The sequence below is a fragment of the Acinonyx jubatus genome, chromosome B2, assembly GCF_027475565.1.
Source record: "Acinonyx jubatus isolate Ajub_Pintada_27869175 chromosome B2, VMU_Ajub_asm_v1.0, whole genome shotgun sequence".
Lineage (NCBI taxonomy): Eukaryota > Metazoa > Chordata > Mammalia > Carnivora > Felidae > Acinonyx > Acinonyx jubatus.
Window position 1 is genome coordinate 104,183,462 of NC_069385.1, and position 144,179 is coordinate 104,327,640.

Below are 144,179 nucleotides of genomic sequence, written 5' to 3' on the forward strand. Positions count from 1 at the left end.
GCTGACACCTCAAAGCCTGGAGCTTGCCTCTGATTCTGTGTCTCCCTCTCTCTGTCCTCACCCACTCATGCTCTGTCTCTCTCTCTCTCAAAAATAAACATTAATTTTTTTAAAAAAATATAATTAATTAATGTTCCAATAAAAATACATAGCTAACTGAAGAGATTAAAAAAAAAAAAAAAAGACCCATTTATATGGCGCCCGCAAGTCTCAGGTTAGACACAAAGACGCATACAGACTGAAAGTAAAAGGATGAAAAAAGTTATTCTATGGAAATGGAAGTTAAAAGAAGCTGGGTCAGCAATACTTAGACAGAATAATTTTTTTCAAGTTTTTATTTAAATACAGTTAGTTAATATATAGTGTATTATTGGTTTCAGGAGTAGAATTTAGTGATTCATCGCTTATATATAACACCCAGTGCTCCTCACAAGTGTCCTTCTTAATATCCATTACCCATTTCGCCTCTTTCCCACCTCTTCTCCATCAACCCTCAGTTTGTTCTCTATAGTTAAGACTCTTATGGTTTGCCTCCCTCTCGTTTTTGAAAAAGTAGGCTTTAAAACAAAAACTGTAACAAGAGACAAAGAAGGGCATTATATAACGATAAAGGGATCAATCCAAAAAAATGATACAATTGTAAGTATCTATGTACCCCACATTAGAGCACCTTAATACATAAAGCAAATATTAACAGCAAGAAAAGAACACTGGACACTAATACAATACGGGACTTTAATATCCCACTTACATCAATGAATACATCACCCACGCAAAAAAGAAAAAAAATCTTTAAGAAAACAATATTTTGAATGACACATGGACTTAAATAGAATAAAACAGAATATTTTTAATAGACCAGATGGACTTAACAGATATATACAGAACATTTTATCCAAAAATAACAGAATACTCATTCTTTTTAAGTGCACTTGGAAAAATCTCCAGCACAGATCATGTTAGGCTACAAAACACATTTCAATAAATTTAAGAAGGCTAATATCATAGCAAGCATCATTTCTGACCACAATATGAAACTAGAACTATATGAGGAAAAATAACTGAACAGATGAACATAGAGGGAAAGAGAAAGAGGCAGACCAAGGTGTTTCTTTAATATGTGGGATTTAGGAAACAAATGAACATGGGGGGAACAAAAGAGGCAAATCAAGACCTTTAACTCATGTGAGGTTTAAGACACAAAACAAATGAACATAGGGCAAACAAAAACACAGGCAAAAAAAATAACTGGAGAAAATAAAACAGGTGGAGACTAAACAACATGCTATTGAACAATCAATGAATTGTTCAATGAATTGTATAAAGAAATCAAAGAGGAAATTAAAAAAACACATAGAGACAAAAATGAAAATACAATAATATCTGGGACACAGTGAGTATTTCTAAGAGGGAAGTTTACAGGTCTACCTCAAGGGGTACCTGGGTAGCTCTGTCAGCTAAGTGTCCGACTTCAGCTCAGGTTATGATCTCATGGTTCATGAGTTCAAGCCCTGCATCGGGCTCTGTGCTGACAGCTCAGAACCTAGAGCCTGCTTCGGATCCTGTGTCTCCCTTTCTCTCTGTGCCCCTCCCCTGCTCATGCTGTCTCTCAAAAATGAATGTGAAAAAAATAAAAAAAGAATAAATTTCAGATAGACAATCTGACCTTATGACTAAAGGAACTAGAAACCACCAAAGCCCAAAGTTAGAAGAAAGGAAATAATAAAGATCAAAACAGAAATAGAGACTTAAAAAACAAAAGATCAAAGAAAATCTGGTTCTTTGGAAAGACAAAATTGATAAACCTTTTGCCAGACTCATAAGGAAAAAAAAAAAGAGAACAAAAATAAAATTAGAAATAAAAGACAAAATATAACCACTGACACCACAGACATAAAAGGATTATAAGAGAATACTACAAAAAATTATACACCAAATTGGAAAACCTAGAAGAAATGGTTAAATTCATAGAAACATACAAGCTTCTTAAACTGAATCAGGAAATATTGGCTATCTGAACAGACTGATTATTAGTAAAGAAATTAAATCGGTAATAAAAGAACTCTTAAGTTCGGGATCAAATGGATTCACAGATGAATTCTACCAAACATTTATTTTTTTTGAATTTTCCAATTAAATAATATACTGTCTCTCCATGTATTTAGATTTTAGAATATTTCTTTTTTTAATATGAAATTTATTGTCAAATTGGTTTCCAGACAACACCTTGTGCTTATCCCAACAGGTGCCCTCTTCAATGTCCATCACCCACTTTCCCCTCCTTCCCACCCCTATCAACCCTCAGTTTATTCTCAATTTTTAAGTGTCTCTTATGGGTTGCTGCCTTCCCTAATTTTTCCCCTTCCTCTCCCCCCATGATCTTCTGTTAAATTTCTCAGGATCCACATAAGAGTGAAAACATATGGCATCTTTCTCTGTATGACTTATTTCACTTAGCATAACACTCTCCAGTTCCATCTACATTGCTACAAAAGGCCATATTTCATTCTTTCTCACTGCCAAGTAGTATTCCATTGTATATATAAACCACAATTTCTTTATCCATTCGTCAGTTGATAGACATTTAGGCTCTTTCCATAATTTGGCTATTGTTGAAAGTGCTGTTATAAACATTGGGGTACAAGTGCCCCTATATGCATCAGCATTCCTGTATCCCCTGGGTAAATTCCTAGCAGTGCTATTTCTAGGTCATAGGGTAGATCTATTTTTAATTGTTTGAGGAACCTCCACACTGTTTTCCAGAGTGGCTGCACCAGCTTACATTCCCACCAACAGTGCAAGAGGGTTCCTGTTTCTCCACATCCTCACCAGCATCTGTAGTCTCATGAGGAGCAACGTTGAGCATCTTTTCATGTGCCTGTTGGCCATCCGGATGTCTTCTTTAGAGAACTGTTTACTCACAAGTACTCGAGACAGCACAGGGGAAGTGCCCTGCAGTTTAGAGCTACCACAGGGATTACCCAAAATGACAAAATGGAAGAATTCTCCTGAAAAGAAAGTCCAGGAAGTAGTGACAGCTAACAAATTGATCAAAAACGATTTATGCAATATAATGGAACAAGAATTTAGAATAATAGTCATAAAATTAATCTCTGGGCTTGAAAAAAAACATAGAGGACAGCAGACAATCTATTGCTATAGAGATCAAGGGACTAAGAAATAGTCACAAGGAGCTAAAAAAAATGCTATAAATGAGGTATAAAATAAAATGGAGGTGGCCATAGCACGGATTGAAGAGGCAGAGGAGAGAATAGGTGCATTAGAAGATAAAATTATGGAAAAAGTGGAAGCTGAGAAAAAGAGAGATAAAAAAAAAAATCCAGGAGTATGAGGGGAGAATTAGAGAACTAAGTGATGCAATCAAACGGAACAATATCCATATCATAGGAATTCCAGAAGAGGAAGAGAGAGAGAAAGGGGCTGACGGTGTTCTTGAACAAATCATAGTTGAGAACTTGCCTGATCTGGGGAAGGAAAAAGGCATTGAAATCCAAGAGGCACAGAGAACTCCCTTCAGATGTAACTTGAATCGATCTTCTGCACGACATATCATAGTGAAACTGGCAAAATAACAAGGATAAAGAGAAAATTCTGAAAGCAGCGAGGGATAAACAGGCTCTAACTTACAAAGGTAGACACATAAGAATAGTAGCAGACCTATCTGCTGAAACTTGGCAGGCCAGAAAGGCACGGCAGGAAATCTCAATGTGATGAATAGAAAAAAATATGCAGCCAAGAATCCTTTATCCAGCAAGTCGTCATTCAGAATAGAAGGAGAGATAAAGGTTTTCCCAAACAAAAACTGAAGGAATTCATCACCACTAAACCAGCCCTATACGAGATTCTCAGGGGGATTCTATGTGTGAAATGTTGCAAGGACCACAAAGTACCAGAGACATCACTAGAAGCATGAAATCTACCAAACATTTAAAGAAGTGTTAATACCTATTCTTCTCAAACTATTTCAAAAAATAAAAGAGGATACTTTTACAAGGCCAACATCACTCCGATACCAAAAACAAAGATTCTATTTAAAAAAAAAAAAGGTCAATATTACTGACAAACATAGACATGAATATAGATGCTAAAATCTTCAACAAAATATTTTAAAAACTGAATTAAACAATACATTGAAAGGATCATTCACCACAATGAAGTGACATTTATTTCCCATAATGCAAGGATGTTTCAATATCCTCAAATCAATCAACATGATACACCACACTAACACAATTAAGGATAAAAATCATCTGATTATCACAATAGATGTAGAAAAAGGATTTGAAAAAATACAATATCTACTCATGATATAAATTCTCCATGTGGGTTTAGAGGGAATATACCTCAACCTAATAAAAACCATATATAAAAAATCCACAGCTATAAAAAATCCACAGGCAGTATCATACTCAACAGTGAAAAGCTGAATTTCCTCCAAGATCAGCAACTATGTGGTCCATTGGCACCTCTTTTACTCAGCATAGTACTAGAAGTCCTAGCCACAGAAATCAGACAAGAAAAATAAAAGGCATCCAGATGGGTAAGAAGACAATTAAATTATTTGTAAATAATATAATGATATACATTGAAAACCCTAAAGATGTCAACGAAAAACTATTTGAATAGTTGAATAACGTGTTGCATGATAAAAATTAACACACAGAAATCTATTGCATTTATATATAGTAATAACGAAATGGCAGAAAGAGAAATTAATGAAACATTGTTTACAAAAGATACAAAAAGATACATTGTACAAAAAGATACCTAGGAATAAACTTAATTAAAAAGCTAAAAGACCTGTACTCTGAAAATCAGAAAACATTGATGAAAGAAATTAATGAAGATGTAAACAAATGGGAAAATATATGATGCTTATGGATTGGAAAAATATTGTTAAAATGTTCAAACTACCCAAAGAAATCTACAGATTCATTGTAATCCCTATCAAAACACCAATAGCCTTTTTCACAGTACTAGAACAAATAATCCCCAAATTTGTAGGGAAACACAGAAAACCGCCATCAAAGCACTCTTGAGAAAGAACAAAGCTGAAGGTATCACAGTTCCAGACTTCAAGATAAATTACAAAGCTAGAGTAAAGAATACAGCATGTTACTGGCACAAAAGCACATAGATGAATGGGACAGGATGGAGAGAATAAAAAGGAGGCAAGAATATACAATGCAGAAAGGATAGTCTTTTCAACAAATGGTGTTGGGAAAATTGGACAGCTACATACAAAGAATGAAACTGGACCACTTTCTTATACCATACACAAAAATAAACTCAAAATGGATTAAAGAGCTATATGTGAGGCCTGAAACCATAAAACTCCTAGAAAAAAGCATAGCTATTAATCTCTTTGACCTTGGCCTTAGCAGCAATTTTTTTCCAGATAGATCTCCTCAAACAAGGGAAACGAAAGCAAAACTGAACTATTTGGACTACACTAAAATGAAAAGCTTTTCAGAGCAAGGAAAACATCAACAAAATATAAATGCAATATACTGAATGGGAGAAGATATCTTCAAATATCTGATAAGGGGTTAACATACAAAATATTTAAAGAAACTGTACAACTCAAAACCAAAATAGTTAATCCAATTAAAAAATGGACAGAGGACCTGAAGAGACATTTTTCCAAATAAGACACAGATGGCCGACAGATACATGAAGAGATTTTCAACATCACTAATCATCAGAAAAATGCAAATCAAAACCACAATGAGTTATCACCTCATACTGGCCAGAATGGCTAGAATTAAAAAGACAAGAAATAACAAGTGTCAACAAGAATGGAGAGAAAAGGGAATGCTGGTGCACACTGGTGGGAAAGTAAATTGATGCAGCCACTATGGAAAAGGGCACGGAGGTTCCTCAAAAAATTTTAAAAAATAAATAACACCGTATGATTCAGTAATTCTACCACTGGGTATTTATCCAAAGAAAACAAAAGCAGTAATTTGAACAGCTATACATCCCTACGATTATTGCAGCATTGTAGATAATATCCAACATATAAAAATAACTTGTCTTGGGGGAGCCTGGGTGGCTCAGTCGGTTGGGTGACCGACTTCGGCTCAGGTCATGATCTCGCGGTCTGTGAGTTCGAGCCCCGCATCGGGCTCTGTGCTGACAGCTCAGAGGCTGGAGCCTGTTTCAGATTCTGTGTCTCCCTCTCTTTCTGACCTTCCCCCATTCATGCTCTGTCTCTAAAATGAATAAACGTTAAAAAAAATTTAAAAAGAAATAACTTGTCTAGATGAATGGATAAAGAAGATGTGATATGACATATATATTATGTATTTAAATAGTATTTGTGTATATTTATAATAAAATGTTTATAGAATGGAATATTACCAGCTATAATGACGAATGAGATCCTACCATTTGCAACAGTCTAGATGGACTTACAGGGTATTGAATTAAGGCAGAGAAAGACAGATCATATGATTTCACTTATTTGTGGAATCTAAAGATCCAACCAAGCAAGAGACAAAGACCAGAAACAGAGACATAAATACAGGGAACAAACTGATGGTTGCCAGAAGGACGGGGGTGGACAAAATGGGTGGAAGGGAGTGGGAGGTACAAGCTTCCAGTTACAGAATGATTAAGTCACAGTGATGATAAGTACAGAATCAGGAATATAGTCAATGGTATGGTACTATAATATGTGTTTATACTGACAGATCGCAGCTACATTTGTGATAAGCAAACCATAATATATAGGGTTGTGGAATCACTATGTTGTACATGTGGAGCTAATGTAACACTGTAGCCAACTATGCTTCCATTAAAAAGAAACTGGTAATTTTAAACATGAAACATAAGAGTGGGAATTTAAAAGCACAGAGAGAGAAAAACAAATGGCTCAAATGGCCAGTTATCTAAATCAACCAGGATCTCTAACACAAACTCTCCTCAAAGGATAAAGCTGTAAGGGCTGGCTCTCGATCCAGCTGTGTGGCTGGCTATGTGCTTATTCTAGATAGCCATCTTTGAAGAGAAATACCTCTGCAACAAAAGCTTAAGTCAGCCATTTGCAATACAAAAACATAGCGTTTACTCTACAATGACATTCTGATGACAGAAGTTGTACATATTCAATTTAGCACATAAATGCATTATATAGAAGCTAGAAGGAAAAGGCTAAAATGTTAAATATTCATTTTTGAATATGGGATTAAAGGTGATGTTATTTTACATCCTACTTCATTTTCCAAATTGTATTTATAGGGAGTTTTCTTTCTGTTTGGAACAATTACACAATTGTGTAACTTAAAATATGCAAAATTTCTTTAAGTTTTTAAATTCCAGCTGACATACAGTGTAATGTTATTTGCAGGTATACAGTACAGTGATTCAACACTTGCATACAACACGTGGTGCAAATACACTCCTTAATTCCCATCACCCATTTTACAAATCCCCCCTACCTACTTCCCATCTGGTACCATCAGTCTGTTCTCTATAGTTAACAACAACCTGTTCCATGGTTTGCCTCTTTTTTTTTTCCCCTTTGCTCATTTGTTTTGTTTCTTAAATTCCACAGATGAGTGAAATCATACGGTCTTTCTCTGACGGACTTATTTCACTTAGAATAGTACTCTCTAGGGGCGCCTGGGTGGCTCAGTCGGTTAAGCGTCCGACTTCGGCTCAGGTCATGATCTCCCAGTCCGTGGGTTCGAGTCCTGCGTTGGGCTCTGTGCTGACAGCTCAGAGCCTCGAGCCTGTTTTGGATTCTGTGTCTCCCTCTCTCTCTGACCCTCCCCTGTTCATGCTGTCTCAAAAATAAATAAATGTTAAAGACAAAAAAAGAATAGTACTCTCTAGCTCTGCTCCATCCATGCTGCTGCAAATGGTGAGATTTCATTCTTTTTTATGGGTAATATTCCATTCATCTGTCCGTGGGTACTTGGGTTGTTTCCATAATTTGGCTATTTTAGATCATATTGTCGTATGGGGAGGAGTTAAGAATGTAGAGTGGTAGGGGGACCCTATGCTTGCCTCATCCATCAAACACAGCTACATAAATACCAAATCAATCTGAACACTCAAGATATCAACCTGAGGACTGAGAGAATAAACTGCATACCTGGAGGGAGATAAGAGGGCACATTGTGGAGGGTAGGAGGTGTGCAGAGGAATCACGGGTGCAGTGAAGGGGAGGAAGCCCTGATCACAGATTTAGTTGGGGGGGTGGGGAGAGGGAGGGGGGAGAGAGGGGGGGAGAGAGAGGGAGGGGGGAGAGAGGGAGGGGGAGAGAGGGGGGGAGAGAGAGGGAGGGGGGAGAGAGGGGGGAGAGAGAGGGAGGGGGGGAGAGAGAGGGAGGGGGGGGAGAGAGGGAGGGGGGGGAGAGAGGGAGGGGGGGGGAGAGAGAGGGAGGGGGGAGAGAGAGAGGGAGGGGGGGGAGAGAGGGAGGGGGGAGAGAGAGAGGGAGGGGGGAGAGAGAGAGGGAGGGGGGAGAGAGAGAGGGAGGGGGGAGAGAGAGAGGGAGGGGGGGAGAGAGAGGGAGGGGGGAGAGAGAGAGGGAGGGGGAGAGAGAGAGGGAGGGGGGAGAGAGAGAGGGAGGGGGAGAGAGAGAGGGAGGGGGGAGAGAGAGAGGGAGGGGGAGAGAGAGAGGGAGGGGGGAGAGAGAGGGAGGGGGAGAGAGAGAGGGAGGGGGGAGAGAGAGGGAGAGGGGGAGAGAGAGGGAGGGGGGAGAGAGAGGGAGGGGGAGAGAGGGAGGGAGGGGGAGAGAGGGAGGGAGGGGGAGAGAGAGAGGGAGGGGGGAGAGAGAGGGAGGGGGGAGAGAGAGAGGGAGGGGGGAGAGAGAGGGGGGAGAGAGGGGGAGAGAGAGGGGGGGGAGAGAGGGAGGGGGAGAGAGAGGGAGGGGGGAGAGAGAGGGAGGGGGGAGAGAGGGGGGAGAGAGAGGGAGGGGGAGAGAGAGGGAGGGGGGAGAGAGAGGGAGGGGGGAGAGAGAGGGAGGGGGGAGAGAGAGGGAGGGGGGAGAGAGAGGGAGGGGGAGAGAGAGGGGAGAGAGGGAGGGGAGAGAGAGGGAGGGGGAGGGGGGGAGAGAGAGGGGGAGGGGGAGAGAGAGGGGGGAGGGGGGAGAGAGAGGGAGGGGGAGAGAGAGGGAGGGGGAGAGAGGGAGGGGAGAGGAGGGGGAGAGAGGGAGGGGAGAGAGGGAGGGGAGAGAGAGGGAGGGGAGAGAGAGGGAGGGGAGAGAGAGGAGGGGGGAGAGAGAGGGAGGGGGAGGGAGAGAGAGGGAGGGGGAGGGGGAGAGAGAGGAGAGAGAGAGGGGGAGAGAGGGGGGAGAGAGAGAGGGGGGGAGAGAGAGAGGGAGGGGGGAGAGAGAGAGGGAGGGGGGAGAGAGAGAGGGAGGGGGGAGAGAGAGAGGGAGGGGGGAGAGAGAGAGGGAGGGGAGAGAGAGAGGAGGGGGGAGAGAGAGAGGGAGGGGGAGAGAGAGAGGGAGGGGGGAGAGAGAGAGGGAGGGGGAGAGAGAGAGGGAGGGGGGAGAGAGAGAGGGAGGGGGAGAGAGGAGAGGGGAGAGAGAGAGGAGGGGGAGAGAGAGAGGAGGGGAGAGAGAGAGGAGGGGGAGAGAGAGGAGGGGGAGAGAGAGAGGAGGGGGAGAGAGAGAGGGAGGGGGGAGAGAGAGAGGGAGGGGGGAGAGAGAGAGGGAGGGGGGAGAGAGAGAGGGAGGGGGGAGAGAGAGGGAGGGGGGAGAGAGAGGGAGGGGGGAGAGAGACGGAGGGGGAGAGAGAGACGGAGGGGGGAGAGAGAGACGGAGGGGGAGAGAGAGACGGAGGGGGGAGAGAGAGACGGAGGGGGAGAGAGAGGGAGGGGGGAGAGAGGGAGGGAGGGGGGAGAGAGGGAGGGAGGGGGGAGAGAGGGAGGGAGGGGGAGAGAGAGAGGGAGGGGGGAGAGAGAGGGAGGGGGGAGAGAGAGGGAGGGGGAGAGAGAGGGAGGGGGGAGAGAGAGGGAGGGCGGAGAGAGAGGGAGGGGGGAGAGAGAGGGAGGGGGGAGAGAGAGGGAGGGGGGAGAGAGAGGGAGGGGGAGAGAGGGAGGGGGGAGAGAGGGAGGGGGGAGAGAGAGGGAGGGGGGAGAGAGAGGGAGGGGAGAGGACATGTAGGGGATTGCATAAGAAAAATACGTCCCCAAAATTATTGATAGGGAAAATGAGAGGATCTGATTATTGCCAATTAGTACAAGCAGCAGAGCTCAAAGACTAAAGTTTGAGAGGTCTGTGCCATTGCCACGGTGGAGCCTGACAGGCATAGCAGTGTTGCTGTGGAGAAAGACTGTGGAGGCCCATAAGCAGACAGTGTGGTCAGAGGATCCCCTGGGTCACACTGGGAGAGACAGTCCCCCTTCTTGGAGTGCTTTGGAAGAGGTGGCACTGCCTCTCAGGGGACAAAAGAGTTAATAGTCACCATTGTGCTGTCCTGTATCATAGGAGTCGTGAAACCTGCTGAGGACAGCTAACCTAGATCCAGCTTTTCACTGCATTTGACCGCAAACACCAAGCCCCTATGTGTTTGTGTACCTGCCTTTCTGGGACAAACCAGCACTAGCAACACCATGGCCAGACCTTCCTTCAAAAGTTCAGCATGAGTCTCTGATTCTCAAGGTCCCTAAAATCTGGAGTTTTGAAACCCAACCAGTGTGCCAGAGGTAAAACACAGGAGCATTGCACTGCTTGGTGGGCACACAGGTTGGACACAGACAGGCTGAAGGCAGGGATTGGAGGGATGTCTAGAACACACACCAGGAGACTGTTCACTCTTCTCTGACAGCCTCCTTAACAGTAGAGGGCATGAACTCTCTTCTCTGGGGACAACAAAGCCGGCTGACACCATTTTCCCCCTCTGCCCATCAGCACAGACTTTAGTGAGCATCAGAGTTCACACAGCAGAGGCTTTGAGCCACTTACATCAAGCCCTGCCTACCCTGTGCTCTGCAAGTGCTTTTTTACTAAGTCAAGTGTGTCTGAGAGGCAGAGCAGATCAGTTCCCCCAGAAGAACAGCACAAATCCCCTCATGGACCAAGTCTACTGACCATAGAGTGTTATAGCTCCAGCTATAAGGGAAATAGGATCTAGCGTCTTCTAACAAGTAAACCAAAACACATCTAGTTGAAACTTGACACACATTGGACAAGGTCCAAACACTCCCTAGTACAGGCAAGGAGAAACTCTGCCAACTACTAACCTGAGGGAAAGAACAGCCAAAACACAACAACAGAGTGCACAAGGCATACACTAGAAACACTTCCTGAAGTGCCAGACCCTAGGCAGTATGTGTCCTCTCCTAATATAGCCATTAGTCTCAGGATCATGATATATACCAGGCTTTCCTAACACAGAGAAGAAAACAGATGTAGACAAAATGCCAAGATGAAGGAATTCATCCCCAAAGAAAGAACAAAAAAGGTCACACAGCATGGGATCTAATCAAAATAGATATAGGTAATATGCCTGAACCAGAACTTAAAATAGTCAGGAGGATACTAGCTGGGCTTGAGAAAAGCATAGAAGGAGGGTCCCTTACCATAGAGATAAAACACCTAGAACTAGTCACACTGAAATAAAAAATACCATAACTAGATGCAAAACTGACTAGTGTTATGACTACAAGGATGTAAGAAGTGGAAGAATGAATGAGTGACACAGAAGATAAAATTATGGAAAATAATGAAGCTGAAAAGGAGAAAGAAAAATATTGGATTAATGTAGACTTAGAGAACTGACTCCATAAAGTGTAATAACATTTGTATTCATAGGAGTCCCAGAAGAGAGGGGAAAAGGGGAAGGTTTATCTGAGCAAAGCATAGCTGAAATCTTCCTTAATGTGGGGAAGGAAATAGACATCCAAATCCAGAAAGCACAAAGAACTCTCACCAAAATCAACAAAAGCTGGCTAACACCAAGACATATCATAGCAAAATTTGCAAAATAGAGATAAGGAAAGAAAATCCTGAAGGCAGTAAAGGAAAATAAATTCCTAACCTACAAGTGAAACCAGAACTCTCCACAGAAAATTGGCAGGACAGAAAGTAGTGGCATGATATAGTCAACATGCTAAATGGGAAAAATATGCTGCCAAGAATACTGTATCCAACAAGACTGTCATTCAGAATATAATGAGAGAAGAGTTTCCCAAATAAAAACTAAGGGAGTTCATGACCACTAAAAAAGCCCTGCAAGAAATATTAAAGGGGACACTTTGGGAAAGAAAGACCAAAAGTTAACAAAGACTAAAAAAGTTAATAGAGAAAATCTCCAGAAACAACAGCTTTAGAGATAATACAATGGCACTTAATTCATATCTATCAGTAAACATTCTGAACATAAGTGGAGTAAATTCTCCAATCAAAAGGCATAGGTATCAGAATGGATTAAAAAAAATACCCAACCATATGCTGCCTACAAGAGATTCATTTTAGACTAAAGACACCTACAGACTTAAAGTGAGGGGATGGAGAACCATTTATCATGCTAATGGACATGAAAAGAAAACCAGGGTAGCCATATTTATATCAGAAAAACTAGATTTTAAACCAAAGACTGTAATAAGAGATGAAGAAAGGCACTGTATAATAAAGGGGTCTCTCCAACAAGATCTAATAATTTTAAATATCTGTGTCCCCAACTCTAACCACCCAAACATATAAATCAGTTAATAACAAAGGAACTCATTGATAAGAAAAAACAGTAGGGTACTTTGACACCCCACTTACAACAATGGACAGATCATTAAGCAGAAAATCAACAAGGAAACAAAGACTCTGAAAGGCACACTAGACCAGATGGACTTCACAGATATATTCAGAACATTTCATCCTAAAGCAGTAGAATACACATTCTTTTTGAATGCATATGGAACATTCTCCAGAATAGATCGCATGCTGGGTCACAAGTCAGGTCTCAATGAATGCAAAAATTGAGATCATACCAAGCATCTTTTCAGACAACAATGCTATAAAACTTGAAGTTAACCACAAAATTGGAAATTGGAAAATCCACAAATACACGGAGGCTCTATAACATCCTACTAAAGATAAATGGGTTAACCAGGAAATTAAAAATTAAAAAAAATACATGGAAGCAAATGAAAATGAAAACATGATAGTCCAAAACCATTAGGATGCAGCAAAAAATGTCATAGGAGAGAAGTAGATAGATAGCATTATGGGCCTAACTCAAGAAGCAAGAAGTCTCAAAAACACAACCTAACCTTACACATAAATGAGCTAGAAAAAGGAACAAATAATACCGAAAGCCAGCAGCAGCAGATGGGAAATAATAAATATTAGGGCAGAAAGAAATGATACAGAAACAAACAAACAGTAGGACATATCAATGAAACCATGAGCTGGTTCTTTGAAAGAATTAATAAAATTGATAAACCCCTAGCCATACTTACAAAAAGAAAAAATACCCAAATAAAATCAGGAATAGAAAAGATCACAGCCAACACTGCAGAAATACAAAAAAAAAAAAAATGTAAGAGAATGATATGAAAAATTATATGCCAATAAATCGGGCAATCTGTAAGAAATGGTTAATTCTGGGAAACATAAACTACCAAATCTGAAATAGGAGAAAATAGAAAGTTTGAACAGACCGATAACCCATGAAGAAATTGAATCAGTTATCAAAACCTCCCAGCAAACAAAAGTTCAGGACCAGATGGCTACCCAGATGAATTCTACCAAACATTTAAAGAAGAATTAATACCTATGCTTCTCAAACTGTTCCAAAAAAAAGAAAAAAAAACAAAAGAAAGAAATGGAAAGAAAACTTCATTCCTCATTATATAAGGCCAGCATTACTTGATTCCAAAATCAAACACTCCTCTAAAAAGGATAATTACAGACTAATATCCCTGATGATCACAGATGCAAAAATTCTCAAGATACTAGGAAATCAAATCAAATAGTATATTAAAAGAACTAATCACCACGATCAAATGGGATTTATTCATGGTCTACAGGGGTGGTTCCATATCTGCAAATCAATCAAGATGATACGCCATGTTAATAAAAGGTAAGAACTATATGATCCTGTCAATAGATGAATAAAAAGCATTTAACAAAGTACAGCATCCATTCTTAATAAAGACTTTTAACAAAGTAGGGACAGAGGGAACAGACTTCAACATCATAGAAGCCATATATGCAAGACACAGATAAAATAACTCTCAAATGGGGAAAACAGAGCTTTTCCTCTATGGTCAGGAACAAGACAGGGATGTCCACTCTCACCACTATTATTTAACATAGTACTGGAAGTCCTAACGACAGCAATCAGACAAAAAAAAAGAAATAAAAGCTATCCAAATTGTCAAGGAAGAAGTCAAACTTTCTCTATCTGCAGATCATAGGATACTTTATGTAGAAATCCCTAAAGATTCCACCAAAAAATTGCTACAACTGATACACAACTTCAGCGAAATTGAAGGATACAAAAATCAACAAAACAGACATCTGTTACATTTCTATACTAATGAAGAACAGCAAAAAGAGAAATGAAGGAATCAATCCCATTTATAATTGCACCAAAAACAAAATACCTAGGATTAAGCTGATCCAAAGAGGTAAAAGATCTCTACTCCGAAAACTATAGAACACTTATGACAGAAATTGAAGAGGACACAAAAAAATGGCAAAACTACATGCTCACAGATTGGAAGAACATGTCTATAATACCCAAAGCATTCTACACACTTAATGCAATCCCCATCACCACCAGCATTTTTCACAGAGCCAGAACAAACTATCCTAAAATTTGTATATAACCACAAAAGACCCCAGATAGTTAAAGCAATCTTGAAAAAGAAAAGCAAAGCTGGGGGCATCACAATTCTGGGATTTAAGTTATATTACAAAGGTGTAGTCATGAAAACAGTATGGCTCTGGCACAAGCACAGACACATAGATCAATGGAACAGAATAGAAAACCCAGAAATTGTCCCACAACTGTATGGTCGACTAATCTGCAACAAAGCAGGAAAGAACAACAAATGGGAAAAAAATATTTTCCACAAATGGTGTTGGGACAACTGGACAGCAACATGCAGGAGCATGAAATTGGATCAATTTATTACACCCTACAGAATAATAAATTCAAAATGGATGAAAGACCTAAACGTGAGACAGAAAACCATCAAAATCCTAGAGGAAAACACAGACAGCAACATCTTTGACATTGGTGGTAGCAACTTTTTTAAAAAAATTTTTTAATGTTTATTTATTTTTGAGAGAAACAGAGACATAATGCGAGTAGGTTGGGGCAGAGAGAGAGAGGGAGACACAGAATCCGAAGCAGGCTCCAGGCTCCACGCTGTCAGCACAGAGCCCGACACGGGGTTCGAACCCATGAGCTGCGAGATCATGACCTGAGCCGAAGTTGGATGCTCAACCAACTGAGCCACCCAGGCACCCCTGCAACTTCTAACTAGGCACATCTCTGGAGGCAAGGGAAACAAAAGCAAAAAGTAAGTATGGTACTTCATCAAGATAAAAACTTCTGCACAGTGAAAGAAACAAATCAATAAAACTAAAAGGCAGCCTACAGAATGGGAGAAGACATTTACAAAGGACTTATCTGATAAAGGGTTAGTATCCAAAATCTATACAGAATTTATCAAACTCATCACTCAAAAAAACAAATAATCAAGAAATAGGCAGAAGACATGAATAGACATTTTTCCAAAGAAGACCTACAGTTGGCCAACAGTCATGTGAAAAGATGTTCAACATCACTCATCATCACAGAAATACAAATCAAAACCACATTGAGATACCACCTCACAGCTGTCAGAATGGCTAAATTAACACAGGAAACAACAGATGTTGGTGAAATTGTAAAGGGAAGGGAACCCTCTCACACCGTTGGTGGGAATGCAAACTGGTGTACCCACTTGAGAAAACAGTATGGAGTTTTCTCAGAAAGTTAAAAACAGAACTACACTATGACCCAGCATTTGCACTACTAGGTATTTACTCAAAGGATAAAAAAAAAAAAAATAGTGATTTTAAGGAGCACGCGCACCCTGGTGTTTATAGCAACATCTTCAACAATAAATTATTAAAAGAGCACAAATGTCCATTGACTGATGAATGTATAAAGAAGAAGTGTTATATATACACACACAATGGATTACTCAGCCATCAAAAAGAATGACATATTGCCATTTGCAATGATGTGTACAAGGCTAGTGTATTATACTAAGTGAAAGAAGTCAGTCAGAGAAAGACAAATACCGTATGTTTTCACTCAAACGGAATTTAAGAAATAAAACAGATGAACATAGGTGAAGGAAATTAAAAAACAGGGAAGCAAACCATATGAGACTCTTAACTGTGGAGAACAAACTGAGGGGCGCTGGAAGGGAGGTAGGCTAAATAGGTATTGGGTATTAAGGAGGGCAGTTGTTTTGATGAGAACTGGGTGTTATATAACATCGGTTCTTGAAAAACATTGTATATGTTAACTAAAACTGAAGTAAAAACTTGAGACACAGAAATAATGTTATTATAATTTATTTTTGTGTGTGGTGTAAGAGAGTTGTACAATTTTTCCAACTCCATTTGTTAAAGAGACTGTCTTTTCCCCATGAGATAATATTGTTTTCTGCTTTGTCCAAGATTAACCAAGCATACAGTTGTGGATTCATTTCTGGGTTTTCAATTCTGTTCCATTAATCTCTGTGTCAGTTTTTGTGCCTGTAGCATACTGTTTTTATCACTTCAGCTTTATAATATAACTTGAAGTCCAGAATTGTCAGGCCTCCAGCTTTGCTTTGCTTTTTCAAGATTGCTTTGGCTCTTTGGGTTCTTTTGTGGTTCCATACACATTTTAGGATTTTTGTTCTAGCTCTGTGAAAAATGCTGGTGGTGTTCTGATAGGGATTGCATTAAATGTGTAGATTGCTCTGGTAGAGTATCTTTTCATTTCCTTGTGTCATCTTCAATTTCTTTCATCAATGTTTTATAGTTTTCAGACTAGAGATCTTTTACCTCTTTGGTTCAGTTTAATCCTAGGTATCTTATTATTTTGGGTGCATCTGTAAATTGGAGTGATTCCTTAATTTCTCTTTCTTCAGCTTCATTATTGACATATAGAACTGCAGCATATTTTAAATTGATACTGTATCCTGTGACTTTACTGAAGTCATATATCAATTGTAGCTGTTTTTTGGTGGGAGTCTTTCAGGTTTTCTATATATAGTATCATGTCACCCATATATAGACGTTTGACTTCTTCCTTGCAGGTTGGATGTCCTTAATTTCTTTTTGTTGTCTGATTTCTGTAGCTAGGACTTACAGTACTATGTTAAATAACAGTGGCGAGAATGGACATCCCTGTCTTATTCCTGACTGTAGAGGAAAATCTCTCCATTTTACCCTCTCTAGGATATTAGCTGTGGGTTGTTCATATATGGCCTTTATTATGTTGAAGTATATTCCCTCTGTCTCAACTTTGAGAGTCTTTATCATAAATGAATGTTGTATTTTGTCAAATTATTTTTCTGTATCCATTGATATTATCATGATTCTTATCCTTTCCTTTATTAATGTGGTGTATAACAGTGATTGATTTGCAAATATTGAACCATCCTTGCAATCCAGGAATAAATCCCACTTGATCATGGGTAATGATTTAATGTATTTTTGGATTCAGTTTGCTAGATTTTTATTGAGAATTTTTGTATCTATGTTCATCAGAGAAATTGGCCTATAGTTCTCTTTTTCAATAGTGTATTTTCTGGTTTTGATATCAGGGTAACATTGGCCTCAGAATAAATTTGAAAGTTATTTCCTTTCTATTTATTGTAATAGTTTGAGAAGAATAGGTATTAACTCCTCAAGTGTTTAAGTGTTTGGTAGAATTCACCTGTAAAGCCATTTGTTCACGGACTTTTGTTGGGGGTTTTTTGATTACTGAATCAAATTTTTTTGCTGGTTGTGGCTATGTTCAATTTTCTTATTCTTTTCTGTTTCAGTTTTGGTAGTTTATGTGTGTCTAGGAATTTTTGAGGCTGTCCAGTTTGTTTGCATCTAGTTTCTCATTACATTATAATTGTTTGAATTTCTGTGGCACTGATTATTTCTAATTCGTGATTTTATTATTTGAGCCACTTCTCTTCTTTTTGAAAAATCTGGCCAAAGATTTATCAATTTCATGAATTCTTTCAAAGAACCAGCTCCTCATTTCATTGACCTGTTCTATTGCATTTTTATTTTCTATATCATTTATTTCTGCTCTAATCTTTGTTATGTCTTCCTTCTTCTGGCTCTAGGCTTACTTTGTTTTTCTTTTACTAGCTGCTTTAGTTGTAATGTTAGGTTGTTTGAAACTTTTCTTGCTTTTTGATGTAAGCCTATATTGCTATATACTTCCCTCTTCTGACAACTTTTACTGCATCCCAAAGGTTTCAGACCATTGTGTTTTCATTTTCATTTGTTTCTATGTATTTATTTATATTTCTTCTTTGGATTTCTGGTTGCCCCTTCATAGTTGAGTAGCATGCTGTTTAACTTACATGTATTTGTGGTCTTCCCAAGTTGTTTCTTGTAGTTGACTTCTAGTTTTATTTTTCTTTGGTTAGAAAATGTGCATGGTATTTAGTTTAGTCTTTTTGTATTTATGACCTAACATGTGATCTGCTTTGGAGAATGTTCCATGTGCTCTTGAAAAGAATGTACATTCTGCTGTTTTAGCATGGAATGTTCTGACTTCATCAAATATAATAACATTTGTGTTATTATGAGTCCCAGAAGAAGAGAGAGAAAAGGTGGCTGAAAATTTACTTCAAGAAATAGCAGAAAACTTCCCTAATCTGGGAAAGAAACAGGCTTTCAAATCCAGGAGGCACAGAGAACTCTCATCAAAATCAAGGAAAGCATGCAAACATCAAGGCATACTGTAATTAAATTTTCAAAATACAGTGATAAAGAAAAATCCTAAAAGCAACAAGATAAAGTCCTTACCTTAAAAGGAAAAATCCTCAAGTCTAGCTGTAGATTTCTCAACAGAAACTTGGCAAGCCAGAAGGGAGTGGCATGATATATTCAAAATACTGAATGGGAAAAATCTGCAATCAAATATATCTACTTAGCAAAATTGACCTTCAGAATGGAAAGAGAGATAATTGTTCCCTAGACAAACAAGAAGTAAAGGAGTTTGTGACTACTAAACCAGCCCTGCAAGAAATATTAGAGGGGATTCTTTGAGTGGAAAGGAGAGACCAAATGTGACAAAGACAAAAATGAATCAGAGGAAAGCTCCAGAAACAATGACATAGCAAGTAAGAAGATGGCACTAAATACACATTTATCAATTACTCTGAACGTAAATGGACTAAACACTCTAATCAAAAGACATAGTGTCAGAATGGTTTAAAAAAAAATAAGATCCATCTATATGTTGCCTATAATAGATTCATTTTAGATCTAAAACCACCTGCAGATTTAAAGTTAGGGAGTAAAGAGACATTTATCACACAAATGGATGTCAAAAGGAAGCCTTGGTAGCTCTCCTTATATCGGACAAACTAGACTTTAAAACAAAGACTGCAAAAAGAGACAAAGAAGATCATTTACATAATAATAAAGGGGACAATCCAACAAGAATATATAATAATGGTAGATATTTATGCACAGATATGGAAGCACCCAAATATATAAAACGAATTGATAATTAACACAATATAGGGGACTTTAAACAAGGAAAATTTTAAAAACCTACTTTATTTTCTATACAACATGATTTGGTAGATCATCACATAATAATTTTGCAACAGGTAGAAATTGGTAATGAGGACTAATAGAAATTTCTGACACTACTCCCTGTCTTCTGCACACTTTTTCTATTATCTCTACTCTTTTCTTCAAAAATCTAATTATCACAAGACTTTTTAAATTCTGATTATTTCTCCGTTGTTATTCCTGTCACTTCACAAGAAATAAAGCTGTGCTAGTTGAACTGTGAACCCTGGTGAATGTCAATGACATGTATAGAAATATAAGTTCTTTGGAGTGCCTGGGTGGCTTAGTTGTTTAAGCCTCTAACTCTTGATTTCAGCTCAGGTCATGATCTCATGGTTTAGGGGGATCAAGCACAGAGCCTCCTTGGGATTCTCTTTCTTTCACAATACATAAACATAAAAACAAAGAAATATCAGCCCTTTATTCTCTTACAAATTCTCTTACACCCCCAAAGAAACAAAAATAATAATCCCTTATCACTTAACAGAATCATTGTATCTTGAAACCATGAGATATGAAGGCTTCCCTTCAGATCCCATTTTATTTCTCTTTGGTCACATAAATTGTAATTTTATTAATGTCATAAGACATTTGTCCTTTTTTATGTTTAAGTAATTGTTTTCTGAGGCTGAGTAATATTTTTCACAAGAGACAACCCGTGTTCTGTGGCACTAAATGAATGAATAAACAAAGGACTTTTTTGGATTGTATATCAACCTCTGTGTGCAGGCCACTGTGTTAAATAAAGTGAGAGCTAGAAACTCTCACCATGAAAATGAACACTTTGATGCTATGTTTATAGAGAAAAATGTTAAACATAGAAAAATGTTAAAAATAGAAGAAAACATTGTTTAGGAGAACTTGATGGGATGCCCAAGTGTTGAGAAAGCAAATTCTACAGTTGGTCAGAATAAGGTGAGCACTGGAGTCTGGAATTGATAATGATTTTAAGCTGGACTTTAAACTGAAACAGGTCACTTTTGGTTTGGAAAAAGAAAAATATGAAAGTTTGATAGAGATAATATGGCCCAAAGTGGCCCTACCTAAGTAAGCAATAATGACTGTAGCAAAGATTTTGGTAAGCTGAGAAGTTGGCTACTATACTGAAAACATAGGGTTGAGTAAGAATTTGAAATTCCCCAAATGTTATCTCAAAGTGTCTGGAATTTTTCTCGTAAGAAATGGGAAATCATTTGGAAAGAGAAATTACCCAAAGGCATATGAAGAAAGCAAATTTTAAGGAAGATTGTTTTGGGCTGTCTAGAGACTAGAGCACACAATGGCAGTTATTACAACTCTAAGCATGGAATATGCCATTGCATCACACCTGCAAACATTGCTATGTTCCCTGAAGAATGGAAGAATGTTGTGACCATTCCTACAGAAGACAGGTATGTATCCTATATTTTTAAAATAGAATTATGAAGGGAGAGTTGCACATGGTATCATTACAGCGTATAAGTGAAACAGTGATTTTTCAACCTTTTTTTTTTGTTTATGCCACATTTTGTATTAAAATAACTGCAGATGCATTTTGAAAATTTACTTGCCCTAAGATACTACTGGAGTATCTATAATTCTATAAAGCCATCCAGAGTCATCATGCTCTGCAATGGACTATTCCTGAGATCTGTGAAATCTGTCACTGTTTTCTACTATATAATCAAGAGACAAAGTTCTCCAACATATTTCTTTGCGGTTAACTTGATGGCATGTGTCTTAATTCTCAGGTTCACAAGTGGTTCCTGAACTGCAGCATGTCCTATGCTTCATTCAGCAATGTGACTTTTATGACAGGCATTGCCATAAAATACGTATATATATGCACACACATACATATATGTACACATATGTATGGTATATATATATACGTATTTTTTTGTATATATATATATAGCTATAGCCTGAATGGCAACAAAAACACATTTTATTTGTTGATCAAAATTTGGCTAAAGCTATAAAAAGTTTGTGCTACACCATCTTATCTACATCATACTGGCTACGTCCCTTTAATATAAATATATATGCATATATATACATATATATACATATATAAAGAAACATTACATGCTTGTATATATTTTTCTGCCACGCACACATTCTATCTCTAGAAATAGAGGACATTTATCCTTAATACATTCAGTACAACTAAAGAAAGGAATGATGCTCAGAGATAAAGTAACAATGGTTCACATCATAACAATAAAACTTTGGGAGGATTTTCTTAAATGAATATGGGATATTATGATTTACAAAAAATTTTAAAAAACACATGTGATTTTTTTTCTTTTTATTTTTCTTTGAGGGAAAGAAAGCATGCCAGTGGGGGAGAGGAGCAGAGGGAGAGAGAAATTCTAAGCAGGCTCTATGCTCAGCACGGAGTCTGATGCGGGGCTCAATCCCACAACCCTGGGACCATGACCTGAGCTGAAATCAAGAGTTGAACGCTCAACCGACTGAGCCACCCAGGCACCCCATGATTTATTTTATTAAAAGAAGCACAAGGACTTGAAAGTCAGATGTATTTCAGTTTAAACCTTAAACCATTTCAGTTACAAGAGAACCAAGTAACAAATATTCTGGGGCCAGTTAATAGCCAGTTGGAGTCTCATTTGCATTGGTTACAAAATGAGGGAAATCGTAACCACCTGTCAAGAGTTATGGTGAAGCTTATAAATAAATAAAACTCTTAGGTTACAGTTCTGACAATGTCACTCAGCCATGACGGAGTGAGAGCTAAGCTTTAAGCATTGTACTCATTGTGAAGATTCCAGCTAATACCTTAGTGCTTGGACCTTAGAGACCACCTCAGGCACTGCATAGACATCAAAAAAATAGCCAAGTTTTATGGTCAGGAGAAACTTTATTATAGACATGGTTGGTGGGAGACAGATGCTCAGAGATAAGGGAAGTTTACTAAATAAATTGAACCATTATATCTCCTGAATTCACTTTTTTCTTACTTTTTAAGAAGGAAATTCAAATATCACTGAACAGAATCTTAAGAGGATGCAAGTTCAGAATTTCAATGGAAGTATAATCAGGGATCTCCTTATAAAAGCAAAGTATTTTTACATTTAATGCATCCTCTACATAACCTTTTAAAATTACTGGAACATTAGGCAGGGCAGGAAAGGTTAACTACTTCAGCTTAAACCTAATATTCATCCATTTCTACTTTTCTAGGACCAGTTTAGTAGCTATTGTCTCATATCACAAATTAAGATGATTTTATAGGTGGAGGGTTTTGTGAGTTACTATTGGTGTGGAATCAGTCAAAACTATTGATGCAGGACAATCTCGCTTCATCAAATCCTTTAACTTATTATTTAATAAATAACACTTAAAATTTTAAGTTTGGAGCTACAACTTTACGCTTGAAGAGACAATGTTAAGTCTGCAGTTGGCTTATATATTTGTATAAGTGTGCTTAGTAATCACAAGAGAATATGTGTAGGTTAACTTAATTTGGGAGATTGTTTTGCCATCTTCTATTGAGGTATTATGTAAATTCTCTTCTCAGTGTCACAGCAAATGCCGTGGCCCAATGTCAAGTCACAAGATGTTGACTGAAAAGTGCCCAGATGTTTATCTGAAGATACAAACTCAAGTGCCAGCCTGAGTTCTAAATTGGATTTCACTGCTTAATGACTATATGACTTTGAATAAGATAACCCTATTCTAAATCTTTGTAACAAATTTTTTTTTGCAGTTTTATTGAGAAATAGCTGACGTACTTCACTGTGTATGTTTGAGGCATACATCATGATGGTTTGATTTACATATATCACAAGATGATTACCACAATAGGTTCAGCTAACAATCCTATAAATACAACAAAAAAGAAAATCTTTTCCTTGTGATGAGACCTCCTAGAATCAACTCTAGCTTTCCTATACGTCATATTGCAGTGTTAGCTACAGTCATGTTGTACAATAAAGCCCTAGAACTCACTTCTCTTTTAACCGGAAGTTTGTACCTTTTGACCACCTTCTTCCAATCCACCCTACCTTACCCTCTACCTCTAATAACCACAAGTCTGATCTCTTTTTATGAGTTTTTTAATACTACATCTGTGAGATCATACAGTATTTATCTTCCTGTATTATTTTACTTAGCATAATGCTTTCAAGTCCATCCATGTTGTCATAAATGACAAGATTTCCTTAAAAGGTGAAACAATACCCTATTGTATATACATGTACCACAATTTCTTTATCCATTTATCCGCAGATAGACACTTAGATTGTTTCCATGTTTTGGCTATTATATATAATGATGCTATGAATACAGGAACATTAATGCCTTTTTTTTTTTGGGCGGGGGTCAGACAGTTTAAGGAGCTTTACTTATTGGGTAAAAGTATTGACATTTGATGGAAAAACAAATGCAGCCCCGGTCCTCCTTGCAACCCTGTCACAGCTCAAAGGGCTCCATCCCCCAGGGGAAACCATGGTGAGGAGTCCTGCAGTTGGGAGCCCGAATGTGAACAGGCACAGGGCTGTCTTGCTCCTAACTTCCACTCGTGGCAGCACATGGGCAATGCTTCTGCACCTGTTGTGCATTGAACAACTTGAGAACACAGTGCATGCGCTAGCAGTGGGAGCCCTGACCCCACACCGAAGGGCGATCATTGCATGGCACCTCGCATTCCTGGCAGCAGCCATTAAAGGTCTTCCCAGAGATGTGGCAGTTCTCCTCCTTGGCCAAGGAGAGCCAAATGGCCACAGCCATTAGGCAGTCTTTGCCTTCAAGACGGTGGAGTCTCCTCCAGCCTAACCACACACCATCCTACCACCCTCCACTTTCATATTTTAAAAATATATTCCCAGAAGTACAATCATAGATCATGTGTTAGTTCTATTTTTAATTTTTTTTGGAGGATACTCCTTGCTGTTTCCTGTGATGGCTATACCAATTTACATTCCCACCAATAGTGCACCAAAGTTTCCTTAGCCTTTGTTGTGGGTTTTTTGGTTTTCTTTTGTTTTTTACCTTTTTAAAATAGGCTTCATCCCCAGTGAGAACCCCAACTCAAACTCAGGACCATGAGATCAAGACCTAAGCCAAGATCAAAAGTCGAGTGCTCAAGGGACTGAGCACCCCGTTTGTGTCTTTCTTATGGTCATTCTAACAGGTATAAGGTGACATTTCATTGCGGTTTTAATTTACATTTCCCTAGTGACATTGAACATTTTTTCACGTACCTGTTGGTCTTTCCTACATCTTTGGAGAAATATCAATTTAGGTCCTTTGCCCATTTGTTTGTGTTTTGTTTTGCTATTGAGTTCTATGCATTGTATGTTTTGCACATTAATCCTTTATCAGATATCATTTGCAAACATGTTTTCCCATTTCATAGGTTGTCTTTTCACTTTGTTGATGGTTTCTCTTGCCATGTACGAATTTCTTAGTTGATGTAGTCTCACTGGTTTTTTTGCTGCTTATATTTAGAGGTCATATCTAAGAAATTATTATGGAGCTTTATGTCATGGAGCTTTATTTCTAGGTTTTCTTCTAGGACTTTCATGCTTTCAGACCTCACATTTAAGAGTTAAGTCTAGGTCACATTTTGACTTAATTTTTGTGAATGGTATGACAGATGGGTTTAGTTTCTTTCTTTTATAAGTGAATATCAAGTTATCCCAACACCTTTTATTGAAAAGACAGCACTTTCTCCTTTGAATATTCTTGGTTCCTTCATCAACTATTATTTGACGGCTATATGTGTTTATTTTCTGGAATCTTGATTCTGTTTCATTTATCTTTTGATCTCTCTTTCCACCGGTACCATATGGTTTTAATCACTATAGCTTTATAGTATAGCTTTAAATCAGTAAGTGTATGATAATGATGCCTCCTGTTTTGTTCTCAGGATTTTTTTTTTTAACTATTTGTGATCTTTTGTGGTTCCATAGAAGTTTTAAAAGTGCTTTTTTTCCTTAAAAAAAATCACATCTTGATAGGGATTACATTGAATTCATAGAGGACTTCTGGTAGTATTGACATTTTAACTATATTAATTCATTCAACATAGGATGCCTTTGCATTTGTCCTTTTTCCCATTTGTTTCATCATTGTCTTATACTTTGACAGAAGTTACTGTAAAATTTATTTCTAAGTATTTCATTATGTTTGATGCCATTGTAAATGAGACTTTTTTCAGGAAATTCATTTGTGTATAGAAATGCAATTGATTTTTATGTTAATTTTCTATCCTACAACTTTACTTAATTTTAAATAGAAAATTCTAAAGACTCAACAAAAACAAACTGTTGGATCTAATCAAAGAATTATGTAATCTGAAAAGAGAGATACTTTTACTTCTTCCTTTCCAATTCTAATACCATTTCTTTTTCTTGCCTGGTAGCACTAGAAGTCCTAGCTAATGCAATGGGGAGTAGGAGTGCTAAGAGTAAGCACTCTTGTCTTGTTCCTAATCTTACAGGAAAAGTTTTCAATCTTTCACCGTCAAGTATGAGGTTAGTTGTGGGCTTGTCCTATATGGCCTTCATTATGTTGAGATATTTCTTTCCATGCCTAACTTGTTAACAGTTTTTATCAGAAATGGCTATTGAATATTGTCATGTACTTTTCTGTAACTGTTAATTCTATAATTTCCTTCCATTCTATTAATGTGACATATCACATTGATTGATTTGCATATGGTGAACCATGCTGGCAGTCCAGGGATAAATCCCATTTGATCATGGTGAGTGATCTTTTAATATGCTGTTGAATCTGGTTTGTATTTTATTGAGAATTTTTGCATCTATATTCGTCAGGGATGTTGGCCTGTATGTTTCTGGTTTTGATATCAGGATAATGCTGGCCTCATAAAATGACTTTGGGAGTGTCCCCTTCTCTTTGACTTATTTTGGAAGAGTTTGAGTAGGATTGGTGTTAATTTTCATTGAAACATTTGATAAAATTCACCCAGGAAGTCATCTGGTCTGGGTTTTTCTTCATTGTGAGGTTTTTAATTACTGATTCAATCTCCTTATTAGTAAATAGTCTGTTCAGGTTTTCTATTTCTTCCTGTCTAATCACTTTTCTCACCTGAATGTGAATAATGTATATCAAGATTAAAAATTTGATAATGCATTTTCTTTGTAATTCAGAAAGCACATACATTTTACTTTATAGATTCTACACAACATTCTTCACATAGGATTTGTTTACATTTCTAGCAGCAATAAGTTTATCCTATGTATCTTATTCTATGACATTTACATGAAGAATACAATTCCTTTAAGCAAATTTCCTATCAAAGTATTACTAAGAGTTGTATACATTTAGTAAGCAATATACTTCGAGATTATTTTTGATGTTTTATATTTAGTAAACACGATGTTTGGTATAAAGGCATATTTACTATTTAGTTTTTTATGACTACCTTACCCACATATATTAAGGGCCAAAATACATTCAAGAAAAAAAATGCTTACTTTTATTGCTTTCAATACACATCTCTTTCTTGACCTGTATAATCTACCCTATGAAAAGATGATAAATTCAGTACACTTCAAACTGCTTTCCCCCGTCATCAAATTTTTAGTTATATAACTTCTAATGGTTTTCCTACTGAGTGTACTAACACTCTTTATTAATAAAATTTACAGAATACCAATTCATTCAAAATATAAATATGAGGATATCAGTGCCTACACTTCACTTCTGGATATTCCCCCCAACTTTCCTATTTATAATCCAGTACAGCATGACTTGTACAAGTAAAACAAAATCACCTTTTAATTTTGTTACATAACTAAAATCTGACTTCATTTTACAATGCTTCCAAAAATATAATCTAATAAGATTGTAATTGTGTCATCATTTTCATAGAATGAATAAATATGTTGTGAGGTAGAGATCGGAGCTATAGATAAACATATGCTTTTCCCTGCCTCCAAATAATCCTTTTCATTCAGAATATTCCTTGCCTCCAAAAACAAACATTGAAATTTCTTTCATTTTATCAAGTGATTAAAATCATGCTGCACGTTTTCTCCTTCGTATTGGTACCCCAGATATTTTATTCAATTCTTGTTTTCTCTTTAGCTTTTCCTTTACAAAGTTTTTTTAGTAAGAGAATATGCCTTCTGCAGTTTCTTAACAATGTTAGAATCCTGTGATTTTCTAGTGTTAATCCAATTGGTGGTCTCATATATCCATTTGTCATCCCTCGGTTTATTTTCCAAAGCGAGATCCACGATTTCTGGAGGGCCATGGCATCATCCTTTTCAGAGTATTTGCATTGCTAGTATATATATTCTCGTTTTTCCAGATAACGTTCGAGAGAGAGTATTTGAATACCTTTCCTGCTAGTATCTATTTCTCTTATTAACATTTAGTAGTTTTCCTGGACAGAGCATTGGAGGGTTAAAGTCATTGCTATGTTGTTTTCCAACACCCATTGCTACTTCAGGGAAGTTTGGTACCAATTAAATATTGTTCATTACATGGTCTCCTAACCCCTTTAATGATATCCTGTGCCCTGGTCCTCTCCCTCAGAAACCATGGAATCTTCATTTTCATGCTAGACTATAGAAATTTTATGACAATATTTCCAAATGTGAAATCTTTTATGTTTTCTTTTCTCTAAAATGCCTATTATATGACTCTTCATTTTTTTTCTGTTCTTTTCCATTTCTTTTAGTTTTCTCATTAACATGTTTTTTTATTTTATATGCTCCTACTTTCCCAGTCTTTCCTTTTTCCCCAAAGAATTTCCATCTAGCTTATAGAGTCATTGTTCACTCAAATGTCTCTAAGCCTACTAATTAGGTATTTTTATGTTTCTCTTCTTTTACGTTAATTATCATTTTCCTTGGGTGTTAGTGATTATTTGTTCTTCCTGTTGTTTCTCTTCGCACTACTTGCCTTTCCCAAAAGTCTAGTGATCTTAAGTGGTCAATACATATTAATAAAAGACGATGCAGGTTAATACAGGATGTTGGAGGTTTCCTCTGAAAATGCACTAACCTATCCCTTCAGCCCCAAGAGTCTTGTTCCTAAGTTGGGTGGCTGACAGTAAGCGCTGTGTGCATGGTCTGACAGACTTCACCTTAGAATAAGCAGGGTGTGTGGTGGTTAGGACCTGGAAACTTATGTTCCCTCATGCAATTACTCCATTATCTTGAACTGAAAGTGTTGGCTTCTATTTTTAGCCTTCAAATAAAAAAATGCTTATCATATCCTCTTCCAGAGGAAAATTTTTGTACTAAGAAAATATAATAGCTGGGCCCACAATCTAGTCATATTTTAGAAAAGTAATTTTCTAAATTTGAGTACAAACCAAGGGCATCCAAGAGTCTTATGAGAACAGCAAGTGTTGGAAATCTGTCTCAGTTGGTGACAGTCTACAAATATTAAAGACCATGGGCGCATTGGATTTTGAATTCCCTCTACTCTATATGGATGGATGGGTTATAAGGGATCTTAGGTTCCTTAGCATTCCAGATACAATTTCTTTGTAACAAAGTACCTCAAAGCTTAGTGTCAGAAAAAAAAATTTTTTTTCTTACTTAGGGATTCTGTAGGACAGGAATTTGGACAGGGCACAGCAGAGACATCTTGTCTCTGTCCCACTATGTCTGGGGCTTCAGATACTAGATGCAAACCTTCATGCCTAGAATGATCCAAAGGCTCATTCTCTCATGTATCTAGAGGTTTGCTCTGACTGATGGTAAGCAGCCTCAGTTACTCTGCATGTGGTTTTTCTAAGGGGACTAGTACAGCTGGAGTCCAAGGACAAGGAAGTGAAGATTAAGAGCAGGTAGACTCCTATCACCTTTCATGATCTAGCCTCACAAATCACACAGTATCTCTTTTCCCACATTCCATTAATTATAGTCAGAAGCAAAAATAGATTCCACTTCTTAAGGGGAATGGCAAAGTTTTGGAAGACAATCTGGCCCTGGAATATTGCTGTGGTCATTTTTATAAACGTAATCTGCCACCGTCTACCATCTGTCCCAACAATCTCCATCCCTCTAACATATAAAATATACTCACCCTCCCCCCACTTACTCTTCACAGTGTCAATTACTCCAAAATGTAGTGCAAGTCAATAGAGATAGTTTTTTTTCTTCTGTTTTCCTGCTTTCAGCTGAGACTGTAAGGCTAAAAGTTAGAATTCTTTGTTGGCTCATCCACTCATGTCTGAGAGTTGATATGGTCTTTTGCATGGGGTCTCTGTTCCTCTCCACATGGACCATTTTGAACTTCCTCACAGCTTGTTGGCTGACCTCTAAAGAGGGGTGTGTGTGTGTGTGTGTGTGCGCGCGCGCACTCCAGTGAGGGGAGGGGAAGGGGGCAGGAAGAGAGGAAAGGCTGTCTAGGGGGAAGTCCTAGCTCATTTTATGATCTAGCCATAGAAATCAGTGTCATTTCACCTGAATTTCAGTTGATGAAACGGTTAAAAATCGTGTCCATGCTCAAGGGGGAGAGAAATAGATTTTATCTTATTCAGGAGACTGGCAGGTGTAAGAGGATTTGGCCATCTTTGCAAAATAAAACCTACTCCACTTGGTTCTATTCTACTTGACTCTACTTCCCTCTGTGTTGAAGGGCAGTGAGGGAGCCGGCAGCAAGAAAGTATCCTATAGACTCGGAACAATCCTTGCAAAAGCTATGTATCTTTCAATTCTTCTGTAAAGTTCTGTACTTCACACCCTCTAAAATAATTCACTACATCTGTAGAATTTCCAGGTTGTGGAGTGTGCACGGGTGCCCTTCTGTATCCAAGTGGTACACACTTCTCTGTGTGCGAGTGCACCTGTGCGCGTGTCTGTGCGAGAGTGAACATGTGCACGTGTCTGTGGGAGGATGCACATGTCTATCTGCACATGTCTTAAGGAGTCCTTTCTGCTATCTTTTGTTTAATCTGTCTCCTCTTGCACTGAGCAGTAAACAGCCAGCCTGAGATCCAGGAAATGGTCATTAGGGGGATGAATATGGTTCTATGTGTATTCAGACCAAAGTCTAATTCAAATAGAAGCTGACAGTAAATCAACAAGAAAAGCAGACCTGGGATATTTTCCTCCGTGTAAGAGTGCTGACTCATTTCCTCATCACATTAGAGAATGCATTACAGTGAATGTTCTGATAGTGACAAAGGAGATGTGCTAATGGGCCTTTCTGGACTGTTTTTTTCTGATTCAGCATCATTTCATGGCTAAAGCAGCAGGGACAAGAAACTTACATATGTATATATTTTTTTAATTATAAAACAAGTTAATAGTTTTCTTTCCTGCCAGATCTTAAATCATGAGAATACCACAATATAACTTGTGCAATTGGGGAAAGGGAAGTATTTTTAAAAAGACACATTACTGTATGACAGAAAAATTCATACTTAATTAGCTTAATCTGGCGATTTTTATTACTATACCAAGATTATATCGAATACTTTCGATATATCGAAATAATACTTTCGATTATATCAAATACTTTTTTCTCCATATAGATTTTCATAGTATATAAAACATGTAAAAAGTAGTGAAATTTGATAGATCTCTGTAAAGACTCTAGGAGACCTGCCTAAATATCATGAAACTACTATTAAGCAACTGGAAAAGATCTATTTAATTGAATCCAAGGAGTAAACTTTAAGCAACCTCTATGTTGGGCACAGTCCTAAGATGCATCTCCCACGAATAGGCAGAACATGCAAATTTAAGAACAATCATCGGTTTGTAACCTTGATGTGCTCAGCTTTGAGCGAGGCAATTCAGTACTTAGAAAAGGACGCACTGTTCTTTAGAGATTTTAGATTTGGGAAAGATTAGTCAAACAATTAAAATGAATAAAAACAAAAACATTAATTGGGGTGCCTGGGTGGCTTAGTCAGTTAAGCATCCGACTTCAGCTCAGGTCATGATCTCACAGCTTGTGGGTTCGAGCCCCGCGTCGGGCTCTGTGCTGACAGCTCAGAGCCTGGAGCCTGCTTCAGATTCTGTGTCTCCCTCTCTCTCTGCCCCTCCCCTGCTCACGCTCTGTCTCCCTCTCTCTCAAAAATAAATAAACGTTAAAAAAAAATGAAAAACCCAAAAACATTAATATGTAAAAGTAGCAAGCCAACAAAAAGAGCCCCAACACTACATTTTAGGAACTAGAAACACAATCGTATTTCCAAAGCAAAACGAGAGAGACCAATGTAAGGTGTAAGGTGAAGTGTTTGAAAATGAGGGAATGTTAAATGGAGCCTTAGAGGAAGAACAGAGTTTCCATGGTTGGAGGGGAGGAAAAGTTGGAGAAGAGAACATGAACACAAGCACGGAGATGGAGTGGGAAGGACTAGGACATCTCCACCAGGCAGTGAGGAAAGACCCTCGTTTTGAGTTGCTATCATTTGTGAGCGGCCTACTGAGTGAGAGAGATCTACGGAGCCAGAGGCCTCTGGGCTCTAGGGTACATTCCTGCCTAGGCCCACCCCCACTGGTGTCCTCGCTGCACCGGGGACAGCTACAGTGCCCCACTGTGGTGACAGAAATTAAATCACAACACCCAAGTCTGTGCATGTAGGTATGAAACTATAAACCTTGTTATGAAGGGTATTATCAAGTGCTAGAACAGGATTTGTTTTGTCTTCAGTACTATCTCAACATAGTGTGGATGAGTTAGTGGCAGTTAGTGACCTGAGTTTGCAGCAAGCAACCAGTTACTGCAAATGGTATTTTGAGGCCAGTTACTCCCTGAAGGACCCACCTTGAGGCTTGGAAGAGAGACAGGTTGGCTTTGCTCAGGGCATTTCCTGACACAGTGGGTGGTGTTTCCTTTGAAAGCTGGCTAAGGCATTCAGCCTGATGAAATAAATAGCTGTCCAAAACTCCACATCAGCGAAGCTGGTGGAAGATCACAGAGCTTGGATGAGGACAAACTGCGTTCAAATATTGATTTCGTTATGCATAACATGTGCCCTAGGCAAGTCGGGTAAGGCCTCTGGGCCCCAGTTCCCAAAGATAATAAAACCTGTCCTTTCTGCCTTATAAGTTTATTGTGAAGATCACATAACTTCTAAGGGCAGGAACTCTCTTTTGTAAACACAAAGTACTATACTAACTGTAATTATACTTATTTTCCTGTGGGTAAATGAGAATCAAGTTTCCTTCCCACTGAATTTTTATCAGTGTTCTCCTCCACTATATCTGAAAATTTATACTTGGGAGAGTATTAGAGCCTTTCTGTATTTCCCAGATATACTTAGGAGCCAATTACCAGGGATTCTTTATTTCTAAAACTGAGTAAGAATTTAGGATTAAGGTTCAAGAACCAGGGGATAATTGGAGGGAACACAAAACATTTTGATGTGCAGTAAACCTCAAGGGACATTTTCAGGTCTATTTTATTCTACACAGTCTGCTTTATGTAAATAAAGACCACAGAATTCAACAGGATTTTCAGAAATATGCAACTCATAAATTGTTCCTACAGAGCATCACTATTCTACAAACACTACCCTAGTTTGGGAAATTGCCAGAAAACTCTTTAGGTTGGTACAGAATTAAGGATGCTTTTTTACTACTCTTAACTCTGACAGGTTTCTTCCTTAGCTCGCCTGGAAACAAATAGAAATCCTTCTCTCTTTGGGTCTTAATTCCATGTTGCAGGCAATTTGACCCAAGCAGCGTTATACTAAATGTCGTCTTCCAGAATAGTCAGGTCTTAATTGTCCTAATAACAAACTGTTCCCAAAACAGCCTGTAGCAAAAAACTACTCTGTGGCAGGCCCTCAGCTGCTTGTCACCAGCATGTAGCTACTGGAGAAGGATGTTGGCTAAATCCATAAGCACATATATCAGGCGAACGCAACATGGCACCTTTTTGACTTATCTGTCTTTTCCTTGAAGTAGTTCCTTGCCAGCAGGACTATGCTACATTTTTTCAGCATTTATTGTGAGCATCTCTGTGGATCACAGCTGTGTATGACACTATCTCCTCTTTGCTGGGTCAGAACACAGTGGAACAAATATATCTTTAGCAGGTAAGCATTTTCATCTTTACTGCCACATACAAAAGCACAGACGTCTATAACACAGTATACCTACCATTCCTAATTGAGCGAATAAAAAGTAGCTGAAAACCAAAAGCTGGATAATGAGTTAAAACAGTACCATAAAAATAAAATGCAGATATTTAGACTCTCAAATAGTTGTTTTTCAGGTTCTACAGAGGCCCTTTAATGCGTGTGTTTATGTTTATATATAGCAGATGGCTAGGAACAGGCAGTGACTGTTAATTTCAAAAACATTTTGGAAATAATAGGCAGCCTAGTGTTTCTCCTAACAAATACATGTCCTCCTGTGCTTGTCTTCCAGAACCTGTTTACTTGCTGCCATTATCGTCTCTGTCCCACCAGCTTACTTCTCTTTTCCTCTTACAATACAGTTATTTTACTTAATTTGTTTAATATGGTGCCAGTGCCTTATGGGCTGAGAGAGACTCAAAGTGGTGAAGTAGTCCTCGATGCCTTAGAAAAAGGACTTGCCACTGTTTGCTCTTGAGGAACTCTCTAGAAAGAGCAGACTGAAGGTTTTATCTGTGAAGATGTTCCCAACGTCATAGAGCGGAAATTTCTTACAGAGAGAAGAGTCGTGACATTAAACTTGGTTCTCAATCATCTTTGGTAATGGCTCTGTGAAAAATATTTCTGTAGAGGTCATTCTGTGCAACGTTAGGGCTGTACTGAAGAATTGCTCAAAATCCTGGGAGAGACCAGACTGTGGGCACAGGGCTTTGCAGGACTGAATCAGAGGATGAAAAGTTGAGCAATGAGCTAGAGATAACTAGAAGATAAAACCACCAAGACTAATCAGTGTGCACAAAAAGCATATCAGTTAGGAATAAAGTGAAAAGCCCTCAGAAATATTCACATTACAAAGGCACTTCCATTCCCTTTCACTAAACTATGGCCATGACTTTCAAGAGAGTTTAGTTGCTTCCTTCTCTGAGAGTCATAAAAAAGCTCTTCTCTGTGAGATGAGGGCAGTTACCCTGGAAGACTAATTCCTTTATAACAACTAAAGTGCTCCACAAATAGAAAATCCGAAAGAAATTTCCAGGTGACCAACACTGCAAACTTTGGAGTTTAGAGGCCTGCTGCATAGATCCTTTAAAACTGAAATTTAGCTTGTAACTCACTCTACATTTATTATGCAAATATTTATTGAACACTCAACATAATTCAGATGCTAGTCTAGAATAACCAGTGAATGTCACAAAAAGCCTCAGCCAGGGAGGTTTCCATACAAGTTAAATAATTCTTCCACAGGTAGAAAGAAGTGGGGTTAATAATAGCATTCCCTAATTCCATTCCACTGGTAAGTAGCTGAGTCTGAATTTAAACCCAAAACCAAAGCTTAGGTTTCTTCCTCTAACCAAATATACTAGAAGTGGGTCTGCATGACTCTATTAGGTACACAAAAACCCACTAGCAATTTCTCTACAGTTAAAAGGATCTATGCCATTTGTACTGTAAGACTATATAGTTTGTATACCATCATGAGAGAAAAATACCCAGGACTTTAGACAGTGAGATGGTAAAAATTTTGGTAAAAATTATCTTTATACTATATATATATATATATATATATATATATATATATATATATATACACACACACACACACACACTTTTTACTATATTATATACTATATGTCTTTATACTATATATATGAGGTTAATATTATCTTTATACTATATACTGTATACTCTACCTTATATACTATATATGTAAGTATATACTGTACTCCGTACAAGACCCACCAACACAGAATATGGGCATAGAACTCTAGTAGATGAAAAAGCAGTTGTGTTTGGAGGGGGCGGGTGGCAGAAACTGGGGGGATAATGAAACACAGTGGTCAGATTTTGAAGGGCTCAAGTACTGAGCTAAAATACTTGAATATTTTATTGATACTTTGAGGATCACTGAGATAATTATAAGCTGGAAAACTATCATGGTTGTATTTTCGGTTAAAAAAATTACTTTGGGGGCGCCTGAGTGGCTCAGTCGGTTAAGCGTCCGACTTCGGCTCAGGTCATGATCTCACAGTCTGTGAGTTCGAGCCCCGCGTCGGGCTCTGGGCTGATGGCTCAGAGCCTGGAGCCTGTTTCCGATTCTGTGTCTCCCTCTCTCTCTGCCCCTCCCCCCGTTCATGCTCTTGGTCTCAAAAATAAATAAACGTTAAAAAAAATTAAAAAAAAATACTCTGCTGACTGTGAGGAGGGTAAAGTAGAGAGAATCAACTCTGACAGCCATCAAAATAGTGAGAGCCTGAATTACAGCACTGGCAGCGAAGATGTAAAAAGATATGTTCAGAATATATTTATGAATAGATTCAGCAGCACATCTTCAGTGAATTGATTGAGTAGATAGTGGAGACTTTTTTAAATGTGAAACTTATTGTCAGATTGGTTTCCATACAACACCCAGTACTCATCCCAACAGGTGCCTTCCTCAATGCCCATCACCCACTTTCCCCGCCCTCCCACCCCACATCAACCCTCAGTTTATTCTCAGTTTTTAAGGGTCTCTCATGGGTTGCCTCCTAATTTTTTTCCCTTTCCCCTCCCCCATGGTCTTCTGTTAAGTTTCTCAGGATCCACATAAGACTGAAACCATATGGTATGTATCTTTCTCTGTATGGCTTATTTCACTTAGCATAACACTCTCCAGTTCCATCCAGGTTACTACAAAAGGCCAGATTTCATTCTTTGTCATTGCCAAGTATAAACCACTGTTGTTTAACATAGCGTTGGAAGTTCTAGGATCAGCAATCAAACAACAAAAGGAAATCAAAGGCATCAAAATTGGCAAAGATGAAGTCAAGTTTTCACTTTTTGTAGAGGACGTGATATTATACATGGAAAACCCAACTGACTCCACCAAAAGTCTGCCAGAACTGATAAATGAATTCAGCAAAGTCGCAGGATACAAAATTAACGTATTGGAGACTTAGACTGAGGAGACGAGGCCAGTTTCTAAATGTCTGCCTTAGATAACTTGACAGAGTCTTAACTAATACAGGGAAACCAGAGAAACAAGTTTAAAGAAAAAAGAGCAATCAATTTTAGATAGGTGTTTTAGGGACATGTGGATGTGGTCCAATTAGTCTGTGTAGTAGCTGTTGGATACATTGTTCCATAGCCCTCTGAGAAATCTGTGCTAATGTATAAATAAAAGGAAAAAAAAATCTTGCAGACAAGTCATGGCTTCACAAGAAGAGGATGTACACTTCACAAGGCAGCTTCTCTCTGCTGAATTTACTACAGTCTGATGTCTGGTTCTCAGTATTATAAGACCCTAAGAAGTAATTTATTCAGGATCCCAAAATTGATGGTACTAAAAATGTTGACTCACATTAATACAACTTTAAGGACACCAATGTAAAAAAAAAAAAAGAATGTAAAATGTGTAAAGTTGCAAAAACAGAAAGTAATGAATAAATACTTTAAATACTCACCAATCTACCTTTTTCATTCTTTCCTCTATGCGGTGTTCAGGGGAAGCCTAAGAACCACAAGGTTGCTTGAGCACAGAATCAAAAATATAGGTAATCCCATGGGAATGGGAATAAAATGTAATAAACTGATCACTTTCAGGTAAGTGACACAAATTCAGTGATTTATGCAAAGTTTTAAAGCTGTCTCAACTCACCACTTTCTTCAGATGGTATTTGTATTGAGGAGGCTTTCCTATTATTGTGGATGACTAAGTTTTCCATCTTAGTTACTCAGCAACTATCAAAGTGCTAAAATATTTGCTGAATGAGTGAATTAATTATGCCTAGGCATAAAATGTCGATTTCTAAAAGGTGGCATATACTGCAAACATTGCAGATTCTTGATTTCCAGGGAAGAGTCTCCTCTTATTTAGCTGAAACTTAAAAGGGGTCTGAGCATGAAGACCATAGCACCTAATACATCATATGTACTCGTGTTCTCTTCCCTGCATCCTATCCATTCTATCAGAGTATCAATCAGAGGTATGAAAAATCTAGTCCTTAGTCTTAGACTCTCCCAACCAGGAGAGTACTTTAAAACCAGGGATATTTGGAAAGCGCAGAGCAAATTTGTCAGAGTGATTGAAGGTCTTGAAGAATTCCGAGGCAGTGATTGGAGATGAAATCTGCCCAAACATAGGAGACATCCCTGCTCAACAAGGAACTATCTTGCCTAAAATGACAACCACCCCCTAGTGGGAAATCATAGATCTGGAATGAAAGAAATGAAGTTTAGTGGACGTAAATATAAATTCAAGTTTTCTGACCCCTCAAAATACAAGAATAAGGAAATAGCTGAGGGACAGACCTGGAAAGTCCAGTTGGATTTAGCACTTCCACAAATCTTAATAACTAGATCCATAGGCATTTAGCTGAAACTTAAACTAGATTGATCTGGTGTAGTTAGCGTATATTTAACTGGGTTCCCTAATTCAGCTATTGTGTGTGCATGCACACCAGCATGTGCACACGAAAGGGACAGAAAGAAAGAGAAAGAGAGAGCGTGACAGAGGCAGAAAGGAAAAAGATATATTTTTAAAGATATTGGGAGTTTTTAACTTGCTTTTCTTTATTCTCCCCTCCTCCACTACACCCAAGTTTATCAAGAGTTAAATGAACGAAATCACTTGCCAAGACACCAAAGGTGTACTAGTTTGGATGTTTTCCGTAGACATCATTAATGACCACCAATGTCTGTTCCCCTTTCCTTTTTGGACATAAGATGATACAACTTAGGCTTTCAGATTAGGCAGGATCATATTTCTAGCCAATGCACAGCATGAGGAAATAACAAGGTGAGGCAGTAAAAAGCCCCTGCATAACCTGCTTTCCTCCTTTGTTGCAGTTCTAGGAGGCTTGTGATGGAAATGGAGTCACGGATCAAACTAGCCTGGATCACTAATCACCACACAGAGGTCAGCTAGAATCTGAGCATGTTTTGAACATAATATTTTATTGTGTGAAGTTACTGCTATATGAGCACTGCTTTTTACTTCAGCATAGGCATGTCAATAACAAACATATCGTGCTATCCCCATCTTACTGAAGGCTACAAAATGTAAGTAACCCTACCTGGATCAGTTAGCAACGGATGCAGGAAAGAATCCAACTCTGTCTGACATGGTAGTGAGATTGCTGTTGCACCACCACTGTCTTCTACTGAACCTTTGAACTTCGTCCCTTGTAATGCCCCTTACATTGCTTTTTTTTTTTTTTTTCTTCATTTCTGACTACCACATTGGTTTGGGCTAAAATAAATGCCCTCCAGTCTGGTCTCCCAACTGTATTCTTCCTCCAAACCAGTCTCTGTAGCACTTCCTTTCAGAATAAGGTATTAAAATATTCCTTGGAACAGGGCTACTCTGAAAAGTTAATGCCCTGATGTGTGTAGGTTAAAAATCTACTTAAAACCTAGAAATTCCATGCTTAGGGGAACTGTAGGATGACCTATTCCAACCTTCATAATTTGAAGAAGAAATTAAAATCTACAGTTTCTGTGACCAGCAAAGTTAGAGGGGGGAATTACCAAGATCTGCATTCATAGAACTACCTAAACTGGCTTTAATCTACTTTACAAGCTTCAGTTATAGAACCAGAATACCTGCCCTGAATCCAATTTCCGTTAGTTATTTGCTGTGTAAACTTGTCAAGTCACTTAAACTCCCAGGACCAACTTTCCTCATTTGCAAGTTGGGAATAAAATTATCTATCTCAAAGGTTATCATGAGGATTAAATCAATTAATGTACGCCAAGCATTTAAAGCAGGGTCTGTCATGCAGACAGATCTGTGTAAATACAAATAATTATTACCTCCCCAAATATTTTCCCTACCTCCAGTAGCCTGATGTTCTCCTTTACCTTAGGGCATGCCATTTGAATTCATACAACCACACTTTTGCTTTTGCCAGTTCTTCTGGTTGAGAACATATTTTCCTTTCGAGAACTGCCTAGTCTTTCTATATTTTCAAGCTCAGTTTGAAGTACCGCCTATTTAAACTATTCTCTGGCCAGCCCCTCTGATCTCTCCAGTCTTGGGACTCTGATACAGTGTGTGTGAGTGGTATACACGCATGTTAACGTGTAACTTCCACACATCTGGTGACTATCACTTCTTATATTATCATCTCATGAGATGCTCTCTAGACTTTTCTCAGCTTGTACAACTTTGATGAAAACAGTCGGTGATGTTGAAGAAGACTATATGGCAAGGAATAGAAGCCAGCCTTCAGACTTAGACCTAGATAAGTACTGAGGAGTGCTCCAGTTCAACCCTTGAGGAACTGAATTCTGCCAAAGAGCATGTGAAGTTGGAAGTGTATTCATCCCAGTTAAGTCTTCAGATGGGACCTCATCTGTGGCCAACACCTTGATTGCAGCCTTGTGAGAAATCTTGAAGCAGAGAACTCCATCATGGCCGGATTCCTAACCCATAGAAACTGACACAACAAATATGTGTTTTAGGCTCCTAAGCTTACAGGCAATTATTTGTTCTGTAGCAGTAGATAACTAACAGACCTGGGCTGGTTGGAGAGGAAGGCTAGATATTAGAGTCTGACAACTGAGTCAACAACCCAGAAGTACATAGGTTACTGTTGATAAAGGGTCATATGATAAAAGATCATATAGGAAAAGTATTACATGTAGCTTCACATGTCATGTAGTAAATCAATTGGAAAAAAAATGCAAAGAGAAAGTTAAATTACTAGCAAGTTGTTTCTAGGTGGAGAATCTTGACATTGGTATTATTTACAGATGATAGAGGACATTTGTCAAGCCAAGAGCTAGCTTGGTGAATATGGTTTCAGTTCCCCAGCACTGCAAAAATCGAGACCTTTGAAGAACTAATAATTTAATCAAAGGAAGACTAGACAGAGTATCTTCATTCTACTCCTGTCCATATTCTCTCAAATCTTCTCACTTATTTCCTGCTTTGCTCATTTTCTTCTTGCAAAATTTCCTCAGACAGATGTGATTGCTCTAACGCAGGGATACAAAAGCCTCCATGCCCTCCTTTAATTTTCCAAATACTTCCTCAGAATATAGATAGGTACTATTAACTTAAAAAGAACTGCAGCTCAGCTAAAAATATACACCTTATGGAAATGGTGCCATGAAGCTGAAAATACCCTTCACGTGGAAACTTATTTGCTGTACGTAGAATGAGAAACGAGAATTTAGAAGCTAAAAGACATTCAAGTTTGAATCTTGCTTCAATAATGTACCAGCTCTGACTTTTGTTTCAAGATCTCACTATAAAACTGAGAATTCCCATATTAGTGTGGCTGTCATAAATATAAGTAATGACCATAATGTCCTTGTGACTGTGTAAGAGTTACAGTAGTTTGTAACTACTTTCTCTCAGCCTCCTCGCTGTCATTTCCATTTACCACACATACTCACACAGACAAAACATTTTTTTCTATATCACTACAATTGTTTCTCAGAGAAAATCTGAGATATTTTGCTTTTACCAGAGAAATGATTTTTTTTGTACACCACAGTAAGGTCAACGGTTCATAAAAACACTTCAACTTCTTTCTGGAACTGTGGCCTGAGTTCCTTATTTTCTCTTGAAGTCAGTGGAATTTTATTATGAGGTTTTGGTTTCCATAGCCCATCTCTGAGACACTTATATGAAGCTATGTATTAAACTAAATGAATCTGTGGTCCCAGGCAAGTTGCATTTCAGAGATAATTCAGAGCCACTTCTGACCCTAATTCAGAACAAAATTTTTATTTTTATAGAAAGCTCTGATATTTATACTGAAAGTTTTCCTTCATGTTTGAAAATATTTACACTGTAAGGAGTTTTCTGTTAGTGGGTCAGTTGCAGGCTATCCATGAACTTTACTGGTAAGTTGGCATTTATATATTCTTTGTCAGGAAAAGACACATTTGCCATATTTTACTATTTTTAATTGAGTTCATTTTTGCTGCAAAATTCAGTGTTTGAGTGGGCATTATTCTTTTCAGGTCAGAACAATTGTTCTGCTTTCTCTTGTCCTTAAGTTAGTATAGTAACCACAAAGGAGAAAGTGGCTTTCGTCTGGTTTTAGACTGAATATAATCTTAATCTTGTGGTTCAAATTAAATCTTTAAAATGGAATTAGAGTCCAGTTATTAGTGTGCATGTTAGTTGATAGTTATGCAATGCTTCACTTCTTATTTTAAAAAATAAGTTTAGGGGCGCCTGGGTGGTGCAGTCGGTTAAGCGTCCGACTTCAGCCAGGTCACGATCTCACGGTCCGTGAGTTCGAGCCCCGCGTCAGGCTCTGTCCTGACAGCTCAGAGCCTGGAGCCTGTTTCCGATTCTGTGTCTCCCTCTCTCTCTGCCCCTCCCCCGTTCATGCTCTGTCTCTCTCTGTCCCAAAAATAAATAAACGTTGAAAAAAAAATAAGTTTATAACATTTAAAAATATGTCCTATTAGTGTTATCTTAAATCCATTCTTACATTGGAATGACACTGCCATTTAATTCTATCAAATTTAGTGGTGGCCCTAGCCAATGTACTACATCTTGAACCACACAGCAAGAAGTATATATTCAGGCTTTTTATTTGTAATGAGATGTTAATGAGGTTGACCTCTTAGATTTAATCAACCGAAATCCAACTGTATATATTACTGTCAACCTCAGTCAGAAACGTGAAATGCAGGTGTCTTGTCATTTGGAGAATTACTAAAAACTGCATAAAAAATTCTCATTCTTATCTGAAAATGTTTCCACTTTAAGCCCTATGAATGCTGGATCAGTAAGAGAACCAGGACAAATGGAGTAGAATATCTTCTAAACAATGCCATGTCAAGACATTTAGTTTGGATTTCCCCCCAAAACATTGCAGAGGAAAGGACTTGGGTGCACGAAGGTTATTTGCTATGGGATTCCAAGAAGTGTGCATTAGAGAGAGAAGGAAGGAAGAGAAGAAACAAGAAGAAGAAAAAGGAAAAGAACAAAAGAAAGAGCATGCATGCAACAAAGAGCAGGAGAGGTAGTGCATTAACAAGGTTTCTGTTCTAAGTTAGGAGACTTCAATTCTGCTGGGACCTCTTAGAATTATATAGAATGCCCCAGGAATTGTTAACCTGATGGGCGGGAAGCTCTAAGATTTATTCCAACTTTGATCCTCAGTTGTTCAAGAATCCCATCTGGAAGCATTAACAACCCCACACTCTGGAATTTTCTAGTATGCAGGGCCAGCAATATTGCAGCACAACAGAAAAGCCCCTGAGGTAAAGTAAGAAAAAAATGGGTGGCACAATTTGAAGCAAGACATCAGCAGCACAGATGAATTTAACTCCCTCAGAATCGTGACTGAATTGGAAGTGTGCCATGGAATAACATGGATACACCAAAGCACTCTCAAAATTGAGTAGATCTTTCCCTTGAATTCTTTTTCAGCCAATTCCTAAAATTGCCTTCTTGGGAAACAATTATTTTTATCCCTAAATCAAAGGGAAGTTCAAAAGGTAAGTGCTTTTGATTTAAAAAAAAAAATCTCAAATGCCTCATATTATTAGGGAAGTATCTGATATCAGAGACTTCAATCAGGATAAATATTATGAACATACTTGGTTCCTGAAAGGTGTGAGCATCAATTAGAGAACACGTACAGTTAAGTCTGTGTTACTTTCTCATTTTTTCCCCAGAAACCTTATCAGTAATATCACCTTCACACATTTTCAGATTATTATAGCTGTATTCCTAGCTGTAAGCACATACATTGTAAGCATTATCTAAATTATCTATTGCTGTGTAACAAACTATCCCAAAACTCATTGGCTTAAAACAACCATTGTGTTATTATGCCTCAAGATTTTGTGGGTTAAAAATTCAGGTAGCATGTAGCTCAGGTGAATCTTCTGTACCAGTGGAAGTTACTTTGTGGTATTAAGCTGGTTAATACCTTGGCTTGAGTCCAAGGTGGTTTCATACAACCACTTGGCATCTTGGTGAAGATGGGACAGGCTGCTCTAAACAATGCCAGCCGAAAACCCTGTTTTGGGCTTCTCTTACCTGGTGCTCTCAGGGTTTTAGAAAGTAATCCTAGAGGCCTGGGTAGAACCTGGAAACTCTTAAAATCTGACCTTGGAAGTTCCAGAATGTGACTTCTGTTCACATATTTTTACTCAAACATGTCACTAAGTCAGATCAGATACCAAGAAGAATTAGACTCTACTTCTTAACATAAATAGCAAAGAATTTACAGCCCTCTTCATCCTACTAGAGGTGTGATATTAGATCCTGTACTTGAATCAATGTTTTTAAGGTGTTTTGAGGGAGCCATGAAGTTTTCATTCATTGCATTACAGCTTCTTCTCTTAAAAGGCAAGAAACTACATCTCAGTTTAACATGCCAGTCTCAGAAGGAAATCATGATCATAGACTAAACAGAATTTTGAAAATAGATGGAAATTTAGGCAAGATTTACCATACTACTGCTGCAGCTTTGAAATGTGCAGTTGAACAATACAGGCTTGAACTGTGTGGGTCCACTTATACATGGATTGTTTTAATAAATACAGTCTCATACTGTAAATATTTTTCTCTTATGATTTTCTTAACATTTTCCTATTTTATTGTAAGAATACAGTATATAATACATATGCAAAATGTGTTTATGGACTATATGTTATCTGTAAAGCTTTCAGTCAATAGTAGGCTATTAGCAGTTAATTTCTTGGTGAATCAAAGACACATGGATCTCAGTTGTAATGTGGGGAGTCAGTACTCTTAACCCTTACACTGTTCAAGGAACAATAGCTTAATAGTTAAATTCATATCTTTAATATCATGTAGTGAGTTGCCATTTCTTGGTCAAACTATATGAAAACAAGTTATATGACTAAAATATTTGCAAAACTTTCCAAAAAGAGTTTCATCATGTCCAGAACCATGGATAGCCTCATGTTTTAACTATACCTGTTATTAAATGTATGCTTGAAGGTATCATTTTCAAGAAAATGTTACTTCATTTGCTGAAGTAACAGCAGAGAATCATCCTATCCCATACAATTTCCCAGTTAATAGTTAACAAAACCAACTTCTGTAGGAATAAAGCTTCTTCTCACCTGTTGGAGGTGACCTTATTTGTACCTTTTGTAGTAAGTCACAGACTTTGTCTTCCATTTCCCCTGTGTTATATAGGAATGTGTTCACCATCTGTGTACTTACTTGGATTGCAATGAATTCCAGGGGCTGGCATGTTTGCCCTAGCACTCCCAGAAGCACAGCTTGAACAAAGATAACAGTCACAGAGTCAGCAGATTGAGTAGAAAGCAACTACATTGGTAGCCTTGGGACACTTCCTCTGATTGCCAATTTTCTCGGACCATTGAACTAATGAAGGAGCAGCAGTCCCTGCATAGGCCCCATGTGAAGGTCTAGATTTTTCCTCTCACTTGAGTCTCAGAGGGCTAGCACTTGGGACAATCATCCAAATGGTTGAGACCGGCCAACTCTGAACCCAAGGCCAAGGTTTTAACTTAGAAACAATTTGATTATAGATCTTTCTCATGTTTCCATTCAGTGCTCTGCTCACTTGTTTTTTTAATGTTTATTTATCTATTTTGAGAGAGAGAGAGAGAGAGAGAGAGAGAGAGAGAGAGAGAGAGAACATGCATGAGCAAGGGAGAGGTGGAGAGAGGCAAAGAATCCCAAGCAGGCTCCACGTTGTCAGCACAGAGTCCAGCCTGAGGCTCCACCTCACAAACTGTGAGATCATTACCTGAGCCCAGATCAAGAGTAAGAGGCTTAATGAACTGAACCACCCAGGCACCCCTTCCCCACCTATTTCAATGTCTTACCTCACCCTATGTGTCTGTCCGGTTCAGCCAAAGCCATTATTTTCCATCATGCATCCTACATATAGCAAGCACTTTCTAAATTTCCTCTCGTCCTTAATATTTCCACCACTCTAGTCGAAAAATCATTAGCATATTAAACATTCTAGTAAAAAGTTTGTCAAGGGGGGTAAACACTTAAACTAGAATTTTACATCCTAATCCACAGCTTCATGCTCCACATTGCTAGGTCTTTCCATCGTCCACACTATTTTCACTTCCTGGCCTGCTCCTCTATCTCTAACATGAAGCTCCATTTAAAAAGTCATCTTATGAAAGTCATCTCGCTTTCCCCAACTAAGATAATTATTTCTACCTTCTCTGCAGCCCCATTGTGAATCAATTACACATGCCTTATATCAAGTATCGTTGACTGTTTTGTAGTACAGATATATATATTTTTTAACGTTTATTTATTTTTGAGACAGAGAGAGACAGAGCATGAACGGGGGAGGGTCAGAGAGAGGGAGACACAGAATCTGAAACAGGCTCCAGGCTCTGAGCTGTAAGCACAGAGCCCGACATGGGGCTCGAACTCACGGACCGCGAGATCATGACCTGAGCCGAAGTTGGCCGCTTAACCGACTGAGCCACTCAGGCGCCCCTGTAGTACAGATATTTTGAATTATGTTCCTCTTCTTTACCACTGCACACACTGTTGGATGCACTTTTAACAAACATTTTTAAGTTTTGTATTATCACTTTTACTTGAATAGTAACCAATATACTTGGTAAAGACTGTAAAAGAGAATGAAAAAAATCTACAGTAAAATTTAAGTGTTTTTTCAAATTACTTCCACAAAGCAACAACTACTACAAACAATCTCTTGCTTAGGGGAGCCTGGCTGACTCAATGAGGTAAGCGTTCTACTCTTGATTTTGGCTCAGTCATGATCTCATACTTCATGAAATTAAGCCCTACATTGGATTTCATGTTGACAACACAGAGCCTGCTTGGGATTCTCTCTCTCCCTCTCTTCCCCTCCTCTGCTCACACACCTTCTCTCTCTCAAAATAAATAACCATTTTTTTTAAAAAGTTTATTTATTCCAAGAAATAGTATTACATCTACAAATGTTTTTACCTTTATATACATACCTTTTTAACTTTTTTATGTTTATTTTTGAGAGAGAGATACAGTGCACAAGTGGAGGAGGGACAGAAAGAGAGGGAGACACAGAATACAAAGTAGGCTCCAGGCTGTCAGCACAGAGCCCAATGCGAGTATTGATCTCACAAACTGTGAGACCATGACCTAAGTGGAAGTTGGCCACTTAATGGACTAAGCCACACAGGCACCCTATCTATCTATCTATCTATCTATCTATCTATCTATCTTTCTATCTATCATTTTAAAAAACATTTAAGAGGTGGGGCACCTGGGTGGCTTAGTCGGTTGAGCGCCCAACTTCAGCTCAGGTCATGGTCGCACAGTTCGTGAGTTTGAGCCCCACGTCGGGCTCTGTGCTAACAAACAGCTCAGAGCCTGGAGCCTGCTTCATATTCTGTGTCTCTCTCTGCCCACGCCCCCTCCCCTGCTCATGCTCTGCCTCTGTCTCTCAAAAATAAGTAAATGTTAAAAAAATTAAAAACATTTAAGAGGGTAGACACTGTTATATGTCATGGGTTTTCCTTTTCTAACAATTTGTAATGTATAAAGTTTCTTTATATCAGCATATAATGACTCATTTATTTTCAGTAGGTATATAATATGCCATTATATAAATATACTATAAATTATTTAAACATTCTCTGTTACCCACATTTAGGTTGCTTCTAGTCTTTTGCCATTAATCATGATGCAAGAAAAATTATTTTATACATATTTACACACATATGTGAGTATATCTGTAAGAAAATTTCTTAAAAGAGGTAGGTAAACACAGGTAAACATTACCAAATTGCCCTCCAAAGAAAGTAAATCAATTCGTTTTAAATGTCCATAAGTCCTTATTCATGTATTTAATTTTTTTCAAGTTTATTTGAGAGCAAGCAAGTACAAGAAAAAGAGCAGGGGAGGGGCAGAGAGAGGGAGAGAATCCCAAGTAGGCTCCAAACTATCAGTGCAGAGCCTGATTCAGGGCTCTATCTCATGAACCATGAGATCATGACCTGACTCAAAATCAAGAGTTGGACGCTTCACTGACTGACCCAGGTGCCCCATCTATATATTTAGAAAGAGAAACTTTGGTCCAAAACCACTTTGAGGGAAACCTGATCAAAATGAATAGGAATTTATTTATGGTCTTTATGTTGTACTTTTATTCTGGCTATACATTTCTTTTACGGTTTGTTAACCAAACCATGCCATATAATTTGACCATGAGTGCACCACATGGGTCATATCTGAGGAAGGGCTCAAGTTACTGAGAGCTGATAGCCAGCAAGAAAATGCTGACCTCAGTCCTATTACCTTCAAGGGCCTGAATTCTACTAATAACATGAATAAGCTTGGAAGATGACACTGAAATGCAGATGAGACAACCTTGATCAATACCTTGATTATGGTCTTATGAGACCAAAAGCAGAGAACTAAGCTAAACTGTACCCAGTCTTCTAATCCAGGAATAAGTTTATGGTAACTTGTTACACAATAATAGAAAATTAATACAGCCTAAGAGACAGGCAAAGTTAATAAGACTTGGTGGTTATGAGCACAGGTTCTGGAATGAGGTCTAGGATCCATCCGCAGCATCCCTAATTTGATATTTATAGGACTTTAGATAACATCTCTTATCTTCAGTTTCTTCATTTGTAAGAATAAGCATACAATACTTTTATACTCCATGATTGTTATAGACATCAACGAACCAATGCAGGTAGTATATTTAACACAATGCTTGGCATACTTTGAATGTTCAAATAATTGTAGCAATGATATTATGTGAAAGAGGTATTTCTTATTTTATTATGGATTATAAATATCCATAGTCATGGTTAGGCCAACTCTACATAATATGTAGGCAGAGGTAAGAGAAATTATACGTCTATAAAAATGATTTGCTTCTGAAATCAGAAGAAAACATTTTCTTTATTATACACCCTCCATTTAAATTACTCAAAGTTGAGATCTGGTGAATACTGCTAAATGAATCATCATAAAGTACACTCCAAAAGTCTTGAAAAAGATGGCTACATGATGAGTTAAGACATTATTCACCCCAAGAACATATGTAGTTGCTAAGAAAATGGATACTTTTACATTGGGCCTAGTTTATCAGATAAAATAATGAACTGGAGTCTGGTCCATAGGAGAGAGATTAGGGGTTAGTGTCAAGGACATAGATTGTCTTCAATGTCAAAGTTGGTCTTCATCTGGGAGGTGATTACAAGTTACTAAGGATATTTTTTTTATTTATTTATTTATTTATTTATTTATTTATTTATTTATTTAGCGAGAGAGAGAGACAGACAGACAGGCAGACAAAGAGCATGTGAGCACGCACACGCACAAGTGGATAAGAGGTGGGGCGGGAGGAGAGAGAATCCTCAGCAAGCTCCACACCACCAGTGCAGAGCCCGATGCAGGGCTCAAACCCATGAACTGCAAGATCATGATCTGAGGTGAAGTCAGATGCTTAACCAACCGAGCCACCCAGGCACCCCTAAGTCACTAAGGATTTTTAAGAGGAAAACAATATAATGACCCATGTGGTAAGTTACAAAAAAGAGCACAAAAATTTGAAACGTATCCTAAGGTTGTATAGTGTTTTTGCTTCCTGCTCCAATTCTGAGGTTCGCTGGCCATGTAACTTTTTGGGCAATAGAACATCAGAAAAATTGACACAAGCAAAGGACTAAAGAGAGCTTGCACGTTGGACTTCTGTCTCTTTTGCTATTTTTGGAAACAATTTTCCATGTAAGAAGTCCACACTAGCTAAGAGGATGATGAAAACCACATGGAAGAGAGACCAGCTTCCCTGTCTGAAGACCTTCTAAACCAACCGTGCCCGAGCCAACCTTACATATCATGTGAATATGAGCCCAATGGAGTCCAGCCCGTATTACAAAGACAGACAATATCTTTCCTTAAGCAACTCTCCACAGTGTCTTATTTGTTATACTTTAAATTGATATTTAGACTTCTTTGGAATATTTTTCTCAATCTAAAATAGATTTTTTTAAAACATATTGAACCATAAATACCTTAACTCAAAGCAAAACAACTAAGTGCATTTATCATCTGGGTAAGTTTTGGTTATCACAAAATTTGAAATACTACAGTGTGACTAATGGTCTCTTATTTTTAATTTATGGTGAAAATTTTATTTTCACAAACTATCTACAGTTTACATTTCCAAATTGGGGGGACATCATTGAGTTCTTTGAATGAGACCAAATAAACAGCACCCGTATTTCTCACTTCTTAAATTTCTTTCAGACATTAGACAAAAGGATCAGGTAAGATGGCAGATAAAAATAACATCCTTGAAACCACTGCTTCTGTCCCAAATAGAGTAATAGGGACTAGGTTTTCACTTCTCTCTTAAACTAAAAAACTTGGACAATATATGAAAACACATCGTTAATTCATTAGGATGTGATTCCTGGGAGCAGAAAAATAAGGCAGATCCTACAATCTCACCCATATGATTCCCTGATGGTGTTTTCAAGGCTGTAGCACAAGCAGAAGAAATACAGAGACTTCTAGTCTCATTAAGTTGAGGAGATGGAAATCAATGTTTGAAGAGGCTAGAAATTGCATACCAGCAAAGAGGTAAATGCACACAAAAAGAGTTCCAGAGATCTACATAGGATTCCTCTTGGATTTTTGACTAAGTGCTGATCTGAGCATATATGAAAACTAACCACCCAAGGTCAGGGAAAGAACCATGTGCAAAGAGTACACAGAATAGTTCATGGATTTCTCCAAGGGCTTTGGCGACTTTACCTCCCCATATGATGGAATGGAAAGATACTGTAAAATAAGGGGTATCAGGTAAGAATCCCAAACATAAGGTAAGAATCCTTAATAGCATAACTAAATTAGCCCTCGATTAAAGACTGTTCTGGACCAATCATTTAAAAAAAAGTAATTTTATAGTTATAAAACTTATCCCAACTAACTTCATTCTGACACAACATCTAATAACCAGAAGTGAAAATCCAACATCCAGTCTAAACCAGTCATACAATGATGTCAGAAAATATGACCTATAGACAGAAAAAGAAATTCAATAGAAACATTACCAGAAATTAGATATAATGAGACTAACAGGCAAGGTCAATTATAAAACCTGTATAAATATGTTCCATATGTTCAAAAAGGCGGAAGGAAGCACAAAGCACAAAGACAGAAGAAAGATTTTCTGAACACACAAATTAGATTTCCAGACATTAAAAAGTGCAATACATGCAATTAAAAGAACACTGGGGGCACCTGAGTGCCTCATTTGGTTAAGCATCTGACTTCATTTCAGCTCAAGTCATGATCTCACGGTTCATGAGTTTGAGCCCCATATTGGGAGCCTGCTTGGGATTCTTCTCTCCCTCTGTCCCTCCTCTCCCCTCCCCCCCCACCTCAAAATAAATAAATAAACTTAAAAAAATAAAAGTACACTGAATTGGGTTAACAGATTTAAGGAATTTCTAGCATTGAATATAATAGACACAATGAAAGGTCTACTTTAAAAAACTAGAAAAGAGCAAATTAAGCATAACCTAAAATAAGTATATAGCAAAAATAAAGAGAAGCCTAAATGAAATAGAAAATATGTAAACTATGGTAAAAATAAATAAAAGTTGGCTCCAAAGGATCAAGATGTGAAAGAGGAGAGAAACATGAAAGAGGGAATATAACTACTGCTCCTTAACATCTTAGTAAATACCAAAGTAAAGTAAATACCACAGCAACTCTATGCCAGTGAATTGAATAACTTAGAAGAAGTGGACAGATTTCTTTAAAAAACCCAAGCTACCAAATCCCACTATGGGAGAAATAGAAAACATATTTTGATATTTTAAAAAATTGATTTTTCAGGTATACATATTCCCACATACACAAGAATCCAAGCCCAGATAGTTTCACTGGTGAATTCTGCCAAACATTTAAGGAAGAAATGACACCAATTTTACACAGCCTGCGAGTAAATTGAAGAAATAGGAACATGTCTTTTATGAAGCCAGTGTTACTCTAATATTAAAACTCTTTAAAAATATTATAAGAACAGAAAATTATCAACCTTAATTCAGCAATATGTAAAATGGACACAACATGAACAAATGGGGCTTATGCCAAGAATGCAAAGTTGGTTTAACATTAAAAAGAACTTGAGTGATGTAGTTTACAATGTTGACAAGATTAAAAAAAGGGATCTTATGATCATGTTAATAGATGCAGAAAAAGACGCATATGACCTATCAACATTCATAATAGAACTTTGCAAACTACTAATTGAAGGGAACTTTTCTACATGATGAGAAAATCTGAACTCGTCTTTATTCAATATTTTCCTGGATGTCTAGCCAGTAAAATAACATAATTAAAAGACACATGGCTGTGAAATGAAAACTTTATTCACAAGCAATAGGATTATCTGGAAAAAATCTTCAAAGAATTTACAAAAAAGCAAGTAGCACTATTAAGTGGTATTGGGAAAGTCAAAGAAATAAAGTTCAACATATAAAAATTCAATTATATTTCTATATATTAGTCAAACATTTCAAAGTAAAATGTAAAACAACACTCGACTGCATGAGAAAATAAAATATTTAGGGATAAGTTTAGCAAAATATGTATCAGACCTGTAAATTGAAAATTACAAAGTACTGTGAAGGGAATGGAAAGAAATACTATGTTTAATAAACAAATAAAAAGAGATACTATATTCTACTATCAGAAAAGTAAAATGTTATGAAGGTAATTCTCCCTAAATTGGTCTACAGATTTAATAAAATCCCAATTAAAATTTCAGGAGATTATTTTGGAAACTGACAAGCTGATTTTAAGATTTACATGGCAAGATTATGTGTCCAAAATAGCTGAAAATAATTTTCTAAAAGAAAAGTTAAAGGACCCACATTATCTAATTTCAAGACTTACTATAAAGTTTTAAGACAGTATGGACCATATGATGTGATTAGGGATAGATATATAGATTAATAAGTCACACAGATTTGTGAATAATGTGTATAATGAATATACACATTCAACTGACTTTTTGGTAAAGCAATTTTTGGTAAAGACACCAAAGTAAGTCAATTAAACTAAAATAGTCCTTTCCATAACTGGTCCTTGACTCATTAGATATCCATATGCATAAATATGAAACTTTATCTTTACCTAATAACACACAGAAAATAACTCAAAATGAGTCATAGACCCAAGATAATAGCTAAAAGTGTAAATTTCTGGAACAGAAAATTACTCTAATCTTGGATTAGGCAAGAAATTCTTACAACATAACCATTATAAAAAAATAATAAACTGAAATTCAGAGTGAAAATATCTTGCTTTTAAAAAAAGACCCCATTGGGGCGCCTGGGTGGCGCAGTGGGTTAAGCGTTCGACTTCAGCCAGGTCACGATCTCGCGGTCCCTGAGTTCGAGCCCCGCGTCGGGCTCTGGGCTGATGGCTCGGAGCCTGGGGCCTGTTTCCAATTCTGTGTCTCCCTCTCTCTCTGCCCCTCCCCCGTTCATGCTCTGTCTCTCTCTGTCCCAAAAAGTAAATAAATGTTGAAAAAAAAATTTTAAAAATAAATAAATAAAAAAAAAAGACCCCATCAAGAAAATGAACAGGCAAGAACAAAGAGAGAAAAGATATTTGCAAAACATATATATGATGATTTATATCTAAGATATATTAAGTCTTACACCTCAATGGAAAGTATCCTATTAAAAAAATACAGACAATTTTGAGTTTATATTTCAGCGAAAAAAAGATGCATCAATAATAAGACACATCAACTAAAGAACTGTAAATTAAAATCAAAAATGAATACCATTATACTGAAATTAAAAGAATTGCACCAGTGTTGGTGAAAATACATAGTCTCACATATTGCTTATGGAAATACAAATGGTATGACTACTTTGGAAAACAGTTTAGTAATTCCTAAAAAAGTAAAAGTTAAGCTTATCTTATGACTCAGCAATACCACTTTCTTATATTTACCCGACAAGAATGAATATGTTTACACAGTCTTATTCTTGAATATTTATAGATTTATTTATACATACAAAATCTAGAAAACACTAACATCAACTTGTATACAAAAAGAATCACTGATAAAAATAAGGATGTGCCTCAAAAGCATTATGCTAAATGAAATAAATCAGACCTCAAAACTGTACCCTATATAATTCCATTTATAGAAAATTCTGGAAATGTCCAAGATATAGAGGAAAATGTCAAATCCATCATTATCAGAAGCACAAGCCAGAGTTAAGGGAAGATTAATTAAGGGAAGTTTGGGATTAATGCAACTGCTTTATATTGTATGCAGTTGTTTAATCAATACAACCACATTTGTCAAAATTTATCATCTATTCACTTAACACTACTTGGTTTAAATAACGTATAGCTATGTAAATTATCAAATAAAGCTAATAAAAGATATTACCTGAAATACAGGAAAAGCCTAAGCATAAACTCCAGATGACTTCTCTGAGGCCAGCAAGTCAAACTATGTTCAAGGCCATTTTTAAGACCAAGGACAGGCCTCTCTTCCAGAGATGGGAAAGACTACTCATGCATGATTTATCACAAGAGAAAAGAATGCCTGCTGTTATGTGCAGCTTGTTCACAAAGGAAAAAAAAAAAAAACAAGAACTGTTATTAGTTCAAAAAGCCTATTTTTTTGCTAGCCAGTTTTATCAGTCCAATAAACTAGCACCACGCCCCAAGGGCAGACTGAGTGTAGCAGCACAGAGAATTATGGAAGGTAAAATTAATAGAGATTGTATGCACGAAGAAGGAACAGAGATGGCAAAGAAAGATATCCTAGAAAATACTCATCAATAATCAATAATACTTTCAGTTGCTTTTATCTCCTCTTATATAGTTAGCTTTCCATTAACATAAGCCACTTATTGGAGAATTTGATGTAAATTCATTTTCTTAGTTGATACCTATTAGTCATACTATTAATGAGCTGATGTCAACTTGTAAATTCATTAGTGACATACAAAAGCAGGGTGTTATTGGGCCACTTTCTACATGAGCTCTTTCCTCATTAAGCCTGAGTTAAAGTAATTAAGTAAGGCTATCATTAGACTAAGATGGCTCTAATGTCTTCGTGGCTATGTAAGCATAGGACAGCATCCTCGGACAGATTAAATCCACTAGAATATAAGAAAATAAAGTGTAGGAATAACTAGTCATTCCTCAAACAGAATACACATTCTTTTCAAGTGCTCATGGAACACTCTTCAGAATACATCACAAATCAGGCCACAAAACAGGTTTCAACAAATTCAAAAAGACTGAAGTCCTACTATGCATCTTTTCTAACCACAACACTATGAAACTAGAAATCCCAAGAAAAAATCTGGGAAGAATGCAAATACATGGGGGTTAAATAACATGCTACTATACAATACATGGGTCAGCCAAGACATCAAAGAATACATGGAGACAAATGAAAATGAAAACGCAATGGTCCAAAATATTTGGTTTTCAGCAAAAGCAGTTCTAAGAGCAAAGTTTATACCAATACAGGCCTACCTCAGGAAGAAAATTCTCCAACAACTAACCCCCTACATCTTAAGGGGCTAAAATAATAAAATCCAAATCCAGTAGAAGGAAGGAAACAAAGATTCAAGCAGAAATACATGACATAGAGAAAAAATAAATAGAACAGATAAATGAACCCAGGAGCTGCTGCTTTGAAAAGATCAACAGAATTATGAACCTTTAGCCAGACTCAATAAACAAAACAAAAACAGGATTCAAAATCAGAAATGAAAGGAGAAGTAAATGACACCACAAATATACAAAGAATTATGAGATTATAAAAAGTTATAATACCAACAAATCAGACAACCTGGAAGATAAGGATAAATTCCCAGAAACATAACCTCCCAAAGCTGAATCAGGAATAAATGGAAAATTTGAACAGACCAATTACCAGCAAAGAAATCAAATCAGTAAAACAAAAACAAAAACAAAACAAATAAAAATAAAAGCCCAGGACCAGACAGCTTCACAGGTAAATTCTACCAAACATTTAAAGAAAAACCAATACCTGTTCTTTTCAAACTATTCCAGAAAAATAGAGAAAGGAAATCTTCCAAATTCATTCTATTACCCTTATATCAAAACCCTATGAAGACACTACAATAAAAGGAGAACTACAGGATAATATCTTTGATAAACATACCTGCAAAAATCCCCCCCCCCCCGGAAAAAAATATCAACTAAATACAACAATACATTGAGAAGGCATTCACCACAATCAAGTGGGATTTATTCCTGGGATAAAAAGTTGGTTCATTATTCACAAATCAATGTGACATATAACATCAACAAGAGAAAGGAAACTATACGATCACCTAAATAGATGCAGAACAAGCTCTTGGCTAAGTACAGCATTCGTTCATGATAAAATCTCTTAACAAAGTAAGTTTAGGGAAACATACCTCAACACAACAAAGGTCGTATATGAAAAACCAGCAGCTAATATCATACACATTGGTAAAAAACAGAGCTTTCCCCCTAAGATCAGGAACAAGACAAGGCTGTCCACTCTCACCACCTTTATTCAACATGTTACTGGAAGTCGTAGCCACAGCATTCAGACAAGAAAAAAAAGGCATCCAAATTGGTAAGGAAATAGAAAAACTATCACTATTTGCATGTGGCCTAATACTATAGAATACCCTAAAGAATCCACCAAAAAACTACTAGAACTGATAAATGAATTCAGTAAGGTTGCAGGAAACAAAATTAATATGCAGAAATAGATTGCATTTCTATACACTAATAATAAATAAGCACAAAGAGAAATTAAGAAAACAATCCCATTTAAAATTACACCAAAAACAAAATATCTAGGAATAAACTTAACCAAGGATTTGGAAGGGCTGTACTCTGAAAACTATTAATACTGATGAAAGAAATTGAAGGTGACACAAATAGACGTCTCATGCTTATGATCGAGAGAACAAGTATTGTTAAAATGTCCATTCTACCCAAAGCAATCTGTAGATTTAAGCACTATGAACATAGCAACAACATTTTTCACACAACTAGAATAAATAGTTTTAAACTTGTACGGAACCATAAAGGTCCCCAAATGGCCAAAGGAATCTTGAAAAAGAAAAACAAAACTGAAGGTTTCACAATCCCAGATACTAAGATACACTACAAAGCTGTAGTAATCAAAAACAGTGTGTTGTTAGTACAAAAATATACACATAGATAAAGGGAACAGAACAGAGAACCCAGAAATCACAATTTTGTGGTCAATTAACAAAGGAGGAAAGAATGTGCAACGGGAAAAAGACGGTCTCTTCAACAAATGGGGTTGGGAAAAACTAGACAAATGCAAAATGCAGAAGAATGAAACTTGACCATTTTCTCACACTCTACACAAAAATAAAATCAATATGTATTAAAGACCTAAATATGAGGGGCACCTTGGGTGGCTCAGTCGGTTGAGCATCCTACTTCATCTCAGGTCATGAGTTCATGGTCCATGGGTTCAAGCCACGTGTCAGGCTCTGTGCTCACACCTCAGAGCCTGGAGTCTGCCTCAGATTCTGTGTCTCGTCTCCTGCTCTCTGTGTCCCTCCCCTGCTCATGCACTGTCTCTCAAAAATAAACATAAAAAAAATAAAGACCTAAACATGAGACATGAAACCAGAAAAATCCTAGGAGAGAGCATGGGCTACAATAATTTCTCTGACACTGGCAACATTTTCCTAGATATGTCTCCTGAGGCAATGGAAACAAAAACAGTAGTAGTTTGGGACTACATCAGAATAAAAAGAACCTCTGTGCAGCAAAGGAAACAATCAACAAAAAAACCTACTGAATGGAAAAAGATATTTGTAAATGACATATCTAATAAAGGACTAGTATCCAAGATTTATCAAGAACTTATAAAACACCCAAAAAACAATCTAATAAAAAATGGGCAGAAGACATGAACAAATATTTCTCTCAAGACGACCTACAAATGGTCAACAGACAAATGAAAAGCAGCTCAACATCACTCATCATCAGAGAAATGCAAATCAAAACCACAATGAGATATCACTTCACACTTGTCCCACTGGCTAAAAGCAACAACAGAAGAAACAAATGTTGCTAAAGCTGTGGAAAAAAGGAACACTTGTGTGCTGTGGGTGGGAATGCAAACAGTATGGAGGCTCCTCAAAAAGTTAAAAATGGAGGGGCACCTGGGTGGCTCAGTCGGTTGGGCGGCCGACTTCGGCTCAGGTCATGATCTCGCGGTCCGTGAGTTCGAGCCCCGCGTCGGGCTCTGTGCTGACAGCTCAGAGCCTGGAGCCTGTTTCAGATTCTGTGTCTCCCTCTCTCTGACCCTCCCCCATTCATGCTCTGTCTCTCTCTCTATCTCAAAAATAAATAAACGTTAAAAAAAAAAAGTTAAAAATAGAAATATATGATCTAGTAACCCCACTACTGAGTATTTACCCAGAGAATACAAAAATACTAAATCTAAAAGATATATGCACCCCTATGTTTCTTGCAGTATTTACAATAGCCAAAATATGAAAGGAACTCAATGGACTCGCTGATATTAAAGATGTGGAAAAAGCATATACACATACCTACCTATACATACAATGGAGTATTACTCAGACATACAAAAGAATGAAATCTTGCCATTCTCAACACCATGGATGGAGATAGAAAGTATACTACTAAGTGAAATAAGTCAGATAAAGACAAAAACCATATGATTTCATTGAAACAAAACAGAAAAAAAGAAACCAAAAAATATACTCAACTGTAGAGAACGAACTGATGGTTATCAGAGGGTAAGTGGGTGGGGAGATGGGTGAAATAGGTGAAGGAGGTTAAGAATACATTCATCTTAATGAGCACTGAGTAATGCATAGAAATGTTGAATCACTATATTTTACACCTGAAATTAATATAGCACTATATGCTAACTATATTAGAATTCAAATTAAAAAATAAGAATAACCAGTCACAAACTGTCAACTAGTCTTTCCCAAGTAAGGCAACTGCTTAACAATGGCTAATCAAATATCCCTTGCTTTGCTTCCCCATCTTCTCTATAAAAACTTCTCCCCTAGCTCCCATTACTGGAACACTCCTAACCTCTTTTGGTTTGGCCATACTCAATTCAAACTGAAGTATGTTCAAATAAACTCTTGTAAATTTTAATAAGTCTCAGTTTACCTTTTAGGACTCATGACTACCATTTAAGCCAATACTTCCAAAGTCATTGGACAAAAGAATAAGGCTATTATCATGAAGTTACCTGACTTGGTCTTTTTGTTACATATGGCTGAGGCATGCTATATACTGAAAAAGCTAAAGCTAGATTTATCTTTTTAGGAAAAAAAAATCTAGCATGAATCTTCTATCATCTTAGATGGGGTATCTTGTAAAGAAAGGAAAATTTCCACTAAGATACTGACTTTATTTCTTGCTTATTTGCTTAGATTTGAGTATGGTTTGTTCAAAAGTTGAGAGGTAGATCAATGGATACATGAATAAAGAAAAGTGAAATAACATCTTTAAAGCTTTTTATTATACTTCTCAGTTTGTCTCTTTTCCAGAATGTGCTTCTCCACCCCATTACCTACCCATCTCTGTCCCTGACATGTACACACGTGCGGGCGTGCGCGCGCACACACACACACACACACCCCACAATGGTGATTTGGACTAGAGGACCAGATGGACCTAGTTCATTTATGCAGAAAAAAAAAACTGCTATATTTTGAGTATTGATCACTTTAAGATTCTCTATTAACCCTAGCTAGCCAAATTTCTTCCTTTTCCTCCCTTGACCATATTCCTATGTTCAATAAGAACACTACCAGTTTTAGAATTCTTCAATCATTCACAGAAAGGAATCATTTTTTTAAAAAATTAAATGAGGTACCTATGTTCTCAGCTATAAAACTTTGGTGGATGGGGCACCTGGGTGGCTCAGTTAAGTGTCTGACTTTGGCTCAAGTCACCATCACATGGTTCCAGAGTTCTAACCCCATGTTGGGCTCTGTGCTGACAGCTCAAAGCCTGGAGCCTGGTTCCTATTCTGTGTCTCCCTCTCTCTCTCTGCCCCTTCCCCACTGGTGTTCTGTCTCTCTCTCTCTCTTGAAAATAAAAAAAAAAAAAAAAAAACTTTAAATTTTTTTTTAAACTTTGGTGGAATATATTTTAAGGTAAATGTTCAGGTACCAAAGTGCTTCTTTAAAACAATAAAAAAAAATAAAAAATAAAAAAGTGCTTCTTTTTTATTACTTCAGCTCTGTTATCACTTCACCTAGGCAGGTGACTTCTCGAGAAGGGACCCTGATTGATGAATATATAGACTATATGTAGAGAATATATAGACTAATACATATTGGTCTTGATTTCTCCCTATGAAAATATTTTTTTTAAATCAGTATCAACTCTTACAATTATTTTCTACGAACTTATCAAAGACCTTAAGGGATTTCTCAAGATGACAAAAACTAATGACTCAAAACTTTCAAATGATGGAAGATTATCTGAGGATGTAAGATTTTTTTTTAGGTTTTGTATTAGAAAGTATCACTTTTTAAAACTATGTAATTTTAATTCTGGGAATATTTTATTTCTAATATAGTTTCCAGAGCACTCATGATGTAAACAAAATTGCCAGGGTAAATTTTTTGGAAATACAGCTTGGAATATAAGGACAAACTCCTCAGTTCTAAAATGCTGGGTAATTATCTTTTGTTCAAATGCAAGTTCCGAACTTTTTTACTAAATATTATGACTGATACATACTATCCACAGACCTAAAATATCTATCTGAACTTCATAAAATAGAAAGATGATTTAGCAGAAGAGGAAGGAAGAAGTATACTCTGAGCAGTTGAATCATGAAAATGCACTGACTGTACTCAGAAAAGGTCACAAAAGTAGGTTCATCCACCAATGGAAAATCTAATACCTTATGTCGTTTCATGTGTCTCTATCTTGGTCAACACTCTCCCAGATGCCTAAACTTCTTGTCCTTTCCCATTCAACTTCCTTAATCGGAGGCTTAGGTAACAGTTTTTTTTTCTTCTTTTCCTGACAGTAACTTCCGCCTCCCTCCTTTCCATTACTGCTACTTTACAACTTCTCACATTGGGTTGTACTAATTACGTCTCACTTGCCATTGCTTTAGTCACCCATTTAACTAAGAAAGACTAATTTTGGTGAGCATTAAATATTTAGCAATATTTTTTTTATTTTTTTATTTAGCAATAAATATTCCAATATTTATTGGAAGAAGTGTTAAAGTAGTAACTTTCAAGGTATGTGTAAATTATTCACCTAAAATACATCAAGCAGAATCAGGCAGACATCTATCTTCCATTTGAGTCAAACTCTTAGAGTTCATCCAAGCAAAATCAGATTCTCTGAAATAGCTTTGAATCAACAATAAGCCCAAAATTGGGACACTTTTTTTTTTTAAGGTAGCCTAAACATTACAGAGAACTGAACGTACTTAACCATGTATAGAATTCAGAGTGGTATATTTTTTGGATGATTTGTTCCCATAATCTGGCAAGAGCCCTTAGAAATTCATTTTGTAGACACTCAATGCTATGACATTTTTTATTTTGCTGTTGAAAAATACTGAAGTTGTTTTTTTCCCCTTTTTCCTCTTCAGAACTAAAGAGGTGTGAAGTGCAAGTTTCGAGAATTGCTGAGAACAGCCCAATAGCCCTGCCAAATGAACATCTGGGGGAATGTAACTTCTGTTCATTAGAGCAAGGCTTGCCGTTTAGGAAGCTGGCTCACCTGCTGGACTTGGGGGAGGGAATCAGGCAGGCAGATGTCCACGATTCTTAAAGTGGCAAACTGAGCAGCCAATTTTAAAGGCTAGAGCATTAGCTATAGAATGGTCTTGAAGGACAATGAACTTGTTGACCTATTTTGGAGTGAGTTTTGGGGTTTTTTTGTTTTATGTTCTCAAGGCAGTAGCCTTTTATGAAGTAAAAGGGGAAAAATGGTTATGTCTAGTATTTTTTCATACATTTAAGCCAACAAATGTATTTATGTCTTCTCTTTCACATTTACAACATTATGTCTTTTGAAACTACTCCTCTTCGGGATTTGGTATATTTAAGAATGTCAAACATTGGAAAATAGTTTTAATGCCAAGTTAGAGGTATTGAGACCTGTGTTTTAGGGGCAGTCTTATCAAAAGAAAAGAAAATATTTTAAGTCAGTATACTTCATGTTTTCATGTATAGGTCCTAAACAGTAACAATTAAAAACCTGGAGTCCCATGGGATGCTCAATTCATTCAACATTCTTTAATTGAATCTACTATAAAAGTCACTGTTGCCGAGAATACGTCTACCAGGTGAAGTGGGGAAAGGGTTAGAGAATCAAGAAATAAAAATACGTTATTACATAGTACAATAGGAGATGATAAATTCTAAAGAACAAGTAAGGGGAGATGGGAGCATTGTGAGAGAGGCTGCAATAAATAGGATGGCCTAGATAGGATTCATGAGAAATTTGAATAAGCAGAGGCAGTAATTCCTGCCAACATTTGGAAAGATATCATTCCAAGCGAAGAGAACACAAGTGCAAAGTTTCAAGATTGGAGTATTCCTGGTAAGCTCAAGATGCAGCTAAGTAGAGCAGAGAGAGCAGGGAAAGAATGTCAGTAAATTATGGCAAGATAAAACACCATTATAAGGATTTCACATTTACTCTGAAATAAATGGGATGTCATCAGAGGTTTCTAAGGATTGGTATGACATGACCTGCTATATCTTTTAATGGGGGTGGGGGTGTTGAGAATAGACTCTCCAGAGACAAAGGTGGGATTAGAAAGACGAGTCGAGTCCATTGCATTAATCAATAGCAGAGATAATAGTGCTTGCAAGCAGAGCAGGAGTGATGGAGATGGTGAGTAGTTGCTGGTTCTAGATACATTTTGAGGGTAGAATTAATGAAAAGAATCTAGCATATGGGTGAAAGAAAGGAAGACTTGCTTGAGCCACTGGAGGATAGTGTTGCCAGTAATTGATATAGGAAATTACAAGTAAAACAGTATCAGAAGATTTCATTTTAAACACATTAAGTTGGAGATGTCCAGACTTTCTATTAGAAGTAAGTTGAGAGGTCATCCAGTAGGTAGTTGGATAAAGAAGGATGGATTTCAGGGGAGAAGGCAAGCTGGCGAAATGAATTTTCAAATCATCAGCAAGACATGAAATATACATGGAGATTGAGTCCCCTAGAGGGATTATAACTGAAGACAGAAGTTGTCTGAAGACTGAATTCTAAGGGCCTCTAATCTTAATAAAGACTGAGGACGTGTATTAGCAAGGGAGAAAATGAGAATGTGACCAAATGAACCCGAAGTAAGAAAGGTATTTCTTAATGGAAGGAACAATCAAATGTGCCAAATGTTTTATTTAGGACAAAAATATGAGAATAATTAACTCAGATTTAGTAATGGGAAACTCATTGGTGATGTGCAATAAACAAAAAGCCTCACATTATTGTGTGAGTCTTTCCAATCTTTATAAGCATTTCTTATAAGTAGAAAAAGAAACGCAGTAGTATTTTGAGGAATATTTTATTGTTATGACTTACTAACTGCTGAAATAATCTTACATTTCATTTAGGCTGTTGACGTGTCCTCTGTTTCAAAGGATAGGTATAGCATGGATTTTGTGCAATTAAAGACATGGGCTTGAATCTTCATTCTTGAATTTATTAGTTCACTTAATCAAATTATAAGTCAGTTAAAACTATGAATGAGAATAATACCCAATTTACAGAGCAGCTGTAAGTATTGGATGGTTATCATTCACAGATTTAGCAAAGGTTAATCTATACAGTAACATTAAATTTGTATTGGAATAGCTTCTCTAGAAAGACAGATTCAACACCCATTTATCATTTCTTACTCCATTATAATGACAAAATAAATAAGGGATAAATATTCAACACGAAGAACCAAATAATCAGCAGATGAAAGATTTCAGCATCTTTCTGAAAGATGTAAAAGTAGATGGAGTGGAGACTGATAAAGCAGGGATAAAGCAGGGCAGAAAGAGCTGCAGCCTAGAATGTGTATGGTACAAGCCATTGTGCCAAGAAATTAGAGTGCTTATTTCATTAATCCTAGGAATAAAGGAATCATGTTAGTACCTCCATTACATTGAAGAGGCAACTGAAGCTTAGGCAGGTTAAGATATAATACTATGATCCTGAAAGTCATAAGTAGTAGAGCCAATTTTTTTTTAATTTTTTAATGTTTTTTTTTTGAGACAGAAACAGAGAGACAGAGAGCAAGCAGGAGAGAAGCAGAGAGAGAGAGGAAGGGAGAGACAGAATCCAAAGCAGGCTCCAGGCTCTGAGCTGTCAGCACGGGGCCCAATGCGGGGCTCAAACTCACTAACTGTGAGATCATGACCTGAGCTGAAGTCAGATGCTTACCTGACTGAGCCACCCAGACGCCCCTAATTTTCTAATTCCAATGGTTGATACTGTCCCAAGTTTTAACAGATATAACATACCCATGAATACAATGTGCCTATCAGCCTAGGAGATTTTTAAATATCCAGGTATTTTTTTAATTTTTTATACTTATTTATTTTAGAGAGAGGGAACACAAGTGGAAGAGAGGGAGAGAGAGAAAATCTTAAGCAGGCTCCACACACTGTGGAGGCCGACATGGGGCTTGATCTCATAATCCTGAGATCATGACCTGAGCCAAGATCAAGGGTAAGACCCTCAACCAACAGAGCTACCCAGGGACCCCTAACTGTCCATGTATTTTAAGATATAAGTTTTGGTATCCTAAAAATACTTAGTCTTTAAATGTCATACTTATCTACATTTCTTTCCAGTCTGAGTTAAAAGCCAAACAGATCACTTTCCTTTTTTTTTTTTTTTAAAGAAGGGTGATCTACATAGAACAAAGCCAATAAACTACTAATACGTTTTGACTAGCTACTGTATAAACAAGAACAGTTGATCAATAAGGTAGAAAAGTAAAGAAAATGCTAAGTCAGCATCAGCAAAAGCATTGAAGAGGTTTAAAAATGGGGTGGGGGGGAGGAACGCTGAGTAGGGGTATGGTATTTAGGGAACAAGGTGCAACCCCATGAGGTTAGTCTTGAATCATGTGAGTGATGGTTAGGTTAGTATCCTAAAGGAAAACAATGGAGACATGAGATTGGTTGCTCTCTAAAACCAACTCCTAGATTACATAAGATTCAAATCCCTTTGGACTTCAAAATTCTACAGATTCCCCATATGCTGAAACAGATCGGCTCCCCGTGGCCAAGCACCTATTCTTATTTAAGGTCTGCTATCATGGTAGTGACCCTAAGGATACTGAATATTATTTGACAGTTAAAAAGGCTATAAAATCACAAGTTATAGTGAAACTCTAATCCAATCGTTCAATTTAAATCAAGGGTGTACATACTCATGATGCTTACATTCATTCATGAAGTCAAGAGCAGAAGGAAAATGAAATCTGTTCAGCTGTCGCAGTTGAAGCCTTGTGGATAACCAGGATAGGAGAGAGACTATAATGCAGGATTCAGAAGTTCAATGTTTGCAGGATATCCAAAAATGACCAGTTTTGTGGCATAGATGTGTAGATTGAGATGCCAGCAAGTCATTTAATTAGACTGGGTTCTATGTTTCATCATCTCTTATTCCTTCCAAAACTTTTTTTTTTTCTTCTATTTTCAAGATACCGTTTCCTAGATCCATTCCTCACTAGGGACATTTTTTTTTTTTTTATAAAACCTGAAAGTTGAATGTTTTCAGGGATATACTATTCATCATGCTAGCTGCTGAGTGTTCTTTCTGTATATCAAGGTACTCAAACTTGATTGCAAGTTGGGAATCACTGGGTTAGTGGAAGTAGTGGTGATGATAGTGGTAATCGTTAAAACAGCATGAGCCTCACACAATCGTAAGAAATCTTCATACTAATTCACGTAACTCTTGCAAATGACTGAATGAGATGGGAACTGTATTAGTTTTTTTATATGGAGAAACGGATATACAGGTTTAGTAATTTGTCTGGGTTCACACTGCTTGTTAATGAAAGAACTGGGTCTCAAACCCGGCACTCCAGCTCCTGACCTCTGCTGCTTTAAATGAAAACTTTCTACTTCTGGAATTGTTACACATGTTTTTGAAAACTTATCTTGAGCCTTCACATGGGTTCAAGTTCAGTAATTATGCATTTTAGGGACATTCTCAATCAAAAGAACTATTTGCACCGATCCATAAGTTACCATTTTTTTCCTGACCATTGGCATATCTTCACAAGACGGCTGATCTGATGAAGAGGAAGGTCTCTAGTTATAGAGCTGTCAAGTTTGTAGGTATTAACCTAATCTACACATGATTCATCAATTTTTTGCATCGAATTATGCTAGTATTCTGGAGAATGAATACTTATTTTCTTTCTAGAACAATTCTATATTAATAGACAATATTTTGCCACATTGATTCTATTTGCTAAGATTTTTTTTAAAAGATTTTTCTGCTCAATCTTGTCAGATTTTGGTATTAAATTTGTTCTGGTTTTGTAAAATGATTAGAAAGATTTCCATTTTTTTCCTATGATGAAAATGTATGTTCTATTAAAATGATAGAACTCATATGATTTTCCTGATTCTAGAGTTTTCTTTGTTGTCACAATGGAGATCTTTAGTTTTATGTTCTCCAATAAGATTATGGAATTTTTAAGTTTGGTACTTGTTCTAGGGTAACATTACCATAATTCACATTTTTAGGAGAAAATCATCCATTTCTTTTAGTGTTTCAAATTTGTTGCTATTGAGTTTCAAGTAGGATTAACTTTTTAATACTTCCCAAGTTTTGCATGTATAATGTCATTTGACTCTTTTATAATGTTGAAAAAAAATGAGTAATACTCATGTATTCTTATCAAAGATTTGGAAATGATTTGAGAAAAGTCAGCCTGTTATTCTAGAATATAAATAAAACCTTTAATAACTAGCCTATAGTTTAGACAATGATGTATTTTTAAGACACTAATAGAAAATATCATTCTAAGGAATGCCTGCGTGGCTCAGTGGGTTAAGCATCCAACTCTGGATTCAGCTCAGGTCATGATTTCGAGCCCCATGTTGGGATCCATGCTGGGTGTAGAGTTTCTCTCTTAAGATTCTCTTTTTCCTTATTCTAAAAATAAGAAAAATCTAAGGAAAAGTTATTTCCATTGAAACTAGAAGCTAAACAAGCATGTCAACACACACCATAGCTATTTAACATTTTATTGGAATGTCCGATGAGAACATTAAGTAAATATGTCTCACATATTGGAAACAAATTGTTAGCTCTCTTTAGATTAACCATATGATAATACAGGTAGAAACTTCAGTAGAATTTGTCAAGTATTTTTAATATATCTATATATCAATGGGGTGAACATTTTACAATGGAAATTGGAAAAAATAGTTAGAAAATGGACAGCTATAAAATATTGACCTTGACAAGGGAGGCATCAGATTTATATCAAGCAAATAAGAATTCATTTCAAAGAACCTAGAACAGAAGAAAAAACTTGAAAAGATAACACATTCTTGGGTTCTAAGACACAGGATCCACCCTGTAACAGCTAATTCTGTTTTTTAATTTTTTTAATGTTTATTTTTTGAGGGGGGGGGAGAGAGAGAGAGAGAAAGACAGAGAGAAAGCATGAGTGGGGGAGGAGCAGAGAGAGAGAGAGGGAGACACAGAATCTGAAGCAGGGCTCTGAGCTGTCAGCAGAGCCTGATGCAGGGCTCAAACTCACAAGCCGTGAGATCATGACCTGAGCCTAAGTCGGACACTTAACCGACTGAGCCACCCAGGCGCCCCCCCCTTTTTTTAAATTATTTTTTTAATGTTTATTTTTGAGAGAGTAAAAGCCAATTGTAATGTCTCAAAATTATAAACCCATCAGGACTCCCAAACTTGACATTTTTTAATTGTAATTACAAATTGATCTACAACCAAATATGTTATTTTTATTGTTGTATTTTTATTGTTTAATATGGAAAAAAATGTCCAGGAAAATCTCAGAAATGTATTTTTAAAAGATATGTATAAGCTATCATGCCTTGCATAAAAACAAACTATAAAGATCTGAGGGTAAAATTGATACAGTATTAGCCTAAAAATAGAAGGGAAAAGTTTAGCCAAAGAGATTCCTGGAGTAGATTACAATGTGTATAGGAAAGTAATCTATGTTAAGAATAGTGTCTTAATTTATTCATTTAGAAAAGGAATGAGCAATTAACATACAAGTAAGACAACTGGCTATGTTTATGGAAGAAAAATAGAGTTGCACCCTGTATCATTGTGTTTTAGAACACAAGTAACAGAAAACAACTCACATTAAAGTCTTGATCCAGCTCACATAGCAAAAAGTCTCGAAGTCTGTAGTGTAGGCTGAGGTAGATGCTCCAGGAGGTTACAAGCAGCCTCCTGTTAGATTTCTGCTCTGGTAGGTTTTCTGAGGAACTTTACATAACTATGCCCACGATTGCAAAATGGCTACAGCAACTCTAGTCATTTAGGCACAGTAAATAGGAAAAGGGCTTTCCCCTAGCACTTTTGCTATTTTTGTAAAAGAAGTTGACTCTTCTTAGTATATATCTTTTTGGTCAAAATTTGAATTTTCTGGCTTCAAGGAGGGCTGCTGTAAGTGAGCTTTCTAGCCACTATTATAAAATTAGGCTTTTTAGAAAGCAGATGAGCAAGAAAGTTGAATAAGAATTTTCAGATTCAAAGTATCATTAATTTATCTCAAGCACAAATGTATCAAATATCAGAGGCTTAAACTAAATAAATCTAAAGGAAATGTTTTTCTTTCAACATCTCAGGTTTCTAATTTTATTTGTGAATTTAAAAATTCCCATACAGTTTTTAAAAACACTCTACATTTCTGTATTATAGGAAATCTAACGAAACTAAATAAATCATCTATGTGTGAAAGGTACATTCTAAAGCAAATTCCAAAGCTAGAGGCTGATAAAGAAACTAGATTTAATAAAGAAATCAGATTGTATGATAAAAATATTTTACTTGACAAAAATATTGAATTGATAAAATTACACTTGAAAAAACTTATACTTGAAGATGTCTAATACCCAAAATGTACTCCCCAAAAATTTCTTACATGTTGACAGTAAAATGAAGGAACCAAGAAAAAACATATATTCAAGTCTTTAAAAACAAAACAGAACAAAAAAACAACATGAAGTCTTCCCTTCATCACATGTAGCCTCAAAATTAACTTTCTCCCCCCCCCTTTTTTTTTTAACATTTATTCATTTTTTGAGAGACAGAGCCTGAGTGGGGGAGGGGCAGTGAGAGAGGGAGACAGAGAACTGGAAGCAGGCTCCAGGCTCCGAGCTGTCAGCACAGAGCCCAACATGGGCTCGAATTCACAGACCATGAGATCATGACCTGAGCCGAAGTTGGACGCTTAACCAACTGAGCCTCCCAGGTGCCCCAAGCTCCTTACCTTATTTCTTCATAAAGTGGCCTTGAATAAATTTGTCCATGCTGTTTACATTTGTTCACTGTAACTCTGAATTCCACTTCCCCAGTGTAGTTTCCAGCCCACTACACAGCTGAAACTGCTTTTTCAAAGATAGCCAACCTCCTTGAGGCTTAATCCAATAAACCTCTTATTTTCTTCTTCACTTTGTTAAGCACTATAAATCATGCCCTTCTTCCCAACTTTCAAACTTATTATTTGAATTGCAGACTTACAGGAAGTTGCAAAGTACATAGAGCTCCTTGTATACTATACCTAGAGCTTCTCTGCATGGCATTATTTTATGTAATTGTACAATATCAAAATTAGCAAACTGACCCTGGAACACTACTATTAACTACACTGCATGCCTGATTCAGATTTTAAATGATTTGTGTGCGTAGTTTTATGCAATTTTACTTTCTATACATGTCTCACATAACTACCACTAACATCAAGTCATGGAATTGTCTCATCACCCCAAAGGAACTCCCTTGTGCTACCTTTTCCTATCCACCCACATGCTTCCAACATTATTTTGTTTCTGTTAGGAGATCACATTTTCCTGCTTTTATCTTACCTTTTTGTTTATCATCTGTAGACATGTATGTTCCTCACAGTTCTGCCATAGACTCTCTTTTCTTGGAACTCCCTATCAATACTTTTTAAAATAATATATCATACATAGTATATACATATATGTGTATATAACTATATACATATATTTTTTTGAGGAGGAGAGAGGGAGGGGAGGGAGGGGAGGGAGGGGAGGAGGGGAGGGAGAGAGGGAGGGGAGAGAGGGAGGGGAGAGAGTGGAGAGAGAGGGAGGGAGAGGGAGGGGAGAGAGGGAGGGGAGAGAGGGAGGGAGGGGAGGGAGAGGGAGGGGGAGGGAGGAGAGGGAGGGAGAGAGGGAGAGAATGGAGAGAGGGAGAGAGGAGAGAGGGAGAGAGGGAGAGAGGGAGAGAGGGAGAGAGGGAGAGAGGGAGAGAGGGCAAGCAGGGCAGGGAGAGGGTAGAGGATGAGGGAGAGAATCTTAAGCAGACACCATGCCCCGCACAGGAGCTTGATCTCACAATCCTGAGATCACGACCTCAGCCAAAACCAAGAGTCAGACTCAACAGACTGAGCCACCCAGATGCCCTCCCTTATCAGCACTTCTTAGGGAGGAACTGACACCACTCCACTCATGTTTAGTCTTCTAAATCAGTACCTTTTCCTTCAAGAAATTTACAAATTGAATTCCCTCTCCCTGAAACACTCCTATAACCCATGCCCAGTCCCAATCCCCCACCTTTTCCCTTCCACTCTTACTATTTTATCTCTCAGGAGGCTTTCTCACCTTCTTCCCATTGCATTAAGTTATATCCCCTTTTTACGCCCTCCCCTTAGAGCTGTACTTGTTATATTAAGAATAATATGCTCTTTTAATTACTGGAGGACTTCCCTGGTAAAATATTTAGCCTGTAAGGGAAGGGAGTATTTCCGTTTCATTTTCTATTGCTCTCCCAGCATCTAGCCTTACTTGGCCTGTATGAATCACTTAATATCTGTTAAATGAAGTCCTATAACAATGAACTGATAAACTGAGTTGACTTGATTGTTGGTCTGACCTCAAAAGATAAGTCTTGGCTTCACAACTTCTGTTCTAGTTCCCATAATCTGTTCAAGTGCCTCAATTCTTGACTTACAGCATAGCAAAGTCATGTAAGACAGCAGAGATGTATGGAAAAGGAACAAGGAATTATATTAAAGAATGAAAATTTCCCCATTCTTTCTGTACATTGCTAATTTTAGTTAAAGAAAGAAATCTCTATCAAATGAGGGAAATGAGGATATATTCTATAAACAAGCCAAAAAATAGTTAACATCTTTCTTTGGAGATTCATCTTGGACTTGAGGCCAAACTCAATTTGCAGCTCAACTCCCCAATATCCAAAGGAAGATTTCCAGCTTAGATGCTATTTTGAAAGTTTGGCAAGGAGCGGTTTATGTGTTGTTTCATTAAGCTTATCAAAAGCTCTTCAAATTCTCAAACATATTTTCACCTGTTTTTCCCAAAGCCTAATAAACTGTTCCATTACTGCCATTTTTCTTCCTGTTTACATAGCCTCTCTATTCCCCAAATACCCAATCTCAATGCACGTTCTTTTATTATTCAAATTCCATTTCTGCCTACAGGCTGAAGTACACACAGTTCTTTGCCTTTTCATTATTTCTGCCTATCTGTGGTCTTCCTCGATGGTGGGTGGGTGTGTGTGTGTGTGCGCACGCGCGCATTCCTATTCTGTCAAACATTTCAGGTTTTCTTTTCAATATTCGTAAGTCATTCTGATACCAGAGTCATTCAAATATAGGTGGGAGAAAGGACATAAGATAAATATTGTGTTTAAGGGTATCATTTTTATATGCCTCAGTCCCTTCCTCACTTGCTTTTGAAAAGCTTTGTTACTGCGGTTGTTCTGATTGTTTTTTATTCTTATTTTGTTTTAAGTACCAATACTTCTGAAATAGTTAAGTACATGATTTCTCTTCAGCCAACCCATTTAAACAAAGAATTTGTGGGGTACCTGGGTAGCTCTAGTCAGTTAAGCATCTAGCTCTTGATATCAGCTCAGGTCATGATCTCATGGTTGTGGGACTGAGCCCTTGTGTCAGGATCTGTGCTGAGTGTGGAGCCTGCTTGGGATTCTCTCTCTCCCTATGTCCCTCCCCCATGTGTCCTCTCCCTCTCTCAAGATAAACAACAACAAAAAAAAGAATTTGGTCTACAAAATTGTGGTTACTAGGAGATCTTGCAACATTACTCTGCAGTTGGCCAAAATATTACTTATGACCTGATAATGGATGATACAAGGAGTGGAGTGTTAAAGAACAGAGAAATTGACACGAGCTTTTTCTGGAAGATGGTAGAATAGTACGGTTTTGAACACTCTTGGTCCCATGGACATACCAAGTCAACAAACGCATGTATGAAACTAACTGAAAAGGATGTAAAGAATGGCAGAACAGATTTTCCACAGCTAGTTGCAGAGACAAACCCATATCTAAGTGGGTAGGAGGGATGGAGACATGATCAGGAACTAAATCCCCTGAGTGACTAACCACAAACAGGAAGGACATCACAAACACAGAGGAGCAAGAGGATCAATCTCCACACAGGACACTCCTAGCCCTAGGGACCCACACTGGGAAGAGGAGTCCTTATAGCACCTGGCTTTGAAATTGGTTCATCTTAACTCCAGAAGAGGCAAAGGATGATAGAAAACGGAATCCCCATCCTTAAAGAGCCACCACACTGAGTAGATAGTCCCAAGACACAGCAGAGAAGCAACAGTTTGAAAACCACCTGGATAGATTTTTTCACAAATATTTAGAACATGTGCCGTAGGCGCAGGGTACTACACGAAAGTTCTTCAAGAACAAAAGTACTGGAGGGTGATTTTTTTTTTTGCAACCCCCTAAGCCTAGGTATCCAGATGCTTGCAGGAGCCAATTCTAACACTTGCAATCTATGTTACTAGCACTCTATGCCCCATTTCAACACTCTCCTGCAGACCCATCTCATCCAACCCATATAACCTTGACAGAAATCCCTTCAAAGTGGCCTTAATACATCCAGCATGCAGTCTGAAACAGGACCAATGCCACTCCATAGTGAGTCCTGCCCTAGGGAAGAAGGGAGATAACCTTATCTATCAGTGTGTGTGCAGTTCCTGCAGCCTGACCTCTTAGCAGGCAACACGGGGAATAAGCCAGGTTCTTCAGGATACCAGTAGCTGTGGCAGAGGCTAACTGTAGACATCTAGCCTGAGTGCCAGCCAAACCCACCAGTGAGCCCATGGTGACCACAGCCAGGCTTTTAAAACCCTGCCTAGTGCACCAAAAGCACACAGAACTGGTCACTGCATCCAGCCCTCACCCACCAACAAGCCCTCAGTAAATTTGGCTCAGCCACTATGGGAGGGTGAAGGCAGCCCACAAAACCACCGCCCATGGAGCACAAGGTTCTGGTCAGGAAGTAGGGATGAAGGGTGGGGGTGGATTTTACTACAGACACCACAGGACTTCTTCTATTCTTTTAATGTTTACTTATTTATTTTGAGCAGGGGAGAGGGACAGAGACAGAATCCTAAGCAGGCTCCACATTCAGCATGGAGCCCGATGTGGGCCTGACCCCACAACTGCAAGATCATGACCTGAACTGAAATCAAGAGTCAGATGCTTAACCTACTTAGCCACCCAAGATCCCCAGGACCCCTTCTATACAAGGCCCCTACTTCCAAGACCAGGAGGCACAGTTAATCTACCTAATACATAGGAGAAAATAAACAAAACAAGGAGACAAGGAATGGTAAAAAATAAAAGACAAAATCACAGCAAAAGGGCTAAATGAAGATAAGCAATGTACCTGATAGGGAGTTCTAAAGTAATGGTCAAGAAGATACTCACCAGACTTGAGAAAACAATGAATGAACTCAGTGAGAACTTCAACAAAGGAAATATAAAAAGGAACCAGTCAGAGATGAAGAATAACAAATGAAAGATACACTAGAGGGAATCAACAGCAGATGAGAAGGTAGAGAAGGACAATCAGCACTCTGAAAGACAGGGTAATGGAAAGCAACCCAACTGAACAGCAAAAAGAAAATGACAAGAGTTTAAGGGAACTCTGACAACATCAAGTAATAATATTCACATTATAGGGATCACAGAAGGAGAAAGGAGAGAAGGGGCACACAAAATGTATTTGAAGAAATAATTGCTGAAAATGTCCCTAATCTGAGAAAGGAAACAGAAATCCAAGTACAGGAAACAGAGAGCCTTTAAATAAGATGAACACAAGGAGGTTCCCATAATAATAAAATGGCAAAAGTAACAAGAAAGAAAATCTTAAAAGCAGCAAGAAAAAGTAACATACAAGGAAAGCACCTCAGTACATTAGCTTATTTTTCAGCAGAACTCTTGTAGGCTAGAAGGAAATGGCATGATATATTCAGTGTGCTGAAAGAGAAAAACAAAAACAAAAGCAAAACCCCACAACCAAGAGTACTCTAGCTGGCAAGATTATCCTTATCCTTCATTCAGAATTAAAAGAGTTTCTTAGACCAAAAAAAGTTAAAGAAGTTTACATCATTAAATCAGCCTTATAAGAAATGTTAAAGGAAATTCTTTAGGAGGGGATAATAGGTCATACCTAGAAGAAAATTACAAAAAGGAAGAAAAATCTCAAAAATCTCAAAATTTTTTTACTCATTTAGTAAAAATAAAAATAGATTAATCACTTATAAAGTCAATATAGAGGTTAAAACACAAAGTAGAAAGAGCTACAAAAATTAGTCAATTGACACAAAATAAAGATATAAAATATGACATACATAAAACATGGCAGGGGGGTAAACAATTACTGCTTTTAGAATGTGTTCAAGGTTAGGCAACCACTTAATAGAGACTGCTGAACACATAGCTTGTTATAGATGAACCCAACTCAAAAACCTATAATAGATACATGCAAAATAAAGGGAAAGGAATCCAAACAGAATACCAAAGAAAGCCATTTAAACCACAATGGAAAAGACCCAAAGAAAAAAGAATTACAAAGACAACCAGAAACAAAAAATTAACAAAATGGCAATCAGTATATAACTAATAATAATTACTTTAAATATAAATGGACTAAATGCTCCAAAAGACATAAGACGATAGAGTGGAAAAAAAAAAAAAACTAAAAAAAAAAAAAACAAAAACAAAAAAAAATAAGAACCATCTATATGCTGACTACAAGAGACTTACTTCAGACCTAAAAACACATAGACTGAAGGGATGGAGAAACATCCAATGCACATTGAAGGAAAAAACAAAAAGTTGGGGTAGCAATGCTTATCAGACAAAATAGGTTTTAAACCATAAACTGTAGTAAGAGAAAAATATCAACACTACATAAAGACATCAAATTCATCAAGAGGATAGAACAAGATTTGTAAAATTCTTTGCATCCAACATAAGAGTACCTAGATACGTAAAGCAAATATTAACAGAGGGATAAATTGACCATAATACAACAATAGTAGATTAGTTTGTCATCTCACTTACATCAATGGATAGGACATCCAAACAGAACATCAAAAAGATCTCAGTGGCTTTGAAGGAAGGGCACATTAGACCAGATGGACCTGACTGACATATACAGAATATTCCGTCCCCAAACAACAGAATACACATTCTTTTCAAGTGTACATGAAACATTCTCTAGGAAAGATCACATGCTAGGATACAAAAGAAGTCTCAATAAATTTGAGATTGAAGTATCATGCATCATTTCTGATCACAAAGATGGGAGATCAATCACAAGAAAAAAACTGGAAAAAAACACAAATACATGGAGGCTAAACAAAATACAACTTAACGAGAAATGGGTCAATGAACAATCAAGGAGGAAGTAAAATACCTAGAGATACAAGAAAATGAGAACATCAGTGGTCCAAAATATTTGGGATGCAGCAGAAGCTGTTCTAAGAGGAAAATTTTCAGTCCTACAAACTAACCCCACAAAATCAAGAAAAATCCTAGGTTAAAAAAAAACGTAACCTTACACTAAAATAACTAGATAAACAAAGCCCAAAGTTAGTAGAGAGGAAATAATTATCAGAACAGAAATAAGTTAAATAGGATCTAAAGACACAGAAAAAAAATGAAACCAAGAGCAAGTTCTTTGAAAAGACAAAATTTATACTTTTAGCCAGACTCAAAGAAAAAGAACTAAAAATTAGAAGCAAAAGAGAAAAAAGGACAGAAATACAAACAATTGTAGGAGAATACTACAAAAAATTATATGCCAACAAATTGGACGACTTGGAAGAAATGGATAAATTCCTGAAACATACAATCCTCCAAAACTGAATCAGAAAGAAATAGAAAATCTTAATGGACTTACTACTAGTAACAAAATTGAATTGATAATCAAAAAACTCCCCCAAAACAAGTCTAGGACCAAATGTCTTCAACAGGTGAATTCTACCAAATATTTAAACAAGAGTTAATATCTATTCTCCCCAAACTATCCTAAAGATAAAAGAGGAAGGAAAATTTCCAAATATATTCTATGCGGGCAGAATTATACTGACAAACCAGAGAAAGACACTATCCAAAGCCCCCTACCCGCTCACACACACACACACACACACACACACACACACACACACACACGACTAGAGGCCAATATCTCTGATGAACCTAGATGCAAAAATCTTCCACAAAGTATTAGCAAACTACATTCAACAATACAACAAAAGGAACATTCACCACAATCAAGTGGGATTTATTCCAAGATCACAAGGGTGGTTCAATGTTTGCAAAACAATGTGATACACATTAAGAAGAGGAATAAAAGCCATATGATCTCAACAGATGCAGAAACAGCATTTGACAAAATACAACATCCATTCATTATAAAAACTTTCAACAAAGTGGGTTTAGAGGGAACCTAGCTCAGTATAATAAAGATTATATGTGTAAAACCCACAGCTATCATACTCAATGGTGAAAAACTGAAAGCGTTTCCTCTGAGATCAGGAACAACATAAGGATGTCACTTTCACAGAACATAGTACTAGAAATCCTAACTGCAGCTATTAGACAAAAAAAAAAAGGCATCTAAATTGGTAAGAGTAAAACCATCTCCTTTTACAGATGACATGATACTCTACACAGAAAATTCTAAGGCTCCACCAAAAATAAAAAATAAAAAACTAATAAATTCAGTAAAGTTGCAGGATACAAAATTAGCATAGAGAAGTCAGTTGCACTATACTAACAACAAAGTAGCAGAAAGAAAACAATCCCACTTATAACTGCACTAAAAATAATAAAGGATCTAAGAATAAACCTAACCAAAGAAGTGGAAGACCTATACTCTGAAAGCTATGGAGACACTGATAAGAAAAACTAAAGATGACACAAACAAATGCAAAGTTACACTACATTCATCAATTGGAAGAATACTGCTAAGTCCAACCTGCCCAAAGCAATCTACGGATTCAATGCAATCCCAATCAAAATACCAATAATATTTTTTAAAGAATTAGAGTAAGTAGAATACACGATGAGGGAAAGATGGTCTTTTCAAAGGTGTTAGGAAAACTGGACAGCTATGTACAAATAATGAAACTGGACCACTTTCTTATACTATATGCAAAAACAAACTCAAAATGGATTAAAGACCTAATGTAGCAACCATAAATTTCTAAAAGAAAATCTAGGCGGTAATCTCTTTAGCTTTAGTAACATGTTTTGAATATGTCCCCTCAGGCAACAAAAGGGAAGCAAATGCAAAAATAAACTGACTCCACCAAAATACAAAGCTCTTGTGCAGCAAAGGAAATCATCAACCAAACTAAAACAATCACCCTGAATGGGAGACAATATTTGCAAATGATATATTTGATAAGGGGCTAATATCCTAAACGTATAAAGAACTTATACAACATAAATATGCAATTAAAAAATTGGCAGAGGAGCTGAATATTTTTCTAAAGTATATTATGTATGTAGATTATATATATATATATGTAGATTATATATATATATATGTAGATTATATATATATATATGTAGATTATATATATATATATGTAGATTATATATATATATATGTAGATTATATATATATATATGTAGATTATATATATATGTAGATTATATATATATGTAGATTATATATATATGTAGATTATATATATATGTAGATTATATATATATGTAGATTATATATATATGTAGATTATATATATATGATTATATATATATGTAGATTATATATATATGATTATATATATATGTAGATTATATATATATGATTATATATATATGTAGATTATATATATATGATTATATATATATGTAGATTATATATATATGATTATATATATATGTAGATTATATATATATGATTATATATATATGTAGATTATATATATATGATTATATATATATGTAGATTATATATATATGATTATATATATATGTAGATTATATATATATGATTATATATATATGTAGATTATATATATATGATTATATATATATGTAGATTATATATATATGATTATATATATATGTAGATTATATATATATGATTATATATATATGTAGATTATATATATATGATTATATATATATGTAGATTATATATATATGATTATATATATATGTAGATTATATATATATGATTATATATATATGTAGATTATATATATATGATTATATATATATGTAGATTATATATATATGATTATATATATATGTAGATTATATATATATGATTATATATATATGTAGATTATATATATATGATTATATATATATGTAGATTATATATATATGATTATATATATATGTAGATTATATATATATGATTATATATATATGTAGATTATATATATATGATTATATATATATGTAGATTATATATATATGATTATATATATATGTAGATTATATATATATGATTATATATATATGTAGATTATATATATATGATTATATATATATGTAGATTATATATATATGATTATATATATATGTAGATTATATATATATGATTATATATATATGTAGATTATATATATATGATTATATATATATGTAGATTATATATATATGATTATATATATATGTAGATTATATATATATGATTATATATATATGTAGATTATATATATATGATTATATATATGTAGATTATATATATATGATTATATATATGTAGATTATATATATATGATTATATATATGTAGATTATATATATATGATTATATATATGTAGATTATATATATATGATTATATATATGTAGATTATATATATATGATTATATATATGTAGATTATATATATATGATTATATATATGTAGATTATATATATATGATTATATATATGTAGATTATATATATATGATTATATATATGTAGATTATATATATATGATTATATATATGTAGATTATATATATATGATTATATATATGTAGATTATATATATATGATTATATATATGTAGATTATATATATATGATTATATATATGTAGATTATATATATATGATTATATATATGTAGATTATATATATATGATTATATATATGTAGATTATATATATATGATTATATATATATGTAGATTATATATATATGATTATATATATATGTAGATTATATATATATGATTATATATATATATGTAGATTATATATATGTAGATTACAGATGTATAGTCACCAGAGACATGAAAAGATGCTGAACATCACTAATCAGTGAAATGTGAATCAAAACCATGAGGCATCATGGATATCATCTTGCGCTTGTTAGAATGGCTAGTAACAAAGACAAGAGTTATCAAGTGTTGACAAGAATGGGGAGAAAAATGTGCCCTTGTGCAACTGTCGGATGAAACGTTAATTATTGCAATCACTGGAAAACATTATGAAGTTTCCTCAAAAAGAAATTAGAAATACCATATGATCCAACAATACCACTGCTGGGTATTTACCCAAAAGAGAATGAAAACAATTTAAAAAGACATGCACACCTCTAGGTCTACAGCAACCTTATTTACAATAGCCAAGATATGGAAGCAACCCAAATGTTCCTCAATAGATGAAGAAGATGTAAATATGTATGCAATAGAATACCAGTCATAAAAAAATGGAGATCTTGCCACTTTTGACAATATGGATGTAACTAAAGAATATAACGCTAGGTGATAGAAGTCAGGCAGAGAAAGACAAATACCATATACCTTCGTGCAGAATCTAAAAAAAAAAAAAAAAAAAAAAAAAAATCAAGACTAAACCATTAGAGAACTGGTGGTTGCCAGAGGGAAGGAGAATGGAAGGATGGGTGAAAGAGATAAAGGGTATTAAAACATACAAGCTTCCAGTTATAAAATAAGTCAGAGATAGAAGGTATAGCATAGAGAATATATTCATTGTATTGTAATTACTTCTGTATGGTGACTACACTGATGGTGAGCAGTGAGTAATTTATAGAATTGTTGAACATGGTATACACTCGAAACTAATAGGACATTGTATGTGAACTCTACTTCAGTAATAGAGAAACTGACACATACTGGCCTTTAATACTTAAGTTATTAACAAGGTTAACCCTACACCTCTTACATAGAACTATTTTTTCATATACATGGTGATAATTTGAGAAAATACTGCTACTTAGGAAACAGTATCAGGGCAAGTGTTACAATTCTAACTTTTGAATAACTTCATAGATCTAATGACATAAGATATTAGCTTGATTTTTAAAGATTTTTTTTTCTTTTCAAAGCTAAATATTTGAAAACTGAGCATATTTGAGCAATTTGTCAAAAAATAAAAGTTACAATGGGGAGTTTCTGGTAAAAAAAAAAATAAGATCCATGGTACAGTTGGAGATTCTACTTTATGTGAACTAGATGAAAATAAATGGACGAGTGGAGGTTTTATATGTCTTTATTACATGTATCTCTAACAAACGAACTCTAACAATGATAATGAAAACTAAAACATGAAACTGGGTAACTCAGTTGGTTAAACGTCCAACTCTTGATTTTGGCTTAGGTCATGATCTCCCAATTCCTGAAATCAAGCCCCCCACCTTGTCAGACTCTGTGCTGACAACATGGAGTCTGCTTGGGATTCTCTCTCTCCCTCTCTCTGCCCCTCCCCCCTTGCACTCCTTCTCAAAATAAGTAAACATTTTTTAAGAAATCTACTTAGGATGCAATTGACAAGTTACTGCTAAAAGAAATGACCTCCTTGGTTTCTACTGTTTGTAAGCAACTTTTTTTCCTCCATAGATTCATATTTTCAATATCCAAAATGATCTGCCTTTCATGAGACTTTAATATTTCTCTACCATTGACAACTGTCACCAAAAAGTGTGTTAAAACAAATCAACGATTTTATTGCTGAAGCAGATTTATATTATTTATCTTTGCTTTCCAAGCTTCTGCATGTCAAATGCATAATTTGCTTTGGGTTTAATGAAACTTCTTCTCAAATTGCATTTTGCTAAGTCCCCAGAGAAAGCATAGAGGATAACACAGAATAAAGATTACAAGTGATCTCAAATATTTTCCTAGTTGAGCATATGAAATACATAGAGAGCACATTGAACATTCTAATTATTTGTATCATGGGATTTTAGTATCAGTTTGTAGCTTTTAGAATATATATGGCTTAGAGTTCTTATTTTAATATCATTGTTAATGGTTCTATTGGATAGATTTTTCTTTTATACTTTAATGATATAAAAATTTGCATTTTTATTGATATAACCCCTACAAATACATTTGTGTATACAACATAGTACGATCTTTGGACTGCTCCATAGAATCAAAACTAATACACAATAGATAGCTATATATAGCAATTAACACTGCATTATCACAAATGTAACTCACTTGATCCTCATAATTCAAGGTACTAAAACCATAAATGTTATGAATTGTTTCTTACCATGTTATATACAATGCATACTAGAGTAAGAATACAAAGCCCTATCTTGGTTTTATTCTTAACTCTAAAGTCATCTAATCTAAAATCTTTGGACAACTCATTTAACCTCTTTATATTTGAATTTTCTCACAATAAATTGGGAGGGTTGAATTAGATCAGTGGTTCTCATCACTGGCTCTACATTAGCATCACATAATGAGCTTTAAAAAAAAAAATTAGGGACATGCAGACCCCACCCAAAGGATTTTTAGAATAATTGATGCAGATTAAGGAGCAAGCAATGAGATTTCTCAGATAATTTTAATGTGTAGCCTGACTTAAATATTGCTGAATTAGGTTTTCTCTAACATCCTTTGCAAGCTATAAGAATGAAGTCAAAATTGAATTTTGATGTATTCTGTTTTTCTTGACTTAGAGAATATTAAACTGTTTTTTAACCACTTCTGAGGACAATATTATAGCATAGAAAAATATAAATTGTAAAATATATTTAAGGGAAACAAATATTTTATGCATAAATATATTTGCTTTTACCCTGTGAACTTTTTTTTTTTTATATATATATTTACTTTTGAGTGAGAGAGAAAGCACTAACAAGGGAGGGGAAGAAAGAGAGGGAGACGTGGAATCTGAAGCAGGCTCCAGGCTCTGAGCTGCCAGCAGAGAGCCCGACATGGGGCTCGAACCCACAAACTATGAGATCGTGACCTGAGCTAAAGTCAGACACCCAACAAACTGAGCCACCCAAGCGGCCCAGATTTATTCTTAATGGCTTTTGGATCTCAGGCTGTATCTATGCAGAGCTCATTACTTGAATAGTCCAACACTATACTGATCCATATCTGCTTTGCAGCATCTGAAATACTTCCAGCAGCAGACATAAAACAATGTCTGATAGGTTAGAATACCTTGGTAGAGCCTTCATGAACCTGAATTCCTATGGTGTGTGAGGACTCATTTTGCCAATAGAGAAAACAACCTATGACTTTCAGTCAACATATACCTCAAACTTGATTTAAATACTTTTCTCATTAAATCAGATGTCAAGAATTGTTTCATCTATGAAAAATCTCATGAAGATATGTGAAAATACAAATGTGCAAAATTTTTAAGCCTTCAAAGAGAACAAGCTACCTGCCTGAAATTTAACTGCTCAACCAACCAAGCCTTCATTTCTCAGAACTTATTTTCTGTTTGGTCCAAATCACTATTTTTGACAAAATAGAATCTTTATTAAGTGATCAGGTATTTTAATTAATTGATCAAATATATACTGTTTAAAGTAATAATAGTGGGGCCCCTGGGTGGCGCAGTCGGTTAAGCGTCCGACTTCAGCCAGGTCACGATCTCGCGGTCCGTGAGTTCGAGCCCCGCGTCAGGCTCTGGGCTGATGGCTCAGAGCCTGGAGCCTGGTTCCGATTCTGTGTCTCCCTCTCTCTCTGCCCCTCCCCCGTTCATGCTCTGTCTCTCTCTGTCCCAAAAATAAATAAACGTTGAAAAAAAATTAAAGTAATAATAGTAACACTCTTGATGGGAGGAGGGGCCAACATGGCAGAGAAGTAGAGGGATCAGAAGTTTCCTGGTATCTCAAAGCAGTATTGAAACTAAAGGACTTTGAACTCTGAGAGTCCCGGAGGCAAAGAGACAGTTGCTTCCAGGGATCCACGGGGACAACCTGACAGGCCATAGGTTGTGAACTGGGAGAGATAAAATGAACAGAGAGGAGGGATCCCCTTCTGTGGGGAGACAAAGGGAAGAGAAAGAGAAGCTGCAGAAGCATAGGACTGTATCTGGACAAGAGAAAAATCATGGATTGGGATAGAGGAAGATCCAATCTCTCAGGGGCTTTCTCTGGACTTGGGCTGGCTGCCTGGATCACACACCTGGGAGGAGGGGAGCCAGCCCTGAGCTGGGTGGCTAGGTTAGGGCTATAGTCCACACCGTAGGAGAAAGCTATCCCCAACCTGGAAAGCTGTGGGACAGGACAAAGCCTGCCTGCGTCTGGCAGCCAGAGACCATATATCGGGCAGCATGGAGCTGTACTCCCCCCACTACCAGGGCACACAGAACAGGAGTTTGAACCCAAGCCAAGCGCCAGGGCATGGGAGTCCGTGGAGCAGGACAAACCGCTTCATTTGTGCCCACAGCACAGTGAGGATGGCTCAAACAGAGTGGTTTCAGATACCTGGTCCATGGAGGAGAGACTGAGGTATCGCCAGTTTTCTCCCCACCACCACCAAAGTGTTCAGGAGTCAGACAGCCTGCCCACGTTGGAGGCAGGACCCGCCTACACCAAACCACGCCCCTCCATGACTGGTAATTGAATCTACTAGAGCCAGACTGACCCTGAGGAAACACACTGGCCCCTCCTCCAGACCAGCACAGCTGCATTGCCTGGTTTAATTCTTGGACAATTCTTATTATAGAGCTATATTCTTCCTTTCCCCCCATCTCTTCCCTCCTCTATTCTGGTTACCCTAGTTGTTGGTTTGTTTAAGCATTTAATCCATTCTCTTGATACATGTTCCGCACCTCCCTTATTCTTTCTCTCTCTGGATTAAGCCATATGGTTTCTCAGTCTGGCCAAATTTTTTTTCCCCCACCCCTGTCATTTCTCTCTTTGTATGGGATAAGGCCTCTTCCATCAGCACCGCCTCCACGCTGTTTACTTGTAGCTGGTGTTTGTTTTTTGGGGTTTTTTTGGGGGGTGAGGGGTGGGAGGATTTTTGTTTGTGTGTTTGTTTTTTTTTGTTTTCTTTCCAGGGCTAATTCAAGGAACAAGTCAAAGCACACCTGGTGGAGGGTCCAAAACATCACTACCACTAGGAAGATAAAAGAACCAAAGTCACAACGACAGAAAACAAGTAACACTCTCCAAGAAACACCTCCTGAAGGGCCAGGCCCTAGACAGTGTATGATCCTCTTTAATATAGTAGTGCTCGCAAGTGTAGGGCACAGAACCAGGTTTTAAAACACATAAGGGACAGAAAACTAGCCAAAATGCTGAAACAGAATTCCCCTCAAAAGAAATTTCAGGAGTAAATGATAGCTAAAGAAGTGCTCAAAACAGATATAAACAATTGAACAAGAATTTAGAATAATAGTAATGAGATTAATTGGACTTGAAAAAAAAAAACACATAGAAGACAGCAGAAAATCTATTGCTGCAGAGATCATGGAACTACAAAAATAGTCATGATGAATTAAATTCCGTAAATGAGGTGCAAAATAATCTAGAGGTGGTGACACCAAGTATTGAAGAGGCAGAGGGGAGAATAGGTGAAATAGAAGATAAAATTATGGGAAAAGATGAGGCTGAGGAAAAGATTTTTAAAAATTCTGGATCACGAGGGGATAATTAGAGAACTAAGTGACTCAATGAAATGGAACCATATCCATATCATAGGAGTTCCAGAAGAACAAAGGGGCCAAAGGTGTACTTGAACAAATCATAGCTGAGAACTTCCCCAATCTGGGAAAGGAAACAGACATTGATATCCACAAGGCACATAGAACTCCCTTCAGATGTAACTTGATGTTCTACACAACATATCATAGTGAAACTGGCAAAATAAAAAGATAAAGAGAATTCTGAAAGCAGCTAGGGATAAATGGGCCTTAACCTACAAGGGTAGATACATAAGGGTACTAGTGGACCTATCTACTGAAACTTGGCAGGCCAGAAAGGAACAGCAGGAAATTTTCAATGTGATGAATAGGAAAATTATGCCACCAAGCATCCTTTATCCAGCAAGTCTGCCATTCAGAATAGGAGAGATAAAGGTTTTCCTAAACAAATAAAAACTGAAAGAACTCATCACTAAACCAGACCTACAAGAGATCCTAAGGGGGACTCTGAGTATTACAAAGACCACAAAGGAGCAGAGATATCACTACAAGCATGAAATCTACAGATAACACAATGACTCTAAACCCGTATCTTTCAATAACACTGGATGTAAACGGACTAAATGCTCCAATCAAAAAGACATAGGGTACCAGAATGGATTTAAAAAAAAAACAAAAACACAATACCCATCTATTTGCTGTCTACAAGAGACCCATTTTAAACCTGAGGATACCTTCAAATTGAAAATGAGGGGATGGAGAACTATTATGCTACTGGAAGTCAAAAGAAAGCTGGAGTAGCCATACTTATATCACACAAACTCGATTTTAAACTAAAGACTGTAACAAGAGATGAAGAAGGGGATTATATAATAATTATGGGGTCTATCAATCAAGAAGAGATAACAATTATAAATGTTTATGCACTGAATTCAGAAGCACCCAAATATATAAAACTAATCACAAGCATATGCTATCTTATTGGTAAGAATGTTCCACTATTCCACTATTAATATTCCACTTACAGCAATGGACAGATCTAGACAATCAATAAAGAAACAATGGTCCTGAATGATACACTGGACCAGATGCACTTGACAGATATATTTAGAACTTTTCATCCTAAAGCAGAGCATACATTCTTCTTGATCATACATGGAACACTCCCCAGGATAGATCACATACTGGGTCACAAAACAGCCCTCAATAAATAGAAAAGAATTGAGATCATACCATGCACACTTTCAGAACACAATGCTATGAAACTTGAAATCAAGCACAGGAAAAAGTTTGGGAAACCTCCAAATGCATGGAGTCAAAGAACAGCCTACTAAAGAACAAATGGGTCACCAGGCAATTAAAGAAGAAATTTAAAAATGTATGGAAACAAATGAAAATTAAAACAATCCAACCCCTTTGGGATTCAGCAAAGATAGTCCTAAGAGGAAAATACATTGCAATCCAGGCCTATCTCAAGAAACAAGAAAAATCCCAAATACAAAAATCTAAGAGCACACTTAAAGGAACTAGAAGCATAACAAAGACAGCAAAGTCACAGGATACAAAAATCAATGTACAGAAGTCAGTTGCATTTTTATACACCAATAATGAAGCAACAGAAAGAGATAAAGGAATTGATCCCATTTACAATTCACCATGAATCATAAAATACCTAGGAATAAACCTAACCAAAGATGTAAAAGACCTATATGCTGAAAACTATAGAAAGCTTATGAAGGAAATTGAAGAAGACACAAAGAAATGGAAAAGCATTCCATGCTCATGAATTGGAAGAATAAATATTGTTAAAATGTCAATACTACCCAAAGCAATCTACACATTCAATGCAATCCCAATCAAAATTGCACCAGCATTCTTCTCGAAGCTAGAACAAGCAATCATAAAATTTGTATGGAACCACAAAAGACCCCAAATTGACAAAGTAATATTGAAGAAGAAAACCTACACAGGAGGCATCACAATCCCAGACTTTAGCCTCTACTACAAAGCTGTAGTCATTAAGACAGTATGGTATTGGCACAAAAACAGACACACAGAACAATGTAATAGAGACTCCAGAACTGGACCACTAACGTATAGCCAACTAATCTTTGACAAAGCAGGAAAGAGCATCCAATGGCAAAAAACAGTCTCTTTAGCAAATGGTGCTGGGAAACTGGACAGCAACACGCAGAAGAATGAAACTTAGACCACTTTCTTACACCATACACAAAATTAAACTCAAAATGGATGTAAGTCCTAAATGTGAGATAGGAAACCACTAAAACCCTAGAGGAGAAAGCAGGCAACAACCTCTTTGACCTCAGCTGCAACAATTTCTTACTCGACACATCTCCCAAGGCAAGGGAACTAAAAGCAAAATGAACTATTGGGACCTCGTCAAGGCAAAAAGCTTCTGCACTACAAGGGAAGCAATCAACAAAACTAAAAGGGAACCGATGGAATGGGAAAAGATATTTCCAAGTAACATATCAGATAAAGGGCTAGTACCCAAAATCTATAAAGAACTTAGCAAATTCCACACATGAAAAACAAATGATCCAGGAAAGAAATGGGAAGACATGAATAGACATTTTTCCAAAGATGACATCCAGATGGCCAACAGACACATAAAATGATGCTCAACGTCACTCCTTATCAGGGAAATACATATCAAAGCCACACGGAAATACCACCTCACACCAGTCAGAGTGGCTTAAATGAACAAATCAGGAAACTACAGATGCTGGCGAGGATATGGAGAAATGGGAACCCTCTTGTACTGTTGGTGGGAATGCAAACTGGTGCAGCCATTCTAGAAAACAGTGTGGAGTTTCCTCAAAAGATTAAAAATAGATCTACCCTATGACCCAGCAGTAGCACTGCTAGGAATTTACCCAAGGGATACAGGAGTGCTGATGCATAGGGGCACTTGTACCCCAATGTTTATAGCACCACTTTCGACAATAGCCAAATTATGGAAAGGACCTAAATGTCCAACAACTGATTAATGGATAAAGATGTGGTTTATATATACAATGGAATACTACTTGGCAATGAGAAAGAATGAAATCCTGCCATTTGCAGTAACGTGGATGGAACTAGAAGGTATTATGCTGAGTGCAATAAGTCAGAGAAGGACAGATATTGCGTTTTCACTCATATGTGGATCCTGAGAAACTTAACAGAAGACCATGGGGGAAGGGAAGGGGGAAAAAATAGTTACCAACAGAGAGGGAAGGAGGCAAACCACAAGAGACTCTTAAATACAGAACAAACTGAGGGTGGATAGGGAGGTGGGGGAGAGGGGAAAATTAGTGATGGGCATTGAGGAGGGCACTTGTTGGGATGAGCACTAGGTGTTGTATGTAAACCAATTTGACAAGTTATATTCACAAAAAAGTAATACTCTTGATTGTAGTATATATTTATATAAATGAAATAAATGACAATATTTTAAGGGACTGGCATTGAGAAGTTGCAAATAAGATAGCTGTACTCACAAAACACAGTGTTTGAAAGGGAATTTAAATTTTAAATGTTTATTGTAAAATATAAGGCAGCTATTTTTTTTCAAATTATGTTTAATACACTTAGGAGACAAATGAAATCAAACTTCTCAAAACTAGAAAAGACAAAAGAGAAAAACAAAAAGTATAATGAATAGAAAGTCACACACTTAGTAAATTAACTAGATCAACAACTTTCAAGGTGAATGGTCCACATACACCAACTAAAAGATACTTACAAAGTTAATTTTTTAATGTTTATTATTTGTTTTGGGGAGTGATTTTTATTACTTTTATTTATTTTTGTTCTCAAGTTAGTTAACATACAGGGCAGTCTTGGTTTCAGGAGTAGAACCCAGTGATTGATCTCTTATATATGATACCCAGTGCTCATCCTGCAAAGTGCCCTCCTTAATGCCAGTCACCCAATTAGCCCACCCCCATACCAACTCCCTCCATCAATGCTGTTTGTTCTCTGCATTTAGCAGTCTCTTATGATTTGCCTCCCTGTTTTTATCTTATTTTTCCTTCCTTTCCCCTATTTCATCTGTTAAGTTTCTCAAATTCCACATATGAGTGAAAATATGATATCTGTCTTTCTCTAACTGGCCTATTTCGCTTAGCATAATTCCCCACCAGTTCCATTCACGTTGTTGCAAAAGCCAAGATTTCATTCCTCTTCATTGCCAAGTAGTAGTCCATTGTGTGTGTGTATACACACACATGCATATATATGTGTATACACACATATATGTATATATACACACACACCACATGTTCTTAATCCATTCATCAGTTGATGGACATTTGGGCTATTTCCATAATTTGGCTACTGTTAATATTGCTAGCTCCTTTAGGTGTAAGGTTAGGTTGTGTATTTTGAGCCTTTCTTTCTTCTTGAGATGGGTTTCAACAGCCATTTATTTCCTCTTAAGACTGCCCTTGCTGCATCCCAAAAGATTTGGGCTGTTGTGTTTTCATTTACATTTGTTTCCATGTAGTTTTTTTATTTCTTCTTTGATCTCCTGGTTAACCCATTCATTCTTTAGTAGTAAGTTCTTAACCTCCATATCTTTGGGGGCTTTCCAAGTTTTTTCTTGTGGTTGATTTCAAGTTTCATAGCGTTGTGACCTGAAAATATGCATGATATGATCTCAATCTTTTTGTACCTATTTGACAGCTGCTTTGTGACCCAGTATATGATCTATTTTGGAAAATGTTCCACGTGCACTGGAAAAGAATGTGTATCCTGCTGCTTTAGGATGAAAAGTTCTGAATATATCTGTTAAGTCCATCTGGTCCAATGGGTCATTCAGAGCCATTGTTTCCTTATTGATTTTCTGCCTAGATGATCTTTCCATTGTTGTAAGTGGAGTATTAAAGTCTCTTACAATTACAGTAGTATTTTCCTAAGTTTATGTTTGTGATTAGTTGATTTATGTATTTGGGTTATCCCACCTTGGGGGCATAAATATTTATAATTGTTAGCTCTTCTTGATGGATAGAGTCCTTATTTATGAAATAATGCCCTTAATCTCTTGTTACAGTGTCTGCTTTGAAATCTAGTTTGTCTGGTTTCAATATGACTACTCTAGCTTTCTTTTGATATCCGGTGGTGTGATTGAGGGGTCTCAAGCACCTCACTTTCAATCTACAGGTGTCCTCATGTCTCAAATGAGTCTCTTGTAGGCAGCATATAGATTCATCTTATTTTTTATCCATTTGATACCCCATGTCTTTTGATTGAATGTGAATGGACTAAATGCCCCAGAGTGATTATTACAAGATATGGATTTAGGGTCATTGTTTTACCTGTAGATTTCACGTTTGTTGTCATGTCTCTGGTCCTTTGTAACCTTTGCTGCTTTTCAGAGTGCCCCTTAGTATCTCTTGCAGGGCTGTTTTAGTGGTTATGAACTCCTTTAGTTGTTGTTTATCTGGCAAAGTCTTTACCTCTGCTTCTATTCTGAATGACAGCCTCACTGGATAAAAGAATCTTGGCTGGGGGCGCCTGGGTGGCTCAGTCGGTTAAGCGGCCGACTTCAGCTCAGGTCATGATCTCGCAGTCCGTGAGTTTGAGCCCCACGTCGGGCTCTGTGCTGACGGCTCAGAGCCTGGAGCCTGTTTCAGATTCTGTGTCTCCCTCTCTCTGACCCTCCCCCGTTCATGCTCTGTCTCAACAATAAATAAACGTTTAAAAAAAAAAAAAAAGAATCTTGGCTGCATATTTTTCCTCTTCAGCACATTGACTATTTCCTGCCACTTCCTTCTGGCCTGCCAAGTTTCAGTGGACAGGTCCGCTACTATGTGTCTACTATTGTAGGTTAAGGAAGGTTTGTCCCTAGCTCCTTTCAGAATTCTCTTTATCTTTGTATTTTGCCAGTTTCACTATGATAGTCATGGTGATGACCTGTGTTTATTGATTTTGAAGGGAGTTCTCTGTGCCTCTTGGAGGTGGGTGTCTGTTTCCTTCCCCAGATTAGGGGAGTTCTCAGCTATAATTTGTTCAAATAAATCTTCTCCCCATCTCTCAAACTGTTCTTCCGGGACTCCTATGATAGAGATCTTGTTTCATTTCATGGCATTACTTAGTTCTCTAATTCTCCCCTAGTGATCTACTAATTTCCTTTCAGTCTTTTTCTTCAGCTTCATTTTCAGTAACATTATCTTCTATTTCACCTATTCTCTACTCTCCTTCTTCCATCTTTGCTGTTACTTCATCTAGTTTTACATCTCAGTGATAGCATTTAATTTATCCTGACTAGTTCTTATGTCTTTCATCTTTGTAGCAAGAGTTTCTCTGGTGTCTTCTATGCTTTTTACAAGCCCAGCTATTAGTTTTATGACTGTTATAACCAATACATCTGAACAATAATTTAGAATATCTGTTTTGAGCAATTCTCTGGCTGTGATTTGTTCTTGACCTTTCTTTTGGGGAGAATTCCTCCATTTTGCCATTTTGGCTAAGCTTCTGTCTTTTGCATGCTTTAGCTTGTTATGTGCTCTGTACCTGGGAGTACTTCTATATTAAAAATGGGTCATGGCTGCAGCAACTTCTTACTCAAGCCCATGTCTCCAGATGCAAGGGAAACAAAAGTAAAAGTTAACTACTGGGACCTCATCAAAATAAAAAGCTTCTGCACAGCAAAGGAAAAAATCAGCAAAACTAAAAGGCAACCGACAGAATGGGAGAAGATATTTGCAAATGACATATCAGATAAAGGGTTAGTATCCAACATCTATAAAGAACTTCTCAAACTCAACACCCAAACAACAAATAACCAGTGAAGAAATGGGCAAAAGACATGAATAGGCACGTCTCAAAAGAAGACATCCAGATGGCCAACCGACACATGAAAAAATACTCAACATCACTCATCATCAGGGAAATACACATCAAAACCACAATGAGATACCACCTCACACCTATCAGAAGGGCTACAATTAACAATTCAGGCAACAAAAGATGTTGGTAATGGATGCAGAGAAAGAGGATCTCTTTTGCATTGCTGGTGGGAATGCAAACTGGTTGCAGCCACCCTGGGAAACAGTATAGAGATTCCTCAAAAAATCAAAAATAGATCTACTCTACGACCCAGGAATTGTACTACTAGGTATTTATCTGAGGGATACAGGTGTGCTGTTTCAAAGGGACATATGCACCCCAATGTTTATAGCAGCACTATCAACAATAGCCAAAGTATGGAAAAAGCCCAAATGTCCATCAATGGATGAATGGATAAAAAAAAGATGTGGTATATATATATACAATGGAGTATTACTCAGCAATCAAAACAAATGAAATCTTGCCATTTGCAACTCTGTGGATGGTACTGGAGGGTATTATGCTAAGCAAAATTAGTCAGAGAAAGACAAATATGACCTTACTCATATGAGGACTTTAGGAGACAAAACAGATGAACATAAGGGAAGGGAAACAAAAATAATATATAAAAACAGGGAGGAAAAAACATAAGAGACTCAAATATGGAGAACAGAGGGCTACTGGAGGGGTTGTGGGGGGGGGATGGGCTAAATGGGTAAGGGGAATTAAGGAATCTACTCTTGAAATCATTGTCACACTATATGCTAATTTGGATGTAAATTTAAAAAAATAAAATTAAAAAAAATGGATCATACCCTGTCCAGGGCCTGGCACTTCTGCAAGTGTTTTTGATGTATGTGGCATGAACTCTGTTCTTGCATTTTGGCTGCTGTATCCCACTGGTCAATCCTCTGCAGAACTCCTCCTTGCCTGTAGGGGTCCAGTGTTTGGACATTCACCCAGGTGTGCTTTGATTTGTTTTTTGATGTAACCCTGGGGGGAAAAAGGGAAAATGGGTGGGGGGTAGGGGAGGCTGATCCCACAAAAAGAGAAAAATGAAAAAAAAGACCAAACAGAAAATCAAAAGAACTAGAAGGCTAAAATCCAGAGAAAGAGAAAAATAGAGAAAAAGAGAAAAGATGGAAAAACAATAGAATAAAAATGCCTGGGGTGCCTCCATCAATTAAGTGTCTGACTTTCACTCAGGTCATGATCTTGCAGTTCATGAGTTGGAGCCCCACGTCAGGCTCTGTGCCAATAGCTCAAAGCCTGGAGCCTGCTTTGGATTCTGTGCCAACCTCTCTTTCCGCCCCTTCCCTGCTCGTGCTCTCGCCCCCTTCTCTCAAAAATAAGTCATTAAAATTTTTTTAATATAAAAATGCCTTATCAAATATATATATAATTTATGTGTAAAATTATATAAAATAAATTTATAAATAAAACAGGCAGAAAATCTCAAAGAATATGGTTGAACTGTATAGTACCATCAATAAACTAGACCTAAATGATATTTGCATTATATACATAAGACTTTATTATATATAAAAGATTATGTGTGTGTGTACGTGTGTGTGTGTGTGTATGTAAGAATTGACCAAAGACAAATCCAAAACTATGAGCCTGATTCCAAAAGAAAACAAAAAAAAGGGTGAAGAAAAAAATCAAAAAACAAAACAAAAACAGTTGTCTGTTGGTGCCTGGGCCCTGTGTCTGTGCGAGTCTGGAGGAGTCAGTCTCCCTCCAGTAGAGGAGTAGTTGCCAGGCAAACAGGCCCAGGGTTTGGTGTAAATGGGTCCGCTTCCATTAGGGGCTGCTGCGCTGCTCTCTGAAGTTCCCACTGTGTGGTGTCGGGGAGAAAAATGGCAACACCCCAATCTCTCCTCCCTGGAGTGGGTGTCTCCAACCGTGCTGTTCAGGCAGCCCTCACAGAAGAGTGAGGGCTGTCAGCTTGCTTTGCGTCACAGTGCTCCTGCACCTTCTCGGTGCTCAGCTGCGATTCAAAACTCTCTATCTTAAAGGCTCCCACACCATGCAGACCCTGTTCTGGAGTAGTGCCCCTCCATCCTGCTGATAAAAGGCCTTTGGCCGGTACCCGCAGGGTCTTTTGTCCTTGGGGCGGCATTAAACCTCTTCTCAAAGTACTCCAGGAAGGGGACTTGTCTCTCCCAGTGCACCCCTGAGATCGCTACACCACACTATGCATTCCAGGGCCAGCTCCTCCCTCCTCGGGAACATGTACCAGGGCCCCTGGCTTCACTCAGAAGATCTCACACTTCTAAACCTCCGAGTTTCAGCTCCTACGGCTATTTGCAAAGAAGAAACTGGCACTTTCTGTATTTCTTGTTCCTCAGTCCATGGTCCAGAGTGGTTTTCCTCTTGTGCTAACTCGATGCTGCACTTTTACAACCCTCTTTCTCTCCCTTTTGTCTCTGCGCAGAAAGGGTCCCTCCTCCCCTCTGTGCCTATGCTATTCTATCTCTCCCAATTCACATACACGAACCTCAATCCTGCCAAGTTTCCTCCTTCCAACCGTGGAGATCCTTGTCACTCTGCAGATTGATTTCCTGGGTGTTTCAGGTGATCTGACCTCAGTACAGCTGTGATGGAGGGATGAGGAAAATCCCGGTCCACCTACTTCTCTGCCATCTTAACTCTCTCAACAGAGTGATTTTTTTTTTAAAGACTCAAAAAAAATCACTTGAAAACTGAAAAACTCCCAGACTGTTTGGAGATTACACACATTTTAAATAATTCAGAGGTCAAAAGAAGTCTTAAGCATTTTTTTGAAAATATTTTGAACTAAAGTGAAAATATATCAAAACAATATGTAGGATACAGCAAAAGCAGTACTTAGTGGAAAGTTTGTAGCACTGGATATGTATAAGAGAAGAAATGTCTAAAAGCAATAATCTAGGCTTCCATCTTGAGAAGCTATCCAAAGAACATCCATTTAAACCTGAAGCTGAAAAGTTACATAAAAAGCAGAAATCAATGAAATTGCAAACAAGAAATCAGAAAAACAACAATTGCAAGCTGATTCTTTAAAAAAGTCAATGAAGTGGATAACCCTCTACCCATGCTAACAAAAAAATACAGAAAATACCAATTATCAGAAATGAAAGAGAGGTCATCACTACTGAATCCATGGGCATTAAAAGAAATTATCAACTCTAATTTGATAACTTAGGTGAAATGGACCAATCCTTGATATTCACCAACTATAAAAACTCACAAGTAGATAATACTATTCTTATGCCTATCAAATAAATTGAATCAATGCTTAATAATCTTTCTGAATTCTCATGGGTTCACTGGTGAATTATACCAAATATTAAAGAAATTATACCAATTCTCTACGCTATCTTGTAGAAAACAGAAGCCATAATTACGCTAATACCAAAACCAGAAAAAGGAATTACAAACAAAATAACCAGACCATGAGCACAGATGTAAAATCTTCAATAAAATATTAGAAAAGAGTCCATAATTTATAGAAGAATTATACACAATGACTACATAGGATTTATTTCAGGTATTCAAGGAAAGTTCAACATTCAAAAATAGATTAATGTAATTCACTCTATTAGCTAAAGAAAAGAAATCTTATGAATTCATCAGTGCGGAGAAAGCATTTAACAAAATTCAACACTCATCCATGATAAAAAGTATCAAACTAGAAATGTAGGGGGGTGGGATTTCCTCAACTTAATCAAGAGTACCTACTAAAAACTTATTTTCAATAATGAAAAATTGACTATTTTTCTCTCCTAACATTGGGAATGATTTAAGAACATACCACCTTACCACACTTAGTCAACATCATACTGGAAGACCCAGGTAGTACAAGAAGACAATAAAAGTAAGATGCATACAGATTGCAAAGGAAGTACAAACACTACCTTTGTTCACATGTAGTATTATCATCTACGTGGAAACACCAAAGAGTTGACAAAATCTCTTGGCACTCATAAGCAATTATAGCAAGGTCACAGGATAAAAGATTAACATACAAAAGTTGGTCGTTTCCATGTTTACTATGGGCAATTTTGAAATAAAGATACCACATATATTAGCTTCCCATATATGAAATCCTTAAGGAATAAATGTAGTACCTACATGAGGTTAACTAAACACTGATGAAATAAAGATTTAAATTAAGAAATATTTCATGGCAATGGATTGGAAGACTCATGATTGTTGTAATACCTATTCTTCACAAATTTGTCTATGTATTTAATACAACCTGAACCAAATTCTCAGCAAGCTATTTTGTGGAAATTGACACATGGATTATAAAATTTACTTGGAAAGGCAAAAGACCAAGAATAGCCAACACAATGCTGAAGAACAACGAAGTTTGAAAACTGACATGATCTGAAGATTTATCTGATCTGTACTCTAATGAGGGCATCTCAGCATTGTCAAAATAGGTACAATTTTTTTTTAAGTAGACACATAGGACAATGGAAAAATATAGACGGTTCAGAAATAGACCTACATATATATAGTCAACTGGTTTTTGCCAAGACAAACCAATAATCTTTTCTACAAATGATACTAGAAATGTTGTATATGCATATTCAAGGGAAAGAAGTCAATCCAGACTCATACTTTACCTATTTCACCAAAGTTTACTCAAAATTAATTGGTGAATGGTTGCCAGGGATTCAGGCCAAGTGGGAAGTAGGTGAAGGGATTTATACAGCCAAGTATTCTGATACTATATGATAAATACATCACATTATTGCCAAAACCCATAGAACCTTCCAACCCCCAAAAGTGAACCTTAGAGTATTTAAGTATTTAAATAATTTGAAGGTGGAGGTATTCCAGAAAAAAACGCAGACCGTGATCAGAGAATATAACTAAAAAAAACCTCTCCTGGAGGTGGTGGGGAAAACAGTGCTAACCTAAGTAACTTGGAAATAAGTTAAGACTAAAAGGCAAGTAACTACACATGAGTACTAAGCTGGAGTTGATAACATTATTTTCAACTGGGATAAGGGGTTAACAATTCTGATACTGCTATTCATATATAGTCAAACTGAACAATTCAATAATTACCAAATGGTGGGAGCCATTTTTCTCACCATTGGAGTGAGAACCTACAGATAACCAGGAGGAGGGGACTAGAATAATTTATGTGGTAATAAGTAAGAGTTCAAACAGTAAGAGCTCATGTTTAAGTCAAATCCAAACCTTGATTTCTAGCACCATTAAAAAGAACCAGGGATTCTTAGAGAAATGCTGATTCTAGAACTGGGGTGGGAATTAGGAAGTATACAGGATGAGACTGGAACATCTTACAGTAACAGAAAGTAAGGAATTCTAAGAACAAAAACAAAATAAGCCCACAATACACATTAGTGAGGTATTTCAAAGGTACACAGGAACCAACTGAAAGGGCTGTCATTGGCCAAATCTGGAGCCATTTGGCTGAGAATAGTATGGGAGTATTAGATTAGGACCCAAAATATAAGTATCCTCCAATCTAGACTAGTAAGTAGTTAAATAAATTCATAGATGGAGACAAATATCCAATGGAGAATTCCAAAGAAAGTATGTGGATACTCTAAAGAGGCATAACAAAAATCCCCACTTTTTAAATGTGAGTTGTGCATAGTTACTTCTATCCAAAGAGTCTAGTATGGAAGGGGTGGGTGGGGGCGGGGGGAATTGGAGATTAACTTGACAGTGGGAAAAATTTTATAAGCACAAGTTCAGCCAGGTAATTAAGGTCAACAACAGCTATAAGTCACATTAATCATATACTCTTGAAATTATGTGATGAGATAGAAGCTTATCTGTGATTTTCCCCAAAATTCACGATGCCAGCATAATAAATTTCAATAGACATCTATAATATTGGTTTATTCCAAACAAGGAAAGTCTGCAAAACTGTTACAGTCAAGAGGAGCCTAAGACATGCCTATTAAATGTAATGTAGTATCCTGGATGAATTCCTGGAACACAAAAGGACATTAGATAAAAACTAAGGAAATCTTAATAAAGCATGAACTTTTACTACTACTAATGCATGAATATTAGCTAATTGTGAAAAAACTACCATGATAATCACAAAAGATAGTATTAGAGTAAATCGTATAGGGGTATATTTGGGAACTCTACTGTCTGTTCAGTATTTCTGTGAATCTAAAACCTTCTAAAAATACAATAAAACATTTTCTGTATTAAGAAAATTACTTCCATAGAATATTCTGGCTACCGAAATGGTCCTAACAGTTACAAAGACATCCAGTTTTAGGTCACCTATTGTACTATATAAACTCCATTTGTTCAGAAAATTATTAACGTCCACACCTCTTTGAAGCAGTAGCCCACGGTCTAGTAACTCTGGACATCAAAGCAAGATGTGAGACTGATCTGAAGGAGATCCTTTTGCTTTGTTAAGATCTTGGCTGGGGATGAGGAATGGTGGGGGGGGGGGGGGGAGGGTTATACCTCCATCACTAACACTAGAGAGTCCTGGAATAGCTAATTTTCACCAGGATTATTTTAATGTAACCGTGTCTCATAGCAATAATGCACTAATAACAAAGTATCATCTGGACTTTTCAGGTTTGACTATCAGTGACCTCCACAACAAGTATTTACTTCTTTGCTCATGTTGTGTATTAACAGCTATGAAACAGCTATGGTACCTCTGTTCTGGGCTTGGGTTGAACCTATTATATGGGTCTTCTTTTCCTGGTTCCCAGGTAGGAACACTCCTGTGAAGTAATGCTAATATGGAAGAAGACCAGATCAAGAGGGCTGGTGGAAACATTGTGTTTTCTAAAGCATCTACTTGAGAATTATCCACTTATTTTCCATTTGTTAAAGCAAGTTATATGGCAAAGCCCAACCTCAGGGCCAAAGAGCAATTTGTATGTTTTCTTAGAAATAAGAAACTTTCAGTTATAAAATAGGTAAGTCTTAAGGATGAAGAGTACATCATATAGCATATAGTCAATATTTTAATAACTTTGTATGGTGGCAGATGGTAACAACACTTATGGCGAGCATTGTGCAATATACAGAACTCTCAAATCACTATGTTGTGTATCTGAAACTACTGCAACATCGTAGGTCAACTATACGTAAAATATATATACATACGTATCTATATATACACACAGTCTTGCTACCCTTACCAGTTATCAGAATCACCAATTTCTTTGAAATGAAGTCCATAAAACAGGATCCATATTTACCTGAAACAATTATAATGTGACTAAGTTCATTGCTACAAGGGACGATGTATTATTTAATATCTTTAAATTATTTAGTATCTTTAAAAATTCTTCATAGCGTTGGGTGCCTGGTTGGCTCAGTTGGTTAAGTCTCTGGCTTTGACTCAGGTCGTGAGTTCAAGCCCTACACTGGGCTCTGTACGGACAGCTCAGAGACTGGAGCCTGCTTTGGATTCTGTGTCTCTGCCCCTTGCCTGCTCATGCTCTCCCAAAAATAAAACCTTGAAGTTGGTTTTAAAAAAATTCTTCTTAGTATTTGACAGAGCCTCACACAGAGTAGACATTCAGATATTTGCTAATGTGAGCTGATTAGTTGGGAATGGTTCAAAATAGAGAATAGAGCAGTAATGGCAAATAAAAACAAAGGAGGTAACTTTGGGGGATATCTAGAAAAGTGGTAGAGACTTTAAAAATCCGTCCATGTGTCTGGATGATTTGGCAGATACAAGGGACTTAATATGTATTTTAATTGAGAGGGTCTACATAATAGCTGTTGACGGGACATCCTTTCTAGAGATCAGTCCCTAATAATATAAAAATCCATATTCAGCTCTCAGCCTTATTCTTACTCCTACAGCTTCCCAATGATGTTGAAACTAGAAAAAGTGCATTGTGGCAACTGAACATTGTGAATAAAGACAACCATTTGCTCATTCATAAGACTGTTGCTTCTTAGTATAGTCCTAGTGAATCAAGTGAAGATAAAAATATCTGAGAGGAATGCTTGAATTACATCTAGTGTTATGTACCTTTTTCTTAAGCTGAGAGAGAGAGAGAGAGCGCAAACAGGGGAGGAGTAGAGAGAGAATCCCAAGCAGGTTCCACTCTCAGCATTGAGCTTGACTTGGAGCTCTATCTCAGAACCATGACATGACCTCAACTGATGTCAAGAGTCAGACACTTGACTGAGCCACACAGTGGCTTGTAACTTTTAGACTGAAAAAGTTTGTGTGACCAACTCAGTGCTTCATCAAGTTTCAGGGTATACTGTTCAGAAGTCTTGGGATACTAGAAAGTTCTTTCAAAGGCAACAGATAATGGTAGAGCTCCTGGATTTTAATTGAGTCCTATTGTTTATCTGTTTATCTCTGAAACACCAAATTCAGTAATAAAGTCATTTAAACAATTTTATTAATAAGTGTGTTAAATAATAATGATACATTATTTTCACTCATTTTTTTCCCTGCAAGTCAAGAAGTTGTGAAAGCAAACCAAGCTAAAGGCAGAGAAGAAACCAGGACAGGGTCTTAGAAACTTCTAATTCAGTATTAGGAAGCAGTCTTCACTAAAAATCATCTAAGAATTTAGTTGAAGTTTGACTTTAAGAAAGAAAACTTTTGTCCTAAAATTGTGTTGTCACCTTTCAAGTTTGATATAGAACAGGAGGAATATTTTTAAGAAGTGAAATGCACTCCTTGGCTTGTGGTTCTGATGTAGACCTGAAACAATGGAGTCCTTCAGAAACAAGTTAAGAAGTGGGCAGATGATATGGACAGGCATTTCTCCAAAGAAAACCTACAGATGGCCAACAGATACATAAAAAGATGCTCAACATCACACATTGGTGCTGGTGAAAATGTGGAGAAAAAGGAATACTTTTACACCGTTGGTGAGAATGCAAACTGGTGCAGCCACTGTAGATAGAAGTTTCTCAAAAAGTTAAGAATAGAGCTACCCTACTATCCAGGAATCACACTACTGGCTATTTACTCCAAAAATACAAAACACTGATTCAAAGGGATATATGTACCTTTATGTTCATGGAACCATTGTTTACAATAGTCAAACTATGGAAGTAACTCAAGTGTCAATTGATAGAAGAATGGATAAAGGTTATGTATATATGTGTGTGTATACATACATACATATATAATGTATTTAATAAATTCAACCATAAAAATTAAATCTTGCCATTAGCAACAACATGGATAGAGCTGGAAAGTATTATGCTAAGTCTGTCAGAGAAAGACAAATACCATATGATTTCACACATATGTGAAATTTAAGAAAAAGGAGCAAAGGGAAAAAAAACAAGAGACAAACAAAGAGAAAGACTTAACTATAAAGAATACATTGATGGTTACCAGAGAGTAGATGGGTGGGGGGAATGGGACAATAGGGGATGGAGATTAGAGTACACTTATGAAAAATAAGTGAAAGGAAAAGAAAACTGAATTCTTACTTTTGGATTCTGATTACAAATTAGAGCCATGATATTGATTATAATTTTTGGAAAATTTAAGTTTGTTATATGAAGTTTAGGTTACACTACAAGCTAATTTCTTTCACAGAATTTTAATGTTTAATGAAATTTCTGAAGTAACAGGAGGTAAAATTATTTCTCTCAAGGAGATTGGTGCTTTATTTGATAAGTATAAGTTCTGTTTTAAGATGTACAACCTGATTTGATAAATAAAAATGAAAATAAAAATAAATTTAAAAAATAGTCAAATTAACATTAATCCCCTTCACACAGTTACCGTGTGTGTGTGTGTGTGTGTGTGGTGTAAGAGGACCTAATATATATATTCTTAACAATTTTCTGGTTTTCAATAAGGTATTAAGTGTAGTCATGTTGTACTTGAGATCTCTGGACTATTAGGAAACCTTATAACCTTTGACCGACATCTGTTTTTTCCACCTCCCAGTCCCAGGTAACCACCACTATATTCTTTTATGGGTTTGCCTTTTTATAGATTCCATATATAAGTGACATCATGCAGTTTCCTTTTCATGTCTGGTTTTCAGTTCACATAATGTACCCCACTACCTTTTGTGGCATCATTACCAGTGTCCAGCACTTAGGATTTTTGAAATAAGGAAATAAAGATACAAGATTCATATGGATACATTAAGACTAATAGCTAGACTCCCATGATCTATTAAGTTGGGGCCGGTGAAGAGGGAAATGGAGAGGACTAAATTCTAGTCAGATTAATCCACTGACTCTTGATAGGTAAAGAATGAACTAAATATATTGATTTGAGTTACTGGGTAAGGGTTTTACAACACACACAACATACAGTAATCCTAAGTGTTCTTTATCTGAGCAAATCATTATATAAACACAAATGTCATGTTTTTCATTCTATTGCATCTCTCCCAAGATAACGCTAGTGAAAGTCACCATAAAATGTGAAAGAACTGATCACTTACATGTCCCCCTCTGCACCAAATACAGAAGGATCTTTCACGCCCGAAGGAACAACAAATGGCATGGGTTTTGTTTTTTGGGGTTTTATTTTATTTTTATCTTTTGCATGCCTCATCAAGTGTTTGAGTATGTTCACTCTTCTTGAAAGAACAGAATTTAGGCCAGTAGACAAAGATCAATGTGTTGTATGCATCAATGTGCTGCTTGGGTATCTTATTTTATAACCACGCTTAGATTTCACAGCCTTCAAAATAATTCTTCCTGCTTCAATCCAGAGTCTTCAGAGGGGCCCTATCATGACCACATGCTGCCTTATTCTCATAAAGCTTCCTCTTCATTATGTGCGGGAACTTTCCTTGAACTTTGAGATTTCCAGACTATTCTGGAAGAAAGTCGAAGCATGGCAAATAAATGCTTCCAATATCTCAGTTCAAATAATTTGACAGAACTTTCAACATGGAAAAGGTTTTGAAAGTGAGAAGGAAAAAAAGCTTTGCTAACAACCGTTTCATAACAATTTTTTATGAAGACCTAATGTATCTCACTCCCCCCCTCTTTCTCTATTCTGATGTTTGACCAGCTGTTTTCCTATTATTTTCTTACAATGTACCATTCTAAAATTCAATACTTTAAAAGTCAACTCTGAGGTTAAGTCAACATAAAATTGTATTTATTGCTACTGATTACAACCTCAGAGCTTTCGTTGAGTGCGGGATTATGAAAAAAAAGTTACAGTAAGAAAGAAAAATGAAAAAGTAGTGGTAAAGAATAAGTCAATTTTGTGGTAAAACATAACTAAACACATGTTTATTGTAAGAAGTCTCCAACACTCAAATGAGCTAATGTATAGCAGTATTTGCAGATGCATCAATAAATGCAGAATTCTATTTATAGGATAGATTTAGAACTATTTTAAATGGCACTATAAATTTGGCTTGTAGATTGCTTGAATTGCTAACATTGAAACAGATAATACAAGCTTTGAGAGCTGTTAGTATGATATAGTTATAAAACGGAATCATCTAACATCCTAGTATCATTTGCTCATGCTAGTTCAATGCCAACAATACTACTTGAATAGTTTTGAAACTTCATTCCAGACTGACTTCTGAAGTTTATACACCATATTCTATATTTATCTGGTACTTTAACGAATTATATTTTTATTTTTAACTTTTATCCAGTTTACTCATAGGAACCTACCATAGACAGATTCTAAAAGATGTCAATCTTTACCAATATTAAGTCTATCCTCAAAGGATGAAGTCTTATTACCACTTATGACTTTTAAAATAGTGTTAGTTCAGGAAACACACATACATATATATGTATACACATGTATGTGTATATGTATACATATATGTATGTATATATGGTTTATGTCAAAGGCAACATTGCAGTTCAGATAAAGTGTGAGCTTGTCAATACATGATTCTAGATAATTCAGATTGAAAAAATGTATATGGGTCCTTACATCTCATGCATAAAAATTGCACATGAATCAAGGATTTAAATGTGAACAAAATTAGAGCTATTAGAAGATAGAACACCCAGTGACTTTTAAATAGGCAAAATCTTAAGTCAGACCTGAAAAGACTAGCCATGAAAGAAAAATGGTAAATAAGACCATTAAACATCATTAAGCAAATGAAAAGGCAACTTATATAGCTGGAAATTTTTTTTTCAGTACATATTTCTGACAAAGCATTCCATGTATTCAGAATATACATGTATGCATATTCACCAAAAACTCAAAAATCCGAATAAAGAGGGAACCCAATGAAAAATGGAAAAACAGGTGGGGAAGAGATATCCAAATTGTCAATAACCATAAAGGAGTTTAATTTTATTGTGAAATACAAATTATAACCTCAGTGAGATTACATTACACCTATTAGAATAGGTAAAGAATACATAAAATTAGAAATATTGTCGGGGCATCTGGGTGGCTCAGTTGATTAAGCATCTGACTTCAGCTCAGATGATAACCTCATAGTTTGTGAGTCTGAGCCCCAGATAGGGCTCTACACTCACAGCACAGAGCCAGCTTGGGATTCTCTCCTCTCTGCCCCTCCCCTGCACACTTGTGTGCAAATAAACAATATTATGAAACAACCCGACAGTAATACATGGCTTGAAGGCAGGCAATTTGTACAACTTTAGCAAACCCTTTGACAACCTCTACTCAACCATGTGTACAATAGGACCCCAATTTTTTTTCTCGACACTGGATTATATTTTATCTAATTGTTAATATTCAATTGTTTGTGATTTACAAAAATAGCAATTTCATATACTCAAGAGAGATTTTTCCATATATACACCCCATGTTACTTTTAGTTTAAGTAGAACTAACTATTCATAATAGACCCAAATTGGAATCTAATCAAATGCTCAACAGAATAAAGTGTGATCTATTCATACATTTATTATAAAACAGTAAGACTATAGGATTTCCCACTATGTACAACTATATGGATGAATTAAGATCCTGTTGATGAAAGTAGTGAGAAGCACATACTGCAGACATTTGGTTTCATAAAGTACAGGAAGAGTCAAAACTAATCTAGACACCAGGAATCTATGGATTCAGTTACCACCAAACCCAAACAAAGTTAATCAAAGACATAAGGAGGCTCCTGGTGTGAGGATGATGATCTGTTTTTTGTTGTTATTTTAGTCTTATGCTCACTTCACCAGTTTGTGAAGATTCCAGGAGATACACGTTTTTATGTGCAATTTTTAATGTGAGTATTTCAGCAATTTTAAGTACTCAAAGTCCTCCTGCATTTGTAAACTAAGACAAGATTTTACTCAAGGCAGTGCTAGATCCTGCAGAAATTATGGAGAAAATTCTAAAAGCAGTAACAACAATACCAGATTGGCAAAAAAACAAAACAAAAACTCCTACACTGTTTGCTACCATTATGACATAAGGTAATATATGGAATGATGGTCACATTAGATACTTACAAATGTAAAGTGCAGAAACAATTACACAAAGCAACACCAATTCAAAGGTGCTCGTAAACTTTAGTATTATGGTTTCCTTTACCCAATAAAACTGAAATTTTTTAAATCACTTCACATCTTGTACGAAGTGCTTTTATAGCATAAGTCATCAGCCAATCATGACCCTTTTTACTTCTATGCATGTACCTAATGTATTTCTAGAAAAATTTTTTGTATTCCTGTTCAGTTTTTACCTATTGGTAAAACTTTGATAATTTTAGTGATATTTAAGAACATTTAAGATCTCAGTGGTTTAAAAGTGAAATTTCTTTACATGCCTGCAAAATAAAGTCATTTCAATTTACTTGATTCAGGTTTCTTTGGAACCATTTTTAGAAGAGAAATATCTTTAGGTTAACTAATTGTTTTATTCAGACACAGCTATGTGGTATGAGAACTTCTATTTATTCCTCAATGCAATTTAGGGTTACTATTTCCACAAGTATTAGTACAACACTTGTTATACATAAGGCAACACTGCTTCAATGTGTCTGTAAGAGAGGTGGACCTCATAACACTACCAGAAGTTTTAAAACTACAAATGGATTTAAATATTAGGCTTTAAGGAATTAACTTTTTTCTCGGTTAAGATGCAGCTTTAAGTGTCAAGTCTGAACAGTAGATTCAGAACTCAAGAATCTATGGCTGGAATTAATTTATATTTGATAATGGATGGCAATAAAAGGTAAGGATGATAATAACTCACTTTTGTACAGCAGTTTATTGATTTGGAAGCTGAGTCTCAGAAAGCTAAGTAATTTATCCAAGATCATAAATTTAGCATATAGTGGAGTTGGGGCTAAAAGAACAGATTTGAGAATTGTTTGCTTAGTATACTTTGCACTGTACTAGGACAATTTTCTTGAAAATGGAAATTGGTTGAAAATGGAACCCAAAATATTTGTTCTAATTTAAACTGGATGAAAGAGAAAGTTGGGGATAATTTGCTTAAAAAGGAGAAATTCTATACCTAGTAAGAGTCAGTTAATAGGAACTCTATACAACAATAAGGGACCTGTAAAACTAGGGAAGATAACTTGAGAACTTGTGCCATTGAGTCATGGGTTTGTGCCTGGACTTGTTCTAGGCTCTCATCCTTCAGATCCCACACAAACCAGAGGAATACAGGCTATTCTTAGGGAAACTTGGCACCTTAGTCATACTCAGCCAGCTGGAGTGAGAGGGAAACACCAGGACAAAATTAGAGCAACTGGGAAGCCCTACGGGGTTATCACCACCACTTAAGTGTTATGATTTCAGGGACTCTAGAGCAGTCTACTAAATGTACACCAACAGACAATGTTAAGACTTACATTGCATATATGCCGTTGCTTGTACTTCAAGACCTTTAAAGACACATAAATATGAGAATAGCAATGATATCTAGATCTAATTTATATCCAAGTTAACAGATCTACAATCCCCATCTTGTCTACATCTTTCTAGATCTGGATAGGCAGAGGTATTTAAATAAGAATTTGAACATTATTTAAAACACGTGTACAGAAAGTATTATTATGTTTTACTTTTGTTGAAAACTCCATCTGATTCTAAGGCCCCATCCCTCTGAGATGGTAGGAAATTCAGTTTGGACCCTCGGGATTCTGCAGGTCTTACACAGCACATTCTCCGGGGCTACTCCCATTCCAACCAGCTCTTCAGTCTATGCCAATTCCCTGAAATTCCTTTTGCCCAGGGTCATTTCAGTGGGTTTGAAGTCCATCTTCCCTTACAGTACCATAAGGCCATGAACTTTTATAGTCTACTCATTATACAAGGCTCTGGTTAATGAGCTATGCAGGGTGTGAGAGGACTAGGGGTCACTAACCACTCTTGTGCCTGTAGACCTCCTGACCTTCCTAATTTAAGGCAAATTGTCCTCTCCTTTCTTAACTACATAACCCTGATAAATGCAGGAAGGGTTCTGAAAAGCAAAAAACAGGTTTTCTGAAACATTCATTTCACATCTTGCTGAGGTAAGAGGACTCTATGAATCACCTACCTTCAAGTGAAGTGGAAGGATGAAAGAATGCAGAAATGAAGAAACCCCCATGAAATTCTGAATATATTTTTACATGTCAAACCTCAAATACAAAAGGTATGGATTTGTTTTAGCAAACATACCTAATTGTGGTTTTTAAAAATCTTTGTATACATCAACATAACAGTTCTTATACTTCCACGTTTGTGCTGTATTTATCCTTTATTAGTGGTAGTGTTTCATTTTGTTTGGTTTGGCCCAATTTAAGTCAGATGCTTTTCTTATCTAGCACAGCCCTGTTTTAGCACTTAGGTCATTTAGTATTTACTGGGTGTGGGGGGGGGGGGAATATTTGTTTGTATGTATTGCTGAGTTCCCTTCCTCAGAAGGACTTGTATTTCATTTTTCTATAGCTCTAGCAGTGCCCAGATCTGTAGAAACCCTGAATCTAGAAGACCTGATAGCTACAGAAGTGGCATTGTGGCTCTGGTCACTGTTCTATTCTCTGGGTATTCTGAAGTTTGAAGATGGTAGACATTGTATCTCAGTCTAGCTTCCTTTTTTTTTTTTTTTAAGTTTTTTTTTTAACGTTTATTTATGTTTGAGACAGAGACAGAGCGTGAACAAGGGAGGGTCAGAGAGAAGGGAGACGCAGAGTCTGAAGCAGGCTCCAGGCTCTGAGCTGTCAGCACAGAGCCCGACGGGGGGGGGGGGGGGGGGGGGGGGGGGCTCGAACTCACAGATGGTGAGATCATGACCTGAGCCAAAGTCAGAAGCTCAACCGACTGAGCCACCCAGGCGCCCCTCTCAGTCTAGCTTCTGAAGGAGAGCAGTCTCAAGGTTAAATATGCCCTAAGGTTTTTTTGTTGTTGTTGCTCTGGTGTTTTTTTTTTAAACAACGTTAGTCACCTAGCCACTTGGTTACAGCCAGAAATTACTTTACAGCATGACTAGTGTAGTTTTTACAAAAAAAACAAAAAACAAAAACAAAGAGCTAGCAAGAGTGAGCAAGCATATGGCAGGGGGAAGAGGGACAGAGATGGGGAGAGGAAAAAAAAAAAAAAGGAGTTAGAGAATCTTAAGCAGGCTCCATGCTCAGCACATGGCCCATTGCGGGGGGGGGGGGGGGGGGGTTCAACCCCACTATGCTGGGACCATGACATGAGCTGAAATCACATTTAACTGACAGCCACCCAGGTGCCCCTGCCCATTCTTGTGTATAGTTTTTAAAAGCAAGCTAAGAATTCTTAATTCACCTATTTATACCTAAATACAATTTTAAAGGTATATTGACAGTGTTCACTTAGTAACCAGGCATCAGACTTAACATCCTTGAAACTGGATTTGCCAGTTTAAAGGACTCATGTTTTCATTTACACCCTTCTAAGTGGAAGGTTATAGCAAGGGAGAGACTGAGGTTGAAGTATCAGCAGTTGGCAAAACTAAGATTTACATGTATGTTTTTTGAACAAATGCCTAACTTTAGGAACTTTTATGGGTTTCTTAGTGAAAAGGAGACTGAACGGGAATATATTCAAGGAATTTCAAAGTTAAGTTTAAAATGTTTCTGAGAAAATTTATGAAGCTCAAAGGTTTGGGGGAATTTTATTGCATTTAGGTATATTTTTGGGTGCAGTTATAAGAGCTACTCAAGAGAAATCTGCCAGCCTAATGTAAGGTATCTTCCCTATCAAAATAAGCCGTGATAGGTGTATAGAATGTTATAATTCATAATTGGTATTTGGTTTACTCATGGCCCCCAAGTAAAGAAATCCCATTATTGGAATTCTTGATAGACCATGAAACTATAATGACGTATTTCTCAAGGTAAGAATTTTAAATAACAGTCTTATGGAATTCAAGTTTCATTATTTTTAATATTGTGAAATCGTGTTTTACGAGTTTAATGAAAAGGTCTTGAACCATAAAACAAAGGTGATTTAAAAGCTACTTTTTCCCTTTCAAAGTTTTCTACCTTAAAATTGAGATATTTCCTTTTTTTCCACTGCTGTATATAATAATACCATCTATATTGTCTATTGTGTGAAGGTAACAGTTACTACTTTTAGGCCATTAAATTTTATTAGTAAGAATTGCCACTTCATATGTTTAGTTCCAACTGTATAAGTGACTAGGACTTCATGGATTTAAGTCTATAGTAACACCTAAATATATCTAAAATTTGAGGTTCTTCACTTAAATTGACTTTTGGCCAAAATCCATTTTCACGGTCTTGTGAATACTAATCAACTAATATCACAAGTAGCTGTAGTTGAAATTGAAGTTTTTAAATACACAGGAAATAGCTAACAATTGTCATCCTTACCTACAGAGGATTATACAAGTTATAGAATCAGATGTTGTTTTAAGGGTTTAAGAACAAAAAAAAGTATTTCCCATCACAGAATTTGTGCTAAGCAATTTCACCCAAAGATCTCACATCTGTACTTTTATGGTAATTTCACTGAATCTCAAAATTGCATCAGATACCTCATAAAGGTGTTAATACACAATGGTGGTAGCATTTGAAAACTGCATTAGAACACTTGAGTCAATGAGAACAGAGGCAAAATGGAGAATAAAATACAGGATAAGCCCCCAAAGACACGGTACAGTGGGAGCAAGGAATAAAAGATGAAGAGGCCTCTGAAGGAAAGAGGGTGAGCAATGATGGTAAGGATCAAATTCTGATTACCTCCAAATTTTGCCTCAGGCAATTGCTTTTGAATTATGCAACACTTCTAGAATGATAGATCTCAAACTACTAGATCATCATCAAGTTTTAAAATGTAGACTCTTCATCTTCTGAGGATATTTCTCTGACAATATTTTAATTCTCAGTACTAGTATCAAGGACAGAAAATTGTTCCCAAATTTCCCAATAATATCATACAATTACTGAGTTCTCCTTCAAGTGATGTACTTGAGACTTTTAAAGCCCTTTATAACTTTTAAATTTTTGATATTTTTGAGAGAGAGAGAGAGAGAGAGAGAGAGAGAGAAAACGCGCTAGAGTGGGGGGGGGGGTGTTCAGAGAGAGAACTCAAGGCAGGCTCCAGGCTCTGTGGGGCTCAAACCCATAGACCGCGAGATGACCTGAGCCAGTCAGCTGCTTAACCGACTGAGCCACCAAGGTACTCCTAAAACCTTTGATTTTAAAATAAAAAGTGATGAAATATTAATTGATTTTGGTAGGTGCTTTTCCACAGGACGACCTTTCCTTGCCAATAAAATGGTCCGGACCTATCATAGCATAGGCAGGGATATAAACATACTTTGGAAACATACGATGTTGTCTCCTTTAGAAAGGTAGGTACCTTGAGTCTCAGGAACAAGATAGAAGGCAGAATTGTGTTTTGAGAGAAAAGAAACTAAAACAACCAACCTGTATCTTTCACTGGGAAGGAAGGAGCTCAAGAGAGTAGGAGAGATGGGAAGTGAAGGGGAGACAGGTTTCTGGAAATGATTTGCCTCTAGGAAGGGAGTTCATTAAAAACAGAGCTATAACCTTAAATCCCAAGGAGGAGGACATTATGGGAAAGTGTAGAGGCCTGGATGTAGAATCAGCAAAGAACGTACTGGCATCCATCCATATGGCTGTGCGGAACAGAATAGGTCAATAAAACAAAACAAAACAAAACAAACCTGATTTCATATTGTCACTTTTGTGTGGCTTTGGGATAGTTATGTTTGGAAAAGTTATGTTTAGGGACTAATAGCCAGGTTTCTTGGGAAACTGAAGGTGTATATAAGAGAGGGTATTTGAATATCACAATCTCTGGTGAATAGGTCTTAACCTCTCTTGATCTGTTGATTAACATCACGCTCTCAAAATACTTCCCCAACTTACTGATTTCAATTTTTTCTTTTTACTTCAGATCTCTGAACAATTTGTTTTCCTTTAGGAGATCTGTAAGTCCTTTTGTTTATTGGACATTTCAGATAATATTTAAAAATTCTTACAAGTACATTAAAAACCACCATTCCAAAAATTAACCACCTCATGTTTCATTCTGTGTTTAACAGACTTATCAGTAGTTTTCTTCCATTTATCCTTTTTCTCATTTGACTCTTCTTCATCCCATAACCTAGAGATCTTGTAGGGTAGTCTCAGTAACTACTACTTTAGACATAATTTACGGAGGATGTTTTGGAGACTCAGGACATGAAGAACTCAAAACTGTTCTTGCAGAGACCCTGTAAAAGTCCCATACATGGAGCATACAATCTCCCTCAAATGGAATTTCAAATCTTTCCACCATCTAATCGTTTCCTACATTTTGCCATGTCTGTTGGATGCAATTAAAGCAAAAGATGTCGACCCCCTACACCCATTGTCTGAACAGCAGAAATGATGGGCTAGACCCCATAAAGGTAGAAACCACCAGCTGCTCTCATGGTCTACATCAAGCCTATAGCAAGCACAAGGAGAGCATACCACCATCACTTTATTTGCATCTCAGGATCACCGGCACCAGTCTTGGCTCCAGAAAATATGTCAACAGGGCAATCCATTTGTCCTATTGGAATTGCTAGTTTGTTGGCTCACAAGAACCCTTAGCCAGCCCTAAATTCAGATTGTGAGCTTTTTGATCTTTTATCTCTAGGTACTAATTCCACCTTGGCCACTCTTATTCTGGGCCCATGTCTGTTTCCATCCTCCTCCAGCAGAGATTGTGTATTCCACCACTGAAGGAAACCACTTGTGTACCCAAAAGCATGTCTAAATATAGGAATAGTTACTATGAGAAGGAAAATAACTAATCTCCTAATCCACCCATAGTTTTATAGTATATGTAACTCCCTAGAGCAGGGAGTTATCACTAAAAGACCTCTCTAGGATCTTAGTTGTTTTTAAACTTCTTTTTAAGGAGGGGAAAATGGGTGATGGTCTTGGAGGAGGGCACTGCACTTGTTGTGATGAGCACTGGGTGTTGTATGTAAGTGATGAATCACAGGAATATATTCACAAAGCCAACCTACTACATACACTGTTAGCTAACTTGACAATAGGTTATATTTAAAATTTTTCAAAACAAAAGTTTCAAAGCAAGGGAATGAGGCAGAGTGTTATGAATTGTGACACCCCTCCACCCCCTATTCATAGGTTGAAGCCCTAAACCTCAGTGAGACTATGGAGATAATTACTTCCTTGAAGTTCCCAAGGCTTGAAGGTTATAAGGGTGGGGCCCTACTCCAATAGGACTGGTGTCCTGTGTTAGAAGGTAAAGAGACAACAGGAGTGTTTGTACACAGGGAAAAGGTTAGGTGAGGAAACAGCAAGGAGGTGGCCATGTGCAAGCTACTAAGAAACCAGCACTGCCAGCATTTTCATCTTGGACTTTTACCCATCAGAACAGTGGGGGGAAAAAAACATGTGTTGTTTAAACTACCCCCCCAAAAGTAAAATAAACTTAATTGTTTAATTTCATTTAGTCTTAAAGAATTCTAAAATACCTTGTTTTTTCCCCAACTTTTTTTGTGCTTCTGGACAAGCCACACAAACACAGTTTAGAGACCAATCTTGTTTTTAGTAGTATCTAGAATAAACTGATGTTTCTTATACCTACAGACATTCTTGAAATTCCAGGAGTTTTTGAAACACCCTTAAAAAGCCACAATTTCTATTGCATCAGCTGCAGGACTCTCCCATCCTCTAAGTCAGGTAAATTTAGTGCATAAAAACTTCTACAAACATCTTCTAAATCATAATTAGACCTATCTCAACTTTTCAATACCATTCCTTTCCCATCATCCCACTTATCCTTTTACATCTTCGAAGGAAAGGTTGTGCTTTTTTCATTTTCGAAGGAAAGGGACCATTTCCTCACCTCAAGACTTACTATAAATCTATGGCAATCAAGACTGGCAAAATAGTGGTGGCAAAATAAATAGATCAATGGAATCAGAGCCCAGACATAGACCCCATACGATCTTTGACAAAGAAGCAAAGATAATACAATGAAGCAAGGATATATTCTTCAAATGGTGCTGGAAAAACTGGACATCCAAACAAAGAAGTCCAGATATAGCTAAATTTTGAGCATTATAAGGTCTAACGATAGGTCTAGGATACAAACTTAAAACTATAGAACTTCTTGGGGGGAAAAAAAGTGAAAACCTAGATGATCTTGGGTTTGGTGATTCCTCTATTAGATACCATATCAGAGACCTGATCCATGAAAGAACAGATAAACTGGACTTCATTAAATTTAAAGACTTCTGTTACGTGAAAGATAACATAAGAATTAGAAGACAAGCCACAGACTGGGAGATATTTTCAGCCAACATTTGATTAAGGACTGTTACCCAAAATATGTAAAACTCAATAAAATGAGCATGGAGATTGCTGGTCTCCCCTCCTATTAGGATTCATAATTCTTAGGACAGCTAATAAAAAAACAAGTATTTTGACATTGTCAGGCAAGTGATGGATGGTTCCAAGACCCTTGAACCACGTGTTTTTTAAAGATCGAATTAGAGTATTAGAAGATTTAGCTATGTGGAAATGAGAAGCTTAAAAGACCATCTTGCAGATGTATCTTCACGTGCATTCTACTTAAAAAGACCAAACACAGACCATAAAAGGACATTAGACTTTTTTCTGAGGTCTCTATGTGATTCTATTTTGCAACCTGTAAGGAGAAACAGGTTATTAAATTTGATGGAGACAAGAAAGAGTCATAACAGGAAATATATATTCAATTATCAGCTATGCAGCTCTAGGATTAGAAGTTGGACACTTCAATTAGAGATCACTAATCCATAGTCACAAGCATAAATGTTACTAAAATGAGTGTTTTGATACATATGCAGAGCAAGAAGTAGTTTTATGTCCAAAGAAAACGAGTCCTTTCTCTGCTTCTTACTACCTTCTGGCCTAGAACTGCTCCGATTTAGGTATCTGAGGATCTTACTGGTCCTTAATACTGGCCACGTCAATAGTAAATTGTTAAGTAGTCATTTGGTTGAGAAACTTCAAGCTTTTAGATTAAAAAACAAAACAAAAATCCTACCTGAGGAGTCCTCACCTACCATAAATACTAATATTCAATAGATTTTTCTGGTTGAGTGTTTTTAAAGTATATATGCTTAAATATTTTAAATGAGTTCCACTAAGTATTTGCTAATTGGCATATTGAGGGTTTTTTTTCCTTCTAATAATGATAAATTGTTATATTCTCCAGAAACCAAGTATTTATAACCATTTCAACTGGGCTTGCAGTTTTCTTGGGATCTACCTTTAGAAGAGATTCAAGAGACCAGTGAGTTGTTGGTCTGGGTCTTGGCACCAGGTATCGCTGCAGTGATCTCAAGGTCCTCCAGCTTTTATTGCCAAAGGATGATGTAATCATTTTATGCCATCATTTGGCCCTAGGGACATCCGTGACATATTATATGCAGTGTGATGTCCTGAGTACATTGCTGCTTAGCACACATTTAAAGCCAGTCTAGATGGTGATTGCTGGCATTTCCAGTTCTGCATGATCGGATTCTAGTTTAGCAGTACTAATCAATAAAGAGAAAATTAAAATCAAAAATAGATTCCAGCAATGTCATGAGGAATTTGCCTGAAGCTTAATAGTCACACTCCCCTCTCCCCAACAGTTTTTGTTGTTCCTTTGCTGATCATTTGTTCCTCTGTCCAAAACTGGAATATGATCGAGGAGTCATTGATATCTTCAGGCACATCTGTAGGTTTTTAGAACATTATTTGACTAGTACTTTTAGAGAAAGCTTTAAGAGGCAGACTTCTAGGCTTCATCCTGGTTATGCTATCAATTTATTCTATAGTCTGAACTCCCTGGATATTTTTTGCCTTCTTATCTTTAAATTGAGAAAATTTCCTTAAGGTCTTTTTGCATTCAAGAATTCTACAAGTTTAGAACGATTACAAAATTAACGTTTCAGATGAACTATTTGTGAGGAAATGATATTAAAATATAAGCATATTCAGTTTTGACATAACTGCTCATGTCAATTTCAAGTTAGAATGCCAAAATGATGCATTTTTATGATTATCACAGATCTTATTTCCCTATCAACTCAACTTTCAAATTTATGTCAGTTAAGATTCTTTGGTCCCAACAGAAGCAGAGCCATCTACCAAAATGCAGTGGGAGGCAATGCACCTGGACCCTGTGAAGAGGCTGAAACAGGTCCCAGAGAGCCATCAGGAGACCTACAGCAGTAAGAGTTCATGTTCTCATCTAAGCAGTTCTCTTGGCTTAAAGGGAACTTTTTCAGAAGAGTTCTGTTCTTGCCAACCTCCTCCCATCTATAGTATTTCTCCTTGTTACATTCTTTCAAGTGCTTTTGATTTCTTGGCCCTTCAGAGAATTTCTATTATTTACTCTATGAATATACCTATTTATTATGTATCTATTGTGCCCATCTCACTGAACTTCAGCTCTCAGAAGACATGAGTCATAATTGTTGGGAAACATTAATAGACTTAAGTAGCTAGTACAATGCCCGTATAAAGTAGGTGCTGACAAGTGTCTGTTGGATGAATAGGACCATATGGTCCCTGTCATAATCTTTTCTCTGCAGGGTCAGCTTTGTTTTTCTATACGTATAGTCCTCCTTATTTCTTCATACACATGGGTGTCATTCTGACCGTTGATCATCTACCTATCCAACTTTTTTTTTTTTTAACATTTCTGTTTTTGAGACAAAGTGTGCATAGAGGAGGGGCAGAGAGAGGGAGACACAGAATCCAAAGCAGGCTCCAGGATCTGAGGTGTCAGCACAGAGCCCAACACAGGGCTCGAACACATCAACCATGAGATCATGACCTGAAGTTGGAGGCTCAACCTACTGAGCCACCCAGGCACCCCCTACCTAACCATCTTAATTCCGAATACCACCCTTGAGATCATCACTATATAATAGAATGTAAGGGTTGGAAGTGCCCTGTATGGCTTTATTTAAGTCACTAATTCAAAATAAGATTCTCAGGGCACAGTAAGGGAGAGATGTCAAGATTATGGTATGAGCTCCCTTCTCCACCAATAAAAGCATAGTCTTCAAGCAGAGAGAAAATAATCCAGTGTCTTCTGAACATAAAGACCACTGACACAAACATTTTTTAGTTCCTACTATGTGCTGGTATCTTAAAGAATCTAAAAACAAAAGGCATGACAAAGTCTCTGCTCTATAGAAACTTCGATTCTTTCAAGTCAAGCTCTATATAAATTAGACAGCTACAAGAAAAATTTTTAGATACTAGAAGACCATTTTAAGTCAAAAATTCTTCCAAAGGCAAAAATCAGAGACCAATTCTTTCGTCAGGATAACTATGTATAGGTATTTATGATAAGTATATATCCACATATGATCATATATTTTTTCATTTAATTTTTATAAAGTGTCCGAAGAAGTATCCGAGAATATACCATTGACTTTCTATAATAGTTTTTATGTGTCATGTATGTCATAAGGAAATTTTAGAAGATAAACTAATATGATGGTTATCTAGGTGGGTCAGAGAAGAAGATAGGAAGGACAGGAATAGAAACTAGTTTTTTGTGGGGTTTTTTTGGGTTTTGGTTTTTTGAAGAATAACTTTGTTATATATAATTAAGTAGGTATTACTTGACAGACTCGAAACTAATTCTTCATTAGAAGAGATTATACTGAATACAGTTAGAAACAATTTTTGTCCTAAACTTGTTAGGAATAATTGTTTGCTAATCCGATCAAGCATTATTTCTATGGATTATGTAATCTAAAGAAACAGCTTAGTTGAAAGCAAGTTCTAATGATATTTGCTATAAGAATAAGCAGTAATAGATACCACTAATAAAACAAATGCATTGATTTTGCATTTCTTCCTGTGTTATCACAATGTTATTTATCGTTAAGTGCTTCTCAACTAAATTTAGCCACATTTCATACATCAGTCCACCTTTTTTTTTTTTTTATAGCCAATTAGCATAAGAAAGTTAACCTTGTGTTAGCCTTTTTCTCATAGAAGATTTCCCCCCTTGGCCTAAGAACCCGGTATATTAATGACCCCTTAACAACAGGAAGTTAGTGATTTTGAAGGAGGTGAAGAAATAAGTCTATTTAGGCAACCTAGGGTGAAGTAGAGCATGAACAACAAAACTGAAAATGTTGACATCTTCGCATTTTGCTGCAGATGAACAAATTTGCAACAATATGGATGAACCTGGAGGGCATTATGCTAAGTGAAATAACCCAGACACAGAAAGGAAAAACTGCTTGATCTCACTTATGTGTGGGATCTAAAAGAGTCAAATACATAGAAACAAAACAGTAGGTACCAGGGGGTGGGAGGTAGGGGAATGAAGATACGTTGGTCAAAGGGTTCAAAATGGCAGTCATGTAGAATAAGTCTAGAGATCTACTATACAGGATGACTGAAGTTAGAAAGTTTCCAACATTTAATACAATACCTTCAAGTAGACTTCGGGTCCTTGGTCTCTCTCACATGCATATACGCGTGTGCGCACACACACACACACACAAACCCCAGTGGTAATTATGTGATGGGTATATTGATTAGCTTGCCCATGGTTATTTTGCTGTATGTATATGTCAAATCATGCTGTACATCTTAAATATACACAAGTTTTTAAGAATAAAAACGTAAAGGTACCTGGGTGACTCAGTTAAGCATCCAACTTAGGATCAGGTCATGATCTCATGGTTTGTGAGTCTGAATCCCATGTCAGGCTCTGTGCTGACAGTACAGAGCCTGCTTGGCATTCTCTGTCCCTCCCCCACTTGCACTCTTTTTATCTCAAATAAACTTAAGAACACAGAAGGTAAATTTAAGAGAAATCGGATATTGGCCCGCATATGCTATGAAAGAAAGGTCAAGGAATTTAATTTTTGCAAGCATCTGACTCAATACAAATTTGTTTTATTACCACTTATCTTTAATTCTAGGCTGTTGTGTAAATACACTAAGGTGACCATATCTGCTGACCAATATATGTCTGGAAATTTTCTGAGGTTTGTACATATTAAGATATTTAAGAAGTCAATTTATCATATTTAATCACATTTATTGATAACAAAAATAGGTACATGGCACAGGGCTTTGCTCAGAGATAGATGTATTTGCCACAAACACTTTGTGCTCTTTCCCAATTTGCAATCTTAAAATAAGCTGGTACATGGTCTCTTAAGGAATCCAGGCTGGGAAATTATAGCAAAGTAGATAATCATAACTTTATAGCTACAGGAACTCTAAGAAATGGAAGCCCTTCTAATATAGGAACCTCATTGTAATGTTAACATCACTGAAATATTCTTACAAAAAAAAAAAAAAGGTATTTTGATGGAAGATATCCAATGGGGGGGGGGGGGGCGCAAAATGATGTTCTAAAGAAGCATTGAATCACCGGAAGGTAGAAAACCTGAATGTTAACACTTGCTCTACCTTATACTAGCAGTGTGACAATGTGCACATAGGGTGACCAGGGAAGAAGTTAGTTTGGTTGCTCATCTTTAATAAGGATAAAAATGGCTCCCTTTTTACCTTACATGTTGTTAGAACCAGGTATCATCACGTAGATGAACGAATTCACAGAACATTTACCCTTTAAGTATAAAGGTAAGCTCAATCATGTTGTACAACTTACTGCCATAAACCTTTTCCAGGAAGACATTTAGTGAAGGTATTTGCCTCAAGGATCTAAAATAAGAACATGATTCACTTGTGTGTTGTAAGAGTTTCTATAGCTTAGACTGCCAAGTCTATATATAGGTGTAATAATCATGTGGTTGGAGAAGCTCCCTTCCCAAGCATCTTTAGCACAGAGCCTGGAAAAACTTTCAGGGAGGTATATTTTTGTTGCTTCTGCCTTATTTATTCTGATCTTTATGGCATTGCAGCTCCTTTGTTCAATTATAGAACGTTTAAAAATTATGAAACCTAGGCAAACATGCAGCTGCCATATGAGTTATACAAATGTTAGTATTTTTATATGTTTCACAGCTTAGGGTTTCTGAAGACCTACTCTGAAATCAATACCTCCCTCCCTTCTCACGGATAACTATTCTCTTGAAATTGTTATCTTTTGACTTCATGGGTTTTCCTAAAAATCGGTGTGCGCATCCATGAGTAATTTTTGTGGCAATTATCTATTGGCAACTCCTATCTTCAATTGTTTATGTTCTCTCCTGTTCACAAGTGCTTGGGGGGGGGGGGGGGCTGGGAAATATTTCCCAGAATCCCTGCCAGTCATGTTGGGTGTTAGGTTCTTTCTGTAAGGGGACTTCTACAAAACTGCAGTATAGTAAGAGTTTTAGTTCCTTATAAGATTAATTTGGACATATTAGGTTTGGCAAGCAGTGAAGACACATAATTAAGTTAAAAACTTCAGTGTTTCTCAAATCATATGATTACTGTGTTTATATGGTCTAAACTGTGTGGAAAATGAAGAGACCGTCTGAAATTAGATACTATAGCTTTTCCATTTCTGCCATTTGCTGTCAACTCTAAGTTCCCTTCTAGCTGTGTGTGTGTGTGTGTGTGTGTGTGTGTGTGTGTGTGTGTGTGTGTGTATTCTGCTACTAAAATGGTGTATACTCTTCACAGGTCAGACTGTATGAGAAGGAGCTGTGAAAGTAGAGATAGTTTAGTGTGTAAAAAGTATGCCTCATGTTGTTGTCAAAGCATCAATGTTTAAGTCCTCTCCAACCCTACCCATTATTACCCATTTATGAAAGCAAAAGTCCAAGAACTTCTGTCATGTATACATTTAGAGACACAAAAGGTAGGCGAATATCCGTTCCTGTTTCAATTGAAGTGGTTTTGTTCAATTTGAGGTATAATTGATACACCTGAAACTAACGTGTGTAAAAAGAATTGACATTGCCAAATTGCTATCACTATAAGTCTAGTTACAACTTGTCACCTTACAAAATTAAGGGTATTCCTCATCCCCATGATTCATCTTGTAACTGGAAGTTTGTACTTAATCCCCTTGATCCAGTTCACCTTCAATCTTCTGCCCCTGTAGCAAACACTTACCTGTTCTGTGAGTCTAGATTCTCTTGTTACTTCTTAGAGTCTACATGTAAGTGAAGTCATGTCCTAGGTCTTTCTCCAACGTATTTCACTTAGTACAGTACTCAAGTTCCATCTATGTTGTCAAATGAAGATTATTGTTTATGGCTGAATAGTGTTTTATTGTGGGTGTATATACACATTTTCTATATATAAACATTTAGATTGAACACTTAGATGTAGTATTTTAGATATTATCAAGCTTGTTCCATTAGGGTAATATAAATGCATCTAATGAAAAAGTAGTAACTAAGTTTACAATTCACGCGACTTCTAATTACAGTATCAAAATTTAGTGTATTATTTGAGATTTCACTAATTTGTTCAATTTAAACTTTTCTGGATTCAATTTGAATGCCTTTCTGCTTGCAAGCATGGTTTTTAATCAATTTTCTATAAGCTTCATAGGATTTTTCTGGTCCTATTCATTGGATATTTTTATTGAGGTTATATAACTGATTTTGAACAAATTACAAAAATAAAGCAGCAGGCTCAAAATTGAAATCTTTGTACACCTAGGTTGATTCTGAAAGTAGCACTTCGAGTCTCATGCATTTGTAAAATCCACTCGATAGGGGGGAAAAAAACTTTTGCAGGTTTTGTCTTCATTAGCCATCACAAAAATGCTTTGTGGTTTAGTTATATTTATATCTAATGTATTAAGTTTTGAGAACTATTTCCATTGATAAGCTGTTTTGTTTATATTAAGGATTATATATGCACCATAAATGAAGTATATGTCCGCTTTCTGGGTTTTAGTTAGAGCATGATTTTTGACCACAGAACTATGCCACAAAACTTGTATTCATATTATTGCTAAAAGACAACACATTGCCAACTTCAAATTTCTACTTAATTTACGATGGCATTTATGATGAGGTCTCTAATTGCTAGTTGACATATCTAAAGTGAAATATCTGAAGTGCAATAGCTAACATTTTTGGAACTGATGGAGTATCTGATGACTAACTCAAAACTGACAACATTTCCTTATTTGTGAAGTTGTTTTTCAGCTGAGTAACCTGTTGATAGCTACTGCTGTACGTTTTCTACAAAGCACATTTATATTCAAACTCAGCAAAATTTAAAATCATTCGATTATGTGAAAAATGTTTCAAGAGTGGTATTTTAAGGCACATGAGGTATGTAAGGCTGCTGTACATATAACATTGTCATCTTTGACCACAATATTCTTCAGTAACTTAACTTTTGAGGTAGATGATGATCCTTTACCCGATCAGTGTCTTGTTTTCATAAGATCAGTAATAGTATGGTACTCCTAGCAGACAATGAATACTGGGCACCTTTTGTGCAATACTGTACACCCTTTGTACATCTATTTTCTTGAAAACAAATTCAGAACTTAATTGCTCATATTTATTCCTTTTAGGCATTAACTGCAAACTAGTGTTACTGAACAATGATTATAGACATGCACTATCGCAAAAGTGGTAGTATTTTAATAAGAAAGTTTGGGCTATACGATATACACTGATGGCAGAACTACTCAGCTTCTATATCCTGCACATGCACACATGTAATTTCCACTCACCCCCACCAACTGGCTTCTAGTGGCTTTGGGCAAGGACAAAACTGGTAGAATACCAGGTGAACAACAAAGGACAGCAGTTTTGAGTACTTGTCTAATACAACTTAAGAACTAGTTGCCTTTAGTTGCTAATATCCGAAAGCACTCAATTTTTTCATCAGTCATTTTCATGCCATCTTTAGGAGATCCTAACTGGTCTGGAAAGGATCACTGAGAAAGATAGGTTACTGATATTTTCAGATTGAACCATGCATCCAACCACTGATTTTGCTGCCTGTGCTACTAAGTTGAGACCATGGTGGAAAGGATAGGTTTAAGTAGAGGCCTACAAAACCCAGTTATATTTTATTAAGTAATACTTCAAAATGAAAACAAGACAAATACAGCATGACCTTAGTTATATGTGAAATCTAAGAAGCAGAAACAAAACCAAGATCATAGATTTAGAGAAGAGATTGGGAGTTGCCCGAGGGGAAGGGGTTAGAGGGTACATAAAATGGGTGAAGGATTGTATCCAAAAAGGTACAAATTTATAGTTATACGTCATGAGGATGTAATTTACACGAGGTGACTGTAGTGGATACTCCTTGAAATTCACAAATATGCTATGTAGTAACTCTTAAGAGACCTCACCAAAAGAATTTTTAGAACTAGGGACATCATTTCACAATGTATATAAACATCAAACCATTGTGCTGTATTCCTACAAACTATGTTATATTAAATACACGTCAAAACTTTCAGTGAAAGTAAGGGTAGGGCAATTGCTAAATTGGGCAGGTTGTAGAGAAGGACCTCAGCTATGACCATGACTGGGCAAGGAAAACATGGGTACCCCAGTATAGCCAAGGGGAAGAATACTGGCACAGTAGAGGCTGATCTTGCTGAATCATGTGCAGTACATAGAACTTGCCCTACATATTAAGCAAAGGACTTGGGGCACATGGAGAAATACATGGGGAGAGGTTCTAGGTTAGTCTGTTCAGGCTGCTAGTAATCCTGTAGACAGAACCTTCTTTCTTGCAGATCTGGAAGCTGGAGAGTTCAAGATCAAGGTGCTAGCAGATTCAGTGTTTGAAGAAGGTCTGCTTCCTGGTTCAGAGATGATAGCTATCTTCTCATGGTGTCCTCAAATGGTAGAAAGAGCAGAGAGCTTGCTGGGATCTTTTTCATAAGATACTACTTCCATTCACTAGGGCTCCACCTAATCACCTCCCAGATACCAGCACATCAAGGATTAGATTAACATGAATCTGAGTGTGAGAGGAAGGGGCACAAATATTTGGTCTATAGCAGGCACCAGTGCAGAAGGTATTTGTGCCTACAGGGAATATACACTCATCCAACCATTATCAATTTGTATGCAGATTCACCTCCAGGGATTATGCATTAGTCCCAGGATGTCCTGTCAGATTTGGTTTTGATACTTATCCTGTGAAATAGAACTACCATTCCTCCTATTCCCCTGGGAGTATTTGGGGTATTTGGAAGCGTTTCCAACAGCATCCCTCAAAATACAAAGCATCTTGATGTTACCCCCTTCGCCTAGAGGGCTCCTCACTCTATTAGTTCCAAATATAGCTATCGTAGATCCAGGTGACCTTCTACTTCTCACTCATTTCCTAATAGAGACTAGTTTCAAGGAGTCAGGCTATTCAGGTACTCATTCTTTGTGCTGAATCAGGACAATTTAACCGTTAACAAGTTGCTCTAACAAAAAGCATAGAGGTCATGACTGGTGCCTCAAAATTAAGTTCAGTATATAAAACCATCTCTACTTTCTGCTATATCCTACTTACCATCTCTATATAATAATTTGAGTCCACTCTAGCTCATGTTGATCCATTTTCTGCTTTTGTTTATCACAGAAGTTAAGAGAGCTCACCTTAAAGACATTCACAGAATATAAAAGAAACATACTTTGTGCTGATGCAAGTGCACACAGGGATATTTCCATTTGCCAAGAGTACCTTCTGCTCTCTGGCACACAACATCATTTTACTTTAAATAAATGAGTTCTTGTTTGACAAAAGTGAAACAAATGTTCATCATAAATCAAATCAACGTGGGGGAAAAAAAAAGTTATACTTCAGCTGAACTGTAACAATTTCTGAGGCCAAATCAAAGGTACCAGAACCACTAGTGCTTTCCAACACCTAGGGTGTTTCACTTTAAAAAAATGAAGGTTCTGGACCCTAGCAAAGAATAAAGTAACCCATCAAATTGGAGAACAACCTCAGAAGGATGAAGAACAGCCAAGGGAAGTTCCATTAGGAAAATTTAACAATGATATTAAACAGGATGAAGACATGGAGATTGAGACTATAATTATGTCTCAACTAGATACAAACACCCAAAATCTTTGCTTATAGGGAAGCCTACAGTAAGGGAATCTGGGGTACAGCTGTCTGGGAAGATAAATAACCCTTTGTAGGGTGAACACAGAAGTGGTCATTAGAAAGAAAGATCAAGACTGGTTGGAGAATGCTATTTCATGGAAACTAAAGGAAGGTAGTGTTTCAAGGAGATGGAAGTGGTCACTAATGTTGAGTGCTACTAGGATGTCAAAGAGAAAGACGTGTCCATTAGATTTAATACAGTAGGATCAAAGTTGAATTAGTAAGACCCAAATAAAGCTTAGGTGTTTTTACGGTTTGCTAGGATCTAAGAAGCTTCAACTATTTAAGTCATACAGACAACAAGGGATAGTTAAAAGCCATTGATTTTGGTACCTTAGAGCTATCTTTGAATTCTGCTTGCACTTGTCAGGTCTGTGATTTGGGGTAAGTTTATGTTTTTCCAAGCCTCCATTTTCTCATTCCTAGAATGAATATAATCCAAGTCCTACTTGAAACATTTATTACAGGTGAAATTGAGTGAGAACGTGTGTAATAGGTTGAGCTTAGTGCCAAAAAACAAAGAAAAAAAATCCATAGGAGCAGTAAAATATATGAAGTACAAACAATGGCAAATGAAGTTAAAAATTGCCAAAAGAAGGGATTCTTCATTTGGTAACTTTGGCTCTAACAGGATAGCTACTTTAAGTTACTTCATCACATCATTATATGTATGGGAAAGAAGGTAATGTAGTTTTAGAATTCTTAAGTTAGAAACTTCAGAGGACTCCTTAGTATTTAAATTTAATAGAGTTAACTTTTCCTAAGTCAGAACTTTCCAATCAGAATCTTTCCCTCAAAACATATAAATTCCTTCTGTTAGCACAAGAAAGAAAATCCGTTTTTGTATCAGACTATATGCCCTTTGAGGTAGATGGAGGCATGTGTGAACTTAAAGGATCTCTGAATCCATTTAAAAATGAAACTGATTTCAAACATTATAGCCTCTCCCCAATTTAGTATTATAAAAAAGTCACTGTACAAAAGACTTTAAACTGACATTTCACAAGAGGACCAAAGAACCAGTAAATATGCCCTCATTAGTAAAATGCAATTAAAGCCCTAAAGGTATAAACACACCCATCAGAATGGCTAAAATTTAAACAATACCAAGTGTTGGTGAAAACGTGGAACTGGAGCTCTCATGCACTCGTGGTGGTACAACCAACTTGAAATACTTACTCAAGCAACTCCTTATGACCCAGAACTTTCTTTCCTAGGTAATTACCAACAAAAATTCCTATATAAGCTCAGCAAGAGATGTATTGTTCGTGTTCATAGTAGCACTGTTTGTAATAGTCTTATTAACCAAATGCCCAACATTATAAATGTATGTCACAGACAATATTGACCAACAGAAGCCAGACACAAAAGACGATATATGGTAGGACCCTACTGGGAAAAATATAGAAATATTCTGACTTCTAAAATGCAGATTCGTTTAAAGAGAACAGAATAAGGAGAGATTAATAGATTATGGCATTAATTCATACCTTTCAGTACACTCTAAATGGTAAGTGGACTAAATGCTCCAATCAAGAGACAAAGGGTAACAAAATGGATAAGAAAACAAGATGCATCTGTATGCTTTTTACAATAGACCCATTTTAGACGTAAAGATACCTTCAGACTTAAAGTAAGGGGATGGAGAGCCATCTTTCATGCTAATGGTTGCCAACAGAAAGCCTGAGTAGCCATACTTAGGCCATCTAGATTTTAAAATAAAGACTGTAACAAGACATATCTTCTTGGTGGATAGATCCCTTCATAACAACTGTAAACATTTATGCCCCAGTGTGGGTAAGCCTAAATATATAAATTAATGACAAAGAAACTCGAGAATACCATAGTCGGTATTTAACACCCCAATTATAACAATGGACAGATCTAAACAAAACAAGGAAACAATGGCTTTGAATGACACACTAGATTGGATAGAATATACTTAGAACATTTCATCCTAAAGCAGAACACATTCTGAGTGCACATGGAACACTCTCCAGAATAGATCACATATTACGACACAAAGCCCTCAACAAGCACAAAGATTGAAATAATACCATGCATATTTTTCAGACCACAATGCTATGAACTTGAAGTCAATCACAAGAAAAAGTTTGGAAAGACCATGAATATTTGGAGATTAAAGAGAGCATCCTACTAAAGAATGAATGGATTAACCAAGAAGAGGAAATTAAGAAGTACATGGAAGCCAATGAAAATAACACCACAGCCCAAAACCTTTGGGGTGCAGCAAAGGTGGTCGTAAGAGGGAAATATATAGCAATCCAGACCTTCCTAAAGTTCCCAGATACACAGCCTAACTTTACACCTTAGAACTAGAAAAACAGCAAATAAAACCCCAAACCAGGAGAAGATGGGAAATAAAAGCTAGAGCAGAAACCAGTGTTATGGGGGGGGGGGGGGGGGGGGGGGGAGGAACAGATCAAAGAAACCAAGAGCTGGTCCTTTGAAAGAATTAAGGAGATTGATAAACCCCTAGCCAGTTTGACCAAGAAGAAAAAGGAAAGGATCCAAATAAGTAAAATCAAGAATGAAAGAGGAGAGATCACAACCAACACTGCAGAGATACAAATAAGAGAATATTATGAGCAATTATATTCCAGTAAATCGGGCAACCTAGGAGAAATGGACAAGTTTCTAGAAACTTATGAACTACCAAAATTGAAACAAGAGTAGAAAATTTGAATATTCCTTAACCAGTAAATTAATAATCAAAAATCTCCCAAAAAACAAGAGTCCAGGCCAGATGCCTTTCCAAGGGAATTCTACCAAACACTTAAGAGTTAAGACCTATTCTTTTGATGCTGTTCCAAAAAATTGAAGTGGAAGGAAAACTTCCAAACTCATTCTATGAAACCAGCATTACCTTGAGTCCAATACCAAAGACACCCACTAAAAAGGAGAACTACAGACCACTTTCTCTGATGAACATGGATGCAAAAATTCTCAAAAGATACTAGCCAACCAGATCCAACAATACATTAAAGGCATTACTCACCATGATCAAGTGGGATTTGTACCTGGGATGCAGGGCTGGTTCAATATCTGCAAATCAATGATACACCACAATATAATAAAAATACAAGAATCACATGATCCTCAACAGTTGCAGAGAAAGCATTTGACAAAATACAGCATTCCTTCTTGATAAATTCTGAAGAAAGTGGAGATAGAAGGATCATACCTCAGGATCATAAAAAGCCGTATACAAAATACCCACCACTAACATGGGGAAAATTACTCAATGGGGGGGGGGGGGAAGCTTTCCCCCTAAGGTCAGGAACAGGACAAGGATGTCCACTTTGACCAGTTATTTCAACATAATATTGGAAGTCCTAACCTCAGCAAACAGACAACACAAAGAAATAAAGTCATCCAGATCAGCAAAGAGGAAGTCAAACTTTCACTCTTCACAGAAGACATTCTATATGGAAAACCCAAAAAGAATTACAAAAAAATAGAACTGATCCATGAATTCAGCAAAGTCACAAGATACAAAGATCAATGCACAGAAATCAGTTACATTTCTAGACACTAATAATGAAACAGAAAAATCAAGGAATCAATCCTATTTAAAGTTACACCAAAAACCATAAAATACCTAAAAATAAACCTAACCAAAGAGGTGGGGGAACAAAATACACTGAAAAGTATAGAAAGCTTATGAAAGAAATTGAAGACCAAAAAAAAAAAAAAAAAAAAAAAAAAAAAGGAAAATTGTTCCATGCTCAAGAAAAAAAAAAAAAGAAAAACAAGTATCGGTAAAATGTTGATACTACCTAAAGCAATTGACATTCAATGCAATCCCTATCAAAGTAACACCAGCATTCTTCAGAGAGAACAAAAAATCCTAACATTTGTGTGGAACCAAAAAAGACCCCTAATAGACAAAGTAACCCTGAAGATGAAAACCAAAGCTGGCGGCACCACAATTCTGGACTTTAAGATGTGTTACAATGCTGTAATCAAGACAGTTCGGCACTGGCACAAAAGCACACACTTAGATCAATGGAACAGGAACCCAGAAATGGACCCACAAAGGTATGGCCAACTAATCTTCGACAAAGCAGGAAAGAATATCCAATGGAATAAAGACAGTCTCTTCAAGTGGTGCTGGGAAAACCGGACAGCGACGTGATGAACCTACTTTCTTACACCATACACTAAAACTCAAAATGGATGAAAGACCTCAATGTAAGAGAGGAAGCCATCAAAATCCTCGAGGAGAAAGCGGACAAAAACCTCTTTGACCTTGGCTGCAGCAATTTCTTACTCAATAGGTCTCTGGAAGCAAGGGAAACAAAACCAAGAATGAACTCTTGGAACTTCATCAAGATAAAAAGCTTCTGCATGGCAAAGGAAACAATCACCAAAACTAAAAGGCAACTTACTGATGAATGGGAAAAGTCATTTGCAAATGACTCATCGGATAGAGGGCTAATATTCAAGATCTATAAAGAACTTATTGAACTCAACACCCAAAAAACAAATAATCCAGTGAAGAAATGGGCAAAAGACATGAATAGACACTTCTCCAAGGAAGACATCCAGATGGCTAACAGACACAAAAAGATGCTCAACATCACTCATCAGGGAAATACCAATCAAAACCACATTGAGGTACCACCTCACACCAGTCAGAATGGCTAACATTAACTCTGGCAACAACAGATGTTGGCAAGGATGTGGAGAAAGAGGAACCCTTGGTGGTAATGCAAACTGGGGAAGCCACTCTGGAAAACAGTGTGGAGGTTCCTCAAAAAATTAAAAATAGAACTACTCTATGACCCAGCACTTGCACTACTAGGTATTTATCCAAAGGATGCAGGTGTGTGGTTTCAAAGGGGCACATGCACCCCCATGTCTATAGCAGCACTATCAATATTCAAAGTATGGAAAGAGCCTAAATGTCCATTTGTGGATGAATGGATAAAGATGGGGCATATATACAATGGATATTACTCAGCAATCAAGAACAAAATGTTGCCATTTGCAACAATGTGGACAGAACTAGAGTATATTATGCTAAGCCAAGTTAGTCAGTAAGGAGAAATATATGTGCCTTCACGCAGATGTGGAATTTGATGCACAAAACATAGAAGGGAATCAAGAATATAAAAACAGGACAGGGGTAAAATGTAACAGACTCTTAAATATAGAGAACTGAGGGTGCTGGAGTGGTTGTGGGTGGGGAGATGGGCTAAATGGGCAAGGGGTATTAAGGAGGACAATTGTTGGGATGATCTCCGGGTGTTCTATGTAGGGGATGAATCACTGGGTTCTACTCTTGAAATCATTGTACTAGATGCTAACTTGGATATAAATTTAAGTAGATTAAGAAAAAAAAAAAAAAAACAAGATTGACAAAACCCCATAATCAGAAGGAACTGCAGGAATGTGTTCAGTTGTAGGAATTCAGCAAGTCATATGTTTAGGTGTATTTCTGAGTATTAAACTAAGTTTTAGAAGTGGTCATCGTAGCAATTCAATTTTATTTCTTTGAAAATTTGTTACACTTTTAAAAAGTCCTTTTAGTGAAGACAAAATTTTGAATTGGGTTCAAGACTCAAATTATTCTATCCCCAAATTCTTTCCCAACTCAAGAAAATTATATAATGAAGTAGTTAAGGAAAATAGCAAATATTGATTTTTTTTAAAAAAAATCGTTTATCTAAAAGTGATGGCCTTGTTTCCTAATCCCAGGATTTTGAATTGACGCCTTTTTCACCCATGGTTTTGATCCCATCACCCCCCCCCCCCCCCCCCCCCCGCAAAAGAGAAAATTCAATAGAAGTACTTAGTTCTTTAAAGCTTATTCTTAACTTGGATGGTAGTACTTTATTAGACAAGCATCTCTATCAATAGTTGAGGTTCTGCAAGGCCACAGATAGGTCCACAATTCAAGGTGACACTATGTACAAGTATCTGCTAAAACCATCTATAAATGCTATATGTAAATAATTTCGCTAAGTTTTGGGGGTAGTTTTTGGCCTATTTCATAATTTGAAAGTTTATAAGTAAAACATTTTATGAAAAATAAAATATCTAATAAACATTCTATTGTGTAGTCAACTGTTCTCATGACTTATTCAAGTAAAAGCAAATCAAACCTACCAAAAGCAGAAACAGATCCATAAATCCAGAGATGGTTGCCAGAGGTGAGGAGGGTAGGATAGGCAAAATTGGTGAAGGGGAGGAGGAGATATCAGCTTCCTATTATGGGATGAATAAATTGTGGGAATAAAAGGTACAGCATAGGGAATATCATAAATGGTATTGCATTAGTATTTCTATGGTGATAGAGGACAAGCAGCTACACCTGTGGTGAGGATAACACAAATTTGTTTAGGTCCTAGGTCCTATGCTTGAAACTAGTGTCATATTTTATGCCAACCATTCTCCTATTTAAAAAAAGCAAAACTACCCATTCTGTCATTAAAATTAGATGACTATTATATGATCTTATATGTAGAATCTTAAAAAAAAAGAAGAAAGTTCATAGTTACAAAGAACTGAATGGTGGCTGGGGCACCTGGGTGGCTCAGTAGCTTGGGCGTCCAACTTCGGCTCAGGTCATGATCTCGTAGTTGAGTTCAAACCCCGCGTTGGGCTCTGTGCTGAGTGTGCTGACTGCTCAGAGCCTGGAGCCTGTGTCTGATTCTGTGTCTGCCTCTCTCTCTGCCTCTCCCCCGCTCATGCTCTGTCTCGGTCTCAAAAATAAGGATAAATGTTAAATAAAAATTATTAAAAAAAAAACAACTGAATGGTGACTGCCAGAGGCAGAGGATAGGAGAAATGGGTAAAGGGAGTCAATAAACTTCCAGTTATAAGTCAGACAGGTTTTTTTTAATTAAAAAAATAAGATCATTGGAGAGAAGTTGGACTTTGGAGGCCTCTCACTGATGGGCCTAACTCTTAAGTCACCACTTTTAAAGGGTAAAGGTTATTCTTGCTTATGCTCTAAGGAACCCTGTTCTGTTGGTTTCTTCATCAATTCTTTGTGATCCAGATGACGATTTTAAGACATGACTTGATCAGTAGCTCAAATAATCATGAGGAGGACCCAGTAGGATTCCTAGCTCAAATAATCATGAGGAAGACCCAGTAGGATTCCTAGCTCCACTTTTTTTCATGCTGACTTTATCTGACAGAAAACTTCTGGTAGATACAAGAACTACAGTATCTCCTAACCCGGTCTTTCTAATTTCAAATTCTGCAAGAAAGAGCAAGAGTTTCATACCATGAATTCTAACAAGAGCCTAATTTCATCTCATTGATTCTGACTGGTCTAAATGCCCAGCCTGAAACAATTGCCATAGCTAAGGAAGATACAATATGCTAATAGAGCTAGGCTTGGGGCATTTCACGCCATATCCCTGGAATGGCAATAGGAAATCTATTCAAACCTAGTGGATTGAACACAAGGACAGAGAATGGTATATAACCAAGCTATTGGAAGCCTGGATCCCGGTCAGCCAAAAATCAATCACAATCTTCTAGACGTTCTTTGGAGTAGCACACATACTTCTGCTCCTTTTTAAGGACCCCTCAAATACTTATTCAAAGGAGCATATTGGATTTATACTCAGACAACTAGATTTGTTACATATAAGTATTAATATCATAAAAGCACATTTGTCAAGCTACTATTTACCAGTTAATATCCTAAGTCTTCTGCATTTATCTTATTCAGTCTCATACACGAGGCAGAAATATTCACCTATGAGGAGATGAAGATTCAGAGACCCTAGAGAGCCTATCTAGTATTTAACCGAAGATTTACATTTTGCACCTAGACCTGTTAGGCTCTGCATTCTAGGTGCTTGGCACATACCATACACAATGGCCACTACATGCTTACACTTGAAGAACAACACCCTTAGAAGCAATATCAAAAATTGATTTACAGTATCAGGATAGTTCCCAAAATATAATCCAGACAGCTCATGCTTCTCTTCCTACTTTTAATACAGGTTTTCTCTTCTTCTCAGAAAGGGAAAAAAAAAAAAAAAAAAAAGATATTCAAAGTGGAGGTGTTTTTTAAAGTCTAAAAAGTCCAACAGTTTGATTATAGAGGAATGCTCTTTTTAAAAGTCTGTATCAAAGTTATATATTTGCCTCTGAATTTTTGCCACAGTAGAGTCCTTTCCCTCAAGTATCCCAGGCGTGTCTTGATTCACTATTCACAGTCCACTGGTTCCAGCCTTCTCAGAATGTAAAAGGTTCTAGTTTATAAGATTATGTTTGCTAACACAGGAAATAACATTTAGCAAGCTTTTCTTGTTTTTTCATTGTACTAATGATCGTACATGGGATTTCTTTGAACAGAAGCCCAGCATCAAAGCCATGCTTTTTTTTTTTTTAACATTTATTTTTGGGACAGAGAGACAGAGCATGAATGGGGGAGGGGCAGAGAGAGAGGGAGACACAGAATCGGAAGCAGGCTCCAGGCTCTGAGCCATCAGCCCAGAGCCCAACGCGGGGCTCAAACCCACGGACCGCAAGATCGTGACCTGAGCTGAAGTCGGACGCTTAACTGACTGAGCCACCCAGATGCCCCTTAATTAACTTATAAGTCATGCTTCAGTGCCAGCCTATACAGGAGATGATAATCTTTAAAGATCCTGGGGTTTTAGTTACCATTACAGGACTTCTAGAGCAAAAATACCTTCCTTCTCCAAGGGAGATCCAGAGAAATTAATATTCTCCCCAGTTATCCATATTTCTAGTATCTTTGGTACCAACATCTACCACTTCCTCTGGTGGCCTGAGACTACCACACCACACCCTAGTGACCCATTCACTCCTTATGCAGACACTGCCCTTAGCAGCATATGTTGACTTCTGTGGCTATTGTTCCTTTGACAAAAACATGGGGGAGACCTTTGAATATCTTATTAAAATTTGTCTACAGCAGAGTATTAGGCTAAAATAGATTCAAAACTGATAGAAATATTTCAGGAACTATTTCATCCAGATTGGCTCGCTATCTCCTACCAAAGTTGTATTTTCATACCTATCCAAACTTTCTACACTTAATACAATGGCCTAGGTACTCCCCCTGCACACAGTTACTCTTTTTTGCCTTTAGGTCTCATCTCCAACGATTTTCTCCCTTCTCCCTGTCTGATCTTTACTGTTGATCAAATATCACTTATGGAAAACACATAGCTTTTTAGATATTCTACTATTAATTTAATGGCTTGATTACAGCTCAACAATTGTAGAACTATACTTGTAGCTGCAAAAGTAAGAAATTGCCAATTGGTGCAGGTTCAAGTATTCTGAAAGTTAGAGACAAGGCAAAGAATCTGGTAGGTGATATAGTTCAATTTTTTTTACAGACTTCTAAGTGCCAGACACTCTGGTGGGCTTTGGGGAGGGGGGCGGGGGAAGTGAAAGAAACATGGTCCCTATCCTCAGAAACAGAATCTAAGGTTGAAAAGTAACTTCTATCAGATGATCACATAAGATTATAAACAAAGTGGATACCTTTCTATATATTAAAGGGGAGAGTCAAGTTTTATTCAGCCATGGCAGGTGTTTGTGTTGGTCATGGAGGCAGCTTCCCTGGGGAAGTGAAATCTGAGAGGATATATGAAGAGGAGAGAAAAATTAGGTAAGAGAGAAACAAGGGAATCAGGCAGACAAAACTGACTGAGCAAAGGCCTCAAGGCAGGAACAAGCAAGATGCTATAATAAACCAAAGTCAACTCCATAGAATTTGGGGGCAAGAAATGGAAGACGCTTCTGTTAAGGCGACAGAGACCATTCATATGAAGCCCCTTCGGCACGACATGTTTAAGAATTCATTCTTATCTGAAGAGCTGAAGGAAACTATTGAAGGTTTATAATCAAGGGCATGACAAAATAAGGTCTACTTTTTAAATGATTAGATACCTTGTAGAGAGTAAACTAGAACAGCCAAGATAAGGAGTTCTCTGGCATCCTAAGAGGGTATGGCAGTTTTCCAGGTCAAAAATGAGAAGTTGAATTACAGGAGTAGTGATGAAGCTATTGAGGAGTGGAAGATCGGAGGACACCTAGATGTAACAGTTAACAGGACTTGGTGACGGATCAGATACAAGCAGAAGGCAGAGGAGATGTTAGAGAGAACATAGTTCTGGCCTTTCAGCAGAATTAAGAGTGATGGCCATCAGGGAGAAAGAATACAATAGAAATTTTGTTTTCATTTTAATATTAAGGAAGTTGAGGCCATTTGTTTAGTGTGTAAGAAGTTGAGTCTTTGAGATAGCCAAAAACAGATTTTGAACGGACAATGAGATATATATGCCTGCAGCAAAGAGAGGAGATGGAATTTTCGAGGGATTGAGCTAGATGAAGCCGTAGGCATGGATGCAACCATCTGGATAGAGCACAGTTTCATATTCCCTGCACATCCTTGGTTCTTCCGTCGAATTACCCTATTTTACAGCTTTTTACGTTAGTTACATTTGATACAGGACAATACAGAACAGTTAAAATGTGTGGAGGGGGGCTCCAGGAAAAACAGAGGACATCTACAAAATTGGGAAAATTAAGATTCTATTAGTCAGGTATTTTATAGACTTGCAGTTGTAGAATTTAGAATTTTAGAATTCACTGTATCTGTAAAAGCATCTTTAGTTCTACCAGTTGTTGAAAGTTGCTGAGACGAAATTTCTGGAATCACTAAAAGCTAGACTCGAATTAGCAGTATAGATTGTATTGTAGCCTTTAAGAGCAGGGACTCTGTGACATATGCCTAATTCTTTTTCTTCTACTTGTTATCCACCTCTTCACAAAGGTTTCCCCTTTATAGAGAAAGGAGGGTGTGGATTTTGGCAAGCAATAAAGAAACTTGAAACAACAGCAACAAGGTCACCCAGGATAGCCCTCAGCTCAAGGAGGGAGAACAAAAGCACCATGACCAATAACCCAGCTTATCTTAGTTGTAGGGCTAGTACCTTAAATGTGCCAGACTGGAGTCCCAGGACTTGAGGGCCAGCCTGTCAACATGCTCCATTTTCATGGCAAATCCAATCCTTTAATGGCTATTATTTTTGCCATTTTATTGATCTCCAAGGAAAAGGTTCAGTGAGAAATAGATGTATTTTCGTCTAATATGGAAACCAGCCAAAGACTAATTGTAGAAATAAGGCCCCATCCTCCCCAATTACTCTACTTCAGGTTGCATATATTGATCCCTTAACAACCAACAACAACAATCACTGTTATATGGTGCTATAAAAGTGACTTTTCAAAGATTTAGATTGTGTGTGTGTTTAATCCAAATAAACTCTGGTAGAAAGTTAGTGAGGAAAAGTTATATTTTTATCCCCAGTGTGGGTAGGGCATTGCTATAGCAGACTTCTGGGTGTGCTAGCTCAATACTACTGAAGGCTCCATTTTCATAGGTGCAGCTCTTGCCATCTCCCTACTTCATAATGCCTGAACTCAAAGGTCTTCATGCTAGCCTATATTCACCTGGAAAACGTAGGAAGTTATTCTCCACCTTCTTCCCATAACAAACAAAATCCCACATAATAGCACAACTTTATACTGCACTTCCGTATCTTCCTGGGATTTTCAATACATCCAACAGCTTGGCCTTTGAGTTCTTCACCTTCTCTCCTTCTAACGGCTTTTCTCTCCTCTCCGTTCAGTCATGTACTTTTATTACCGTATCTTATGAACACCAAACCCACTTTCGACATTTCAGTTTCAACGATCTAGCTTCTGGAAAACTACTATCCTTGTAGTTCAAATGAACACTCCTATTTGAGTAGTTCTTCATCTTCAAACATCTCCCATTTATTGACCCTACCTCCACATATCCTTGCCCTCCCCTTTACACAGCTTAGATCCCATTATTGTATTCCTGCCTTCAAAATAGCATCGATTGTTTCCTTCTACCTTTTAGTAGTCTGGGGGAAAAAGTTCTAATCTTGTTAGACCTACTAGTCACCTACTCTGTGCTGGCACTCAGGCAGTTAAAACTGTTAAAGTGTGCACACAGTTTTTAACACAAACTTACTCATGGTTCTAAGGTTTGCTTTTCAGTTTCCATGTGGTAATTTCACATTTTTTTCTACAGAACTGTTCTAGCCACGCTTCCCCAAAACTCCTGCTCCTATGATAGGAGCCATTAAATGGCAATTCACTTATATCTCTGCTACTTTCTTGTGCTCTTAACCCCCTTTGTGTTAGAATAAAGGGACCCTGATACTCTCAGCCACCCTTCCCCTTTTTCTCATGTTTGTCTCGTCTTCTCCAGCAATTTCCTTCAATAATTCTACCCTTTTTCTGAGTCCCAATGTATTCCTGCTCTTCTGATTCCCAACTGCACACACACAAATGTTCTAGTATTTTCCATTTAAAATTCCCTTTGCTCTTACCTTCCCTTCAGTAGCCATCTCATTTCTGTGATAAGAGGTCAAACAAATAAGATGTTCCCCCTTCTGACTTCACATTATTCTTCTCTGGACAGTATCAGCATTGTTGATTTCTTCCTTCTGAAAGTTTTCCTTCTCTTGACCATGTTCCCTCTCTGGATTTCCTCCTCTCTCACATCCATGCTTTTACTGCCCCTTTTCCTTACTGGTTCTAACTTCTATGCTTGATGTCTACGTATTAGAGCTTCCCACAGCACTGTTCCATGCTGCTTTTTCTATATGCCTAGACCCTCTCCCTAAGTGATAGCAATCAATTCCATGACTTTCAGCTGTCTATACAAGGACTCTCCAATTATAATCTTCAGTCATGACATTTTCATTGAATTCCTTTATTGAAGGTCTGTTGCCTATATAACACTTCCTCTTGTAGGTCTAAGCATATCTAAATTAGCATTGTCCAAGCTCCAAAAAATCCAGTTCTTTATGATTCTCTAGACTCCTGAATTAGCTTCATATCCTGTCACCCTGCTTTTACTCCTTCTACAATAGAAATAAGTTATCAGCTTCTGAGACCAGGCATTACCCAACTTTTAACTTAAAAGATGGTATATTGTTTCTTATTTGAGCTATACTATACACCAACTTGTCTACCAACTTTTCATTCTATCTAAGAGGAATCCATCAGGCTTTCTCCATTATCTAAAATTAGTCTCCACTCAGGAAGCTCAACAAAGATGGTAACAGATGTAAGAATCTAGGTTTTTATCCACTTACCCTCTATCAGAATTTAGTTTCTTTTATGAAATGGATTCCACTGAAATTTTAGTAAGTGAAATCTCACTCTAATTTTTCTGAAGAAAAACCAGTCAAATTTAAGGGCATTCAGATCTATAGTAACATGGAGCAGAAGATGAAAAATATGGGAAATTGTGGAATTGCTGTCATTTAACCCACATTATCTGCTTCCTGTTTACCATCTGTATCAGTCTACATAAAAGAGACAGAAACCACATAGCAATCTAAACATAGAGCATGATTAATGTCATTTTTCATACTAAGATGTAAAGAGAACTACCAAATGTTCTACTGCCGAAGGAGAGTAACCAAGGAAGAATAGCTTAAATGACCGTCTCCATTTGACAAGGCAAGGTTCAGACCTCACGGAACATGGTATAGTAACCATCCTTCATACGGCAGATAACTTCACTGGTTAGTCCAGGTTACAGGTGGTACAACATTACCTGACAAAGATCTCCTCCAGGCACAGGTGAGCCAGAGCTTAACAGCAGGCAAGCCAGAATGGGGGAGGGGGGGCGCGGTGTGTGAGCAGGGATCAGAGAATTGCTGTGGGCAGGAGGCCTGGAACAGCTGTGGTCTAGACGGCTGTAGGAGAGTCACCTATTAGCCAGGTCATAGCTTTCCTTCAGCCCAAAAGCTGTCAGCCAATTTACTCTGAATAGGGGTGACGAGCACCAGAATTTATCACCCTAAGGTTGACCATACCAGGGTGAAAACTGCACCCTGCCGTGCCTCCCTGCTCACCCTGCAAGTACTTAGGGCAGCATCTGACACATAGTAAGAGCTCAAGAAATGAGGTGCTAACACTAATTATCAAGGTGTCCTACATTATCAGACCTCAGTAAATAACTTTGAGCATGACTCACATACTGTTTCAAATATGGTCTTCCAGAAGATGAGAATCATTAACCTTTCATCATAATGAAACAAGGAAATTTATAGGTCTTGATTTCATTTTGTCTTAACTATAAAACCATTGCCATTTGAATAAGTTCTTCTTCCCCTTCATTTTTCCCCAATTCCATTTCCCACTTTTATAAACCTGAGAAGTAGAAGGTTCTAAGATATACTTTCACTTTAGGTCAGAAATAAGAACTACAAGGTCTTGGATTATTTGCAATAGCCTTAAGGAGACATTACTGAAGCCCAGTGGCATTGATAAAAGTGAACGTATGAGCACTCAGAAGTGCATGCATTTTTAATGCCACTGCATGAATAACGGACTATAAATCCTACTGGAAACGGCAGAGCTTTGAGTGTAGAAATCTTACCAGTTACATTTATCATTTTCCTAGGAATGGGTAGCTAAATTTTGGTGGGGAATTCTAGGATATAGAGGGCTTATTCAGAAGAAAAAACAGCTAGCAGGAGGGAAACCTAGGAATCCCATTCATTCCCCAATATTGTCCACAGATGGCTATAATAAAGTAAATCATACTGAAAGACTAATTTTAAAGGTCTCCAATATAAAGACATGTATATAAATCTTAATTTCTACTCGAGTGAGGTTCTTTTCATCTCCTTTAAATTCCTAGTCTTATCTGATATGATGTAATTGTTACCTTCAAGAACTTAAAGTATTACCACCCCACCCCCAACCCATGCCATCACCATCGCCAAATTCTTACACCACAAGAACGACTTTCCATTTGTTGGACCTTGAAGATTTTTATTTTTAACATATACTTTGTTGTAGGGTTGAAAGTTATAAAGATAATAGCTCAAGTACCTGTATACTCTGACCCTGATTGTTTGTATCTGACAATCCCTGGAGCATTAAGGTGAACAGGTCACGTTAATCTGGAGTAATATGGTACTCTACTTCGAATGACCTTTAAAGGTAATAACCAACCCTGCATTTTGTTGGTTTATCTGTGGCATTTTGTTCTTTGTGAAAGGAAGCCATAAAAAAGAGTTAAAGGGACATTTCAGGATCCAGTCAGTTTAATAGGCCTTATTCATGGAAAAGGTTATGTGAGGGACTAAGACACAGCTCCTCTTTCCCATATGCTTCCTAAAGTTTTAACCCTCCTTTTAAAGGAGCCCTTTCCCTGCCCAAGAGACAGTTCCCTGGAAACTGAAACCTCTGAAGGAGTCTATCCAGTTGTCCTTGATTCAAAAAAAAAAAAAAAAAAAAAAAAAAAACCAGCACAAACTCCATCCTGGTGAATTATTTCAAGGCATGGGGAGGGTAGCAAGTAGGATAGTGGAATAGAAAACTAAGTGTAGAAAAGATTTTTCTGTAGTAAAAGTCAAACCAGGAATATTCCACTCCACCTGACCCAACTGCTAATAAGCCTCGGCTTTTCACTGAAATGCCATGTCAGCTGTAGTGCTACTTCAGTGTAGACAAGAATAGCAGGCGCTTCAAGTTTATCCCAGGTAATAGCTCTAACTTTAGGGAAGGCGGCCAAAGCTCACAGGTGTCTCTGCACCTTTGACTTAACTAGAATCCTCCAGAGAGGAGATTACTTGTGCTCTAGGCTTTCTTCAGAGCCTTTAGAGCCCTATAAGAAACACAGGATGGCTAAGGAGCTTAGGTGTGTGCTTTTAACTCCAGGAAGTCCAAGTAGCCACCTAACAAAGTTTCATACCTCCGGTCATTCTGGAATCGGACTCCTACCTCTCTGTACCTGGTAAGTAACTGGGAAGCCAACAGCCTATTAGAAAACCAGACTAGAGAAAAGCAAAAGGAAGCCAGGGACTATTCTACCCACCACTCAATTCTTTTGATTATGAATCTCTAAGCAGGTGGGGAATACAGGTGACTCAGTTGTCAGAAGTCTCCTGTCATGTCCCAGGCTCATAGACATCTGCTGATTCCATCTAATTTAGATGTTAGCCTATCCCTTTAAGGATGAAAAACTTCTGGATAGATCAGACCACTGGATATCAAGCCTTGGTGTAATGGTGAGGATATCATTTTGTTTATATGCACTACTGTGTAGTGTCATCAGATGCGGATTTAAAGGAAGTGATTTCAACTGTCAGTTCACTACATGCCTCTCATGGCGTGATCATCTTGACATGTGGATTGCAGTACTATTGTTTAAGTATTTTTAAGTGTTGTAAGGTTTTTAACTGCATGCCTCTCTCTGTTCAACTGAAGAAACAGTGAGGTCTCATACAGGAAGAAAACAACCAACGACTGTAGTGGAGAGATGTTCATTCATCGCTGCCAAAGCCTCTTCCTGAGGTTTTATGAGAATCATTTTGAACATGGAGGATTTCACCTCATACAGTGACCTTTGACACAATCATCCTCCCTCAAAGCCAGAACACCCCTTCATTAATCACTATGCCACTGAGAGCAAAGGGCCCAGCTGAATCTTTTGAGGAGGGTCGCCTCAGGTGCTAAAGAGAGTAGACTGAATTGTTGCCTGTTCCTCTCAACGCCAGAGCCAAAGGGGAAATGAGATACCCAGGGACAAGTGAGGGATGTTCATGGAAGGAAAGAATGACACAGCAAGGGTGTTCTCTCGGATTGTGTATTGTGGGATAGGAAGTTACCCCTGTGAGTGCTTCCAACTTAGTCCTACTTTATACTTGGTACAGTTGTTTGGAAAAAAAGAAAAACCCTATTCACTGTGCCCCATTGATGGAATTCAGATATAAGAAAAAAATTAAGGAAAAAAAAATGAATGAGAAAATCGCATCAAAATTAAAACGGTACAAGTATAGAAATTTTTAGAACAATCAAGACTTAAAGTTCTAGAAGACTTATCCTAAGGAAATTTTTTTTTCTAGTATTTTTTCCTAATACTTGCAGCATAAAGGTATTTGTTATAAGAATGGGTGGTTCTAGTTTTGAAATACTGTTAACTAGGATTTTCCATAGGAAACAGAGCCTGGAGAGAACAAAAGGCACATGAAATGAGAACATCTGCCTACAGTAAGGCAAAGTCCAGTATATTTTGTGGGATGTTCTGACTCTGGAGTCAGAATAGTTGCTATGGCAGCAAGTGCTCTACAAACCAAACTAAAAAAAAAAAAAAGAAAAAAAGAAAAAAATCAATAACCTCTTACATTTTTCTCCCACTGAAAAGCACCTTAAAAAAAGTGAGCTTTCAAGGAAAAAGAAAAAGGACAAAATTTTTAACAGTAGTGAGAATTTGTTTTTAACCCCAACAAAACATGGCACCTGCCCCACCTCAGAGCATTCACAGTAACAGAACAAAACACAGGCTTTAGCAGGACGCATCCATGGTGAGCATTCCATGGCTCCCCAACTGTCCCATAATTGCCATGGTATAGGCGTGTACCTGTTGTAGCAGAGGGAGTTATAAGCTCCCTAACAAAACCATCCAAATTCTGTTGAGAATATCTCTAGAATCCTCTCTCAATCTCTGGCTTACTTGTACCTAGAAACTGTAGTGTTATTGAGCCATTGTCAGATCCAGCCTTGTAGAACCTTTGTGATGTTGAGGTTCACTCTGTAGAGCAGGATTTTGCCATAACAGCAGAGTCTTTAGGTCAGGCTCTCCCGAGATGGGGAGCTAGAGGGTGGCACACAGATGGGGAGGGCTAGCTCCTTCCTGTTTCTCTCAGTGACTCCCCAGCAACACTTCCCCACCCAGCAACAGTAGTTTGTCCAGTAGCAGAGTCTACTGCTATTTTTTTTTAATTTTTTTTTAAGAGTCACAGACTCAATATCCTCACACCCCCTTAAGAGATCAGCATCAGCCATTCAGCAGCCCTGTCTCAGAGGTCCAGATCCAACACCACAGTCCCTTCTCCAACCTCAGAGACCCCACACCAGCCAAGGCTCCCCTCCTAGGTCAGGGTTCAGCTCCAGCAGTCTTTTATTCAAAGCTTCTAAATTACAATCCAGCCACTTCTTTGTTCTGCTGGTTCTGGAGGTGATAGTTACTACCTACTATCCTAACTCAAGGATACCAGAGTTTTTTCTTTTAGCCATTTCAGTTCTCCAGTATCTGGCTTAACAGTTCTTTATTCAGAGGTTCTATTCATATAAACCAAGGTTGCCTTAACATTTTCCTGTCTTGAAAGCACATCCATAAAAGATAGTGTTTGTCAAGTCAATTTTCAAACAGTTTCAAAACTAAGTTTTTACAGAGAACAAAGTGACAGTGCTCACAAAGAAAGCTAGAACAGGTCTTTTGTTTGTTTTCCCCATAAGTCAGTGACATACAAGAGGCAGAAATTTATGTGTTAGGACTTACCAGAAAAATAAGACTCTAAACCAAATTATTTCTTCATTTGTTCATTTTACAAATATTCACCAAGAGCACAAACCCTTTTTTTCCAGAAATAGCAGTAAGAACAAAATGGTGTTCACTAGCACACAGTCTAGCAAAGCAGCAAGTCATTGAATATAACTAAAAACATAAGGAGACTATGAAGGGAAATTATTATGAACAGGTTGTATTAGTTTCCTATTACTTTTGTAACACATCGTTACAAGCTTAGTGGTTTAAAAAAATACAAGTTCCTTACCTTGAAGTCCCGTAGGTCAGAAGCCTCCCGTGAAATCAAGATGCTGGCAGAACTCCCCTCCTTCTGGAGGTTCTCATTTAGAGAACCTCTAAATGAGGTTCTCTTTCCATCGTCTAAGGAAAGCCTGCTTTCCTTGGTTTATAGTTTCCTTCATTGTTCAAGCCAGCAATGGCAAGCTGAATTCTCCTCACGATGGCTCCAAGCTTCTCTGAGCTTGGCTGCCTCCTTCCATTTTTATAGGATCATGATTACATTGGGTTCACCTGGATACCCCAGGGTAATCTCCTTAACTAGGTTCAGCTGATCAGTAATTTTATTCCTTGTTGCCATGATCACTAGCATGTTCAGAGGTTTCAAGAATTAGGATGTGGCCATTATGGGGAGTCTTTGGTCTACCTACCGCACAGGTCAGTCACGTAGTTACTTGAGATCATTAGTTGGATCAGAGCCGGGAGTAGAATGACATTTTACGAAATATATCTGAGCCAAGAAAGAACACAGTACATTCAGTAAAGTGATAGAAGGACAATAAACCTGAAGCAGAAAGTAAGTGGGAGAGAGTAGAGAAAAATGAGATTGAGAAGTTAGCTGAGACCAGATCCTACCAGCTTAAATAGTTCATGTTTGTCGCAGACTATGAGTCTGGAGTTCTCTCTTGTCCAGCAAGAGAGTGGATGCAGAATTGAATACGAAAGAAGCTAATGTCCGGAAGGAGACAAGAACTCCAAACAGCTTGTCTCCATATTTACCGAGCTCACAAGATATTTATTACCCACGTGGTGAACATGAGGAAAAGAAGATCTTACACATGTGAATGTGGAGAAAACAATCGGACAGTAATCACTGACTTGTGTGTGTAAGAAGCAAAGGGTTTGGGGGGCAGGTGAAGTTTGTGATGAAGGTACATTGGCACCAGATGGAAAGTAATTTCCTGCAGGTGATATAACAAGTTACTTGTGATCCCATTACAATATCTCCCTAGCTAACCTTGGGCGTTTTTGCCTGTGGTGTCGGCTTTCTGCCCTAAGCTTTTTTCTAACCCATTTATGTAAGTAGAACCTATTTCCCCACACAGGTTCTTTATTGTAAAGATAATAGGAAAACTAAGAATAAATGTATGCAAGAGAGTAACATAATTATATATTTT